Source organism: Podarcis raffonei, chromosome 8, assembly GCF_027172205.1.
Source record: "Podarcis raffonei isolate rPodRaf1 chromosome 8, rPodRaf1.pri, whole genome shotgun sequence".
In the NCBI taxonomy this organism is placed as follows: domain Eukaryota; kingdom Metazoa; phylum Chordata; class Lepidosauria; order Squamata; family Lacertidae; genus Podarcis; species Podarcis raffonei.
Genome location: NC_070609.1, coordinates 19,907,432 through 20,050,017, shown reverse-complemented (window position 1 = coordinate 20,050,017; position 142,586 = coordinate 19,907,432). Strand labels below are relative to the sequence as shown.

Here is a 142,586-nt window from a genome sequence, read left to right as displayed (position 1 = left end):
ATGAGGTGGCCAAAGTATTGGAGCCTTAGCTACCTGATCTGTCCTTCCAGTGAGCACTCAGGGCTGATTCCACACAGCACTGCATTTACACAAAGAAATTAAACGAACCTCTATTGCCAAGGAATGTTGTGCCGGGGACCGACTGGACATTGAGGAGGATGAGTGGTGTGTGGCTGGATGAGTGGGCACCCGGAGAACAATAGATGGAAACTCTGATTGAAGAAGGGATCCTGCCATTTCAAGTAACCCAAAAGGCAATGCCCTGTTTCAGAAACAGGGTCCTTAACTTTGCCAATTAGATGCAGCAGTCTCTAGGCCTGGTTTTTAACATTGCGGTATATGACCAGCTAAACATCACGAAATATTGATATATTGATATCTCGCCCAGCCCTAGCAATGTCATAATCCAAAATTAACTATAACCAGAGACCTTTAATCTGCCCATCAGCAGCACCATGGCAAAAGTCCCCCAAAGTCTGTAACTTCTAAAACGACAGAGTCTTGTGGTGCCTTTGAAAAAACTGGTGCATAATGGCAGAAACACTTGTGGGCGGCTATCCTATGCTTGTCTATTCAGATGTGAGTCCCATTGAGTGCAATTGTGCTTACTCCTGGGTAGATGTGCATAGGATTGCAGTCTCAATCGGTTTGTCCTGAACGTGCCACAAGACTCTTCGTTGTTTTTGTTTTGATGCACCACAATGGAAATTGTGACTTCTGTTTAATATGTTTTTATTTATTTGTATAATAAGCTGCAAATGGAGGAGAGATTAATACTGGTTCTCAGTCTTCTGGTAGGGATGAGGGTATTTATTGCCCTAAAATGGACGGGGGGGGGGAGAAGCTCAAATCGCCGTCAGTTTTCAGTTGGTGGCAAAATATAAAATAAAAATGGCATGATGACCATGCAAAGGAGGAACCGTCGCTCAATGGCAGGGCAAATGCTTGGCATGCAGAAGTTCTCACCAAGGGCTGTCTTAAGCATATGTGGTGCCAGGGTGCAAAGATCTGCCTGGCGCGCCCCTCCCCAGGTTGCCCAGTCCCAGGCACGCAGGAGGGAGGAGCTGGCCGGCCGCCTCAGCGTCTCACTGGCTCGGTCGCCCCCGAATTCACGGCACAAAGCCACCTGCAGCAGAAGAGCCTGCCATGGCAGTCCGACCGACCTGCGGGCTCTTCCCCGGACTCAATTCTCGGGCCCCGGACTCTCGGCCTGGCGCCCCTGAGACCCTGGCGCCTGGGTGCCCCGCACCCCTAGCACCTATGGGTAAGACGGCCCTGTTCTCACCTTCTGCCCCAACTTTTCAAGCTTAAAAGGAATCAGCTGGTAGGCAATGAGAATGACCTCTTCCTGGCTGATATCCTGGAAAATGGCAGAGATTGCAAGGAGGGAATTCCCTGCTAAGGATCTTTAGGTAAGGAATGAAAAATACAGCTCCCAATAACCATAATGTCGCTTTGTAAATCTACAGTGGTGCTGCACTTGGGATACTGAGCATAGTTCCGGATACTGCACCTCAAAAATGATATCACAGAGCTGCAAGTGGTTCAGATAAGGGCATCCTAAATTATCAAGTGGGTGGAACAACTCCCTATGAGGAAAGGCTGCAGTATTTGAGGATTTTCAGTTTAGGGCGGAAGGTGAATAATATGGTGGTCATGATCATACCAGGTGTGTAAGATTGTGAAGATGGTTGATAAAGGTAGATTTTTCTTCCACTCTTTTAAAATTCGAACTCAGGGCTACTCAACGACGCTGAATGTTGGAAGTTTCAGGTGAAATCAGCGCTTTCTTCTGCCAATGCCATCTGTCATTCGAAAAGTACAAGCAGGTCACAAGGACACGTTTAGGGTGCATTGGGTTGTAGTGTTTCGGAACCATACCTACCCTAAAGAAAACATTTGCACAACTAGGTTATCAGTGCCATCAGTTCAACTCTTCTGAAAGTTAATGATTTGTACGTGCTTCTAGGAGCATAAAGAGTTGCTTTTCACCAAGTCAGACGGTTCTCCTTCCAGCCCATAATTGTCCAGAGCTTCAAGCAGGAGTCTCATGCCCTCTGCTCTTTGATGCTTTCCCGTGGTACAGGGGTAAATTTTGAAGTGCAGGACACAAAAACATTTGGAGGGGGGGCAGAGAGAGACCAGACTGACCAAGGCTGCACAGGGGGATTTTGTGGAGGACTCGGCCCCTCTTGAATATTTGAGTTTCTTTCCCATAATTTTCAGTTTTCATCTTTTAAAAACCTCTCTTCCTTTTACTTGTGAAGCTTTGACCCAAAGCATGCAGACAAAATTGTGCAGATGGGTTACATTTTTTTTAGATATCTCCAAGTTTCTAGTCCTTTCTGAGAACTTCTTGTTTGATGCATACTTTAATGAGGAGTAAGCTCCTTCCCTGTGCACCACACCATAATTAAAGAAAAACTGGAAGCAATTTTCAGAAACTGGGTTGTTAACTCTGTCAATTTGACGCAGAAGTGTCATAATCCAAAATTAGCTGTACTCAGAGACATTTTAATCTCTTCATGCTGCAAAGTCACAACAGGGAAGTGTCAGAATAAATACTCTGTTGGATGTAGGGTGGTGGCTGTTCTCAGGATTTTTCACAGTAAATAACCCACAAGGAACCAACAACAAATGCATTGAGTACAGCATGTTGTTGCAAAATTAAGTTGTCTGGTTATGTGAGGTTCAGCCATATATTCCCTTTGGGATGTTGAGCTTTTGAAACCCTTTTATTATTGTCTGGCTAACCCTTATGATGGGACACAGGTGGCGCTGTGGGTTAAACCACAGAGCCTATGGCTTGCCAATCAGCAGGTCGGTGGTTCGAATCCCCACGCCGGGGTGAGCTCCCGTTGCTCGGTCCCAGCTCCTGCCAACCTAGCAGTTCGAAAGCACGTCAAAGTGCAAGTAGATAAATAGGTACCACTCCGGCGGGAAGGTAAACGGTGTTTCCGTGCGCTGCTCTGGTTCACCAGAAGCGGCTTAGTCATGCTGGGCACATGACCGAGAGGCTGTATGCCGGCTCCCTTGGCCAATAAAGCGAGATGAGGCCGCAACCCCAGAGTTGGTCACGACTGGACCTAATGGTCAGGGGTCCCTTTACCTTTAACCCTTATGATAAAGATGAGGAACTTCTGGCCTTCCAGATGTTGCTGGACTGCAACTCCCATCATTCCTGATTCCGGCCATGCTGACTGGGGCTGATGGGAGTTGAAGTCCAACAACATCTAAAGCAGGGGTGAGGAGGACATTGGAAGCTGCCTTATGCCTGATTATACCATTGGTCCATGTAGTTCAGTATTGCCTGCAGCAGCTGTCCACAGTTTCAGGTGGGATTCTCTCCCAGCTTTTCCTGGAGATGCCAGAGGTTGAACCTGGGATCCCTTGCATGCAAGGCAGATGCTCTCCTGCCGATTCATGCAAGGTAGATCAGGGATCTCTACAATAGCTGAGATTCCTGCATTGCAAGGGGTTGGGCTAGATGTCCCTGGGGTCCCTCCCAACTCTATGATTCTATGAAATATCTGGCTGATGTGCTGTGGATCAGGAAGAGTTTCTGACACCCAGTTACAGAACAGAACAATTTATTGCACCTGAGCTCAGTTCAGTTCTGAAAACAAACTCCTGGGCTCAGATGGGGAATGAGGGAGAGAGATGGCTCAGCTCCCACTGAAAGGTGAATCGGTCTAATTACCACTTCCAAAAATGAGAGGCAAATGGAAATATAGCCATCCCTCAAAATTTGTGCTTCTCTGAATTTTGCAATGCAGTTCTCCAGCCAAGTAATGTGTACAGCAATATCTATGCCAAAGTGAAGTGCGCATGAAAATGCTACCGATGAAAGAAGAATGGCAGACAAAATTAATGGACTACACAGAATTAGATAAGATAATAGGAAGGATTCGAAACCTGCGGGACCAGAGATTCACAGAAGATTGGAATAAATATGCGAACTATTTGAAGAGCAACTGTAATCAACAAATTATGCTAGTAGGACTACAAGAAGTTTTGTAAGGAGGAATATATGAAATATTGCCAAGAAGATAAAGAAGAGAGACATTAGTTATGATAATTAAAAGTAATAGTGAAAGTAAGAAATGTAAATTAAGTGGAAAAGATTTGAAAACTTTCAGATGTGATTGACGGAAGTCAAAAAAATTGTATAAGATATAAAAGTATGTTTTATTACTGTTGAAAATGATACGTTAAAAAACTAATAAAAATATATATATATTAAAAAGGATAAGGTTACCAGATTAAAAAAAGAAGAAGTGCGCATGAAAATGCATACTGTACTCTTCAGGCCCAACCCACCTGCAGAAGTGCCTCTTTGCCACGGACACTCCCTGTTTCCCATGCAAACACTCCGCTCTTCAAAAGAAAGGTGCAGTGATGGTATCGCTTGTTGGAACTATATCTTTGCTTGCACCTAGCCATGCATCTAAACCTTCTTTGTACCTGCTATACTTTGCCCATCTGATTGACTCTTGAAAGACTTTGGCAAAAGCAGAACTGAGAATGCAAGGTCTTCATCCAGCACTGGGGGGCAGGACATTCTCTTTGCTTCTGCTGCTTCTGCCTCATGCTAATGTTGCGGGGAGAACTTACGAGAGCACCTCTGCTGAGAGGGGATCTCACACTTGGAGCTGGCCCTGGAGTCCATCCCTGTAAGGCATGAATTGTCCCCATTGATCAGATTGACCTTAGGGTCCCATCTGCACAAAGGCCTTACTTGCAAAACCCCCCGAAAAAGATGCAACGGCTGTGCAGCGTCATCTGTACCTTGCATATTTGCAGAGCACAGAGATTGCCTAGGCCTCTAAACAGATGAGATCTCAAACTCACAAGGGCTGGGTGTGACGAGGGGCAGCAAGGGCAGGGCATGCAATCCCAACCAGTGCCTTTGCATGCTGGTCCATGCCCAGGACCTTTGCATCCCATGCTGCTGAAATGGGATGCCATTGCCCCCGCTAAGTGTTACAAAGGTCCTTCCATGCATCGTGCAGCGCCATACTTCCGGAAGCTGGATGTGAACACACTGCCCATTCCTGGAATACAAGGGCAATTTAGCTTTTGTTGCAGAAGCGACCTGCTGTTTCCTTTTCTGCAGGCGGCAGTGGATTGCAATAGCAGGGTGAAATTTGCAGGTGTTGCCTATGACCCAGAGTGAGTGGCTTCCGAGATGATGTCAACACACACATTCTTTGGGGATTTCACACAGCTGTCTACCTGTTTGAAGAATCACACATGAAGTTATTTTGCCACTCCTGCACATTCCTTGGTGGGAGAATGGCATTGCAAAATTCGGAGAAGCACAAATTTCAAAGGATGTTTCGGTTCGCGTGCATTTCAGAAAGCGCAAATTGCATAGATTCACATTTAAATGTGAACCGAATCACATTTCTCTTCTATCCCTCATTTTTATATTGATGGGTAGCAGCTCTCGAGGGCTTCAGACAGAGATCCTTCTCAGCCCTACCCGGGGATTGAACCTGAGACCTTATGCTTGCAAAACAAATGCTCTGCCCCTGAGCTACAGATGCTCCCCTTCCAGTTTCCTAAAATATTAGCCATAGGACAGTCTTCATCACACTGGTGATCTCCAGATGTTTTGGACTACAACCCCCATCAGCCCATGGGCCTTCTGGAATGAATGGACCATCATCTGAGAGTCAGCTGTTCCTCTGCCCATGGACCGCAATTGCAATCTGCACTCTTCCATCTCCTCTCAACAGTTGGGGGAAATTGTAGGAAATAATTCAAAGCAAATCTCTGTCTGACCTCTTGACCTGGAGGAGAGGAGACTGTGCAAAACCAGTGACCTGCTCACCTCCCTCATTCTGACGTGTCATCCCTTATTCTGACATATCATCCCACTTGCCATTTCCTGAACACCAAAATGATGATGTGGTTGCAATCAGGAAATATGGTATTAATTGAAAGACAAGTAGAAAATGTGCCTCCAGCAACAGAGTCATTCTGGGAACTGAAAGCTAGTTTCACCCATAGTGACAAAGGTGTCAATTTACCAGTCTGTGCCTCCCATTGCCCATCAGCTCTGAGTGCAAATTCTGCCCTCTGTGACATCTTCTGTTGACCCAGTGGCTGTGGCCCTGGAACTATCACCTCCTTCTGTCATGGGACAGATTACTATTTCTTTAAAGCAACTGGCATATGGCCTCTGGAAGGTTTATTATTATTTTATCATTATTTTATCTATTTCATGGGTAGGCAAACTAAGGCCCGCGGGCTGGATCCGGCCCAATCGCCTTCTCAAACCGGCCCGCGGGCGGACCGGGAATCAGTGTTTTTACATGAGTAGAATGTGTCCTTTTATTTAAAATGCATCTCTGGGTTATTTATGGGGCCTGCCTGGTGTTTTTACATGACTAGAATGTATGCTTTTATTTAAAATGTATCTCTGGATTATTTCTGGGGCATAGGAATTCGTTCATATTTTTTTTCAAAATATAGTCCGGCCCACCACAAGGTCTGAGGGACAGTGGACCAGCCCCATGCTGAAAAAGTTTGCTGACCCCTGAATTCTATTTATTTCAACAATTGGTTGTATATTGCCTAGCTGAGAGCCAGTGTGGTATAGTGGTTAAGAGTGGTGGACTCGTAATCTGGTGAACCCGGTTTGCTTCCCCGCTCCTCCACATGCAACTGCTGGGTGACATTGGGCTAGTCACACTTCTCTGAAGTCTCTCAGCCCCACTCACCTCACAGAGTGTTTGTTGTGGGGGAGGAAGGGAAAGGAGAATGTTAGCCGCTTTGAGACTCCTTAGGGTAGTGATAAAGCAGGATATCAAATCCAAACTCTTCTAGTCACAGTTGTTCCTAAGCCATGGATAGGAGACCTAACAAACAAAGCTAGGGATGAGTTAAAACTGTAATACTAGACTTTAATTATATAGCTTGCTAGGGGAAAATAAAACAAATAGCCTTTAGGAAGCACCAAAAGTTTTAAGCAGTGGGGCCTGTCTGATTCCACCTGGAAGGGACATCTGATTTTCCCCCATAAGAGCACGGCAGCCATTTTGACTGCCTTGCTCTCTCATGATTTCAGGCCAAGATTTCACCCCAGGAAGGCTTTTTTCGGGTCTGCAATCTCATGCAGTGCCCCAAACGTGACTCATGTGGGATTTTGGACCCAGAAAATGTGTCCCAGATTTGGGCCATATCGTGTTGTGGGGTATGGTATTGTGGGGGAGAGGAAGCAACCTTGCTGTGAAAGAGCATGAAACCATCTGTGCAACCTGAATTTGCTGGTATGGGGTTGAATCCGACCCAGAATTAAAGACACTCTGAAAGTGCCCCTAATCATTTTGTTTCACCCTGTAGCAGAACGATTCTTTTTAAGACAGCAATACAGTAAAGGGAGATAATTATCCTGTTGAGAACATACATTAGATTAAAAAAAAATCCAAAAAACCCCTCATAGCCAGGCACCACCAGAGAGCCAGTTTCACAGTCAGTTGTCTGGAATATACATTAGTTATCATCCTTTTTACCAAGCAGCCTTTTACCAGTTGAAGCTCCTTGTTCACGTGTCCCAGAATTGTCTACAGTGGTACCTCGGGTTAAGTACTTAATTCGTTCCGAAGGTCCGTTCTTAACCTGAAACTGTTCTTAACCTGAAGCATCACTTTAGCTAATGGTGCCTCCCGCTGCTGGCGCACCACCGGAGCATGATTTCCGTTCTCATCCTGAAGCAAAGTTCTTAACCTGAAGCACTATTTCTGGGTTAGCGGAGTGTGTAACCTGAAGCGTATGTAACCCGGGGTACCACTCCACTTTGATTGACAGAGCTCTCCATGATCTTAGGTGTAGGTTTTACTCATCACCCTGATCCCATCACCCTATATAGGGTTGCCCTGTTTCAAAAAGTTAAAATCCAGACACAAAAGTTGAGCTTTTTTGCAAAAATCTCAAAATAATATATATAAGGAAATTCGTCAAAATCGAGACTTCCAACATGGGTTTCCATATGTCGGGATTTCCCCAGACATTTCAGCAATTTTCGCCCTGTTTTTGACTGCCATATTCTGGCTACGTCCAGGAAATTCTGGATGTATGGTAACCGTAATTAATGAGCTTTTAAAAAGTCAACAAGACTTGGTGGGGGCAGAGTCTTGGTGCATTTTGCTTATATTTTGAGATCTGGACACACACACACCCCAAAGTGCAAAAGTGTAAGGCAGTCTGCCTCCAGACGACTGATCCTTCAGATCAATGACTGGCACTTGGACCAATTCAAAGGAGGAGAAATCACTGCGGGAAGTTATGGAGGTGTTTGTAGCATCAAGTTCCGCATGCAGTTAGCTCCCCCTAATGGATCAGGGAAGAATGACAGAAATTCATGATCTTATATAAGGGATGAACGAGGTACAAACATTTGGCCCTTCACCTAGTTTATCCCTAATTTCCCTTTCATGAAGTATGATTTGCCTACAGGGACATTTCTTCAAAGAACTCCATTCCCATGTTTTCCATTCCCTTGTGGCTTAAGTTCAGGAATTGGTGGGAAAGGGTCATGACATACAGCTGCTCTGATAATTGCTGGGCCCTTCCAGGCTGTTGTGTTGTTGTTGTTTGGGTGCAATTCTGCAGCATGTCACTGATGCAATAATAGTGCATTTGGGGTGAATTTATACTGGACCAGCCACACACCATTCTGCTTTATTAGTTGCTCTGCAATGCTTCCCCAATGTTCATCGATTATTGCCACCTAGAAGGACATTCTTCTGCTATAGCAAAATGAGAGTGGGACACACAAAAAACAGAGAGGAGCGTTTGTGGCTTAAACAGTTACAGGATTTCAGCAGCAAGTTATGGGCCCTACGGCGGTAAGAAATGAAGCAGGATGTGTCCCCTGAAACTTGAGGCTGGGGTCGTGTATAACTGACCATGTACCATAATGGGAAGGAATCCTCACCAACTCGCAATTAAAAGGACATCTGAAGGGGGCAACTGCTTTCCTGATTTTTCATAGGAACATTGGAAGCTGCTTGATACTGAATTACCCATGCTGTCCCTCCTACATGCCAACATCTTCTGCCTGAAGTGATTGCCTCCCTCTGTCCAACGGTAGGGCTGGGCCTGGAGCGAGACACCAGGACTGAACCCCTGAGCTTTTTACTTTTCCTTCTGCCTAAATTGGCTCTCTTAAGAATATCAGAAGAGTCCTGCTGGATCAGGACAATGGACCATATAGTCTAGCATCCTCTACTCTCAGGGACACGGGTGGCGCTGTGGTCTAAACCACTGAGCCTCTTGGGCTTGCCGATCAGAAGGCCGGCAGTTTGAATCCCTGTGACGGGGTGAGCTCCCGTTGCTCTGTCCCAGCTCCTGCCAACCTAGCAGTTCGAAAGCACACCAGTGCAAGTAGATAAATAGGTACCACTGCTGCGGGAAGCGAAACGGCATTTCCGTGTGCTCTGGTTTCCGTCACAGTGTCCCATTGCGCCAGAAGCTGTTTAGTCCTGCTGGCCACATGACCCAGAAAGCTGTCTGTAGACAAACGCTGGCTCCCTCAGTCTGAAAGCAAGATGAGCGCCACAACCCCATAGTCGCCTTTGACTGGACTTAACTGTCCAGGGGTCCTTTACCTTTACTTTTACCTTTACCTTTACTTTCAGTAGCCAAATTGGACTTGAGTGCAACCAAATACAGTACTTCCCTCTGCAGCTGGGATTCAGAAACATTACTGCCTCTGAGAGTGGAGGTAGAATGTCAGGGTTACTAGCTAGTCATCAGTAGCCTTATCCTAGAGACCCTTTGGACACAATCCTGGACTCCTGTTTTCTATGCTATGGCAGCTATGGGGCTGTAGGAAGTGGTGTAACTGCTACTGTGCCAGCGGTGATGGAGCTGTGCTGGTAGCGACAGGTATGTTGATGAAACTCACTTGGAACACCTGAGGCACGTCTGCAGCCACCCACCCCGCCATAGCTGTGGGTGATTATTATGAGATCAGCAAGCCTCATGCATGCAAGCTTTATTTGTGTTTTTTGCCATTTAATCCACATTTACCCTTCCTGGGGGGAAATACAATAAGTTAAATAAGAAACCTGTTGCCACCAGTGGCACATTTGCAATGTCTCAGAAACCCCTTGACAGCATTAAGCTGTCTAAGAGCATAGGATTGCATTGTTAAAGGTAAAGGTAAAGGTACCCCTGCCCGTACGGGCCAGTCGTGTCCGACTCTAGGGTTGCGTGCTCATCTCGCTCTAGAGGCCGTGAGCAGGCGCCGTCCGAAGACACTTCCGGGTCACGTGGCCAGCATGACGAAGCTGCAGCTGGCGAGCCAGCACCAGCGCAGCACACGGAAACGCCGTTTACCTTCCCGCTATAAAGCAGTCCCTATTTATCTACTTGCACTTAAGAGTGCTTTCGAACTGCTAGGTGGGCAGGAGCTGGGACCGAACGACGGGAGCTCACCCCGTCACAGGGATTCAAACTGCCGACCTTCGAACCACCGACCATACGATCGGCAAGTCCTAGGCGCTGAGGTTTTACCCACAGCGCCACCCGCGTCCCTAAGGGGTCTCAGAAACCCCTTGACAGCATTAAGCTGTCTAAGAGCACAGGATTGCTCTGTTAGTTTAGTGCAATTAGAATTGAAATCAGCGGGACTTACTTCTGAATAAGGATGGGTAAGGTCTAAGATCAAGCTACAAACCATTATGGGGTGTGCACTGCTCTTCCAGGGATACTGCCATTAGAGGTACATCCTGTATCTGCACAAACCTAAGATGACTAATAGCTCTCAGGATCTGTGGTTTGGTTTCTGTCATTCTGTTTTTACATGTTTTTATTTTGCTTTTAATTGCAATTTTAAAAAGAAACAAACACTTGGTGTTTGAAGCCCTGGGAAGGAAGGGCAGGATATAAATTCAACAAATAACTCAATATCCTCCTAGGCCTTCCTGTTTTTGTTAAGCTGCAAAAAACACTCTAAGGATTGGTGTGTGTTTATGTACTGGTGACGGTACGGGTGCTAGCCAATACGTGCCCACCACAGCTGGCTTTCCTCCAGTTCCAACCGAAGCCGACCAAAAATCTGGCAGAACTGGTTTCCCCAAAGATTGCTGCACAGCAGGGGAAATGTATGTCAGTTTGGAGTGCAGCAACAACCCTATAAAAGCCACCTCCACTCCCTTAAATGTTACATCTGTGTTTGTGGGTCAGACTGTTCCCATCCCTTTCTCTCACTTGTTGACGTTCAGTTTGAGACATTCCTGTCTCTTCCTCTCCCTTTGCTCCTTTTGTCCTCTGTGTAGGGATCAACGGAGCCCCTCCCTAACGTTCAAGAAATTCAGTGCTGTTCCTTTGACAATAGAACAGTGGAAGACAAAGGAGGGGTTCAGTCAAACCCTGCCATGTGCTCTTTCAACACACAAGGAGGCTGAGAGGTTGCCCAATCTTGCCATCTTGCTTGCCCCCATCATGTACTTCCCTCCCCCACCAGTCATGTCTTTGGTAGCCGTGTGAAGGGGCTACATGTAGGGAGAGGGGAGAAATTTGACTTTGAAAGTGGCCCTCCCTAATTTGTACTTTCTGGAACAAGAAAGCAAAATTCAAATTTCTTTGAATTTTGTAAAGCAGCCAAGTAATGGCTAGGAAACTGCATATACAGTAAGTCTGCAACTTATGTGCATTTCAGTTGTGCACATTCAGCTTTATGAGCTTAGCAAAATAATAATAATAATAATAATAATAATAATAATAATAATAATCAATAAGGGGGCAGAAAGGGGTCCAAGCATCCAGGAAAATAAACTTTGGCAATCCCATCTGCCATTGCACCCAAAGAACTTTGATTTGGGCTTTATGCGTGGTCCCTGGAACATAAACCTCACATAGGTTTTGGGCCTACAGTACTTCTGTGAAGTGTGCATAGCAATTCATAGATCAGTGAAAGTAACGTACACAAATGCATTATATTAGAGGAAATATAAATATTATATGCTTTGGCTATTGTGCATGTTAGGCAAAAAGGCATACAAAAATTAGGAGAAATTCACTCTAAAATGCTAATGAATTTTCACAAGGATTTTTTTTTAGAAAGATATTCAATTGCTAATTAATGAGGAAAACTGACTTTAAGATTGGAAAAACAAGAAACAGAGAAACCAAAACTGATTTATTCACCTGTCACTAGATACACTTTGATGAATGTTTACCACACACATAAGCTCTCCCTTGACATATTTCCCCTCAAATGGAGACCCCAGTATGTGAATACAATCCTTCCATGTGGCTTGCGGCACATCATGTATCATGTATCACTTAACATGTTAAAGGATGGTTCTACATTTGAATGAGTCCCCTAATTGCAGAGCTGCCCAGCCAAAGCCTGATCAAAGTCTCTTTGTTTTTGCTCCTGATCTGTGTGTCACAGTTTTGCTCATTTGTGGGGGCGGATCCTGATCCATGGATCATATTCTTGCTCTCTCTTTTTTTGGAGTCCTGAGGTCCCCGAAATGAGAGAAAATGTGGCCCGCATGTCAGAGCAAAAAAGTGAGAGAAATCACAAGAGGGAAATCATTCTTTCTAGTCCAGATCTGCTGTATCAGGCCCATGGCATCCTTTACCCCCTGCACAGTGACCAAGCAGAATCTGAGCACAAGAACACTCTCCCATTCTGTAGGTTCCAACAACTGGTGTCAGTCTGCATTTCTTAGTACAGAAAGTATTGATCTGGGGTGTAGAGATCTTTCCTGTTCAGCTTAGTTAAAGAGGGTTCTGGAAAGTTTTCTTTCTATGTGAAAGAAACAGGCAGAAGGTTCTTGTTTGGGTTATTTCTTCCGGGAAGCTGAGTACAGCTGGTTTAAACAGGTTCTGTTATCTTTCTGTCAAGGTCGTGCTGACTATAATAGTAAGACCAGGAGGAGCCTGGGTCTCACACACTTTTCTCTTTCTGTTTCTCTATTCTAGTGTGGTGTTCTGTATGCTATACTGCTAAGGATAAGTCTTATAAGTCATTGAAAGTTTTATTGTAAGCGCTGCAACTGGATTTTTATGGACTGTGCTAATCCTGAATGTATCAGATTTGTGACCATGATGCTCATTTGCCTTCAGTACCAGCAAAGCTCAGCTGAACAACAGATAGCTCTATCGGCCATAAATTTGTCCAATCACCTTATAAGCCACCTGGTTTAGTGACCCGCACTGCCCCCTGGGGGAGCAAATGCCAGAGTTTAAGTTTGTGCTGCATGGATTTTTATTATTAGTATTAAAATAAAATTTAATATTTAATTTAAAATTAAAATTTTAAAATTAAAATTATTATTAAAATTCATCCATTCATTCATACAATGTAAAAACACAAAAATACACAACACAGCACACACAATAACAATACCCTCTCCCCTACACACATACAGCTTAAAAGGCCATAGATTGTTTAATTAGCCAAAGTACATTCTTTCCTCTGTCTTGAATCTTCCAACATTCAGCCTCCTTGGCTGTCTAAGGAAGTTCTAAGTGTTATGAGAGAGGGAGAAAAACTTCTTCTATCTACTTTCTCAATTTTATAAAATTTATCGTGTCCCCACTTACGCACCTTTCCCCTAAATTAAAAGCTCGCAAACGCTGCAAATGGAATGCCCTTATATTTTGGGTGTTCTCCTGATCAGAAGTAAGTCCTCCTGAGTTCAGTGGGATTTAGTCCCAGGTAAATGTGCAGCAGCCACGAAATTAAAAGACACCTGCTTCTTGGGAGAAAAGCGATGACAAACCTAGACAGCATCTTAAAAAGCAGAGACATCACCTTGCCGACAAAGGCCAGTATAGTTAAAGCTATGGTTTTCCCAGTAGTTATGTATGGAAGTGAGAGCTGGACCATAAAGAAGGCTGATCGCTGAAGAATTGATGCTTTTGAATTATGGTGCTGGAGGAGACTCTTGAGAGTCCCATGGACTGCAAGAAGATCAAACCCATCCATTCTTAAGGAAATCAGCCCTGAGTGCTCACTGGAAGGACAGATCCTGAAGCTGAGACTCCAATACTTTGGCCACTTCATGAGAAGAGAAGACTCCCTGGAAAAGCCCCTGATGTTGGGAAAGATTGAGGGCACAAGGAGAAGGGGACGACAGAGGAAGAGATGGTTGGACAGTGTTTTCGAAGCTACCAGCATGAGTTTGACTAAACTGCGGGAGGCAGTGGAAGACAGGAGTGCCTGGTGTGCTCTGGTCCATGGGGTCACGAAGAGTCGGACACGACTAAACGACTAAACACAACAACAAATGTGCAAGATTGCAGCTTTATTACCTCTGATTTTGACCCATTGCTTCTGCTGACTTTAAAATTATTTAATGACTTTAAAATTATTTATAGACTGCTCCAATTGCTCGCATCCTTATTAAAGAGCCAAATCGCACGTTTAACGTGGCGTCTGCTGAGTCATGATGAGTCGACTGATGTCTCGAGAATGCTGCTGTTCCATAGGTTCCCTGTAGGCTTAATGGCTGGACCATTCCAATCCTAAATTAGAGCACGCAAAGGCCAATTTTGCACAGCGATGATGCACAGGAAAATAAGTGTCAATTATACGGTAGTGTGCTTAGTGATGCTAGAGGGCCGCGGTGTGCCAAGAATCCTGCACACCGGCCCATTCCTCTGCTATTGGGTGCATCTGCCCATGAGGCTATTTCCTTTCCAACTGGGATGAGAAGGTGCCAGCCTGAGAGATGGCACAAATGATAATGACAGATCAGGAGGCGTCCCCCCAGCCAGTAAATGCCACCTGCCACCTGAGGGCACCTGCTGCGGGGCCCAGGGCGGGTTAAAAGCATGTGGCATAGGGAAAGGCCAGTCGTGAGTCAGAGGCTATAGGAGCCTGGCCATCGGCAAGGAGACAAGCTGCTGGGAGGTCTTGCCAACAGAGGGTTGCATCCCAGGGATTCTGCTTTTAAGCTGGTAAGCACAAGGGGAGGTGTTACTAGGGATAGGGGAGAAATTCAGCTTTGTTTGCATTTCGGTGAGAAGCAACCTAATTTGAACTTCCAGAAGCAATAGGCCAACCAAAACCTTTGAAATTTGCACTTCTCCAAATTCTGCGAAGTGGCTCTGCAACCAAAGAACGTGTGTACAATTGCATGTGCTAATGAAAATAACTTACCAAAATGCATTATATTGGGGGGGGGTGCTCGCAAAAATGTGCTTTATGTGGAGTAATTCCCACTAAAATGCTGACAATTTTCTTGGCGGATAATAATAGTGGTACCTCGGGTTACAGACACTTCAGGTTACAGACACTTCAGGTTACAGACACTTCAGGTTACAGACTCCACTATCCCAGAAATAGTACCTTGGGTTAAGAACTTTGCTTCAGGATAAGAACAGAAATCGGGCTCCGGCGGCACAGCGGCAGCAGGAGGCCCCATTAGCTAAAGTGGTGCTTCAGGTTAAGAACAGTTTCAGGTTAAGAACGGACCTCCAGAACGAATTAAGTTCTTAACCCGAGGTACCACTGTAACAACAACAACAACAATTTGCTGTGGAAATGCAGAAAACTGAATTTAAAATTTGAAGAATGAGAAATTGAGAGAAGTGAAAATTTCCAGATCCATTCACCTCTTATGTTCCAGAAGCCTTCATTTGTTATTAAATGAATGGCACCAGCACCGGGGCAGTCCCCTATTTTTAGACAATCCTCAATTTGAAAGTCTGTTTGGTCCAGAGACTTCCGGAGGCGGCGCAAAACCGTGATGGCGGACCTCTTCGAGCTCTGAAGAGGGGCACCGCAGAAAAGGGTTGCTCGCGACGGCGCAGCGGCAACCCATCAAGATAAACCACGGGCAGAGTGAGTCCGTGGCCGTGGGACCCGGCGGGCACCTGGAGCGACCCCGAAATCACAAAAGGAACCCCGTAAGGGGCTCCGGAGTGAAGGAGGGGGAGCGGTGCTGTGGGTTCATCGCTCTTTCTGCGGAGGCGAAGCCGCGCGGCTGTCACGGATGAGCGCTGACCTTTCTTCCAAGAAACATCGGGCTGAAACATCAAACCCGTGAGTAAGGACCTAAGACTTTACAAATTAAATCGGAAAATTTGGCTAAAAACGGGAGACGAGAAAGAGGAAGTCCGTCTTCCGACACTGCTTTCAAGATCAAAGCAGACGGTCCAAAGAGCGGAAAGCGCTGTGAACAGGGAAGCTTTGAAGCTTTAAATCGGGACTTTCGTGCACATTTGAATTTCACTTTTAAAGAATAAATACAGCATAAAATTGACCTGGAGCGGACACCCCAAGGGCAAGGGAAGACTCTAACCCCAAATTCCCGGGTGGCCGGGTAAAGTTGTTTAAACTGCGGAACTGTTGCAAGCTTCCAGATACTTTTGTAACTTTTGAGCTCATCTAGCTGAAGTGGATACAATTGCAGGCACCTTGCTGGAACTTTGTTATATGTTGAAAAGGGCTCTGCAGGACTTTTTTTTTTTTTTAGCGTGCTGGAACTAATTTGCTTTTAAAATTGTTTTTAAAGTTGGAACAAAGAGACTTTAATTGTGGAAAGTTACCTTCTTCTTACTAAAACTTTGGTGGCACTCCCCCTAGAGGACATTGGGAATACAGAGGCCTGGGAAAGTTTTTTTTTGTTTATCTTCTCTCAATAGACTGTTTTTAATTCTGGACTTGCCTTTCCCATGGGATTACAACACTTGACCTTGAACGTTGACTGATGAGTGGCACAGGAAAGACAAGAGCAGCCAAAGCTAAGGAAGCTAAGGAGAAAGAGAAAGCAAAAAAGCAAGCACAGCTTTTGCAAACAACTTTAACTCAGGGACGTAGATTATCAGTTCCAGCTGTGCTTGCGACACAAAAAGTAGAAACCGAAAAGCCTGAAAAATCTGAAGAGGAAGATATGGCAGCAGGAGGAGCTGAGGCAGTACTGAAACAAGTTTTGGAACAACTGTCAGCAATAAATCAAAAAATTGATAACCAATCAACAAAAATTGACCAAGCAACATCCTCGATTCAGAAATTGACAGATCAGGTTTCCCAACATACTCAAGCAATTGAAAAATTGCAAGGAGCAACAGAAGAGAATCGTAAACTGGCAGGGGAAGCCGTTCAAATTGCAACATCAGCTAAAAAAGAAGTCGAGGAAGTTAAAGCGGAAGTCAAGCCTCTTCATAAACAGATAGGGGACCAACAAACCTATCTCTCGTTGGTGGAATTGAAAAATCGTGAGACCAACCTTAGACTAAGGGCAGTCCCAGAAATTGAACAAGAAGATTTGAAAGGACTTTTGACAACAGAGTTTACAAAGTTCTGGGACTTAAAAGAAGAAATTGATTTTAAAATTGTATCGGCTTTTCGGTTGGGAAGATTAGTAAGAAAAGATAGATCCAGAGACTGCTTAATAGCTTTGAGATCAAGGGAGGTGAGAGACAAAATACTAGGCCTACACTTCAAAAACTCAATTGTGATACAAGAGAAAAGGGTGGAAATTTATCGAGATATTCCTAAACAGTTATTGGACTTGAGAGCCACCTACTCAGATTTGGCTAAGTTACTGAGACTCAACACAATTCCTTATAGGTGGGAGTTCCCACAAGGGCTATCATTCACTTACAAACAGAAGAAGGTTAAAATAAGATCACCAGAGGACTTACAAAAGTTCCAGCACGACCACGGAGAAGACCTCCAAAAAGAAGTAGCAGCTAATTGGCCTATACCCAACCCAGGTGGAGCAATACCTGCACCTTCGGAACCAGAGGAGAAAGAAGATACACCGCTCTAGGTGTAGCAGAATAGTTCAGGATGTCTCTGCGGCTACTCAGTTGGAATATAAATGGCGGAAATTCCCCGGAGAAAAGAAGGAGGTTATTTTACATATTGAAGAAAGAACAATTGGACATTATTTGCCTACAAGAAACCCATGTGACCAGGCTCCACAGGAAGGTTTTGGTAAATAAAAGATTAGGCCAAGAATTTATTTCGTCTGACAAAGTAAAGAAAAGAGGAGTGGTGATCTATGCTAAGGAGAGCCTGATACCTAAATTTCTATTTAAGGATGAACAAGGAAGAATTTTGGCAATTGAAATTCAAACCCAAGGAGAAAAAATATTGATATTAGGAATTTATGCCCCAAATGACGGGAAATCAGAATTTTTCAAGAAGCTGCATGAGACGTTGCTGGACTATCTGGACTATGCTAACATCATAATGATGGGAGATATGAATGGAGTGGTGTCTACACATATGGATAAGTCTTACAACCAAAACTTAACATCTGATGGCAGACTGCCCAAAACTTTTTTCGAACTGACTGACAATCTGGATTTGATCGACATATGGAGGACAAAGAACCCCCTAGGTAAAGAAGGAACTTTTTTCTCTGAGGCCCACCTGTCTTGGTCAAGGATTGACCAAATCTGGACCTCCAGGGGGCTGGCACCCAAGACTAAAAAGGTGGAAATCTGCCCAAAAACATGCTCCGACCACAACGCCTTGAAAATAGAACTTAGATTAACTCAACCCGGTTCCTTCAGATGGAGAATGAATGACACACTACTAAGAGATCAAGAGATTGTGAAAAAGGCCCAAAAAACATTAAAGGACTATTTTGAGATAAATCTGAATACTACAGTTGAAAAAAGAACGATCTGGGACGCAAGTAAAGCTGTTATGAGAGGGTTTCTGATACAACAGAATTCAATCAAGAAAAAACTCTGGAACGGAAAGAAGGACAAAATATTGGAGAAAATACACCAAGGAGAAAAAAAACTGAGAACCAAACCAAAGTCCAAGGAGGTGCTGAGAGAAATTAAATTCCACCAAGCAGAATACTCAAAATTGATCAATCAGGAGATTGAATGGAAAATAAAACAGATGAAGCAAAGATCTTTTGAATCAGCAAATAAATGTGGAAAGCTGCTAGCTTGGCAGCTGAAAAAAAGACAAAAGCTAAACACGATAACAAATCTAGAGATTGATGGAAGGACCGTACAGAAACCAGAAGAAATTAGGAGGTGCTTCCACAGATACTTCAAAGAACTGTATGCACAGGGGCCCCAGAAAGAATCAGAGATAGATCAATTTTTAAAGATAAATGGACTATCAAAAATAACTCAAGATAAAAGATCAATCTTGAACTCTATAATAACCACACAGGAAATTGAAGGTGCCATTCAGAATATGCAACTAGGCAAATCTCCAGGCCCGGATGGACTTACCTCCAAATATTACAAGGTTCTGAAGGACTATTTGATACAACCTTTGTTGGAGGTATGTAACCAGATTATGGATGGGAAGAGGGCACCAGAAACGTGGAAAGAAGCCTTCATCACATTGATACCTAAGTCAGAATCTGAAAAGACTCAGCTTAAAAACTACCGTCCCATCTCACTCCTAAATGTGGATTACAAAATATTTGCAGACATTTTGGCAAATAGACTTAAAAAAGTCTTAAATGAAGTAATTCATAAAGACCAAGCTGGCTTTCTCCCTGGTAGACATTTATATGAGAACACTAGAAACATCATTGACATTTTAGAACTTTTGCAGACTAACAGGAACACAAGGGCGGTGTTAATCTTTATTGATGCGGAGAAAGCATTTGACAATATATCTTGGATGTTTATGAAGAAGAACTTGGAGGGGATGGGAGTGGGACGGGGGTTTGAGAATGGATTACATGCAATCTATTCAGAACAAAAAGCTAAATTAATAGTGAACAATGTGGTGACGGAGGAATTTAAAATTGAAAAAGGGACACGACAAGGGTGCCCTCTATCCCCTCTGTTATTTATTTCAGTCCTGGAGGTGCTATTGAATATGATCAGAGAGGACCGGTTGGTACAAGGGATAGAGGTCGGAGTGAAACAATATAAACTGAAAGCTTTTGCAGATGACCTAGTTTTGACACTGCAGGAGCCAGAATCCAGTACAAAAAGAGTTCTCGAACTTATATCTGAATTTGGTCGGGTGGCGGGATTTAGGTTGAATAAACAAAAAACTAAGGTTCTGACCAAAAATTTAACAATTACAGAAACAGAGGGGTTTCAGAGAGAAACAGAACTGAATGTGGTTAAAAAAGTGAAATACCTTGGGATCTATTTGTCCTCCAAGAATTTGAATTTATTTAAGGATAATTATGAGAAATGTTGGTTGGAAGTTAAAAAGGATTTAGAAATTTGGTCAAGATTGAAACTTTCCTTGTTGGGAAGAATTGCAGCTATAAAAATGAATGTGTTGCCGAAAATGTTATTTTTGTTTCAAACCTTACAGATCGTGGACAGAGTGGATTGCTTTGGAAAATGGCAGAAGGATATATCTAGATTTATCTGGCAGGGCAAAAAGCCCCGAATAAAGTTTAAAATATTAACAGATTCGAAAGAAAGAGGGGGGTTTGCCCTGCCGGACTTGAGGTTGTATTATGAAGCTGCAGCCTTCTGCTGGCTGAAAGATTGGTTTTTGTTGGAAAACACCGATGTCCTAGATCTGGAAGGTTTTAATAATGCTTTTGGATGGCACGCATACCTATGGTACGACAAGGTTAAAGCACATAAATTGTTTAAAAGCCACATTGTCAGAAAAGCAATTTTTGCAGTCTGGATGAAATATAAAGACTTACTAGAGAGTAAAACTCCGAGGTGGCTATCACCAGTGGAGGCCAAGGCCCGAAAAAGACCCAATATGGAGGCCTATTGGCCGAAATATTGGGAATTGACTGAAAAAATTGGAGACAATTGGAAGTTGCAGAGCCAGGACAAACTAAAAAATAAGGTGCGAGACTGGCTACATTATGCTCAAATTCAAGAGGTTTTCAAAATGGACAAAAAAGTTGGTTTCCAGGTGGAAAAGTCGAAACTAGAGACAGAATTGTTAGAACCAAAGACAAAGCTGTTATCTAGAATGTATAACTTGCTGCTTATGTGGAATTTACAGGATGAGACAGTTAAATCTGCTATGATTAAATGGGCACAGGATGTTGGACACAACATTATGTTTGAAGACTGGGAAAGGTTATGGAACACCGGAATGAAATTTACGGCCAGTACGGCCTTGAAGGAAAACATTATGAAAATGATATACCGGTGGTACATGACCCCAGTCAAGTTAGCTAAGATACATCACCTGTCTGACAATAAATGTTGGAAGTGTAAGGAAGCAGAGGGGACTTTCTTTCACCTCTGGTGGACATGCCCAAAGGTTAAGGCTTTCTGGGAAATGATTTACAATGAGTTGAAAAAGGTATTTAGGTATACCTTTCCTAAGAAACCAGAGGCCTTCCTGTTGGGCATGGTAGACCAGAAAGTGTTAAAGAAGGACAGAACTTTGTTTATGTATGCTAGTACAGCAGCAAGAATACTCATCGCAAAGAACTGGAAGACACAAGATTTACCCACGCTGGAGGAATGGCAGACGCAGTTGATGGACTACATGGAGATAGCTGAACTGACCGGCAGAATCCGAGATTTGGATGTAGAAACAATTGAGGTGGACTGGAAAAAGTTTAAAGACTACTTGCAAAAGTATTACAAACTGTATGAATCTTAAGACGGTGCATGATTTGAAAATGATACGCTTTAGCAATTATGATTAAGTAAATAGTAAACTAAGTGATAAAAGAGAAAAGGAGATAATATGAAATTGAACATGTTATGTTTATTTTAAAGGTATAAAAATTCTGACATAATATATTGAATATAGATACATAACATGTAAAAGTTACAATAAGGTATGACATAAGGTAACAAATTGCTGACATTGTTAATATAAAGAACGCAGAATCGGAAGGGGTGGGGAAGTTCAATTTGGGATTTTTGTTAAAAAAAAAAAAAAATGGTTTCTTGCAAACTCCTTGTTTGTAATGTATAAAATTTGGAAAGAAACGTAATAAAAAATATTATAAAAAAAAAAAAAGAAAGTCTGTTTGGTCCAAATCCAATTTAAAGATAGTGACCCATAAGAAGGAAGAACCTTGAAGTTTGCCACCAACAGTTAAAAGCACCTGGGCAACAGACTGAGCAGGCAGGCAGGCAGGCAGCTCCCCCTGGTCAGTCTTTATAACAACAGGTTATCTCCAATGTTAATCCTATTCAAAAGTAGTTTCCTTAAAAATAATGGACATGAATACCTTAGATCAGTGTTTCCCAAACTTAGGTCTCCAGTTGTTGGACTACAACTCCCATTAGCCCTAGCTAGGAGGACAAATAGTCAGGGATTATGGGAATTATAGTCCCAATACAGCTGGAGACCCAAGTCTGGGAAACGCTGCCCTTGATCCTTTATAGTAAACCTTGCTAAATTGGCACAAGGACATTTTATGCAAATTGGTGTCTTATTTCAATCCCTAGTGCATGTCGTCCTTTTTTTTGGCAATGCAGAAAAATCTTAATCTTTGGGCAGTTGCCGGGGGGCACGGTATCCCCAAACCAGCATTTTGTGCAGTGCCTGGTAGCTGGATGTAGTCCCCCTTTTAGTTTCTCACAGCACCGCTAAGCCTAGTGTCACTCTGGGTCATGGCGCCGGAAGTGCTGCCACTACTGCCAGATAAGCCCACCAAGACTCATTGCCTGAAATCCTGGACAACTGCTAGCCAGTGAGCTAGATGGACTCATTGTAAGGCAGTTTCCTAAGTACCCATGTTTCCTCGAAGACAGGGCCAACCATGCCTTGGTTCACCTCTTGCAGCAGGGACCGCTTTGACTGATAGCAGTAGCTTTTCAAGACTCTTGAAGCGTCTTACCTGGTCCTGTTATCTGAGATTGTTTGCTGACCTTGGAAACTGTTTTATTCTGAGTCATATCCTTGATCCGTTTAGCTCGCAGTTAACAGAAGCAGCTCCAGAACTGGCCCTACTAAATATCTTCCAAGACACACGCTACACACATAAGAGCTTATAAGTCACTTACTCTCAGCAGCTAGGAGTGTCATAACCAGATGCTGGAGGGAGCTGTTCGGAGCGAATATGGACCACTGGTACCAAACTGCTCTACTAGAAAAACTAACCAACAAATTGAAACTATCAAGGGGACAAACAAAGACGGACCCCTTGACCCTTGGGTAGCTCCCCTTTATCACATACACAGGCCAACAAGACAATGACCAATCCCTCACAACCGACAACATACGAATCAATATGGCGGACTTAACCCAGCAATGCCACCCACCCACCCCAAACACGAACCAGCCATGCCTTGGGCCCTCTGGTCTCTTGCTCCGCCAGCAAAAATAAGACACCTATCCACACAAAGCTGATTTTTTTAAAAAGTTCCACTTGTATACTAGGTCAACAATGAAACTTGAATGTCTCCTTCACCCCACTTTTTCTGTTCCTGTTTTTCCATTTCTCCATTTTCTCCTGTGTCTCTCTCTCCTTCTCTCCCCACCTCTCTTTCACCCTCAACCCCATACAGTGGTACCTCAGGTTAAGAACTTAGTTCGTTCTGGGCATCCGTTCTTAACCTGAAATTGTTCTTAACCTGAGGTACCACTTTAGCTAATGGGGCCTCCCGCTGCTACCACACAATTTCTGTTCTCATCCTGAAGCAAAATTCTTAACCCGAGGTGCTATTTCTGGGTTAGCGGAGTCTGTAACCTGAAGCATCTGTAACCTGAAGCATCTGTAACCCAAGGTACCACTGTATTAAGGTAAAGGTAAAGGGACCCCTGACCATTAGGTCCAGTTGTGACAGACTCTGGTGTTGCAGTGCTCATCTCGCTTTATTGGCTGAGGGAGCTGGTGTACAGCTTCCGGGTCATGTGGCCAGCATGACTAAGCCGCTTCTGGAGAACCAGAGCAGCGCACAGAAATGCCATTTACCTTCCCGCCAGAGTGGTACCTATTTATCTACTTGCACTTTGATGTGCTTTCGAACTGCTAGGTTGGCAGGAGCAGGGACCGAGCAACGGGAGCTCACCCTGTTGCGGGGATTCGAACTGCAATTGGCTTGTATGAAGGACTCTACGGTTTGAAACAGAGACAATGAATGTACTGTACCTTTGTTACTTATGGAAAACCTTTCATTAAAAACATATGAGAGAGGAAGAGAGAAAGAGAGAGAGATGACACGGATTGGCAGTGTTATTCCAGGGATTCATGCAAGAAATTCCTAACTAGAGATGCTGGGAACTGAACCTGGGACTTTCTGAACGCAAAGTTGGTTCTCTAGCACTGAGCTACAGCTCTCTCCCTGCATATCATTGTGCCAGGGAATTTTTTTTCTCTTGCTCAGCATCTGCACATCAGGATGCTGTTTCAAGGTGTGCAGGAGCAGGATGGAGAGCAAATTTGGCAACACATCTGCTCTGCCTCTGAGCTTCAGCCCTTCCTGCATGCTTTTCCACTGAGTCACAGTGCCTCCCGATCTTAGGAACTGCCGCCTTAGGAACTCCCACAAAGCTGCCACAAGCGGCGCTCTCTACAGCCAGTTTTCAAAGCCCTCCCTTGACTTAGTGCCCAAGCTATGCCAAATTTTTTATCAGTGGTTTTTTTTGGGGGGGGCGGAAAGACTCCTAGGAGTGTTTGATTTATAACACAGAGCATAGCTACTTTATAACATGATCACAGGACATCTAGAAACAATTATTCTGATATGATTCTATGCCACACTGAAATGTTCAAATGCTTATTTGATTGCCCTTGAATCTTCCTGCCACACTTGCCGTTCCTCCCCTGCCACAACCTTTTGAGAACCGCTGCCTTAGACCATGAAAAGGATGCAGCTGTGGCTCAAGAAGGCAAAATGTCTGTTGTTAGGGACTGCAGGACAAGACCTGCCAAGGAAAATAAGGAACCTATTTATGCATGCTACAACAGCAGCAAGAGTCTTGATAGCACAAGGATGGAAGAATGAGGAAACCCCGACAAAAGAACAGTGGCAAGAGAAATTGATGAACTATGCAGAACTGGCTAAATTGACATACAAATTGCGAGTCAAGGATAACTGTGACTTCAAGGAGGAATGAGAACTTTCCACAAATTATTTAAAAACACAACAAAACGAACTGGACTCCTTGGCAGATTTTGAATAAACATACACAAATTTATTGTTGATAACATGATGGACAGATATGTAAGGATATATACATTTTTATAATATGCAGAGAAAATATGTGCAGCGAAATCAGGAAGAGGAGATGAGGGAATTCCTGGGTGGGGGGTCCTTGGTTAAGGGAGAAAAATTATGTAGGCGATTATATGGTTTGATAATTTGTTATGTGGAAATTGAGCAATAAAAAATATTTTTTTTAAAAAAAGAAAGAAGGCAAAATGTCTGGAGCTGCCTGAGTTATCCAGTCCAATGCAAGTCAAGCGAGTCCTCCTGATGATTCTGGATAACAAATGTTTGGCTCTCCTCCTTTTGCAGGACGGATCCTCGAAAGGTCTCCAGCCACTCTCCACTCTGCTTGTGACAATGGCAGGCGTGAGGCAGCTGGCGGTTGCATTGCTCCTTGTCTCTGCTGGTAAGTGCAAAGTGCAGGCACAGCGAGGGGTGGGGTGCCTCGGGATGGTGCTGGACTCCAGCTCCCATCAGCCCCAGACAGCCTGGCCAGTGATCAGGAATGATGGAGGTTTCTAAGCAGAGGTTAGATGGCCATCTGTCATGGATGCTTTAGCTGAGATTCCTGCATTTCAGGGGGTTGGACTAGATGACCCTTGGGGTCCCTCCCAACTCTACGATTCTATGATGGGGTTGTGGCCCAGCAACATCGGAGAGTTACAGGTTCTGCACCCTGTTCCCCACCCAAAGCTACAATTTCCAGAGTGGTTAATAAAATAATAATAATAATAATAATAATAATAATAATAATAATAATAATATTTGTACCCCACCCATCTGTCTGGGTTTAACATTCAATCCCTCTTCCCAGGGGACTCTGAGAACTATAGCTCTGTGAGGGTGGTAGGGGCATCCTAGCAACTCTCAGCACCATTAACAAACTACAGTTCCCATAATTATTATTTTAAATGAGTAGTGCATGTGGGGCCAATCTTGTCAGTTTAAAAGGAGCACCATGCTCACTTTTCCGGCTTTTAAAAATACCCAGACAAGAAATTCCAGCAGGAAGTGATGGATTGGAGCAGGAGTCCCCCCTCTCTCCGCAAGGTGTAAGGACTGAGGAGCAAAACCCTGGCTAGATATATATCTATATAAGTTCTGAAAATGCTCTGCAAAAAGCAGTTGTAGAGCTCACAATTGAAAATATCATTGAGTTGCGATTTCAGCTCTGCAGCGCCGTCTGGTGTCAAAGTGTTATAACACATTTTGACTAATGTACATCTGAGTCCCCTCTTTTCTCCAGCTCTTTCTCTCTCGATCCCCTATAGCAGGGGTGACCAACTCCCAAGAGACTGCGATCTACTCACAGAGTTGAAAACTGGCAGTGATCGACCCCATTTTGTGGGGTTCAGGTCAAAGTTCTTGAGCTTGTTTTAGGAGGGAAAGCCCTGTTTTTTGGGGTTCAGGTTAAAGTTCTTGAGCGCTTTTTAGGGGAGCCAAAGTTGTTGAGTTTGTGGGGGAGCCACTGATCTACCAGTGATCCACCACAAACATCCACTGATCTACTGGTAGATCACAATCTACCTGTTGGACGTGCCTGCCCTATAGCTAAAAGCATCTTAGAACCACCTGATCCAGTAAAGATTCCATAAAAATGGCTAAAAAGCAGGAAGGGCCTGAAGCCTGATTGTTCCCTTCCTCTTCCTCAGAATCTCCAACCCTACTTTAAATAATTTACTGGCTGGAATAGAGGGACAGTGTGACATAGTGGTTAGGGCGCTGGGCCTAGGACATGAGAGATCAGGCTTCAAATCCCCACTCAGCCCAGAAGCTCCCTAGGTGAGCTTGGGCAAGACAACTCTCAACCTAATCTACCTCGCAGGGTTGTTGTTGTGCAGAGAATAAGGAGATGCAGAGAACCATGTATGCTCCTTGGAGCTCCGTGGAGGGAAAGTAGGATATAATGCAATAATAATGTTGATGTGCTTTTGCAGTGTGCACCCAAGATGACGAGGGAAGGATCATTGGAGGCTATCCCTGCCTCCCCCATTCTCAGCCCTGGCAAGCATACCTGACTGGCACATACACTTGCGGGGGGACTTTGATCGCTGACTCCTGGGTAGTCACTGCTGCGCACTGCTATGGTGGGTGAGTCTGACCATGCACTGGAAATAGTCTTCTACTGAGTCCAACTGGCCCATCTAGACCTGCCCAGATGACTGGGTGCAGACAGGGGCGAACGAAGGCATCGTGACACCTGGGGCAGGGCATCGATACGTAGGGCGCATTTGCGATGTCGCTACGTACGATGCATGCGCCAAACGTAGCGATGCTGCACATGCGCTGTACATAGCGGTTTGCCAGCAGCGCTACTCCAGCGCCGTACGGACGGTGCTGGGATCCCTCCATTGCCGCTACAGCCACAAACAGAGGGGTCCCGCCACCATCCGTACGGCGCTTGAGCAGCGCCGGCGGCAAACCGTTATGTACTGCGCATGTGTGCCGTTGTTACATACAGTGCATGCGTGCGATGCTACACATATGCTGTATATAGCGGTTTGCCGCCGGCACCGGGATCCTCTGCTCGCGGCTGCAGCTGCGAGCGGAGGATCCTCCACATGCAGCGGCGGCGGCGCAATGGCAGCTTGCGCCGCCGTGAGCCCCCGCTGGGTGCCTTCTTGTCACCCTCCCAGACATGGCACCCGGGGCGCACCGCCCCCCCACCCCGCCCCCATTGCGATGCCACTGGGTGCAGATCTCCAGGGACTCAGGGCAGATGTCTTACCCTGCCTTGCCACAACCCTGAAATCTCTTTAATGGAAGATGCTGGGGGATTGAACCTAGGTCTCCTGTATGACAAGTAGTATGTGCTCTGTCACTGAGCTTTAATCCCACTCAAAGTGAGAAGAGGACAGCCATGTGCTCAGCTTGATAAGAGGACAGCCCTCAATTTCAAGGGCTGTCAGATAGGGATGGGTGGCTCTGTCCGTTTCGGTTCTTTCTGTTTCTCTCCCCACCCCCCACCCCCATCTTAAATTCAGTCCTCCACCTTTATGCAGGAATTTGCAAAAGGAAGGAAGGAAGGAAGGAAGGAAGGAAGGAAGGAAGGAGGGAAGGAAATAATGCTGCTGCCCTGGTCAATGGTCAGGGATGATGGGAGTTGTGGTCCAGCAACATCTGGAAGGCCACAGGTTCCCCATCCCTGCCGCAAGGCTTCTTACCATTACAATCCTGCTGAATCAACCATGTGATGAAAAAGACACCGCTGAGAGCAAATGCAAAGCTTTTGCAAATAGGTCAGGCAGAGGGTTGTATTCTACACAGACGAGCAGTGCCATCTGGTGGAGTGATTTTTACATAGCAAATCGTTACATTATTATCAAAAGGCTTGCAATCCGCTGGGTTCGGAATACAGTATTTCATAGAAACATTCTGTACTGCAGTTTGCTACGTATTTGAGTGATTTTTCAGAAAGAAACCATTTCCCCACAGAGATGTTCAAAAGCAGCAATTTTTAAAAGTTCCTATACTTTATGATTTGGCTTCAGGGTTTAGGGTGGCGACTTTTCCTTCCCTCTTTCTGCAATTTTCACTGGGACAGGAAGCAGTTGATGGTGGAAAAGAAGTCTCTCAAAGCCAGTTTTGAACAGGAAATAAAGCCACAGTTGCTTTGCAGGCGCAGATCTAATTTTTGTGGGTGAAGCTGTCGAATTTGCATTGGCTGCAATGCACATTTGAAATTCCACCTGCGTTCTTACACTGTAGCGAACTATCTCCTGTATCAGTCTGCCTTGGCTTTACGAACAGCCTCAGAGGTTAGGACCAGCCCTACTGTTAGGCAGAGCGAGATGGCTGCCTTAGGCAGCAGATGTTTGGAGCACTGAGCAGTTGTAAGATGTGGGAAAGGCTGCATTTCCTAAGCAAACATGGTGCCCTCAGGTGCACTCAGTTGCGCCGTTATGCAGTGGCAGCTCCCGTCTTACATACTGCAACTAGGTGCAATGGAAGACACTGTCCTGGCACTAGATTTGAATGGCAATCCTTCCACTTCTGTAGGTGGACTGGAGTCTGTGGGTGCCCCTTTGTCCTTTGTGTCAGGCAGAAAAGAGTCTTGGGCCCTGCCATCATCCTGAGCCACCTGGAGAGTGAGCATGAAACACGGGGCCTCTTCAGTGGTGACACCATAATTCTGAAATACCCTGCCAACAGAGATCCATTCTTGCCATCATTTAAAATCTTCTTACCAACAGGCTTTTCATGCTCAATTGTAGTGCAACCTGGCTTGCAGTGTTTCAGACTTCTGCTTTTCATTTAATCTTTGCAATTTTATTTTATTTTTAATTGTTACATGCAACCTCCATCTCTGAACAGTAATAAATCTCTGGGTTTGGTTTCCTTGGAAGGAAGGTCACTGGAGGTGGGTGGCATTAATAAGGGTTATTTACACATATATGAAGGATGGGTGCAAGATGGAAGGTTCCCAGCATTAGCACCCCATCAGATCCTGCTCCCATTTTAGGTATTGGGGGAGAGCACTGGATTCTCGCAGAAAGCAAATCTGGCTTCTTAGGTCTCCTTCTAGCCCAGTTCCAGGACAAGACTGCCAGGTTATTGTTGCTTCACATCCACACACCTTGATGACCATACATGGAAACAAAATCCATATCCGGAATGGCTTTCATCCATCTCCTCAGCAGGCCACTCTGCTACAGCCATTGAGGTACACATGCCATATATTTAAAGCACATTTAAAGAACTCCCCCTTCCCAAAAATCCTGGGAACTGCAGTTTTTTAAGAGTGTTGGCAGTTGTAGCTCTGCAAGGGGTAAACTACAGTTCCCAGAATTCTTTGGGGGGAATTAATGTGCTTTAACAAGGGACGCGGGTGGCGCTGTGGGTTAAACCACAGAGCCTAAGACTTGCCGATCAGAAGGTCGGCGGTTCAAATCCCCGTGACGGGGTGAGCTCCCGTTGCTCGGTCCCTGCTCCTGCCAACCTAGCAGTTCGAAAGCACGTCAAAGTGCAGATAGATAAATAGGTATCGCTCCGGCAGGAAGGTAAACGGCGTTTCTGTGCACTGCTCTGGTTCGCCAGAAGCGGCTTAGTTATGCTGGCCACATGTCCCGGAATCTGTACACTGGCTCCCTCAGCCAATAAAGCGAGATGAGCGCCACAACCCCAGAGTCGGCCACGACTGGGCCTAACGGTCAAGGGTCCCTTTACCTTTACCTAATGTGCTTTAAATGTACGGTTCGTGCACAGCCATAATCTATAGCAGCCCTGCTGGCTCCGTTAAGACTATTCAATCTTAAAATCAAGAATCACAGAGCTGTAAGGGATGCCTCAGACATTGCACGGACTGCACCCTATCCCATTCCCCCCCCCCAACGCACTTTAACACTTATTGATCCTATTGTGTACCTACTCTGGGAGCTTTATGCTGCGAGCAGAAAAGCAGGGAGAGCAATGCGTTGAATGATTTACTGATGGCATACTCTGCTTGTGAGCCAGGGACAGCATGTGCAGTGGTGCTCTCTGTACAAACCAGCTTCTCTTCTCTCCTTGTTGCCTAGCAAAATAATCGTGCGGCTGGGGAAACACAACCTGGCGATCCGGGAAGAAGGGGAGCAGACCCGGAGGGTGGTCAGGTACTTCCGCCACCCGCGTTTTGACCCCCGTACCCTCAACAATGATGTCATGATGCTGAAGCTGGAGAGGCCAGTCCCCTTTACACAGAATCTACATCCTCTGGAGTTACCCAGAGGCTGCTCTGCCCCTGGGACGGAGTGCCTTGTTTCTGGCTGGGGCACCCTCACTACGCCACAAGGTACATGCACGGGCGCAAAAGAACCAACTCTTTTTGCTCACCTTCATTGCAAAGCTGGGGAACCACTGGGCCACCAGATGTAGCTGGACTACAGCTCCCCATCATCCCTAACCATTGGCTGTGCTGGGCTAATGTAAGGTTGCCATGTGTCCTCTTTTTCTAGGACACGTCCTCTTTTTCAGGGGTAAAATTTCTGTCCAGGTAGATTCTTTAAATTTTCCAAAATATGTCTGACTATACTTTCTGGATGAGACATAAGACACATAACTGGTGCTTTCCTCTTCTCTTCTCCTGCTCCCCTCGGCAATATATCACAGCTTCTATAGCCCACATATAGTAGGGGTATTTAAAATGAGAGTCGTCATAGTCCTCTTTTTTGCTCTTCAAAATATGGGCAACCCCAGCTGATGGGAACTGGGATCCAGCAACATCTGGAGGGACAAAGGTTCCTCAGCCCTGCCTCAATGCGCAGCTGGCCAATGCGCTGCTCACAGGCACACCTGCAACTGCAGAGGCCTTCCCTGGTGGACAAAGTGGGGGGGAATTAAATGTTGCACTATGCTGATCATTCAATCATTGTAAGCATCTCATGGAACAATCTCCCCTCCCTCTACATCCTGTTCTGTGGGTTCTCCCCCCCCAAAAAAAAAAACCTAGAGCCAATTTCCAGTGGCACATAGGAGTGGGGTGGGGGAACCCATTGAGCAAGTGGTCTTCCTTGTGTGGGCTTCGACTGGTGGGACTCATTAGCTGAATCTTGCCCAGGGTCCCGTCTCCCTGCTGAAATTAATTTTGAAAGAGGCCCCAAACCTAATTGTTGTGTCTGTGTGTTGGAGGTCCTGGAAAATGCAGCTGGGGAGAGATGATTCATTCTGCAGGAAGATGGCCCTTCATTAGGTTTGGGGGAAAGCAAAAACAAAACTGCACACGCTATTCTCCAGCCTAATTATTGGCAGAAAGAAGAGAGGGAGTGTTATGTGCATGAGTGTAGTATATGGGGTGCCCCATGGCAGATTCTCCCATTTGCAAGAATTCCCATGGGCCTGTAAAGGTTGGTGATGCCTTAGAGCTCCTCCAGACCATCTGCTTATCCCGATTTGCTTGCATAGTGTTTCCCGAGTGGTAATAGCTCCTCATTCTTGAGAATTTGTTCTGGTTTGCTTACAGGGCGGGTTATGCATCAACAAGCATTCAGCCCAATTTGCTGGCCAGGTGTTTACACGTCTTCCCATTAACCATCCACCCATCCCACACTTTTCAGTACATTGCCTGTCACTTTCCTGACTGCAAAAAGCACTTTTTAAAGATAAGTGGATTTGCGTGTGCTAAAGCGACAGAACGCTTCGATCCACTTTAACCACACGGACCTAAATTTCGGGCATGTGCTTGAACCAGTACTGCAAAATAATGACAGTCCACAGGCACCCTTCCTGCACAATCAGAAAATCACTCCGTCGTTAAGCATTGCGGATAATTTGGACATTGAGCAGCTATTAAATGGGGAGCGGGTGGTGTTGTCTTTTCTACAGCCACTTTCCCAAACATCCTGCAGTGTGGCAACGTCAGGATTATCAGCTCAGAGAGATGTTCAGCTTCTTATCCTAACAGCATCACGAATGGGATGGTTTGTGCTGGTGTACCAGAAGGTGGAGTGGACTCCTGTCAGGTAGGATGGAGACATGGCTTTGCTACCAAAGGCTGTCTAAAGAGAATTTTCTCCCACCTTCCATTCTTGCATGTTCTCATCCTCAGTGCCCATTCTTCTGTGCCATGCCTTGTCCTTGCCTCTTGGCAATGGTTGCCTCTTGGGCTTGCTGATCGGAAGGTTGGCAGTTCAAATCCCTGCGACGGGGTGAGCTCCCGTTGCTCTGTCCCAGCTCCTGCCAACCTAGCAGTTCGAAAGCACAACAGTACAAGTAGATAAATAGGTACCACTGCGGCAGGAAGGTAAACGGCATTTCTATGTGCTCTGGTTTCCGTCACAGTGTTCCGTTGTGCCAGAAGCAGTTTAGTCCTGCTGGCCACACAACCTGGAAAGCTTTCTGTGGACAAATGCTGGCTCCCTCGGTCTGAAAGCAAGATGAGCGCCGCAACCCCATAGTCGCCTTTGACTGGACTTAACCGTCCAGGGGTCCTTTACCTTTTACCTTTTTACATTGTCCCCCCACCCTGGCCCTCCTACTGACGCCATCCTTTTCTCTCTCTCTCTCTCCCTCCCATCCATGGTTGTGCAATTATCTATCCGGCTTGCTGTCCCCTGCATTTTATTCGCTGTGTATGCTTTCATGTCTTGTCAATGACAGGACTTTGGGGCAGACACCTGGGCTCATATCTGAAGGGCAGCATGTTGGCCACTTATAGACTATGCTTATATTTAGTACCAGTGGTTTGCTGGCGCCCAGTGGGACTTGTAGGGCAGACTAGTAGTAGGTGGAGCCAGAGTCAATAACTGGCAGAACCACCACACACACATACCCCAATTGGCTGCAAAGTAAGAGGGTACCCTGGTACCCTAGTGTTGGTGGGCGATGCTTCATTTGCCCTGGCGGGCCAGCCTGCCATAGCAATACCACTGTTGTAGCCAAGTGCCTTGCTCTGCCACAACGCTCCCCCCTGTAGGCCGGGTGGACACAATGCAATGTCAGGAACTGTGCTTCCTTTCACAGGGCGACTCCGGAGGGCCTCTCGTCTGCAATAATCAGCTGGAGGGGATCGTCTCCTGGGGCTTGGAGAAATGTGCCCAGCCCAACCGGCCAGGGGTTTACAGCAGAGTATGCAAGTATGTCAACTGGATCCAACAAATCATGTGGAACAACTGATCCCGAGGAAAGAGCTCGTCTTATCCACACTGGTGTTCCGGCAATAATAAACAATTTTTGAGTGCAGGGGTTTAAAGTCTCTCTTTCCATGAATTCTGCAAATATATATATTCTGCAAGTATTACAGCCAGTGGTGGGTAGAACAGGATAGCTTCCCCTCTTTGAAATAAATGTATATATTGGCTCTGCTTGTTTCTCTCTTCTCCAGTGCAATGCTTTTAAAGCATTCCTCCCCCCACCAGCAACTTCTGGAACTAATTGCAGAATACCCAAGAGACCTCCATGGCTTTGCTGGCTGGAAGTGCATTACAAGTGCATGAGAATGTAGGGTGTTCTTTCAGAAGCTATCACCAGGAGGAGCTATCATTTTATTGTGCTGCGAAGAACATACTGGTTAAAGAAAGTGTCTCCAACGTTTCCAAACCCAGGACCCACTTTTAGTCCAAGGATGCATTAGGGAACCCATTTCTCAACCTTTCCCGATACATTTGCAGGTGGTAGGGCTCCTGTGGGGACCCACCTCGGATCAGGCTGTGACCCACAAGTGCAGAGCTTTCCAAACTTTGCATGTTGGTGATGCACCTTTTTAGACATGACACAGTAATTCAGTTTCACTAGCAAACCAAAGGTTAAACTTAACTTTTTTTCCAAACCATAGGAGTGCAGGAAGCGTTTGCGCAACACACCTACACACTGCAGCCGACACACTATTGTGTCACGACACACAGTTTGGAAAGCTCTGCACAAGTGGCTCCCACCCATCAGCTGAACCAGTGGGTTAAGGGACCAACAGAGAAAAGGTGACTCTTACGTATGGGTGTCAGAGGATTTTGACCTAGGCTAGATTTGCTGTGACTCCCCCAACTCACCATTCATATATTTAAAAATTATTAAATTTGTATACCGCGATTCATCCAAAGAGCTCTGGGTGGTTCACAGCATAAAAATACAAACAAAAGCACAAAATACATAATAAGAACAAAAACAAAACAAAACAATGCCACTCCCAACTGCCATCCTCAGAATGAACCAAAAATCTGCCATTTAGTCCATCAAACTTAACAAGGTTAATTGTCCCCCACCCCCACCCCCACCCGGTGTTTTAAACAGTGCAAAGCTGCTTGGAGCAGCTTCAAAGTGCAGTACCTGCAGGGTAAAAATACTTTTTAAGATGCTGTGGGAAGAAACTGCATTTCCTGTGTAATTCTATACACAAAGGTCTATTGTACATACAACAAAATGGCTGCCCTCATTAGAACAGTAGCCTTGGTTCACTTTCTTAATACTCCTTATTTGCATGTGTGTGTTTATGACTGCTTAGACGTGTGAATTTTTTAAAAAGGATTTTCCTGGAATTCTCCTTTATAAATCCACAGATATAGGACAAGGAGGAATCATTCATCCCTCAACTTATGAGGGTGACGTAGACATGTTGGTCCTGTATATTTGCCTAAACACTCTCTTGTGTTTAAACCCTCACTTCATACAATACCAGCAGTTTATTTCCTTTTAAAATCTCAATTAATAGCCCTTCCTACACTAGGGCTTAGGTTCACCAAGATTTTTTTTTTGTTTTGTTTTTTAGGCCTGTGGGCATATTTGTATTTTTGGGCAAGCGTTGTGGGTACCACCTTCCCAACAGGGACCAAAAAAAAAAAAAAAACTTCACCAACTTCATTTTCCCAAGAAAGCTGGGTAAAAGCTGTAATTAATCTGAGCCTCAAAAAGCACATAGAGCTGGAAGAGGAAGTGAGAAAGAGTGCCACTCTTCCAACTTCCTGCTTCCAGCTCTATGTACTTTTCAAGGGAGGAAAAGGTCGGCACCATCTCATGGACAAGGAGGCAGTGAGTGGTGGTAACTCAAGAGGCTTCATAGAGGTGCCAGAAGACCTCAAGGGCACCACTGACGACCCTGGCTTAGAACACATTTCAAGAGTATTTTGGAATATTAGACAACTCTTTTAGACAGCTGTCTCCCAGAAATATCTCGTAACAGAAATATCGTGTGGTTGCATTGGGTGGCTGCCACTAGGAAGAAAAAGCAACCATTATTTAATTCTAACTCCCAAGGGGTCTTTTTTTCCTTGGCGTTCTATCAACTGTCTACAGTAATAGGAAGATTGTGGTGCACAAAGAAGCTTGTTCAACCTCAGAATTCCTCCCAGTATGCTACTCCATTTGCTAGGTTCTTACGCGGGTGGCGCTGTGGTCTAAACCACAGAGACTAGGGCTTGGCCGATCAGAAGGTTCGAATCCCCGCGACGGGGTGAGCTCCCATTCCTCGGTCCCTGCTCCTGCCAACCTAGCAATACGAAAGCATGTCAAAGTGCAAGTAAATAGGTACCGCTCCGGCGGGAAGGTAAACGGCGTTTCCGTGCGCTGCTCTGGTTCGCCAGAAGCGGCTTAGTCATGCTGGCCACATAACCCGGAAGCTGTATGCCGGCTCCCTTGGCCAATAAAGCGAGATGAGCGCCGCAACCCCAGAGTTGGTCACGACTGGACCTAATGGTCAGGGGTCCCTTTACCTTTACAACTTACCACACAAAACACACACTGCCAGCCCCATATGATGACAAGGCTTTGGGGCCCACTTTGCAACTGGGAAGACCAGTCAGCCAACTGGTGTTCTCCCTTTCTCCACAACTGTCCTTGAACAGAGACAGCTGAGGCAAACAAATTGCACACTCCTGAGGGGCAGCAACTGCGATTAGTTTTGTTGCGGTGGGTGGGTAGGTGAGAGAAAGAGTGCCTGCACGGCTAAGAAGTGTGTATAATATGTAAGTTTGTGTGTGTGCCAAGTACAGCCTACTTTGTCAGATGCATCTAACATTGTGCATTCTAGTCTATAAAGCTTAATAAATCTGTTAAGTCTTTAGATCACCCCCCAAAAAGTCAGACAAAAAGTCACACCCCCCCAAGTCACCTCAAATATAAAGGATGTTGTGTTGGCCCACAAGTAAGGTAAAGGTAAAGGTGACCCCTGACCATTAGGTCCAGTCATGGCCGACTCTGGGGTTGCGGAGCTCATCTCGCTTTATTGGCCGAGGGAGCTGGCGTACAGCTTCCGGGTCATGTGGCCAGCATGACTAAGCCGCTTCTGGCGAACCAGAGCAGCGCACGGAAACGCCGTTTACCTTCCCACCGGAGCGGTACCTATTTATCTACTTGCACTTTGATGTGCTTTTGAACTGCTAGGTTGGCAGGAGCAGGGACCGAGCAACGGGAGCTCACCCCGTCGCGGGGATTCGAACCGCCGACCTTCTGATCAGCAAGTCCTAGGCTCTGTGGTTTAACCCACAGCACCACCCGCATCCCTGTTGGCCCACAAGAAACATTCCTAAATCCATTAGGGCAAAACCCTTATTAATCACCAAAAACATCACAAAATAGACCCAGGCCAATTCCCCATTACCCACCCCTCAACACAGAAGATGCACTGATGCAGCCAGTCAGTGAAATTTACTTCTTTTTAATCAGTGTAAATTCATTTGACTGACTTATGATACTACCAGTTTACTGGCAATCAGCAGAGCAATCTGCTTTCAAGTTCAACCTGCTCTATATTCCTAAAGATTATGACAGCTGCCTCATTTCCACCTTCAGCTAACTACTGCCCTGATTTCTAAGGTTTTGTTTACCAGAATGAGAGCTAGAAACATGCTCCCCCCCCCTTCAAATAAAACCTGAGATTTATCAGGACATCACAAAAGCTCAGAACAATACACAAACTCAAGCCCAGCCGGACACTTGACACACTCTGGAAGAAAGAGAGCATTTGCAACTTTAATACAGTCACTGAGCAATTTGTTTTATTACATTTGTTGTGTGTGCAGAACACATACAGGGATCTCAAAACAATTCTTGTGAGAGACAAGCAAAAAAAAATCTATATAAAGTAAAAAGGTGTGTGTTTAAATAATAAATGCATTTAGCCTCCAAATTCTGCCATCGCAGGGGAGAAAAACATGCATACAAAAAGCAAATGATGGAATCAACTGCAATTCCACATGAGCTCAATTGATCAGGAATAGTCACACTGCACTTCCATAGTCATGTAACAAACACACACAGCTCACTGCTAGTGGATATTTTTTTAAAGGCACAGCCAGATTTCTTTACAAGAGAAAATAATATGAATTTATTTGTGCTATCTACATCTGGGGTGATTTAGGAAAGATCTAGTATCAAGGGGTAAAAAATTGTGGGGTGTTATGCTATGTAATGTGTCCCCAAGTTAAAGTGGGGGGATGTTGTTAGCTATATTTCCTTCCAGCATTCTTCCCTCCCCAAATGTGCTTGTTTACAGCATTACTAGAAAGCAGCAAGCATTATTTGCATACATTTGCATAGTGAAGTACATCCAGTGTTTTAACAGTTTTATAAGCATTCGAGACAGTGTGAGGGGCTATCTAACACAATCACTTTATGAATTTCTCTCCCTTCATACAGCTGTTGTGGGGGTGCCACCACAGGTTGAGTAGACTAGCGGCAAACTGATCAGAGGAATAATTTTACTGTATCAACCCCACTGTTTTCATCACCAAATTTGATGGTAGCAAAAGTGTGTGGTGTGTGTGCGTTTTGGTTATTGGGAAAGGTTCAAGGGGTGCCCAACTCACTGGCGCTCCTTCTGCTTCCTGTGCTGCCGGCTGCCATTTTGAATTTCCCACAATGGCCCTGAAAGATGCCATGTCAGCACAATGCCACTGGGGGGGGGGAGCTCACGTTGGCATCCCACAGCACGGGAGCCAGAGAAGCACCGGTGACTTTTGTATAAAGGGCTTCCCAATTTGCTCCTCCCCACCACCATGAAAGGGGATGCGGTTTTGTGCACCCTCTTTTGTCATGCCCTCAACCTCCTGCTCCCAGTTCAGGCCCAAAGTTCTCTTTTGAGATCTTGTAGGCCAACCTAGAAAAGGCTTCCACTGATACACCTGTATGGTTCTTAGGCCAGGTGTTGGATGGGAAAATCCACCTGGCTGGTTGGAGGCGAGCGATTGTGCGGCTGGGGTCAGTTTCAACCAACAGTATTGCCCCACACGGCAGGCCCTGAACCCAGAACCTGGCCATAGAAAGTAACAGCAAGGTGCTAGGCCACAAACAGGTCGTGTGATGTGGCCCAATTCCTATCAAAGTTCGCAGGTCAGGGTTATCTGCTTGTCTGAGCTTGGGGGTGGGAGGAATTTTTGGAAAAACAGCTTATTCTAAGACCCTTTGGTTCATCTATCTCTATACTGTCTACACTGACCGGCAGCATCTCTCCGGGAGTCTTTTCCCAGCCCTACCCAGGGGATTGAACCTGGCATCAACCTGCTTGCATAGCTCTGTCACTGAGCTATGGAAGCCCCTGCTCCCGTTCTAGCAGAAAGTAAGGTCTGATACCTGCACATTCATGCCAAGCAACGGCAGAGGGAGAGGGCCATAATGAGTAATAATAATAATAAAGGCCCCCAAAGGGACACGACTTCAGCCCTCAGAAGTGCAGAGAACCACCATTCAAAACAAGCAGCAGAATATACACACAGCGGCTTCATAAACGTATGAGGCATCTCCCTGTGGTAACTCGGCAAGGCATTTTATTTCTTCATGCATTTTGCTCACACGCCTGGCGCAAGCAGGAAACAATTGTTAGGTGAGGGACAAGCAGCATAAACAAAGAGACATAGAAAAATATATATCTATATATATAGGCACTGAAACTTAGGATTCTGCCTTTGAAGTGACAATTCTCCCCTCTTCAGCACTGAGCACCGTGCAGATTTCCAAACACCCTGAGTGCAGATTAAGGCTTCAGCATATGTACGTGATGAAGAACATTATTGCTTCACGTGATGAAGAACATTGCTGCATAAGAAGCTAGGTGTTACTGGGTTTTGGTTAGATCGGCTTGTTTCAGCCATGTGAAACATGTATCCATTGCTATGTGAGAAGCATTCCACTCGCGCAATGCAATTGCCCCTTCGTCTACCCTCAGGAAGAGGGTCACCAGACCCTCTGAAGCAGATTTTGAGGGTAAGGTCTGCAGGAGAGAGGAGGAGTTCTGCTTCACAAATGGAAATCTGCAGCACGAGTCAGCGGGACAGATACATAATACCGTATTTTTTGCTCTATAAGACTCACTTTTTCCCTCCTAAAAAGTAAGGGGAAATGTGTGTGCGTCTTATGGAGCGAATGCAGGCTGTGCAGCTATCCCAGAAGCCAGAACAGCAAGAGGGATTGCTGCTTTCATTGCGCAGCGATCCCTCTTGCTGTTCTGGCTTCTGAGATTCAGAATATTTTTTTTCTTGTTTTCCTCCTCCAAAAACTAGGTGCATCTTGTGGTCTGGTGCGTCTTATAGAGCGAAAAATACGGTCGTTTGAGTTCGCTTGTTCTCAGGATGGTCAGTTCATTTCAAGATCTGCCAAGCAGGACTATGAATCTAACTCACAGTTTTATGGGAGCATCTGATGTAACAGTGCGCACAAATCCAGATTCCTGGGAATCTCAGCTTTTCAGTTTTAAACCATGTTCACAAGTTTCTAGCCCTTATGGGTGTGATGATAACACTTGGAACGCCGCAAGTCACGCCTCTTGGCATGCTGAGCATTTTAGTGAGAGGGGAAGCAATCCAGACTCATGTGCCACGGCTGCTTCTCCAGATTTCTCCCCACAAGTTGGGATACAAGAATTGTATAGCCAGAGGCACCCATAAGCAGTTTTATTTTGTGTCATCAGTTTGGATAATGATTTCACTGACAAAAAAGAGGGAAGCAATCACCAGTGTAATTCATCAAAAAAAGAAATGCATATAGAATGGTTGGGAGCAAAAATAGCAAGTTACTAGCTATTTCATTTTAATTTTCAGTTATCTATTCAGGACTGCTGTAGTTTCCCAGAAAACATAAAAGCAGATCACGCTGCTTTGGGGAACATATTTTCTGTTAGCAAAATGAGACAGTTGTTCTTTGCACAGCCTGCCTCTCCTATCAAAAAACCACAATCTGCTAACACTTTTTCATTGTTTCAAATCACTGGTTTTCAAACAGCCGTCTGGGAGAAGCCAGGTTTTTTTTTTTTGGAAGCTTGTCACTCAGTGAAAAGTGAACCGGAAAAAACTCTCCGAATTTCTTAACGCAGTTCTCCAGCCAAGCAATGTGTACAAAAATGCATATATATACTGGGGTAAAGTGTACATAAAGATGCACTATATTAGGGGAAATTGCTCTGCAAAACTGTTTTAGGGGAAATTGCATGCAATTTTGTGCATATTAAGAGAAATTCACGCTAAAATGCTGATGATTTAAAAAGAAAAAATCACACACTGAAGTGGAAATGTGGAAAACTGAACCTAAGACTGGAAAAAAGTGAGAGGAACCAGAACTGTCAGATTTCCCCATCCTTACTCTTTGCATCTTGCTGGGACTCAAGTCTCCTACCAGCTCCAGCAGCCACTATGATCACTGATCAAAAATCCTGGGAGCTGTAATGTAATCTAACAATTTCTGGGGGTCCCAGTTTCCCCATCCCTACTCCCAAGACATCTTACGATGAAAATCCTACTGAATCAACAATGTGATGGGGGGAAAACACTGCTGGGAGTTCATGCAAAGCTTTTGTAAATACATCCATCAGAACCGGGGGGGGGGGGGGAATCATATGCCATGAATAGAGATCATAGCAGAAATCTCCCAAAGTAATTAGATGAATTATGACGTCGAATTCTGAGCACCATTAAAATATATGCAGCTATTTTCCATAAATGTGCCCCATATGCATGCTTCCTTCTGCATTCCTGTTGAATTCTGCAACTTTTCCTGAATATTTTGGCAAACTAGCAGCTTAGAAATGGGAGATGAAGCGAGCAATGGAGGAACATTTGGCAATGGGGAGGTTTATCAGAAATCATGAAAGACATCCATCCATTCTCCAAACTCTGCAGCCTTATTTTTGGCATCTGTAACCATGACAGCTAGAACCTTGCATTTTTAAAGTAATTTGAAGTAATAAAAACTAAGATCCTTAGGAATCCAAACTGTGCAAAATTCTACAGGCACAGAAAGACAAACTACTTGCAGCTTTTTAGCTGAGTTTGGCCAGGAGTTCCAGAATGCTACGCTAAATGCATGATAGCTTCTGAACTCTGTAATCGCAAAACCTAAACTGAGGGTGTAGGGGAATTAACCAGATAATGAGAATTTGCAAGCTCTACTAGTAGTTGCTATACTTTTACATGCCACTGTGTAATAATTTGCAGCAAGCGTGGTTTCTTTGGTTGTTTTAAAAAGAAATTCAAAATTCAGAGTTCAGTTGGTTTGCGAAGCACTAGACGAAGCCTGGATTAAGGCAAAAGAGGTGTGGAGTCAGGGAGAGAGGCTGATTATTATCCTAAATGAAGCCTCACATTTTCTTACCACCTGCAAGGGCTAGAAATTCAACATTGGTTTAAAGGTTTGGGTTCCGTTCAAGTTTCTGGAGCCGGCTTCAGATGCCATTATTTTGTGCAGAGCTCCTATCAACAACTCTTGCATATTATGGTTTATATAGACCATGTGCAGAGAAATGCTTTTTGTCTCTCTACGTGTGTGGGAAGCCTGTGGCTTTCCAGATTCTGTTGAATGCCAACTTCCAGCAGTCCTAGCCAGCATGGTCAATGGTTAAGGTTGAAAGGTGGTTGTGATCAAGCTATAGATCAAGGTCCACAGGTTCCCCAGCCCTGCTCTCTTCCATTCCTAGAGTTACAGATCTAAAGTTTGGTGACAGGAGTTTCACATACAGACACTGTCCCAGGCAGTCGCCTAGACTCTTCCTGCTACGGAAGGACAGCAGTGTAACCTAAGAACAATGTACATCTCTTGAGTGTTATGTACAATTCCTATCTGCAAGGCAGCCAAAGGCATATATACATATATATTGTGAGCCTTGGTCTCACCCAAGCACATATATATGTGTATGTGTGTGTGTGTGTGTGTGTGTGCGCGCGCGCGCGCTTGGGTGAGGCCAAGGCTGCAATCCTAAGCATACTTGCCTAGAAGTAAGCCCAACTGATCTCAACAGGACTGCCTTCTGAGTAAACATATACAGGATCAGGCTGCAGCGTACACTGAGCAGCACAACTCAGTGCACACAGCGTGTGTTGACCTGCGCAGCCCTTGGAAAACTGTACAGCTAAACTCTCCTAGGCTTTAAATCAAGAAACTTGTGTCCTTATTTTCAATGCACAGAATAAGCTTCAGTACAGTAGCATGATCTGTTTGGATGCACACGGGGCTGAGCAGAGATCTCCATTCTTTCCTCTTAGACAGAAATTTTAGAACAGCAACAACAACAAAAGAAACCCATCCATTTTTCACACATCAATTGCATTATCAGGAGGGCGGTTTACAAAACAACAACAACCTGCTGCCACGACCATCCTGCCAGCAAGAGGTTGCGCCCCATAGCGGATGGCTCTCCATGCTCCTTACATCCCCGAATGAGGTGGGGGGTTGCCTGGGCTCGGAGGAGCGGCAGCCGGAGGGTTATGCAAGTTGGTTTCCTTGTAGACAAACCAAGCGTTCCCTGCCCAGAGGATCAGGTTGAGGAAACCAATGACCTAGGAGCAAGAAAAGGAGAAAAGAGATGGAGGTTTTGGCCTAAGAAGGAACTTTCAGGCAACTAGTGCACCTGCCTGATCCTACCAGCTGCATCCCACAATTTGCATTTCCGACATGAATTCCGGGGAGAAAATCATGCAGTATTAGAATCCCAGAACAGACCTGCTCCAGTCCCTTCCTCCCCGTCACTCCCATGAGGACTACAACTCCCATGATCCCTGACTACTGGGCCATGCTGGCTGGGGCTGATGGGAGCTGTAGTCCAACAACCTATGGAGGGCTCTACATTAGCTGTTCCTGTTTTAGTTGTTAACCAGTCAAGGTCAGAAGAAAACATTTCCCCCAAGGAATGTTGTTTTAACCCCAAAGAGCTGCAGGAAGTTGCTCTCCGGACTGGGTGTTTGCCTCGGGACAGGACGCAATTATCTCTTTCCTTTTGGGCCAGTTTTCTTATTTTAAAAAATTAAGTCTCCCTTGAGCTTTTTGTCCTGCAGCGGAAGAGGTAAAGGTACTCTTGATAAGAAAAACTGTACGATTCACAGAAACGGGGGAGGGGGCACCTAATCTACCCAGATACTTCCAATTGAAACTGCAGCTTCCTGCAGCTGTTTTCTTTTTCTTTTTTTACCTTCAGGGGAAAATATTTCTGTGACAAAGCAGACTATGCCGTTTAACCCAGAGTGTCCAGGAAAAGCATTTTACTGTATCGTATTAAACGAGAACCTCCTCCAATTTCAAAGCTATTGTCACCTAGACCTCAAAACCCTAAAAAAACAGAGTCACGAAAGTTCAGAATATGAAAATTGACCGGTCCCAACACATCTTGCTCTGAAGAGCTGTGTGTGAATCCAAACTGATGCACTGGGATTAATATTTTTTTATTTGAGGATGTTTGATTCCAAATCAATCTACAAGAAGTACGGCAGCATGTATCACCCCTGAGGGATTTGGGTGTGCACAGAAGTGTTTTCAGCAGGGGGCAACGGGAAGAAACATATAATAAGGCATGCAAATCCTTCCAGGATGGACGAGTGGTAGGTCAAGGTCAAAACCCAGTTAGGGAATGTTGAATTCAGAGAATAGCCAGCCTACACTCTAGTAAAGGTAAAGGGACCCCTGACCATTAGGTCCAGTCGTGACCAACTCTGGGGTTGCGGCGCTCATCTCGCTTTATTGGCCGAGGAAGCTGGCGTACAGCTTCCGGGTCATGTGGCCAGCATGACTAAGCCGCTTCTAGCGAACCAGAGCAGCGCACGGAAACACCGTTTACCTTCCCGCTGGAGCGGTACCTATTTGTCTACTTGCACTTTGACGTGCTTTCAAACTGCTAGGTAGGCAGGAGCAGGGACCGAGCAACGGGAGCTCACCCCGTCACAGGGATTTGAACCGCCGACCTTCTGATCGGCAAGCCCTAGGCTCTGTGGTTTAGACCACAGCGCCACCCATGTCTAGCCTACACTCTAGTCTTAGCCAAAAGGTCGAGATGCCAAGGATTGAACCTGCGACCTTCCGCACCTAAAGTAGATGCTCTATCACTGAGATATGGTCCTTCTACATGCTCTGAGGAAACTATGTGAAGCACAATTGCCTTGCTGGTTCCTCAAGACCAGGGACAGCTTATGTGGTGCCCTAAAGTTGCTCGTGGGACCACAACGTTCAGTGGTCCCAGCCAGCATGGCCAACAGTCAAGGGTGATGGAAGCCGTAGCCCAGTAACATCAGGAGGCCGCCATGTTAGCTATCCCCAAACTAGACCAGTATTCTGTCTCCTGGGACAACTCTCAAAGAAAGAAAACATGAGGATGTTTTTGGTTGCTTGTAGCCCCAGCATCTAGTAATGCATACATACCACAGAGACATTCAAGGAACCCAAGCTTCTGATGTCATTGAATTGACATCGATTGGTGGGGCTCAGGCAAGGTTGAAGTTCAGTTATGCTGTGTCCGGTGGATGTTTTGATGTCTGTGAGGGCCTTAGCCCAGGCTGATGTGCTCACCAACCACAGGAAAGAGACGACTACTGTGATAACAAAGTCCTGCATCAGGAGAAAAGACAGGCACCCTTAGCCGTCTGTTCTTTTCTTGAAAAGTTTTTATTTATACTTTTCAAGTTTATACATTTCATTAGTTTTACAGTCAATTTAACATTTCAAAGTTTGACTTCCTTCTCCCTCTTTCTGCGGTTCCTTACATTTATTTTTTAAAAATATCTTCTGCATATCCAAATTCATTTAATTTGGATTCATTTAATCATCTACTTTAAATATATACCCTTATGAAACTGCAGGTTATTACAATAATCCTGCTAATGTTTTTATCTGTTTGCAATTTATCTGTAAATATTCAATAAACCATTTCCATTCTTTTATATACAAAGTTTGTTATCTTGATTTCTTAATTCTTCCGGTAAGTTTTGCCATTTCTGCATATTCCATAAGTTTTTGTATCCATTCTTCCTTTACTGGGACACCTACTTCTTTCCACTTTGGGGCAAGTAGCATTCTTGCTGCTATAGCAGCATACATAAATTTCAATACAATTTAGGTAGTTCTGTCTCTATAATTCCCAAAAGAAAAGCTTCTGGGTTTTGGTTTTTTTACAAAAGTTGTTAGCTGTCTGTTCTGGAGGGGAGGGTGGAAGATGCAGACAACTGATCACCAAACCAGGTCGCTGCTAAGGGCTACCCAGGGCTGATCCACACATACACCTTTATTATTGCTCAGTGACACAGCAGCTGAACATGTGGATTGCTTGCAACCCTATGTGGAGATGCCAAGGATGGAATTTGGGGCCTTCTTCATGCAAAGCTGATGCTCTACCAATGCACTAAGGCCCTTCCCCATTGCTCCCTTTAACTGGAGAGGTCTAAAGACTGCACCTTGGACCTTGTACATGTTGAGCACCTGCCCTGCCACTGAGGAACAGGCCTTAATGTTTCTGTGCTTAAGAAACCCCGTAAAGAAGAAGGTTGGTAAGCTGGAGTGGGCCCCGTCTTGGTGTTCAGAATGCAACTCAACATGCGAAAGGAATGCCACACTCACCAGAGCTCCTGCAATCCCAGCGGCAAGGAGAATAGGAAGAAAGAATCATTGTATCATAGTTAGAACATCTGGAGTGCACCACACCTGCCCAGCTTCAAGGGTAACCTCTCGAATACATCCAGAGGTCAGGTATGGGCCCTAGATGCTTCACACCCAGGAAAGGCATATTAAAAAGTACAAAATGCCCATATGTTGTGTATTAAAATAGCTTTAATTTAATCAAAAGTTAACTTTTGAGAGATCTCTAGGGTTTTAAAGAGAATTCCTATCTTCCAAAACAATCCACTTCCTAACACTTTTTAAAATAAGGATTTAAAAGTGTTTCGTTTGGTAAAATATCCAGTTAGTAACCAAGAAGAACACAGAACAATCTCCAAAGCTGTGCAGAACAAGCTATGTTGACTGGGGCTGATGGGAGATGGAGTCCAACAACCCTTTGAGGGTCGCCGGTTCCACCACCATCTACTACTAACAGAAATGGTCCACAAACAAGTGACAATCTGAATGTAATGATATTAAGAATAGGAATCACCAATTTAAATATTTTTTTGTGTGGTTGGATTGTTCCAGACAGTGCTTTTTTCTGGAGGGACGCAGGGGTACACATACCCCTAAACATTTTGTGAATCCTTGTACTTTTGTCCATTTACTGTATTTATTTTCCCCAATTTGAAGAATAAAATTGTGATTTTCTTGAGTGAAAATGAGAGTACCCCTAAACATTTTTTTAAAAAGCACTGGTTCTAGATATAGCAGCCCATTTACAGCTCTCTCTTGGAGCATGGAACACACCAATCAAGTACACTCAATGTATCAAGTAGACTCAATGCCCAGCTGACAGGCAGCACACATATCCTTATTGAGTCCTATAAATTGTGGGGAAGCAAGGCGTTGCCAACTTACAATCATGGGGAGTTTACCAGTGCCCCGATACAAGTGCAAGTAGCCCACGTAGAGCACCAAGGCAGCCATGCAGTACAGGAACACGAAGACGGCAAAAGTGACAAAAAATTGAGCGGGAGAGGCGAAGTCTCCCACTAGGTAGTAAGTACTGTTCCAGATGCTGAGACACTGCTTGCTTGAAGGAATGTCAAACGAAGACTGGTGCAACCTTGAGTTCCGGACAGAGAGAGAAAGAGAGAGAGAGTTGCTGAAGCTCAATTTTCCATTCGCAAGATTTCCAACCAAACAGGGGGAAATGCAAAACCAACCCCCATGCAGCATTTCAGCCTGCGCTTCGTAGCTGACAATTGTTCTTTCCATCAACTTTGAAAACCATAGTAACTTTAAAAATTCTTTAAGTTTAAAACCATCTTGCCCAGAAGCTCTCACTCTGAAGAATATCCCCCTTGGCATTTCTCAGAGGAAGGCAGGAAGGAGGACATTGCATAAGTAGCAAAGAGCCTTGCTTCACTTGGTGGGTAGGTGGCCAAACTAATACAGTGGTGCCCCGCAAGACGAACGCCTCGCAAGACGGAAAACCCGCTAGACGAAAGGGTTTTCCGTTTTGGAGGCGCTTCGCAAAACGAATTTCCCTATGGGCTTCCTTCGCAAGACGAAAGCCCATAGGGAAATCTCCGGGACAGCGGGGAAGCGCAGCGCGTCTTCCCCACTGTCCTCGGACCTCCTCCGAAGGCTGACGGTGGGGCGGAGAGACCTCCTCCCGCCGCAAGGCTTCGGAAGGCTCCTCCGAAGGCTGGCGGTGGGGCGGAGAGACCTCCTCCCGCCGCCAGGCTTCGGAAGGCTCCTCCGAAGGCTGGCGGTGGGGCGGAGAGACCTTCTCCCCGCGCCAGCCTTCGGATGGCTGTCCTGAAGACTTGCGGTGCGAGGAGGGTTTTCCTTCCCACCGCCAACATTCAGAATGCTGTTCTGAATGTTGGCGGTGGGGAGGAAAAACCCTCCTCCCACTGCAAGCCCCGGGAACAGAAGAGAAGTGCTGCGCGCCTTCCCCTCTGTTCCCGTACCTGTCCTGAAGGCTTGCGGTGGGGAGAAAAGCCCTTCTCCGCACCGCCAGCCTGGCAAGCGGTCTCCATAGGAACGCATTAATTGATTTTCAATGCACTCCTATGGGAAACCGTGCTTCGCAAGACGAAAAACTCGCAAGAAGAAAAAACTTGCGGAACGAATTAATTTCGTCTTGCGAGGCACCACTGTATTAAGGTAAACAGAGGTGGCAGGGAGGCACCAATTCATCATAGGGCTCTGCCACAGGATTGCAGCCTTAGTTGCAAAAAAAATAAAGTATAAGAGCATCTGTAGTAGCTAATGTTGGGTTTGTAAAATTAATTTAATAATGTTAAAACCCGTAAAGAGGAAAAGGATTACAGCTGTCAAAACAATAGCATACACTTCAAAGAAACAAACCTAAGGTTGCGGGCCAATAAAGTACAAAACACCTTTTAACACCACATATTAACCAGAGATGCGGGTGCTCAGGAATGATGGTATGTGGTGTAAAATGTTGTATGGTGCTTACTCGACCTCCCTCGTCCTCAGGGCCCACCTTGCTGCTGGATTGGGGCCTCTCCTTTCTGACTCAGGGCTCCAAGCAACATTAGACACCAGAATAATCACTGCCATTTTACTTTCCCAAGATGGCCCTCCATGATGCAACCCCGGGGGATTGTGGGAAACTGAAATGGCAGCCAGACCCAGCTGTTGTTGCTGCACTGCTGTAAGAACCGCTGTGGTCTCCCATCAAGGTCAGCGAAAGGCATTTTGCTGCCCGAGGCAGAGCAGCAAATGGTGCCACCTTCCCTGCCCCATTGCCCAAAGCTAGTCAAGTTATTTTGGCACCTGAGGCAGAAAACCCCACAAGCCCGCTCATTCTGCTCAGCAACAAGGCTGGCATTGCCTCTCACGGTGAAGTAAGCTCTGAAGGTCTCAACGACAGGTCCTAGCTTCGAAAGGCACCTTGCCCACAGCTTCCTCAAACCTGGAACCAGCCATTCCTGTCAACATTCCCCAAGTCTAGGGCAGCTCTTTGGATAGAGACATGTTTGTTGCGTGGACAATTAGAAGGGCATCTCTCTTTGTGCCACAAGTGGCAGCGTTCCTCAAAGGGATAGATGCTCTTACCTGAAAGGATACGCAAAGTTGGCTTGAAGAGAAGCGTTTGTGCCATTGTAGCAGTTGAGGATAAGGGAGGTTTTTCCACTGTAACCTCCACAGGTGGCAAATGCAAAGATGGCAAAAATCTGTGAAGAACCAAGACAAAAGCAAATGTACGCGTTAGTGCAGTTTTCGGGCACATAGGCACGTACATCATGGAGGAGGGAATGCACGCTTTCTGGGAGCCCTTTTACATCATAAAAAGTTCCTGTGCTCTGACAGGGTGATCACTAATGGGTGATCTTAAATTGTGGACCTTCTGGGAGCCTGTTTGTTCCCCTCCGTTTGGATCCACTGCCTCTCTGTGATGCCATTGGGCTCAAGAAGCTTTGCCAGCCTTCTGCCTGATTATCAACGTAATTATAATTGTTGTGACTGTTAATTTATAAGGCACCTAAAGTTGCAGATCATTCTAAATCAGCTGGGGCTGATGGGAGTTGAAGTCCAGCAACATCTGCAGGGCTGCAGATTACCCAACTAAGGTAGATAGACTCTTGGGGCACTACTGTGTACTCCAAGCAGGGGGAGACAATTCTTAATACTCTTCAGATTTATTTTATCTTAAAAACTACAATAGATTCTTCTGGCTGATCAGAAAGAAAGGGACCAGCCCATTCCAGACTCTAATATTCACCCTATCAACCTGAAGAGAGGAATTAAAAAAAAAAAGTTTATATTTTTAAGAATTCAGAAAGATGATTCCCCACTTGCAGTCTGAAATGGTACAGTGGTACCTCGGGTTAAGTACTTAATTCGTTCCAGAGGTCCGTACTTAACCTGAAACTGTTGTTAACCTGAAGCACCACTTTAGCTAAAGGGGCCTCCTGCTGCTGCCGTGCTGCCAGAGCACGATTTCTGTTCTCATCCTGAAGCAAAGTTCTTAACCTGAAGCACTATTTCTGGGTTAGCGGAGTCTGCAACCTGAAGCATATGTAACCTGAAGCGTATGTAACCCGAGGTACCACTGTACAACGCATTCTACCGTTTCAAGAATCTTAACACTTTTATTTGACAAATTTATAGCAAATAAAGCATTCTCAATTGCTGGTTGAAAGATAAAGTCCAGAAAGGACCAATAAAACAACAGCAATGAAACAATGAAACATTGTTAATGGGGCCAATGGAAAAGCAGCTGGCGTTAAGACAATATCTTACTCACAAAAGGGCTTCTGAGATGAGAAAGGTCTTGACAGCTTGTTTAAAAGAAAAAGAAAAGAGCCTAATCTTCTGGGTCTGCAACACCAGATTCACTGATTCGAGAATCTGATGGCTAACAGTGAAAGAGTTTGGGGTCATATCTGTACCCTACATTCAAAGCACATGGATACCACTTTAACAGTCATGGCTTCTCCTAAAGAATCTTGGGAACTGTATTTTACACCTCACCACAAACAACAGCTCTCAGGCTTTGGGGAGTGGAAGCGATGTACTTGTATGGTATGAGTGTGGCCTGGTGAACTGCTGGGGCTAGCCTGAAAAAGGATGGGACCGCCAAGGAATCTCTCTTTGCCTCTACAACCCACCCGTTTGAAAGAAAGGTCTTCCTTGAAATCAAGCTTCCTTTCTCATTCAAGAGGCCCTGAGCCTGGCATGATCCTGCTTGCAGAAAGACATATATATATATTTGTGCCGCACAAGTTTCACATGAACTGTGCCAACTGGGTTGACCCACAGTCTGTGGCCTGCTAGGTGAAGCAAGCAGAGAATATCCTGGAAAGCAACCGTGGGCAGCTGTACCACGGAAGTGTGGTAATTAGCCTCCTAGAAATGCCAGCTCTTGTTGCATAAACCGCAAATTTTATAGTCCTAGGTTGTTACACAGGATTAGCCTTTCTGTGCTTCAGCATAATCTCAGCATACACACAGACTTGCTTTGCTGAAGGTAAACTGTCCTCCAACTGATTATTTAACACACAATTTACAGTAGCCTAAGACGAGCTTTTCCGAACCTTGGGTCTTCTCCACCTGTTGTTGAACTACAACTCCCATCATCCCTACCTAGCAGGACCAGTGGTCAGAGATAATGGGAGTTGTAGTCCGACAACATCTGGGGAACCAAGGTTAAGAAAGGCTGGTCCAGACTACCTTATAGCAACACAATCTGCATGGGACTAACTATGAAGTTCCTTTGGGAACTTCCATTGATCCCAGAATGCAGCAAGTAAGTAAGTGGGCACCAACTCATATTACACTAATCCTGCAGTAGCTCCTCTGGCTATCAGCTTCTGGGCACAATTTAAAAACATTAGGAAATACCTTTTACGCCCTAAGTGGCTTGGGTCCATACCTAATGAAAAATCTTCTCCTGCATCAGTCTACCAACTCTCTAAGCGCTAGTGAAGGGACCGTCTCTGTATCCCACATACACTGAAAGCATGGTCATCAGGGCCTTCTCAGTGGTGGCACCCAAATTGTGGAACATGAGGTTCAAGCGACCCCTCCTGAGTTGTCATTCAGGAAAGATCACTTCATTCCATCTGGCTTTTATCTGAAGATGTTTTATCTAAAGATCGTGGCTTGTATTCAACCGAGTTCTAGTCACAGAACAGACCTAATGAAAATAATGTCCCTGTGTTCATCATGCCCATTAATTTCAATAGGTCTGCTCTGAGTTATGACTAATACTGGATATAAAGTTGTGCCTTATCTGCAATGCCCATCTCTACTTGACCTGTCCAATGCCACTTTTATTGGACAGTCCCTGGCATGTCGAGGGAAAGACTCCTTCCTGAAACCCTTGAGATTAAGGCTGGGCTATATCTGGTTTCCAACATCCTGATATATCAGCAGCTGTTAACTCTGTCGGCTCAGCTCTCCCCTGCCACCTGCATGGGGCAACAAATCACAATAGCAAGCAACGGCAAAAAACACGTTTTCCCATGCATCGTGATTTGTATAAATATTCAGTGTCATTTGGGATAGGAAGCGATGGCCCCAGATTGCTATCAGCCACATGCTAGTTTGAAAATAAGCTATTTTCAGTTTAAAAAATGGGGGGGGGGGGGTTGAAAAAGGCTCAATTCATTGTATAAATGTTTAGCAAAAAAGGAGGGTTTCTGTTTTGAAATCTTAACTGCCAGTCATCAGAATGCACTTAATGCCCTGGGGAAACTGTGGATTCAATAGACCAGGTTCAATGGAACTGCCTTGCAACCATTTCCGGCCTTGGGGTGATATATTGCCCCATATCTCACTTTTTATGCAGGCAGCAGTGAAAGAGTCAATTCATTTCCCCATGTACTTCCTCCTCAACGCAATAGATTTATTACCCAATGTCAGTAGTATTACTAGAAGCATGGAAATGGCATTTATGAAGAACACCACCAGCCTAGCCTATATCAAAAACAGCAGAGACACAAAAATGATAGCCTACGTTTGCAGAGCCCAGATCCAGCAACGCAGGCAGCAAATTAAATTGGCCAGATCTGTGCTGCCCTGCTTATTTCATATTTGGTGCCCCAAATGTTGCTGCTTACATGTTGCCTTTATGTTCAGCATTACAATAAGCAGGATATTTTTGGTACTCCCATCACATATACCAGGGGCTGTTCAACCTGTGGCCCTCCAGGATGTTATTAGACTCCAACACCCATTAGCCCCAGTCAGCATGACCTATATGGACAAGGATAATGGGACTTGGGTGTCAAGCAACATCTACAGAGTCACAGATTCCCCAGCCCTGATGTACCCATAGTGAATTCAACTCTCCCACTGCTCATCCTTGCAGCCAAAATGGTACAGTCAAACCTCGGTTCCCAAACGCCTCCGTTATCGTACATTTTGGCTCCTGAACGCTGAAAACCCAGAAGCAAATGCTCTGTTTTTCGAACGTTTTTCGGAACCCGAAAGTCTGACGCGGCTTCTACTTGAGTGCAAGGAGCTCTTGCAACCAACTGGAAGCCACACCTCGGTTGTCCAACATTTTGGAAGTCAAATGGTCTTCTGGAACGGATTACGTTTGACAACCGAGGTTTGACTGTGCCATTCATACATACACAAGAGAGAAACATCCAACAGGCCTGGGAGAAACCCAAGGTTTGTAGACGTAAAAATATTTCCAGGCAGGTGAGAAACCTAACAGGGGAAAGGAAACCCCGCAAACAACATAGTGAAGACTGAGCATTTTCAGTGGGCACAGAACACAGGCTAATGTTGGACAAGGATGATGACAGAAAACAAGGGGGGGGGTGAGAATGCAATACAGTATCCTGGACAGGAACACTTCGCAATTTACTGTAGGCCTCACCTGGTAAATTTAATTCTGATCTTGTAAATTTTACCCTATCCCCCATCTGTACATTTATTCCTATAAATGCTTTTATCTTGGGACTAAGTGGGTTTTTTGCGTACCTCCACACCATCCGATCAGCTTAAGAATTTGTTTAAATCCTCAAGAATTTTAACGACTGAGCATTGTCATGAGGAGGCCTAGCAAGGCTTCAAAGGCGGACAACTCCTCCTCTCTCACACTCAGGAGGAGCCAGTCATTCAAGCCGTGCCAGATTTGGCTCTGCCCTCAGCCTCCTTGCCCTCACAATACTGAGGCATGGGCATAGCCAGGAGGGGGGCAAGAAGGGGCAGCTGCCCCCCCCCAATATTCTTTAAAGGGAGCGCTGAGGAGAGCCTGTATGCATCCCAGGCTCTGCTCAGCGCTCCCTTTCAGGAGCGGCGTGGAGCGTGTGTGCGGTGCTTGCAGGCTTTTCCCCGAGGAGGGAGAAGGGCAGCCCATCAGTGACGGGCTGCCCTTCTCCCTCCTTGGGGAAAAGCCCCCAAGAGCCGCACACACGCTCTGCGCGGCTCTTTAAAGGGAGCGTGGATCTTGGGGGCTTTTCTGGGAGGTGCGCCACATCTCGCAAAAGCCGCGCGCTAAGCCATAAGCCAGGACAGCAAGCGGGATCGCTGCGCAGCGATCCCTCTTGCTGTCCTGGCTTAAGGGATAGCCATGCGCAGCCTCTCCCAGGCAGCGGGATGAAGGCTCCCCCAAGAGCCGCACTCCCTTTAAAGAGTGCGCGGAGCGTGTGTGCGGCTCTTGGGGGCTTTTCCCTGAGGAGAGAGAAGGGCAGCCTTTCTCCCTCCTCGGGGAAAAGCCCCCAAGAGCCGCACACATGCTCCACGTGGCTCTTTAAAGGGAGCGCTGAGCAGAGCCTCCCACTTGCATTCGCTCCATAAGATGCACACACATTTCCCCTTACTTTTTAGGAGGGGAAAAGTGTGTCTTATAGAGCAAAAAATACGGTAGCGGAGGTTCTGCCCCCCCCCAGCAAAAGGCCTGCTCCCCACTAACAAAAATCCTGGCTAAATCCATGCGCTGAAGGGGTCCAGGCCCCCCAAGAGATATTGGGGGAGACAAGACCCCTCAGTCCCAAAAAGCCCACGTCCCTGCTACCAAATGGTACCCCCACCAATGGTGTGGCTCTTACTCTGGTGCCTGAAACCCTTCATTCAGAACTCAAAGCTGATTCAGTCCCTACACCTGATATAATTGGGACTGTTTCCATTCCTCTTTTTGGTATGCTCGAAATTCTACGTGGAATCCCAAGAATGTCAGCTTTCATTTGAGAGAGAGAAGCCTTGAGAAATCTGTCTGCTCTATCTGTTAACCGTTCTCCAATGACACCTGGAAGGAACTCTTGCAACCGTCTTATTCACCGCGTCTCCGAAGCTGTGTACTCACGATATATTTAAAGCATACGCCCCACAAAAATTATGCAAAGTGTATTTTACCTCTCGTGGAACTACAATTCCCAGCACTCTTAACAAGCTAGAGTTCCCAGCATTCTTTGGCAATGTGTTTTGAACGCATGGTGTGTACACATCCTTGCAAATTTTACGGTATGGTCAAAAACCCCGTAAAACAAATTAAAACACCAAGATTATACAGTTTCCAACACAAAGCATTAAACGGTACATTTCCTATCCTGCAGGAAATTGTTCTTAATGGAGAATATCCAGTTTCCGGTTCCTCTCTCGTGGCCACCTCCTGTTCTAACAAAATAGTTACCTCATCATGAAGCTTAAGCCTCAAAATGGCTACTTGTGGAGAAACAGGAGTCTCAGTCAGAATGGGGGGCAGGGGCAGGAAGCGAGATAAATAATTACCTGACATTCAGAAGACATCTTAAGGCAGCCCTGTTCAGGGAAGTTTTTAATATGTAACGCTGTACTGTTTTTAACACTGATTGGGAGCCGCCCAGAGTGGCTGGGGAAACTCAGCCAGATGGGCGGGGTATAAATAATAAATTATTATTATTATTATTATTATTATTATTATTATTATTATTATTATTATTATATTCAAGAATCCCCTTTTTAAAACACCAGCATAAATATTTTCGCCTACACCTTCATAGCTATGGGAAACATGCTGAATTTCTCAAAGGTCTACATTATTTTTGATCAGCATTCATCAACCTGGTGCCCTCCAAATGTTTAGGACTATGGGCACCTCCAGACTGTCAGTTTTTTGCAGGAAATATTCTAGCGTTTACCAGAACTTTAGGCTTTAGGCGGACTATATTTTTTGGAGGGAAAACGAATTCCTTTTCATGTAAAAAACACCAGGCAGGCCCCACAAATAACCCAGAGATGCATTTTAAATAAAAGGACACATTCTACTCATGTAAAAACACGCTGATTCCCGGATCGTCCGCGGGCCGGATTTAGAAGGCAATTGGGCCAGATCCGGCCCCCGGGCCTTAGTTTGCCTACCCATGCTCTATGTAAACACCCTGCAAACAAAATACGAGGAATTCTCACTGCCATACAACTGCCTGGCAAACAAATCGGAGCAAATACTCAGTCAACACCAGACGTTTTGTAACCGCCATGTAAGCTCTGTGCAAGCAAGATTCGGAAGAACGCTCAATAAGTAAGTTGCCTGGAAGAGCCCTACCTCTCTCCATCAGCCACAGGCAACACGGCTGTGCTAGCTGAGGCTGATGGAATTGCATGTCAAATTATCCAGAGGGTACCAAGTTGGCGAAGGCTGTTTTAGATGCTTTTGGCAATAGGGAGCTCCTTTGGCTCCAGCTCTTCCAGAAAAGTTGAGCACGAAATGCTAATATGCTGCAGAAATGAGACTTTTAATTCCCCAGCAGTGTAATTCCTTGGGGGGGAAGAACATGCAGGTATCCATGCTACATTCTGTCCTTAAGTTCAGACCACACAAACAGCAAATGAAAGTTGGGAGATGAGATGCCCTGATTCTCTTTACTTTCCTGGGTGTGGCATCTTCAGAACGATCAAGAGGAGAGTCTCAGGAGACGTGTTAAAAGTCCATTTTCCAGCTGTTAAAATTGCTTGCGAAGTTACACCACCAAACGTACAAAGTACACGTCAGGCTTTTTTAAAAAAGACAAGCTGCTTAGACGCAACCATTACGTTTCTTTCAACACACACAAAAGCTAAAACAAAACAGCAAAACAATAACACACACACCCTTCCCAGACACATTTAAAAGGCTATAGAATAATATTCAGAATATTAATCAGCCAAAGGCCTGGTTGAAGAGGAATGTTATATACAATTAATTCTATGGAATTCAAATTGTAATACCACATGAGAAATAAGAGAAACAATAAAAAATACAATTAAAAAGTCATTCAGCATCTAGGCACAGCCCTTTACAATTGTTATAACAGGCAAAAACATTATTAAGCGGTTCAACCAAGGCCCACAACAATATTCAAATGGTCACTGTGGGGCCAGAGGAGCTTGGGAACTTGTAATTTAAACTGAGGGAGTGTTGGTCTTTCCATGCATGCCAATGATTCAACCAGAAACACCCCAATAGTCCTTTAACCTAGTAACAGTCTTATTCCTTTCTATTTATGCTGTCCTCTTCTTAATTAAGGTCTTGCCAGTTTTACCAGATGTTGACCTTGAACGCCCCCATCTGCACATCTGGAAGAATTAATTTGTTTGTATGTTACATTTCCAGGCACTTAAAACATCTTGCACGCTCTAATGTTCTGGGGTACCCCATAAGTCTTTGAAAAGGAAAGACGAGGATTTTGGAATAAACCTGCCGCCAGCATTGCTCCAGCAACCAGAGAGGGAAAACAGGCTATAGGGTGGGTGACTTTCATCAGAAAGGAAGGAGGGAAAACCCATTCATATCAACATTTCGTTCTGCCTACCTAAGCATGTATCAAAGAATTCGTACTATTAAAACAAACATGTAGCAGCTTGAAAAATGTCGTTGCCTCCCCCTTTCTGATCGCTACTAGCTCTCTTGATCTCTCAGGGTACTTGGGATATTGTTGCACCAGAGCTGGCGCAAGACAATTTGCTGTCTGTGGCAAAGGCTAAGATGGCACGCTCCCTTCATTTCATGAACAGAAGCTGACTGGGCTGGCAGCTGAATCTTAGTTCAGCACTTGCAAGGAGACAGGCTAGATTAGGAGGTATAGGGCAGGCCATGTGGAACGCACAAATGCACGCCCTCCAACATTCCTCAGATGAAAATAGGGTCATTTCTTACTCCCCTCCCAACCCTCCTTGACCTCCTCCTGGCCCGCTCTCCAGCAACTGCTACGAACTGCCCAAGGAAGGAGGGCAGCGGCAGCAGCAGCCATGGAGAGGCCACAGGACACAGCCACCGTCACTCAGGACAAACGCCGCCTCATCCTCCTCCCTCAGCTCAGCAGTGGCAGCACTGTCAGGGGAAACAGGGACATTCCGGAATAAATCAGAACCTGGGATGGCTTTCGTAATTCGGGGACTGTTCCTGGAAAATCAGGACGTTTGGAGGGTATGCAGCCATCTTCAAAAACTTGCCAATGCTCTCCACATCTGTTGACTGAGGCAACTGCAACACTCTACCTAACGGTAGGGTTGGCCCTGCCTTCTGGACTAGGAGGGCACCCTTGGCTACTCCAGACAGGCTGTCACAGCTGATAGGCCATTGGGCCACATCTGTGCCAGAAATAAATGCCCAGACTTTATCAATAGGCTGCGCAATGCATACCCGTAAAGAGTTTCAAATACCCTCTGGCTTCTCCCCCGTCCCCTGCCTCACAACCCTCTGTTAAGGGCTCACAAGAGGAGTAAGATGTCCGCGGTCAAACCAAATTAAAAGCAACTGGATTGCAGCATATAATACACTTCTGACTTCAGCTCCAATTAGCCACAATTCACGGGAGCTACGTTGTTTTTGTGCTAGATCCCCCAGGTCTGCCAGCTGGAGTCAGGTGCAAAATACTATCAAGGGTGGGTGGAGGCAGATGCAAAAGGGTGGCCCGAGGCAAAGCCAACTGCCAGCTGAACCAGAATAGCTTGCATATGCAGGGACAAATCTATATCCAATTTGCAACTAGGGATGGATGAATCTGTCAATTTCAGGTTCTCCCAGTTTCTTTTTTCCCCCAGTCTTCAATTCTTCGCATTTCCAGCTTGTGCTTTTTTTAAAAAAAAAAGTCATGAAAATGCAGCAGCATTTTTAGTGTAAATTTCTCCTAATATACACGCATTTGTATGAAATTTTGCTTAACACGCGCATTTTTGCAAAGCAATTTCTGCTAACGTGATGGGTTTTTGCATGTTAAATTTGCTAATATATGCATTTCCATGTACACTTTATCCCAGTCTATACATTTTTGTACACATTACTTGGCTAGAGAACTGCACTGCAACGCTTGGAGAATTTCAGTTCTCGTACTGTTTCATAAAGGTGTGATTTAGGTATGCTTGCATTTAAATGCAAACTGAATCAAATTTATCCGCCATCCCTACCTATAAAAAGATCAGGGTTTCTAACAGGCCGCTAACTGGTAAGAGGGAAAATCTTCCAGGTTGCTGTCCTTAAAGAACTGGGAGTCAGCAATCTAGACTAAACTATTGCAAAATCACTCAGATCTATGAGTAGATCTAGATCTGCCTCCCCCACCACCTCACTATGCAAACACTGTTGTGCGTTTCCAAAGGACATGAAAAATTCAACCTCATTCAGGAGACTGAAACTGAAAGTACTTTCTAGCAAAGGTATACTTCATACTCTCATTACAGCCCTATTTGAAACTCAAACTTTCTTCCCTTTTTAATATTATTTCCCCCACCCCCGGGTCATTTTTATGCAAAGTATTTTTTAAAATTAATTTTAATGAATTGGTACATAAACATACATTTGAGAGTTAAGCTTACATTTCTTTTAGCAAAGTATTGGAAGACACAAGAGCTACCCACGCTGGAAGAATGGCAGACAAAGGTGATAGACTACATGGGACTGGCTGAGATGACTGGCAGAATCTGCGACCAAGGGAAAGAGACGGTGGAAGAAGATTGGAAGAAATTTAAAGTTTATCTTAAGAACTGTTGTAAAATTAATGAGTGTTAAAATGTCATGGGTAATGCAAAATAGAATTGCAGTGACAAACAATTGGATAAGAGAAAAAGGATTAAAGAAAGTGAATTATAAGTAATTGAAATTAGGGGTTGCTGGAAAAGTTTAAAACAGGGATGCAGAAAAGGGAGGTATGGGGAAGTCGTTGAAAGAAGGTTTAAGAAAAAGAGGTTAAGAAATTATATGTGTTTATATGTTTGTTTGTTTGTTTGTTTGTTTATGTATTGTTTTGTATTGTCTCTTAATATGTGTTGAAAAATTAATAAAAATTTATATATAAAAAAAAGAGAGTTAAGCTTACATTGTTGCAGAGCACATCAATAATGTACACTCATATTAGGAACCATGATTTACTATATTAGAAATGAATGGGGTATAGATTGGATGCTGCATCCAAGTAAAATTTAATGGGATAATGTGATTCATTTATTTTTTTAAAGTGGATTTACTAGATCAAATAATAAGTGAAGGTAGGAGAATATTTATGAATTTTGCAAACTTAACTACATGTCTTACAATCCTATACAATATGTATACAATCCTATACATATTTACTTAGAAGAATATCCCCATTGAGTTCAATAGATGTAACTCCCAGGCGGAGCATAGCATTGCAGCCCTAATGCCTTAAGGTTTGTATTTTTGTGCCTTTGCCCCAGTTTGCAGGCAACACTCAACCCAAACCATGGCTGAGCATGAATGAGCGAGCCAAGAGAAAAATCACTGCCACTTTTCTCCTCCTCCAATCCTGTTGGCTGCTGCAGCTGTGCTTACACAAGAGCTAAGCCATGGTTTGTGACTTGTCTGTCCCAGACAAACCATGAGCAGTAACCCAAGAACAAACCTTGGCTACAGCTCATACAGTCATACCTCATGTTGCATCCACTTCAGGTTGCGTGTTTTCACCTTGCGTCCCGCGGCAACCCGGAAGTACCAGAACGGGTTACTTCTGGGTTTCACCACTTGCGCATGCGCAGAAGCGCTAAATTGTGATTTTTCCTCTTGATCTGTCCACTCACTCATTCATGTTTAAGCCATGGTTTGGCTTAAGACCACATGTAAACAAGGCATGCATGTTTAAGCACCTACTAATTTAAACCTCAGATATAAAAATGCCTGCTGTTGCCAGACTTAAGCAACTGCCCACAGTAGCTAGAGACTCATAACCTTTCTCTCCTCCTTTGTACTGCAACTCCAAAGCGATCACAATCTATCGAACAACTTTGGGAATCCCTGGAAATGCCTATACAGTGGTACATCAGGTTAAGAACTTAATTCGTTCTGGAGGTCTGGCCTTACCTGAAACTGTTCTTAACCTGAAGCACCACTTTAGCTAATGGGGCCTCCTGCTGCTGCTGCGCCGCCACTGCACGATTTCTGTTCTCATCCTGAAGCAAAGTTCTTAACCCAAGGTAATATTTCTGGGTTAGCGAAGTCTGTAACCTGAAGCGTATGTAACCCGAGGTACCACTGTAATCAATGTCATGAAAAATCAGTACTATTTTTCTAGAAAAAGAGGTGCCAGAACTCACCATGAACGCCTCCCTTGTTGTCTTTTAATGGCAATGGCGCCCACCTGAGAGGTGCCATAACTTAGTTCCTGTGAGTTCCTGCTGAAAAAACTCCTATGAAAAACTATTTAACCCCCTCCTCCCCATTAGTGTCCAAAGTTATTCCAACTTCCGCATCTCCAAATAAAAAGCAAAGAATAGAGCCATTGTGCAAATTCCAGGTGTTGGATTTGCCAAGATGGCTAAGAGGTTTGGGGGCTGCTTTGTCATTTGGGGGTTTTTCTCTCTCTCTCTCTCTCTCTCTCTCTCTTTACTTTAATGGATATTTATGCACACTTTCATGGGCCTGACCAGGAGTGCTTTTCATATGTTTGAAAATAAATGCTCAAAATAGCCAGTGGCACCATTTATGCAAGCCTGCACCACTCAAAATGCAAGGAGGAGAAACTGAACGATTGCATACTGCCTTGGGTCTAAAAACAAAACAAAACCTCAACCATGAAAAACCATGGTGTGTCAGGAAGACGAGTTGCAGACCAGCCTTGTTACTGACACGATTGTTTCCTATGCACAAATGAGAATTGATTTTCACATGGAGAAGCATTCAAGCATGCCCTCCACACCTACATTCTGCAAGTCTGTACCTGTCAGAATACAGGTGAAATAACTGTGGTGGAGTGCTTCTCGTGATCCAAGAACCCTATATATATACAGCATTGTATGCACTTTCCTTAATGTGTAGATGATTTCTCTCCCAGTCTTGGTGAGAGGGAGGTACAGTGGTACCTTGGTTCTTGAACGGCTTGGCTCCCGAACAAGTCAGCTCCCAAACGCCGCAAACCCGGGAGTGGGTGTTCCAGTTTGCGAACATTTTTTGGAAGCCTCCTGCAGGAAACTCCTGCAGCCAATCGGAAGCCACGCCTTGGTTTTCAAACCATTTTGGGAGTCGAACAGAATCCCGGAATGGATTAAATTCAACAATTAAGGTAACACTGTATTCCAGAAACCCTTGTGGAGTTTGCCCCCCATTCCCGCTCGTAAGGGGAAAACAGTGCTTGACGCTCCTGTTGTTCTTTTTTTTTTTAATAATAATTTTTATTAATTTTAACATATAAATTATAATACATACCACAAAGCTTCACCACTTATACAATCTTTTTTTTTGGACTTCCATCAGCACCTCCGATGATCCACCGTTTTAACCACTTCTTATGCATTTCTTAAATTCATATTGCCTTTAATTATCTTAACTAACCATCCTCCCCTTTATCCATTTTTGCTATAGTTCCAATAATTCACCTCACAAAACTTCTTGCAAACCTACAAACGTAGTCTGATCATCACAATTACTTTTCAAATAGTCTGTAAATTTACACCAGTCTTCTGTGAATTTCTGGTCCCGCAGATTTCAAATCCTTCCTGTTAATTTATCTAGTTCTGCATAGCTCCCACTGTTCTAGGTGCATTTCGCAACATGGAATTTCATTAGTGTGAGCCGTTTCTGAGCTCTGGGCGCAGTACTGCGCCTAAATTTTCAGATTAAAACTGCAGAGTGGAAGGAAAGGAGGACCCCTTTCTGCCTCCCCACTTCGAGCTACTCACTGAAAACTGGAGAAGAGACTCTCTTAAGAATATTATGGGTGGGCAGGGGAAGGACTAGGCCATGTGAAAAATGAACATAATTATTTTAGGTGCAGTTCATTCATTTTCAGCTTTGTATTCTTCGTTATTTAAAAAGCGCACCTAGACATTCCGTTGTCGCGCTCATAACCGAGGTTTAAGGTGCCATTTAGCTCCTAGCTTTCTTATCTTAGTTTCTAACACTGCTGCACCTCCCCAGTGTGGGGAGCCTCAAGCGCCAAAACATCTCAGGCCACAACCTGTTCCTTCCTGCTTATAGGAACATAGAAAACTGCCTTTTAACCAATAGTTCAGGGTGGTCTCCTCTGATTGACAGCAGCTCTCCAGGATTCCCAACAAGGATAATGCTAAGGTCCTGCATGGCACTCCCTTGAAGTGACTTGACAGAGTCCGGCCTCAAGTACAGACATTGGGTTCCCTTTTGCCTCCAGAGTAAAAACTCCTTTGAGCAAAAATAATCCTCAGTCTGCATTATGAGAGTGGGCCAGTTCCTACTCCATGGTCCACTGACCTAAAGAGACTGGATCTCCTCCACACCACCTCCACACCACGATCTCCTCCACACCCGCTGCAATCCTGCTAAAAGTTTATTACGTTGCAGAGCATAAAACTACAAGTCACTTTTGGCACACGTGCTGCTCCTTCCAAAGTGACGCACGGAAGGAAAGAGTCCAGGTTTTGCACCAGCGGCTGAGAGCCGGAAGGCGGCAGATCCATGAACCTGCCTGCGTGAGTTTATGCGTGATCTCTCGTTCCCAACCCCCTCCAGCCTTCCCATGACCAGATCCCCACGCCGAAGCACATGGTTTGTTTGGAAATAGAACACAACAGACGTCCCCGCCCTGCACCAACTATGCAAGGGTGGGTGGGTGGGTGGGTGTGTGTGTGTGTGTGTGTGTGTGTTTAGAAGCGGCCCAGAATAGATCCCTGGAGCGGGGTGGGCTGGAAATACACGAGTCCCCTGCAAATCTAAGCGAGCTTCGAAAAGTACAGGCCGGAGGCCACGCCTGTGTTTATGAAGGGAGGAAGGCAGAAAGAAATTCCAGCGGGAGAGCCAAACAGGGCTCGCAGCCAATACCTGCCCAGGGGGGGTTGGGGTGGGTAGGGTAGATCCTGCCAGGAAATGCTGTGATCAACCTCCCCCACCCCCAAAAAAAAACCCGTTACCCCTCTGTGGCCACTGGCCCAGCCCCGCTCTCCGATCCCCCTGCCGTCGAGGACTCACCCACTCCAGGACTTTGATGAAGCCCAGCGGCTCCTTCACGGGTCCCAAGTTGATCTGCAGCCCGGACATTTTCTGTGCGGGTAAAAAGAGGCGGCGGAGAGGTGGCTCACTCTCTCTCTCTCTCTCTTCCACCGAGAGGGGAGGAGCGGAGCAAGAAGGGGCGTTCACAGCCCGCTAGCCTCCTACCTGACTCACTCGCTCAAGGCTGGATTCGGCCCAACGCTGCGCGCGCCCCGCGGCCAGAGCGCAGTCCCGGCCGCCCCAGGGGAGGGGCGCGGCTGCCCCGGCCCGCCTCCTCGGGGCGAGCCCCGCGCGCCCGCCCGCCCCAGGTTGCCATCTTAATCTCTGCTGGAGAGCTGCTTTTGCCCTCGACGTGGAGCGCAGTCGCCGGACGGGAAAAGCTGTTCTAGGGCCGGCTTGACTTCCCTGGTGCTGCAAGCGGCGGCAGTGGTTCACTATGGCTGGCTCGACTTCCGCGCTTCTTTCCTCGTTTTGGTTTTTTTTGCAACCGCGCGGTAGAAATCCAACAGGTGCTGCTGCTTGCCCAAAGTTGGAAAGACGACAAGGTCCCTGCCAGAGTGGACTGGATTGTGCAGAGATGGCAAGAATGACGGGGGAAATCAGAAACTAGGAGGATCAAAACTTCAGCAAAGAATGGGAGAAATTTATGCAGTATTATATTTGACAGAGCACTGTAAACACTTGAACCCTTTGGCAGGTCTTAAATAACTCTTGTAATGTTACATAGACTTTGGATATAATGCAGGACTGAAAAATTAGGACGACTTATAGTATACAGTTGAAAAAGTTAACTAAAGAACCCAGGAAGGGCAGGAGGGAAGTCTAAAGATTCAAAAGAATCTTGTGTAATTTTTATTACAGTGGTAACTCGGGTTACATACACTTCAGGTTACATACACTTCAGGTTACAGACTCTGCTAACCCAGAAATAGTACCTCAGGTTAAGAACTTTGCTTCAGGATGAGAACACAAATAGTGCTCTGGCGGAGCGGCAGCAGCAGGCCCCATTAGCTAAAGTGGTGCTTCAGGTTAAGAACAGTTTCAGGTTAAGTACGGACCTCTGGAATGAATTAAGTACTTAATCCGAGGTACCACTGTATTTGTAATTTTGAGTGTGAATGAATTTGTAAAATCAAATAAAAATCATTTTCCAAAAAAAGGAAAGTAATCCAACAGGTGCAGCAGGCTTTGCTGCCTGTGGGATTTCTGCCTTTCTGAAGGCGCAGCCCTGCCCAAAGATGAAAGAGGCATCTCCTCGATGGTCTACAATTCAGGGCCAGGGGTAGGGGATAGCTGCATGTTGCTGGACTCCAACTCTCATCAGCCCCACCCATTGTGGCCAATGGTCAGGCATGATGGAGGCTGTATTCCAATGGTGTCCATCCCTGCTACAGGAACATAGGAGGGTGCCTTGAATCTTTGTTGTTGTTTAGTCGTGTCCGACTCTTCGTGACCCCATGGACAAGAGCACGCCAGGCACTTCTGTCTTCCACTGCCTCCCGCAGTTTGGTCAGACTCATGTTTGTAGCTTCGAGAACACCGTCCAATCATCTCGTCCTCTGTCGTCCCCTTTTCCTTGTGCCCTCCATCTTTCCCAACATCAGGGTCTTTTCCAGGGAGTCTTCTCTTCTCATGAGGTGGCCAAAGTATTGGAGCCTCAGCTTCAGGATCTGTCCTTCCAGTGAGCACTCAGGGCCGATTACCTTCAGAATGTATAGGTTTGATCTTCTTGCAGTCCATGGGACTCTCAAGCTATTTATCCGTCAAACCCAGCATCCTGACTTCAAGATCTCCTCTGAAGTCTTTCCTGTGAATTCCTTCCTTCTGGAGATACCTGCAATCGAGCTTGGCATCTTCTGTATGGAAATCACGTGCCCTTGTCACTGAGCAATTGATATAGGATCTCCTTTCTAAGCTGAGGCAAGGGTGTAAACTTGAATAAATTATTGGGGGGGGGAGAGAGAAAGCACTACCCCACATAATCCCTCACATGACACTGTGCATGAACAGCATTTGAATGGCAATGCCCGTCAACTTTGTGGTGGGAGTGGCCCTCTCAAATATTTTAGGGGGGGCGGGCAAAAGGACTTTGGCCCCTTGGAGTTGGCTCCTATGCACTGAGGCCTACTTTGTTAACCCAAAGGTGGACTGTTCCGGAAGCTCTGCTTCTGCCATGTTGATAGCCAAAATGACCCCATCATTAATTGGTAGTGGCTGTAGCACTTAGCTCATACACAACTTGCTTTGATATCCACTAATTGGCCTGTTGGGATGGTACCCTTATCTGTGGGCCTGGGAGGTTGGGCGTAGAGCCCAGAAAACATTACATCGGTAATGTTTGAGGTATCGGCCACCTGTTTTCCCATGTGAAGTATATGCTGTTCTATTGGACAAAGAACGGGAGTATCTTCGTATGGATGCTAACAGTCCATCATCAAAAGAGTCATCTTCTTGGTGTGGAGTCCATCCCACAGGTGCTGTTTATAAGCGGAGCGGAGCTGGCAGATTGCTGTTGCTGTAACTCTATTTCTTTCTCTTTAATGAAGCACTAGAAGGGATCACTCTAGTGTTTCAAACTTATTCCTGGGTTCTTCTGCGAAATCCAAACTCCTGTGAGCTCTCCAGCTCTGCAGGGCACAATACCTAACAAGTCCTGAACATGGTTCTTCTCCCACACTCGGCCCAATATTTGGCCTCGTCGACACCACACATTTAAAACAGTATCATACAACTGTAAACAGTCGTGGCTCCCTCCACAAAGAATCCTGAGAACTGTAGTTTGTTAAGGGTGCTGAGAGTTGTTAGTAGACGCCTGTTGTTGTTGATGATGAATATCAACTCCCCACAGAGCTACAATGATCAGAGTCGTTTAACAGTCAATTCCTCTTCCAAGGGAATTATGCCAAGTGTAGCTCTGTGGGGACAGGGGTCTCCTAGCAACTCTTAGCACCCTTTACATTTCCCAGGAATATTTGGGGGAAGCCACAACCACTTAAAAGTGCTCTGATACCACTTTCACTGTACAGTGCAGATGGAGGCCTATATCTGAGCTCAGCCCTGAACTTTCTTCTTAATCCAGGGGTCTTCCTCAAAACATGTGAAGTGATTTCAAAGTGTCCACGGGCATGTGCAGAGTGGTCTTCCCTCGCAGAAGAGTGACCACAGCTAGTCTGCCCCCTCCCACATATACACACGCTCACATTGGTTTGATGGTGGTTTGCAGACACATAATAAGCCCCGACACCTCTCCTTCAGAGATCCATACTTATTTTTCTTCATTTACTACATTTATGTTCTACAATAAAGCTCTTTGAACAGTTTACAATAAGACGTCTTTTAACAACAAGAAAGGGGAAGGAGAACAAATATGAAGAATGCACACTCAGTGGCATTGACTTCCAAGGAAATACATTTTGCAAATATTTAGATTAGATTGTATAAGGTGACTTATACCACAATCTCTGTCCTCTGACTCACACAGTGCTGGGATTCCCCCCCCCCAGCCCAAAGGCCACATTGCCTCATGGGTAACCTTCTGGGGGCCACATGCCAGTGGAGGATGTGGCCAGATGAAAGAATAGGCGGGGCAATGGATGTCACTCTTACTGTCACCCAGTAGGCTATATCCAGGTGAATGTCACAGTTCAAGAACACCATTAATCTCTGACACCCGCCTCCTTGATGCTATGTTAGTATACCCAAACCATCCTTTGGTAGGCAATTAAATACATTTATTTCATTGCACCATTTCCAGACACACTTAGGGCTTTGTTTTCTTTTTACTTGCTTTGCTTGCTGGTTTCATGCCTATCAAAGCTTTATATTGTTTCAGTAGTTACTATATTTCATTTTCCTTCTTGCAAACTACTTTGAGAACCATAATGATCGAGAAGCAGTATACAGTGTTACAAATTGCCTTCTCCTGTGTGAACTTCTCCAGTTAATGAGAGAGCCTCCTCAACAATTTATAGTGTTTTTACTGTCTGTTGTTTTTAGTGTGTACAACTCCCACAAAGTCTCATGCTAAAGGGTAGTCTAGATGTTTACTAAGCTGGGGCAACTAATGTAGTTTCCTTCAGATGTTTTGGACTGCAACTCCCATCAAGGAGTTGCCTCGAGATGAAAAAGCAGAATATCAGTATTTTAAAGGAATGCCTTTCTTCCCCCTGGTGGGAAAAGATTTGTGGGATTTTATCTCTAGGGCTGCAATCTTATGCACTCTTACTTCCAAATTGTTGCACCTGTTTATTATTTGTAGTGTTTTGCTTTTGTGATGTATGGAAGTGAGAGCTGGACCATAAAGAAGGCTGATGGCCGAAGAATTGATGCTTTTGAATTATGGTGCTGGAGGAGACTCTTGGCAGTCGCGTGGACTGCAAGAAGATCAAACCTATCCATTCTGAAGGAAATCAGCCATGAGTGCTCACTGGAAGGACAGATCGTGAAGTTGAGGCTCCAATACTTTGGCCACCTCATGAGAAGAGAAGACTCCCTGGAAAAGACCCTGATGTTGGGAAAGATGGAGGGCACAAGGAGAAGGGGACGACAGAAGACGAGATGGCTGGATAGTGTTTGCGAAGCTACAAACATGAGTGTTTTGCTTAGCGGCATTGTAATGGACCGATAGCTGCTCTGATCCCATTTAGAAAAGAACTGAAGACTGATTAGTATTTTAAATAAAAAATAAAATAAGGTGTTTCGGAGGGCAAGTTCAAAGAGTAATTCTATGTGTCTATTAAGACTTAGCAGTAACAATGTGATTTCCAAGAGAAGGATTAAAATGTAACTGGCACATTGTGTAGCAACCTTGGGTCTATCGGAAAAAGCCAGGTTAAAAAAAAAAGATGACACAAAGGAAGCCCAAGAAATTCTGGCAAACGTGTCCTTAAACATTGTGGGAGACTTTCTGCTCAGGTAGAAAAATTAACAAAACGCTTAAACGCTCCCTGCCCTCCTTCAGTTTGACAGTGTGTTGGACTGGTAACTGCAGTCTGATTCTGTATGATTCTGCTGAAACTGTAAACTAGCTAGTCTGCATCTGCATCATATATTTAAAGCACATGCCTTCCAAAGTATCCTAGGAACTGTAGTTTATTAAGGGTGCTGGGAATGGTAGTTCTGTGAGGGGAAATCTACAGTTCTCAGGATTAATATTTTTTTGGGGGGGGGAGTCATGTGCTTTAAATGTATGTTAGGTACGCAACCCTAGTTGGGGCTGCAATCCCATATACAAGCTTGCCTGGGAGTAATCCTCTAGGATTGTGCCACTGGATCTGGTTTACGCTGGTGGAGATGGGGAATATGATGTCTCTGTTAGCATCCTAGGGTGTCAGAAAGAAATTTATGACTTCTGACGGCAGGTGGTAGTTGGTTTTTGTTTTGTAATGCTTCCTTGGGTTTTGTGTTTTTAAGCACCCTATACCTGGTATCGTAGCATATCAGGGAGCGAGGTGTGCTAGAAGCTTTCGCCCTGGTCCCCCCCCCCTTAAAGTAACACTTGTACATCATGCTTTGTTTTTAAACAAAATAGCAATTTTTAAAGAGCAGCCTGACTTGCAGCCCAAGTGGTGCAGTGCATTCTGGCATCTTATTTGGCTGAGAGAGAGAGAGAGAGAGAGAGAGAGAGAGATACGTTTCAACATGAGGGAAGACCGGTTTGGGAGTTGGCTGATCCTTTGAAACTTAAATGCACTTGTAAATGTTTCATTCAGCCTGAACACGAAAGTGGCCAAAAACTTGCGTTTCCCCGAGGGAATTGGGAGGGATGCATAGACTGAAAGTGTCTCTCCCTCAGCCTCCACTCCGCACCTTCGTAAACATTCCTGTTCCTGGTTCGTGAAATCTTTTGTATATCCAACAACCTGATAAAGATCCTGCTTTTTCAGGTTTATCTGCTTTGTCGGGGCGGGAGAACTGTTGTACCATTTCCTCCCCAAATTCTCACTCTGTTCCGCAGGACCTACTCGCGCGCGTTCCGTGTCTCACTCGCACAGCCCCAAATCTCGCATGCAGAGGCATTCAGAGTTTGGGTTTGTCTGTCCCGTCGCTGCAGCTTCTTTACTTCGTCGCGTTCAGGGCGCGCGCGCGCGATCTTCATTCATTCATTCTCCCCAAACTTCGGCAACTTTTAAGTTCAGAGCGGGATGGGACTTGTCGGCTTAACGTGGCTTCCCCACTGTCAAATGGAGGGAAACTGTCTGTGTTTCTTCTCTCCCCTCCGCGTTAAATGGTCGCGGCGATGCTCTGTCCGCTGCAGGGCGCTATTCCTCAGGGCTGCTCGCTGGGGCAGTGGCGCCCTTCATTCATAGTCCCTTCGGGGATTTCTCTCTGTAACAGCATTCTATGGGCCGCGCCGTCGAGCCCCACCCCGACTACAACTCCCAGGGTGCATTCCAAACGAGACCGGGCCTCGCACTGCATGCTGGGAGCTGTAGTCTTGCCGCCGCCGCGCCTTCCCTCTCGCCCCGAACGCGAAATGGACTCGTTCCTCATTCGCTCTTTCAGGCCTCCCACCTTCACTGCCCGGGCTGAACCCGACTCTTTATCCCTCAGGCACACGAGCGGACCCGCGCCCCGCTCTTCACCCCTTGCGCGAGCAGCCATTTACAGCCGCTTCAGCCGCCCACCACGCCGGAGGGCAGCTTAGCTCGGGTGTCGGCCGCGGTGCCTGACGGGAGACGTAGTCCCTCCCCTCCGCCCTCTTCGCTTCACGCGGCGGGGCTCCCTCCCAGCGGCGGACTTCCCTTCCCATGGTGCAGGGCGGCGACAGAGGGCCACTTCCGGGGCGCGGCGGCCGACGGGAAGCGCGGTCCCTTCCCCTCGCGCCCTCCCTCCCGTCGCATTGCACAGCCCCCCTCGGCGGGACTCGGGCTCCCAGGCTGCCCCGCGCTCGGCGCTTGAAGGCTCCTGCGGAGGATTGTTATTGTGGCGGCCCGGCCCCCCTGGGTTCCTCTCAGTGTTTAAAGATGGCGGCGGCGGCGGCTTCGGCGGGAGGCGGCAGCGGCGGCTCGTCCGGGGCCTCGCAAGCGCGGGGCCGCTTCCCCGGCCGGCCCGGCGGGTGCCGCGCGCGGGGCGCAGGGGCCGGCAGCCGCGCGAGGGTCTCGCTGCTGGCGCCGCGCCTGCTGGTCTGGGCCGCTCCTGGGGACGGGGAGCGGGCCGCGACGGACACCACCCTGGGGATCCTCCTGGGCCTCAGCCGGAGCTGGCGCCGCCTGCAGGGCCTGCTGGGGGACAGCAGCAGCAGCAGCAGCGGAGGCGGCAGCAGCGGGGGCGAAGAGGAGCCGGTGAGATTCCCTGCAGCTGGTGGGGCTGGGAGGCTGCGGGCCCCGTCTTGACAGAGGGCGCGGGAGGCGCTGCGGAAGCCCACGCACCCCGTGGGGTGGGGTCGCGCCGAGTGCACCCGCGCGATGGTGCTCAGCTGTTCAAGGGGGGGGGGGCGCAGACGCACTGGAGGAGTCCTCTTCTCTGGCAAGACCTGGGCTGGAACCACATTGCTTTTTCACTCCCTTCACCGATGCATTTCTCCAACAGGAGCGCGTGTTCTTGGTTGGTTTAGTTTCTTAATTGTAGTGGGGGTGGGGGGGCTTGTTGTGGCTGATGCGAACCCTGCCACAGAGCTCACCTGCAAAGTAGGGCAGGATCCCTGCAGTTTGCGCCCCTCCTCCTCTCCTTTCTCCTGTTTCCTGGGCTGCAGGCTGGAAGCTGGCCTTAAATCCCACGCTTGTGCTTCCTGGGCTGAGCTTAGATGCTCTCCCCCCCTACAGGAAATTGGCTTTGGGGGTGTGCGCGTGAGGGAAGCGCTGGTGGTGGGAGTCTAGCTTGCTTGTGAGGATGAGCTGGGCCTCCTTGCAGGGGAGGTAAGTTCGTCTGCTGGCACATGGTGACCCCACTGGCAGTGTGGGATTTGAGGCTGCAGGCATGTCCAGGAGCAAGTCCTGTTGAGCACAGAAGGGGTGCTTCTGTGTCAACAGACCTGGACGATAAGGGGGTGCTTTGTTCAGCTGTCAGGATCAGCTTCTCCTTTATGCAGGCTGTGCCTCCCACTTTGGATTGCTGCATGCAACACTTTTATCAGGTAGCCATGGTGAACAGATGCTGCCCTCCTTGGGGGGAGAGACAGAGGAGGGATTGCCTTTGAGCTTCCCTGTTGTTGGCACACAGCTTCTTCAATAGGTGCTTTCAAACTTAAGGCAGTTTGGGCAGAATGGCCCTGTCTCTGGCTAGGCAGGGGTGTGGTGTGATCAGACATATGGGGCTTTTGTTCCTACCTTGGTCCTTGAAAGCAGAAAGCTGACAGCGCTTAGTCACCTGCTCTGCTGTTTCCTCCCTGCTCCTGTAGCATTAGACACATGGGAGAAACTAGCCTAACCAGGGATGGCCTTCACCATACAGAGATTCTTCCAGCAATTTGGGAAAATAACTTCACTCTTCGAAGGTTTCAAGCTGCATAGAGGTAAATTGTTGCTGTTCACCAGGGAACAAGGGGAATCAATATGAGGGTGATGGAAGGCTTGTGTTGGAAGAATGGAGTTTTCTTAGGGTTTTCTAAGGTGGGGAGGATGGGTGTTTGGGTGACTTTCGAGTCCCCGGAGAAATATGCTAGAAAGGATTGTCAAGAAATGTCAAGAAAGGAAGCAGTTATGACTGAGCTGGGCTGCTGCTTGTCTTTCACTATTGTACACCTATCCTCAGCTGATTGCAAATGAGAGTTAAAAGTTAATCTCCTGAAATCTTGCTGCAGTGCAACATGGGACACAAACATTTAGCAGAGTCTGAGAGTGAAACTGAGGTAAGGGACAAGTTATCGGCTGACTGACTAGCCGGTATCTGGGCTTTATTTAAGAAACTATTAAGTTTTGACAAAAAAAATTTTTTCCTTCCAGTAGCACCTTAAAGACCAACTAAGTTAGTTCTTGGTGTGAGCTTTCGTGTGCATGCACACTTCTTCAGATACACATGTATGTGTATCTGAAGAAGTGTGCATGCACACGAAAGCTCATATCAAGAACTAACTTAGTTGGTCTTTAAGGTGCTACTGGAAGGAAAAAAATTTTTTTGTTTTGACTATGGCAGACCAACACGGCTACCTATCTGTAACTGTATTAAGTTTTGTTCTCTTAGTAGTTAACTGAATTTCAGATGCTGGTTTTCTCTTGAAGGATTTCAGTTTCTGCTTTGGAAGATTTGCATCCTATAGGTCTGACAAAAAAATTGGAAGATTTGCATCCTATAGGTCTGACAAAAAAATTTTTTTCCTTCCAGTAGCACCTTAAAGACCAACTAAGTTAGTTCTTGGTGTGAGCTTTCGTGTGCATGCACACTTCTTCAGATACACATGTATGTGTATCTGAAGAAGTGTGCATGCACACGAAAGCTCATATCAAGAACTAACTTAGTTGGTCTTTAAGGTGCTACTGGAAGGAAAAAAATTTTTTTGTTTTGACTATGGCAGACCAACACGGCTACCTATCTGTAACTGTATTAAGTTTTGTTCTCTTAGTAGTTAACTGAATTTCAGATGCTGGTTTTCTCTTGAAGGATTTCAGTTTCTGCTTTGGAAGATTTGCATCCTATAGGTCTGACTACCTCTGCCACCAATGGTAAAAGCCTAGCTTCCAGAATTCAGTGTCTTTGGCCTGGATGAAGTTGCCAATGACTACCTGTTGTTTCGTAACTTTGAAAGTGATGCCATTTATGTATATTGCTAGCACAGGGGGTTGTGCCTTCAAGAAAAACACTGGCATTGCAATGGGGTGATTTTTTTCTGTGCTCCCAGGCCTGTGTCCATACTCGTTGTGTGTCTTGGGACAGCTGTTTAGGTGTGCCTCATTTCAGGTACAGTACAAACAAATTGCCAGTGCTTGGTCTCAGAGTCTGTGCAGTCTTTGATTTATGGAATAGCATAAGAAAGCAGGAAGACTCATTTGTGGTAGTTGCAAGTTGCTTCTTTGCCCTCAGCTGGTAAATCTGCTGGGTGGTGGTAGGGAGCTTGATCAAATCTCTATATTAAAACAAAATGTAAATATATTTCCACATAGAGAACTTGGGTATTTGGCAGCGGGGGTGGGGGCGGTTTCAAGCCTTGCCTATTCCCTGGCATGTGAGTCTTGTACATGGTCGGACTCTTTTTTTTGGTGTATGAAGAAGCATTCTGTCGTGTGAACCCGCATCTGCCCTATGAAGTGTCCATTGTAGATGGAAGTGTATTTACAGTGTGATCACATCTTACATCAGGATTTGGTTCCAAGGGTTCTGTGTATACATAAAAATTACACATACCCAAACCCTTGCGGCTACTGGGTGATGGGAAAAGAGAAATAACTCTCCCCGCCCCAGTACTCCCATAGCTCGCACACCAAACAGGCCTTGCCTCGCAAGCAAGGCAGAGGTCTTAAAAGCTATTTTTTCACACTGGTTTACCCCCAGAGGATCCAGTTCGAAAGAGCTTTTAACTTTCCACCTTGCTTGGATTTAACTTGCGCGATTTCAACTATCTATCTTCAACCATGTATGGTTGAAATTGTGCAAGTTAAATGCATGTAATATGTGATTGTACTGTGCTTTATCTACTCAGTTTATATTCTGTCCTTCCAAAGGAGCCCACCACCTTTGTTTTGTAAGCATCTCGTCTGACTAGACTTTTGCAGATTCTCTCCTTTCTGTTGTTGTTCAAGGGAAAGCCCAGGATGGGTATTTTTAGATGGCAGATTTTGGTCCCCCAGTAAATTTAAAAAGTATGCAGGTGCCTAGCAGTTAGTTTTCCAGAAGATGCAAAAGGGACCAGTTTTGAAAGCGCCCTAAGCTAAGAGGTTTGAGAACTATTTGGCACAAATTGGGCCTCTTAGGGTGAGATGGCCTATTTTCTAGGAAGACTTGGAATGTTTGTAGGAGAAAGGAAGAGGGCTACTCAAGGTAAGAAAGCTTCTGCTTGACCTGCCCTTAGCACTAGAAACTTGGCTGAAAGCATACATGGACAACTAGTGACCAGAGATGCATGTTTTGACACCTTGATAGATTTTGACTGGGTGGGCAGAATATACTGGAAGGCCATCACCTTGGCAGGGAGTGACTTCAGCCTTTGGAAGAGGGCTTGGTGAAATCACTTGGGTAATCAGCTTTCCTTGTGATTAAATCCATCTCTTGCTAGTGGCTGATGCTGTCTTCGGTCAACATGGGGAACCTGCAGCACTCCAGATGTTGCTGCATTTGCACTTCTGTCAACCACAGCCAGTATGCCCAATAGCTAGGTTATGATGGGAGTTGTAGGACAACAACCTGTGGAGGGCCACAGGTTGCCACCCCTGACATGGGCATTGGAAACTGATATGTGGTTCTCAGCACTTGTTGGGCTACACAGTTTGGGTTCATCCATAGAAAAAGCATTGATGGCATTTTAAGGTTTCCTTGGTAAGAGGTTTCTGACAAACACCGATTGTCTTGTAAAGCATGCAGCCACAAAGGGAGTGTTGGATGCATCCTAGAGCACAGTTCCAGTCAACATGTCTTGGTGTGTGCACTCAGTTCATTTAGAGCAGGGGTGGGGAACCTTAGGCCCAGGAGTCAAATGTGACCCTCCAAGCCTCTCTGGTTCTTGAGACTGTCCCCAGGGTGCACACCCCCACTGGCTCTGCCTGGCACCCTCCTTGAGTGTGGTGTTTCTTGTTTTTTTGCAAATTTGGAATGTGTCCCTGAACACAAGACCCTTGTTTGCCTGGGTGGAGAATAGAGAGGGAAGTGTGAGTGTAAAGAAACAAGCATACTGTACACAGGGGGAAATGTGTATTCATTGTTCTGCCCCCTAGGCAGGTTGTCTAGAAGAGAGTGTAGGTCTCTGGCTAAAAAAATGGTTCCCCAGCTCAGATTTAGAGCAACAGGCACCTTGCATAAATGCACTGTGCCATAGAATGCGCCCCAGAATCCTCTGCAATGTGCAGGGGATCCTGAGCAGACAAATTACTGTAAAAAGAAACTTTGGAAGCTTATGGCAATAAGAATTGGTCACAATATTTAGCGTACAGTGGAACCTCGGTTTTCAAACTTAATCCATTCCAGAAGACCGTTCGGTTTCCGAAAAGTTTGAAAACCAAGGATCAATGGGCTGGCTGCAAAGTCAATGGAAAGAAATGAAAAACGTACCTTGGAAGCCATTCGGCTTCCGAAAATCATTCAAAAACGGAAGCATTCACTTCCGGGTTGTCGGCGTTCGGGTTCCAAATTGTTTGGCTTCCGAAGCGTTTGACAACCGAGGTTCCACTGTACAGGGGGCTTGCATGCTTCCTGATGACAAAGGAGATGTGAACTGGGAATAACAGCTGAGGTCGCTTTTAAAACACCCTCTAATTTACAGGCAGTGCAGAGAAGAGCAGATCCCTCCATCGTGTCTACAGCTGGGCATAAAATCACCGGCTTCTCCTGCAAGTTTAGGTAATCCCTACCATATGAGTACTAAGAATTCCACCTTCACCCAAGGGGGAAGAAACCCAACCAAATACTAACCATAAAAGAACTGGTGGTGTGTGTACCCACATATTTCTCCCTTGTCGAATACGGAAGCACATTAGGTGCAGTTATTTTCTGTTTCTTTGGTTGGTTAAATAGCTAATATCTCAGCACTTTCAAGGAGAAAACACCACCACTGGCAGCTGAGCTCCTACATTTCTTTATGCAGGCTACCCCTTTGCCATGAGTGAAATGCAGTCATCTTTGTATTTCTGGTTCATGCAACAGTTATCGCACGAGCCCTGGCCAGATCCTGCGTTTCCACAAGATGGCTATACACGTGTGGAAAGTTCTTACTCGCCACAGACGATCTGGCTGCAGGTGTTTTTCAAACCTGTTCCATCGGGTTGTCCTTAGAACAGAGTTTGGGTCACAGCCGTGCATGTGTCTGCTGCAGGCCTTCCCCAACATGGTGTCTTTCCTTCCTAATATTTTGGACTGAAAAATTCCGTCTCCCCTGAGCGTGATCCAAACTGGCTGGAGTTGACAGGAACTGTAGGCCACAGTATCAGTAGGGCACCAGGCTGTGGAAAGCTGATGTGCAGATAACAGCTACTCTGGTGCTTTTCAGTAGTGGCTCCCCATTTGTGGAATGCTCTCCCCAGGGAGACCCGCCTGGCACATCACTAGATACCTTTAGGTAACAACATTCCATTTTAACTCGGCTTTCAGTTTTTAACTTATCTATGACCACCTGGAGTGGAAGGGAAGTTTTTAATGTATCTTTGTCCCTTTGGTTTTGATGTATGTATTGAGGGAAGGGGTTATTAGTCACTTTGAGCTGTTGTGGAATAATAATAATAATAATAATAATAATAATAATAATAATAATAGTGTTCCAGTAAGCTGTTAATGATGTTTGGCATACCAGTCCATAATGTGACCAGTGTCAGAAATGGCCATGTGAGGTTGAATTGCATTCTTCCTCGCAGCCAGGTAAGAGCTAGCTCCAGTTACTGCTGCTTTGATAACCATCGTAACAGACACATGGGAACTGTCAGGAAACACTTTCCCTGCTTGCTATTGTGTTGAAATAAAATATTCTTTAAAAAACACACATACCTCGGAAGCCCTTCAGTAACCTTTACCAAAAGTGTAATACTGGCACACCTAGACAGGGCCCTTGTTTGCCTCTGTTTCATCAGTTCCTGTTTCCTCCACTTTCTGTGTCTGCAATGGACAATTATCCACAACAGGTCAGGGAGGGCATGGCTGGATTAAGACATTCTAGAGCAGGGGTAGGCAACCTAAGGCCCATGGGCCACAAGCGGCCCACAGGGTCGTTTAACCGGCCTACAAGCTGCCCCCGAACTGAGCCGCCCACTCAGTGAGTCCGGCGCGGCGCAGGGACTCTCTTCCGCAGTGCTGGAAATCGCTTCTGTGCAGACGCCGGAAATCGCATCTGCACAGATGCAGACGCCGGAAATTGCGGGTGCGCATGCAGTCCAGCCCACAAAGGGCTCTCCACTGGAGTGAACCAGCCCAGGTGAGGTAAACCTTGCTGACCCCTGCTCTAGAGAGCAGTAGTTGGCTTGAGACATATTTGTTGAATTTTTTTTTTCAGAATCACAAATCAGTGATAGAGAGGGAAAAATACACTCTAGGATTGCTCCTCAAAATATAAGGATGGTTGGTTCATCGTCTTGCTGTTCTTGAGTCCGGGTTCAAGCGTTCAGCAGGAGGTGTTATGCAGTGTGTCTCAGCTTGAGCATGCATATGAGCGATAACCTATATGGAAGCATCTTTGCATAATCTCCCTATTGTTCCATCAGGGAAGGAGTTTTGACAGGCTGCCTGCCCTTGGAGTGCCAGTTGCATGCGTGCAAGAAGATTTCGACACTGCATTTAAGTGTGCAATATCCCTGTGCCTTCTGTGACAGCAGAGCCTTTGTGAACCCAGTCCTGCGTGTCCTCTGTGATCTGTGAACAATGTGACCTTCACATCATGAACTATGGAGTTAGCTGTTTCCCCCCAGTAAAGCTGTCCACCCATTCAAATAAATGTTGGCTGATTAATTGGATGAGTTTTGGTTGGTTAATGGATTAAGATCCACCCCAGGGTACATGTCTGATGGGGGTACATGACAACACAGCCACCTTACTGAAGCTAAACTGGACGATGGCCAGGGAACCCCACAAACATCGCTTTGAGTTCCATGAAGGAAGGAAAGCAAGATACAGGTGTGCTAAAATTAAAAAAAAAAAAAATCTCAGAAACTGGCGTGCAAGAGGTCAAGCGATCGTTTGTAACAATAAGCAGATGTCTTCTGTTTCTAGATGATGTGTGAGCATACATTGCATCAGGTGTTCCAAAATGCATTTTTCTTTCTCCCACTGGGAAGAATCTCATGGCACCTTGAAGGCTGGAACATTTATTATGGCATATGCTTTTGTCGACTAGCATCCTCTTCACCAGATGCCTGAAATATAATTGGGATTGTGTGTGCTTTAAGGTCCCAGCCACACCATACATTTAAAGCACATTTATGCCACTTTTAACAATTCTAGGAATCCTAGGAACTGTCGTTTGCCCCTCCAGCTTACTAGTGCCAGGAGCTTTGCATTATTGCCAACCTTGTCTTGTAATGGTCACTCACTTAGGTTTTTTCATAATTTCTCTGTCTGTTATTTATGCATTTTGTTTTCTTCCGGCTTCAGTGCTCCCTAGCACTGCTCTCAAAAAATGTACATACGTCTCTACCAATTATTTAAAAAAATGCTTCATACATCTGACAAAGTGGATTCTAGTCCATGAAGGCTTATGTCTACCTTAGGTACTACAGTGCTCTTTGCTGTGTTTGCTGCCCTTCTGGAACTGCCCTATTGTGATGGTCATCTGCAATTTTATGAACACTTGTGTTAAAGTAATATTAAAACAATTCACTTTCTTAATTAGGGGCACCTTTTTAAGGCGATTGTTCAGTTCCATTTCCAAAGTTTTAATCAAACGTTGCCTCCCTAGTGTTTTATATTGATAAATGACACATGTAGGGGGGGATTCGTATTAGGATGTGTGGGGTTTCTTGTCTGGAAGGAGGGCTTGCCAACCTGCCAGTGGGTGCTTGGCCATCCAGGTCTGGAGGTGCCCTTATTGTGAGGATAGGGAACCTTGGGGCCAATGTGCCCCCTACAGCCTTCTCTGTGTGACCTTCAAGAGTCTCACTAGGCCACACCTTTCATCAGTCCTCCCTCATTCCTTCCTAAAGTACCTAATGGCGGATCTTGCCTGCTTGGGTGGAGGTAGCTATAGGTGTATAGACACCACTAGCTTTCATGTGTCTGAAACATAGCCTACTGTCACATCCATTAACATGCCTATTTTGGTTGCTGCTCCCACCCACCCCTAGCATGCAGTCCCAGAACATTGTCCATTAGGAAATGACTTCCTTACCTACTACCTTCCTGTAGGATTTAATGGCAACCACTCACTTACATAGGAGAAAGCCAAGAGGTGCCCTTGGGGACACCTTTGTGGAGGGGCCTTGGTTTGATCCCTGCCCCTGCTCCCCTCCTCCCATTTCTTTCTTCTGTATCATACTAGAGGATTACCAGGACCCAAACCTTGGTATTTTCTAGCTATATAGTGAGAGGGAGAAAACGCAGTTCTCGAGAGAGGAAAGGCACCTCCCTATTTCTTTCTCCCCCACCCCCAAATTCTCCAGGATACTTGCTGTAAGCTGTCAGGCCTTTGGCAGGTCAGTTGTCTTCCCTCTCCATCCTCAGTTTGTTATCAACGGACGCATGAACATTCCGCATATCAAGCTTCTCTCAGCCCTGGACTTCCTGGATAGACTTGCACAAGCTCTAGTCTGTCTTAGTTATGTGTAGGGTATACTGGTGTTGATGCTGGAGTGGGGCAGGTCTAAAAGCAGAAGACGTCACCCGCAAGTGCCTATTTGCATGCAGAGACTCTGCATGATTGGGAAGCCTAGTTGCATGGAGCCCTTCTCTGTGAGTTGGTGTCTGCACACAGCATGTTGTTGCAGAAGGACAACTCAGCCCGGGGTGAGGGGAGACCTGCTGTGTGCATGAGTAACACCTGAAGAGGGTGTTTCTGGCTGAATTCTGGTTCCTTAGACCAGGGCTTGGAAGCTTACACCCAGGGGCCAAATGTGGCCCTCGAGCTTGCCCTCTGAACTCTCCCCAGACCACAATCCTCACTGGCCATGCTGTGCCCCCCAAGTGCTTTTGCCTGGCTAGAATGTTGTTGCAGTGCCCATTTTGCCTCTGTTTCCACCCACCATTTATATTTCTTCCTTAAATGGTGGCCCTTAGGCTGAAAAAGTCTCCCCATCTCTGCTTTAGGGGTGTGTGTGTGTGTGTGTGTGTGTGTGTAGAGCAGTGTTTCCCAAACTTAGGTCTCCAACTGTTTTTGAACTATAGTTCCCATGATCCCTGGCCACTGGTCCTGCTAGCTAGGGATGATGGGAGTTGTAGTCCAAAAACAGCTGGAGAACCAAGTTTGGGAAACACTGATGTAGAGGCTCAACTGCCATAATGATCCTCTTAAGCTCACAGGTTCGTGTTAGGTGGTTTGGGTTCTTTTCTTTCCCTTCACCTAAAATGTCATTTTGATCACAAACTTGCGTCTTCCTTTATCTATGGTTTTCCCCAAGTATGTGGACGCTGATGCCTTCTTTGTTGGTAGCCCTGTTTCTTTCCTAAACTGATAGACTCTCAGCCACCTGATTTTACTATGAGATTGAGAGAGCAATGACGCTACCTGAAAGCCCACCAGGTTTGGGGCGGAGGAGAGGGTTGCTAGTTCCAGTTCTTCTGCCAACCCTGTTTGCTACCTCCAGTTCCCAGAAGTTGAAACCACCACTTGCTCCTATTGCTGCAGTTTGCACAAAAAACAAGGCATGCACTTGCAGACTAAAGCAAAACAAAGTGTTTGGTCCCGTTCCCCCCCTGCCCCGCCCCAAGAGTGACTAGTGGGGTGCCACCGGGTTCTGTCTTGGGCCCGGTCTTATTCAACATCTTTATCAACGACTTGGATGATGGACTCAAGCGCATCCTGATCAAATTTGCAGATGACACCAAACTGGGAGGGATGGCTAACACCCCAGAGGACAGGATCACACTTCAAAATGACCTTGACAGAGAACTGGGCCAAAACAAACAAGATGAATTTTAACAGGGAGAAATGTAAAGTATTGCACTTGGGCAAAAAAAATGAGAGGCACAAATACAAGATGGGTGACACCTGGCTTGAGAGCAGTACATGTGAAAAGGATCTAGGAGTCTTGGTTGACCACAAACTTGACATGAGCCAACAGTGTGACGCGGCAGCTAAAAAAGCCAATGCAATTCTGGGCTGCATCAATAGGAGTATAGCATCTAGATCAAGGGAAGTAATAGTGCCACTGTATTCTGCTCTGGTCAGACCTCACCTGGAGTACTGTGTCCAGTTCTGGGCACCACAGTTCAAGAAGGACACTGACAAACTGGAACGTGTCCAGAGGAGGGCAACCAAAATGGTCAAAGGCCTGGAAACGATGGCTTATGAGGAACGGCTAAGGCAGCTGGGCATGTTTAGCCTGGAGAAGAGGAGGTTAAGGGGTGATATGATAGCCATGTTCAAATATATAAAAGGATGTCACATAGAGGAGGGAGAAAGGTTGTTTTCTGCTGCTCCAGAGAAGCGGACACGGAGCAATGGATCCAAACTACAAGAAAGAAGATTCCACCTAAGCATTAGGAAGAACTTCCTGACAGTAAGAGCTGTTCGACAGTGGAATTTGCTGCCAAGGAGTGTGGTGGAGTCTCCTTTGGAGGTCTTTAAGCAGAGGCTTGACAACCATATGTCAGGAGTGCTCTGATGGTGTTTCCTGCTTGGCAGGGGGTTGGACTCGATGGCCCTTGTGGTCTCTTCCAACTCTATGGTTCTATGATTGCTGCAGTAGCAGTGCCAACACTGTAGTATGTACGGATGTGGAACTGGGAGCACCTTTTCTACCTCATCGCAACCCTGTTTCTGGTGATGGGCATTAAAATATATTGTTTTCCCTCTTCCTGCAGCCCAGAAGTGAGACTAGTCTGAGCTGTATGGATGAAGGGAAAGTTTTGCCCTCACTGTAATTCATTTCCCACGTATAGCTGTTTCCCCACAGGAATGGAATGGACATGACATAAAGTATAGGGGTGAAGTGGTACTACACCTGCCCTGCTGATCTCTCAATTAAGAAGCAAGTTTGCATCTAACTGCATAGTCCTATCCTGGTTTCTGTTTCTTGGCCAGATCACACCAGGTGCTATCATTGACATTTGTAAGCTGCTCTGGGGCATTCTTTTTGACTAAAGAACGGGGTAAAATAACAGTTACCCCACCTGCCCTGCTGCATTAGCTGAACACAGGTTTGGTCTCACCTGTTGGCTCAAACATGCCGAGAATTTCGGAATGGAACCCAGAGTTCTGTCTCACACCATTCATTGCACTGAACAAAGAGCAACAGTTAGAAAATGAAGAACTCACAAGAATTATAAGGAACTTTCGTCTCCTGGCTGGTTGCTCTCTACTGCAGTAGTAGACCACATGTTCTGTGGTGCATTTTGAGATGATCCTGCTGAATTCTCTTGGTGCAAAAGTGCTGAAAACTCTTTCTGGAACAATGAGCAAATTCTGAATAGTAGGCTTTCCTTTGACAGTCTATTATAGCTATACTATATGCACACAGTGGAGAGAAAGGAGGAAGCATTGGCTAGGTTGGTGTTACTAGGTTTACACATATGCCATATCCAAATCAGCACTGAATAGCAGCATCTAGCCCAGGATTGAGGAACCTTTGACTGTCCAGAGATTGCTGGATCAACAGATCCCATCATCTCCGACCATCCACTAGCTGGGGTGGTGCTGATGGGAGTTGGAGTCCAGCGACTTCTAGAGGACCACAGGTTCCACAGCTCTGATATAGACTAAAGCATATCTTGGTGCATGTGCAGTGCATATCCACAGCTTACAGCAGCTGTCTACTACCAGTAATGCTTCCCCTTTGCAGCACAGCTGCAGGGGGATGCAGAAGGACTTGAATTCGAATTTAGAAGCTGTTGAAGCAACCACCCACTTTGTAGCTGCAAATGTAATAGAATGTGAGAGTCCACGAAAAATAGGTAAATAAAGAGGAATAATGGCTCTCACGCTTCCCTGTTGATCTTCTCCAGGAGTTGCTCCATCCATAATCTGATGTACGTTTTGCATACCATCTGTCACTAAGCGGCCATTACCTCCAGCCTTGCATGCAGTGCCTGAGAGTTCCCTAAATTTCTTTGGGACCTTTAGAATCAGTCCCCCAGCACGGATAAATTTTTGGCTATGTCTGGGGTTTTTGTCTTTGCTGAACCCCAGACTCTCACCTTTCAGAAGAGAGGGACAGCAGGCCCAGGAACTGTCTCTGCGCATCCAAAAATGAGTCCACTATGTGCTCAGATGTGGGTCTGAGGTTACTTTGTAGAGATGTGGGGAAACTGTTACATAGCACTTGGGTTTCCATGTAAAGTTACCCATGTGTTGGGCTGATACTCTTGTACACAGTGTGTCAGTTGTGAATGGATCAATCATCTGAGACCCTTCTTTGTGGAGTGCTCTCTCCAAGGAGGCTCACCTGGCACCTTTGTAAGATACTTTTAGGAGCTAGGCAAAAACATCCCTCTTCCCTAGGCTTTTGGCTAATTAAACCATCTTATGACCTTTTAAAAAGGGACGCGGGTGGCGCTGTGGGTAAAAGCCTCAGCGTCTAGGGCTTGCTGATCGAAAGGTCGGCGGTTCGAATCCCCGCGGCGGGGTGCGCTCCTGCTGCTCGGTCCCAGCGCCTGCCAACCTAGCAGTTCGAAAGCACCCCCGGGTGCAAGTAGATAAATAGAGACCGCTTACTGGCGGGAAGGTAAACGGCGTTTCCGTGTGCTGCGCTGGCTCGCCAGATGCAGCTTTGTCACGCTGGCCACATGACCCGGAAGTGTCTCCGGACAGCGCTGGCCCCTGGCCTCTTGAGTGAGATGGGCGCACAACCCCAGAGTCTGTCAAGACTGGCCCGTACGGGCAGGGGTACCTTTACCTTTACCTTTATGACCTTTTAAAGTGGGAGTATTTTTTTTGCTTGTTACTGTGGTGTGTATTTTTGTGTCTTCATATTGTAAACTGCTCAGGGATTCTTGGATGAAGGGCGGTATAGAATTTTCAATAATAGTAGTAGTAATAGTGGTAGTAGTAATAATAATAATAGTAGTAGTAGTAGTAATAATAATAATAATAATAATAATAATAATAAATGACTGACTTGCCCTGTAGTACTCACAGCAGCCACATACGGAAAAAGCTTTGATTGCTGCTCCTCTGAGAAGTGCAAACTGGCCATTTTGCACACAATTCCCAGTAGATGTACACATGTTTTGGTGTCTGTATGTCCATACATTTGAATAAGCTCTGTGACACTTCTCATCAAACAAATCTGAATGATGCCAAGTAACTCTGCAGGGCGTATTTTTGAACATGTGTCTTGCTGCTCTGCCATTAACACTTTGTACACAGCCCTGCCCAGGTGTTTTGTCTATTGTACGCTACCCTGGAATCTGATTGAATAAAGTGTGACTTAGAAATGTAATCCTCCCCCTTTATTTTCAAAGAATTGTATGGGCAGTGGTGGCGATGGGGAGGCACCCCAGAGTTGTGCAGCGGTGTTGGAAGAAAGGGGTTTAACCTTGGCTACATGGGTGATCTGCTGTAAGGAAAAGGCTGGGTGGTTTCTTCCTTGAACATGACCCTCACTTGTGACTCCAGTTCCTTCTCTCTTGCCTGGCAGAAGGAGTTCCTGGGCTTCCATTCAGAGGATGACGCCTCTCAGAGCTCGCTGCGTGCTGCTTTACGGTTTAAAAGAGGTAAGGGTGCCATTGCAGGTACCTCTTGGTGGTTTTCTGGCTGATCTGACAGTGGTCTGGAGCATCTGCACACACATTTAAGTCCCAGCAATAGCAACATGGAAAAACAACACATAAAAAAACCGATTAAGAAATTCTGTTGAACAGAAACAAGCATAGCCAGACTAAACTAATAATAATAATAGTAATAAAGCACGGCACTGGCACAGAGGGCCAGACTACATGTTACATGTTAATAGCATGTTTAGATTATGTGCGACTCTCTTACAAAAAAAAGCAGGCACAGGGAGTCTAGATGTGGTGTTTTTTGTTACAAGAAAGCTATCCGAAGCAAGCAATTCATTATATTAATTAGTTGCCCTGCTTGTGTGTCTTGATCTTCAGCTCATGGAACACTGAGATCAACTTTATGTAGTGAAAATAGACAGCTACATCTACCAATGCCATAGTACAAGTGAGAAAATGAAACAGTTACAATATAAAAACAGCATCCAAAATTTGAACTAAAACAGCAACAAAGGTAGCCTTTGGCTAATTAAGCCAACTATGGTCTTTTAAACTGGGTGGGTAATTTTTTTGTTGTTACTATGTTATGCATTTTTGTGTTTTGATAACGTACACAGCCACCATGTGATCCTTGGACGAAGGGTGGCATAGAAATTTAATATGCGGTGAGAAGCCCAGCTCTTTTCCCATCTTTTTGTCATGCTGTTTGACTTAGCTCAGTTGCATGCCTACCAGATATGGAGTTTCACATTTGTTCCTAGCAAATTGTGTTTTCTTGCTTTCCGTTGTTACAAGGGCTGCCAACTGATGGAAGAACGTTTAACTGGTTCATCATCTGACTTGCAAAGAGTTGATTGAGATTTTTAAAAAATGTGTTTTATCACAGCTTCCCTATAGGTGCATTCTGGGGAATACTGAAGAGAATCTGAGAGAACATTTATTTAACAAAATGTATAGACCACTTGATTTTAAAAGAAAGAAGTCTAAGCAATTTATATAAAATAGCATTTTCTTATTAATTTCTTTATATATTGATAAATTCAACAAACTTTAAAAGAAAGTCAAAATGTGGATAAAACCTGCAGCTTAAGGACAAGTAGACATAAAAAAACAAATAAAAAATATGTGTCTGGCTAGGCTTGCCTAAACAAAAGGGAGTTTTTAGTAAGCACCAGGAACAAGATAGTGACTGTCATATCAACAGACAGGGAGCTCTGGAGCATAGGTGCTGAAAAGTCTTGACTCCTCAAAAGTGGGGAATACATGTTACTAATCATTGGTTGAAGAAAATGCCTTCTTCAGTGTCCTATGTTTTCCTGCTAGTATGGAATTATTGGTGCTGCCTGTCTCGGTGCACATGCTGTCAGTGGTGCCACATGTGCTCACCTGGAAGCAGTTGTTTGCTTACTGTAAGTGACCACTCCAAGTGTTTAACTGTTTCGACAAAACTGTCTGCAAGTTGAAGTCTTGAGAATCCTTCTGTTCTCTGGAGGTGCGCTTCCCAGCATGTTATATCCAGGGCCTGGTGCTGTACACACTGCCCTTGTAGGTTGGAAACTCCAGAGGCATTTTGACAGCCAAGGTTTCCTTCTCTCCTTACAGGCGCAGTGCTGCCGGCACGTGGTCGGAAAAAAAGGGGGCTTGCTGAGGACACCCTTTCCAAGCGGCTGTCAAAGCAGAGAGCTGTGGAATCCCAGCGGGAGCGGATGGTGAAGGCTTTGGCTGAGCTGCTTCAGAGCAACAAGGGGTCTCCAGCAAGGACAGATCGGCTGTCGGCTTCCAGCCCCCAAGCTGGCGGCATGCTTCCTGAGCAGCCTGAAGCAGACCCAGAGCCTGGCGACCCCACGAAACCCTCCGTCTCCCCTGCCCACCCGTCACAAATGGAGAAGGACCTCAACTCCGTTGTGTCGCCCAGGCCGCGAGGCCGGCCACGGGGCTCTTTCACAAAGAGGCTCATTGCAAGACCCAAGCCTCCTTGTCAAAGCACCAAAGCTCCAGATTCCACCCTGGAACCCAGCAGCAGCAGCAGCCCTCGGTCACCCTCGCCGTGCCAAGCGGCCAGCCCCTCCCCTACGCCCCAGGAGCCCCCGAAGAAGCCGCCACTCATCCTGAAGTTCTTCTCAAAGGCCAAGCGGCACAAGTCCGGCCAGCTGGTGGTGACCCACGTCCGGCTAAAAACTCCCGGGCACAGGAGGGGCCGCAAGAGGAAGTGGAGCGTTGTACCGAGGAAGGGAATCTCCCCACTTCCTTCCCGGTCTGTATCGGAGTCAGAGGCACCTTTGTCAGAGTCAGACGGGTCTGCCCCAGAGCCGGAACAGAAAGAGGAGTCTTCTACTCCAGAATCTCAGGCAGAAGTCCTTTTCCCAGAGCCAGAGCCGGAGCCCCAGCCAGAACGTGCTGCCCCAGAGCCAGAGCCAGAGCCACAACTGGAGGTGATTGCCCAAGAATCTGAGCAACTGTCAGAGGCTCCTGTCCTGGAGCTGGAGGCTTCTGAGCCAGGACCAGAAGCTCCAGCACCAGGAGGTGGCGTTCCTGCTTCGCCCAGTGAGATAGCTGGCCAACAAGAGCACCAGCAGCCCTGCCCGCAGAGTGACGGGTCAGGAGTTGTTTCCGAGGAGGGGACTTCCAGCATTGCCCTTTCCACGCGGGCGCAGTGTTTGAAAAGGGGTCGCGGGCGTCCTCCCCTGACCGCTACGCAGCGGGCCCAGCGTTTGGCTTCTCAGCACCTGCCGGCCAAAGCCAGGGAGGAGGCTCTAGCAGCTGCACAGCAGCCTGGCGGGCCTGGCTTCGAAGAGGCGCCAGGTCACAAGGCCAACTTCCTGAAGAATATCCGCCAGTTCATCATGCCCGTGGTGAGCGCCCGCTCGTCGCGCCTCATCCGGACCCCCCGCCGCTTTATGGACGAGGTTCCGCAGAAGGCAGCCAAGCCCGTGGAAAGCGCTGCGGCGGATGGGCCTTGTGCAGACAAGCAGGAGACTCCCATGCTGCCGTTGCTGGAGACTCCCCTTCAGCTGACTCCCCCAGCCCCTAGCTCCCCTGATAAAGATACCTCTCGGGCCCTGTCGCCCCCGCCTTCCCCCAGCGTGCCCCTCCTAACTTCCTCCATTGCCGCCCTACCTGAGAAGCGCCGTTCCATCCTTCGGGAGCCCACATTCAGGTGGACCTCGCTGAGCCCCCCGTCGCCCCCCAAGGATACGGGCAAGGCGCTCTTCCATCTTCCTTGCGAAGATTCGTCTCCTTTGCTCAGCCCTCCAGCGCCAACCCCATCTCCCCCGGCCAAGCGGACCCCGCTGCTGCGAGCCCCCCAGTTCACACCCAGCGAGGCACACCTGAAGATCTATGAATCTCTGACGGTGTCTCCTGAGGAATCTGATCTAGTGCCTGCGTCCCCCGAGCTCAGGAGGGACCTCCCCGCACTGCAGCAAGAGGGTCTCCTGCTCCCTTACGAGCCAGTGGTGACCCGCAGTGGCAAGAAGCTGTTGGGAAGGACGAACCACCTTGCCCTGCCCCTCTTCCCAGAGGTTTCTAGGCCACTTGGGGCTCAGGGCAAAGAGCTGATCACCATGGAGGATGTCAATTCTCCAGGCGTAGTTCACAAGGTGGCCATCCGGAGGATTCTGCCTCCGTCGGCCCAAGTGGAAGAGGAGGAGGAGGAGGAGGTGGCGGCAGCTGAGAGTTCAGAGAGTGAGGGAGAGCCAGCTAGCCTGCGCTCGGAGGCACTGAAGCCCCCTCCAGAGGAGCCAAAGCCCCTTATTACCCAGCTGTCAAGCATGGATAAGGTATACAGCTTGCTCACTCGTGCCAAGGTGCAGCTGTACAAGATCGATCAGCAGAAGCACTTCAAAATGACGCCGGTAAGAGAAGCCTCGGGTGGGAGTGGCAAGGCTTTGGCATGATAGGCAAGGCTATGTATTTGTAGAAGAAAATGTTGGTGGTCTTTGGGGCCTCGGTTAATGATTTTGCTTCATCTGTTTTGTTTTTAAGCTCCATGCCCCACTGTGGTACTGTGTACTGTTCATCAAGAGACGTTGTGGGTAAACTTAACTTTAACCCTGTATAAGGGTCCACATAGGTCATTTTTTCCATTAAAACAGAGATGGGGTACTTAGAATCATAGAATTGGAGGGGACCCTGAGGATCCTCTAGTCCAACGGCCTGAAATGCAGGAATATGCTGCTGTCCCATACTGTAATTGAGCTTGCAACCTAGGCATCATCAGACCATGCTCTAACCAACTGCATTATTGAATCAGCTGCATGCAGCATGGCCAGCGGTCACGACATTGGAAGGACCACAGGTTCTCCATCCCTGCATTAAAAGAAGTTGTGATAATTGGGCCAGCCAAATAAGGCTATGACCTAAGAATCTTTCTGGATGAGACCAAAGGGTCATCCAGTCCAACAACCTGTTCTCACAATGGCCAAGCGGGACCTGAGAGCAACACCAGGTCCCACTTATGCCTTCCAGGAACAGGTAGGTTCAGAGAGGAATACAGCCTCTGATCCTGTTGTTGGTAGCCATTGGTAGACCTGTCTTCCACCAAGTTGTCATCCAAACTGGTGGGCCATGACCAGTGTTAGAAACTGAGATATGAAAGCTAGAAGCTAAGTGGCACCTTAAACCTAGGTTATGGATGCAACAACGGAATGTCTAGGTGTACTTTTTATAACAGGAATACAAAGCTGAAAATGAATGAACTGCAGCTAAAATGTTATGTTCATTTTTCACATGGCCTAGTTCTTCCCCTGCCCACCCCCCTAATATTCTTAAGAGGGTCTCTTCTCCAGTCTTCAGAGATTAGCTGAAAGTGGTGAGGCAGAAAAAGGTCCTCTTTTCTTCCACACTGCAGTTTTAATCTGAAATCTTAGGCGCAGTACTGCACCCAGAGCTCAGAAACCGCTCGCACTGATGAAATTCCCTGTCGCAAAATGTGCCTAGAACAATGGGAGTTTCGAGCACTGGCTATGACTAGATCTTGGGGCAGGAGATTCCATAGTTAAACTACGCTCTATGTGAAGAAGCATGTCCTTTTTTCCTATCTGGATTCTTCCAACATGCTGCTTCAATGAATGACGCTGGATTCCAGTATTATGAGGGAAGGAGAAAAACTTACCCTTTCTCAACTAAAAGTCCCAAATATTGTAACCTTTCCTCATAGGTATAGTTGATACATCGCCCAGGACTTATTTGAGGGCCAGAGTGGGGTGGTGCCTTCACCTGGCGGTATATCGTGGGTGAAACCGCCATCGCTCCTGAGTTACACTGCCACCAGCGCCCAGAAGGAGGAACAAGCTGCATTGGCCGGGGGCCCAGAAGACCCCGGGGTGAAACTGCTGACATTCCTGCTGAGGCGGCTTCACCCCAGTGCATCGTGGGGCCCCACCCAAAGCAGCTTGTTCCTCCCTTTGCTTTTCAACATCGCGGTGTATCACAATATCGCGGTGTTTGACTAGTGATACATCGCAAAATTGAAATCTTATTTCACCCAGCCCTTCTCATAGGTGAGTTGCTCCAGCCTCGGGATCATTTTGATTTAACTTTTCCATACCCTATGATATCCTTTCTGAGGTGTGGTAACTGGAACCATATGCAGTAATCCTGAGTGCAGGCACATTATATAGATTTGTATGACAGCATTATTATATTGGCAGTTTTATTTTCAATCCCTTTCCCTAACATGGAATTTGCCTTTTCCACACTACTGCATGTTGGGACTGCATTTGTATCGAGCTATTCACCATGGCTCCAGTAACCCTTTTCCTTTTATTCACTGCCGGTTCAGAACCCCCTTACCCATATATGATGGTACCTCGGGTTAAGTACTTAATTCATTCCGGAGGTCCATACTTAACCTGAAACTGTTCTTAACCTGAAGCACCACTTTAGCTAATGGGGCCTCCTGCTGCTGCCACACTGCCAGAGCACAATTTCTGTTCTCATCCTGAAGCAAAGTTCTTAACCCAAGGTACTATTTCTGGGTTAGCGGAGTCTAGAACCTGAAACGTATGTAACCCGAGGTACCACTGTATGTGATTTTTTTTACCCAAGCGTGTGCTACTTTGCCCTTGTTTCATTGAATCACATTTGCCATCTTAATGCCCATTCACCTAGCTTGGGTGCATCCTTTGGGAGCTCCTCGCAGTCCCTCACCACGTTGCACACTAGGGTGTCATCAGAGAACTTGGCCACCTCATTGCTCATCCCTAAATGCAGGTGATTTATAAACAAGCAAAAATACTGATCCTTGGGGGAATCCACTTCTTACATCCCTCCGTCGCGAGAACTTCCCTTTTATTTCTACTCTCTGCTCTGCCACCAAGCTTTGGCCCTTCCCCCAGACAAAAAAAGGCGTGCACAGCAGTTCTAAGAAAGACCAACACATGGCATGGCCACATCCAGGGCAATGTGCTAAAGTAATCAAAAGTCCTTTGCAAGGAAAATGGTGACCTGTTTAGATTATGCAGATTAAGCAGATCTACTTGTTTTGCATAACTTCACGTCTGCTTGTCAGGGCTGGAAGTCAGGCAGGGTACTGAAAGCCAGCCCCTGGCCACAGCAAAATCTACATCTCTTTCCCACCATCAATTGATCGTTTTATGTGTATGTCGCTTTCCCAAAGTTAAAACAGTGCTGGAGGCGGCTTGCAACATGAAAACATTTCATAACTACAAATATAACAGAAGTCATAAACAATTAATGGAACATCAAAAAGTACACATTGAACAATTTCCATGTAAATCATAAGATCTAAAATAAAGAAATGAAAAATTAATATTGATAACGGCAGCAAACCTCCCTTCCCCACAAAACCTGCTAAATAATACTCCAGCCAAAGAGTCTGTTCAACAGCCTCAGCTTTTCTAACGAGTCAGTCAAGGCCCCGCCTTCCCAGGCCTGTAAGGTAGGGAGCGTGTCTTCCAAAACTCGCAGCTGAAATGCTCTCCACAAAACACACACACACCTGAGATCTGATCAGGCACTGACCACACACCTTCAAGCCTCTGATTGTAATCTTAGGAATGTAACACTAGCTTTTAAAAGTCTGAAAGCAGAGAGTTTCTGGGTGCTGAATTCTGCATTATAGATTATGTTCTGTGCTTGACTCTTACTTGGGAATACCTTTTCTACTTAAATCTGTGTCTAAAGAGTCTGGAGTTGTGTTTAAATAAGCTAAACCTCATATTCTTTGAACAACCAGAATTTCTAGGTAAGTGAAATTCTCCATTTTGCATTCAGAAAGCACTCTTTGATTTTATTACATTAACATAAAGAGCAATTGTGCATAAATGCATGTACTTCCATTTTGAAAGCTTTGTTTCTGGTTGTATAATTAATGTTTGGGGTCCCCCCCCCATAGCTTTTGATTTTTGTGTATGTGTTGGGGAAGAAAAGCCAAGAACCCTGAAATAGACCAGTAATGCATTGCAGGGCGTTGGACTAGATGACCCTCAGGGGAAGAAGGAGGGAGAGAGAGAGGCTGAGGCTGAAGATGGTGATTGAGATACAATAGCTATACTGAGAGTAGAAGTCACACAGCTCCCACTGAAGCACCTCTTGTTTTCACGAGTTCCACGCAAATGGCCTTCACTTTTAGGGAGCCAAGACTGTGGGTTTCCAGTGTCATCTTTGTTTTGCTTTTTAAAGAGAGTCTGAATTTTTAGTACCAGCCATTGGACTGTTCAGAGGGTGTGTCCAGTGCTTTGCAATGCAGTTGTGTCTCCATAAGTTAGCCAACATGGTGCCCTCCAGAAGTTGTGGACCATGTCTCCCAGCATCCCTGACCATTGACCATGCTGGCTGGGGCTGATGGGAGTTGGAGTCTCAGCAATATCTGGACAGCACCATACATATGGGCATGTTCTGTGTTTGTGCAACTGGCATTACAGATCAGTTTCCACAAACACATTTGCAGACTGAGAGCTGCCATTATGATGGGGAGCGGCCAGTGTTGCTTGGGACATTTGGTATACGCAAAAAGAGTCTCAAATGCTAACTAACCAACTAACTAACTACCTTTCATCTGTGTGTCTCTTCTCTATAGGGGTGTCAAACAGTCAATACTGAGCTCTTTGAGACTCCAAAGGTTCCCGTTAAGCAGGAGGTGACTACTGAACTCAAAGTGGCAGAAGAGGACAGGAAAGAGGACAGGAAGCAGGTAACTATTTGCATGTATATATTGTGGTGTAGCTGAACTCTGGTTAGTGACGATGATTCTGGTTTCCAGAGCAATGGATCCTATGTAGACACAGGTATCCTCTGTGCAGATTGCCTTTCTTGGTCTGGCCTGCCAGTGGCTTTTAGCAGTGCAGTCCTTTTCTGTACTCCTGGCAAGCGCCAGGTGGTACAGGTTCACTGAGAACTGGGGGTGGTTTTTCAGGGCCGGCCCTGCTGTTTACCATTCATGCCCATGTCCGATCCTAATTCTCTTCCCTTGCAGGGCCAAGAGTCCCCCGTTCAGGGCCCTCGGATCAAGCACGTGTGTCGGCATGCCTCAGTGGCCCTGGGGCAGTCTCGTGCCATGGTGCCAGAGGATGTGCCGCGCCTCAGTGCCCTGCCTCTGCGGGAGAGGGAGGAGATCGCTGCATCGCCCACAGTAGAGGGTGAGTGGTTGTGTGGGGGTGCCAGCTTGAAGCATTCTTTTCTTTATGCTCTGTGGCCTCTTTTTTAAAGGGTGAGCATGATAACTTGAGCGTTGAGCTGCAAGATCACAGGGCTATTAATGGGCACACTAATATGTGGTACCTCCTTCTGTAGCTATGTGGCAAAGATGTTTATTGATCCTCGGTGGAATAATCAGGGGAGCTATAAGGAAGACTGGAAAACCAGTGTTAGCTCTGCACAGATCCTGGAGAGCACTGCCATCATGCCATATTCTGGGGACACTGGTTTTGGCTAGGACTGATGGTAGAGCTGGGCAATATAAAACTATATCGTCCAAAACCAGTTTGAATTCCGTATCGTTCTATCGCTTTCATAATTTTTCACCTGGCAATATATTGCAAATCATGATGTGTGTTAGGGCTGGGTGTTATAGCATCCAAAACCAGTTCAAAGTCCGTATTGTGATGCCAGTTTCATAATTTTTGACCTGGCAATATATCACGACTTATGATGTATATGTGTCTGTGCTATGCAAAAATCACAATGTGAAAAAAAAAGTGAAGCCAAGCCATTGCTTCTACATAGCCCCATCCTTATTTCAGACATTATGGTATATCAGTATATCACAATGTTTAGCTGGTGATGTACCACAATGTTAAAAACCAGATACAGTTGTAGCTTGGATCCCAAATGACTTCCGACTCAAACCTTTTGGCTCCCGGAAGTGAGTGTTCCAGTTTGCGAACATTATTTGGAAACCGAATGTCTGGCATGGCTCCCGCAGCTTCCGATTGGGTGCATGAAGCTCCTGCAGCCAATTGGAAGCCGTGCCTTGGTTGTTGAACGTTTTCGGTAGTTCAACGGACTTCCAGAACGAATTCGACAACCAAGGTACGACTGTATTGCTCAGGCCCAGTTGATGGAGGTGAGGGGCAGGGCCTCCTCCAACAGAAGCCCCATGGGAGGGGACTTCCGTGTGAACGGTTCCCCACTCCAAACTTCATTGCTCAAACTCCAGCTTTCTTCAGGCCTCAGAGGTTGGTGCAAAGGCTCCTGGGATTGCTGGGTGCTGTTTCCGTGCCTTTTTAGCCCCTTCTGGGCTCTTCTAGGCCTGTTTTGTCATTTTAAAATTCACTTCCGCGCAGTTGTGCAGTTAGGCATCAATCAGAGGCATGTAAACGAGGAGTTGCCTGTACTTCCTTTGGGAGGAGCAATTTCATACTTAAGCCTTTAGTTTCAAAGTGAAAATGCAGGAGCCTTTATACGGGCTGAGTTCCCTTCTTGCCAATACCACACAGTCTTACCTAATTAAAAGTCTGACTCTTTGGAAAGCTGTTCACCAGTGGAACGGTCTCCCTTGGGAGGTTGTGGACTCTCCTTCCTTGGAGGTTTCTAGCAGAGGTTGGATGGCCACCTGTCATGGATGCTTTAGCTGAGTTGGGGGTTGGACTAGATGACCCCAGAGGTCCCTGCCAACTTGATGATCCTATGATTCTCTGACCTAATAAGTGAATCAGATCCCTTTTGTGGCCTGGTCCTTTTTACATTGGCTGCACCGAGCTTTCCTTGCGCCCATAGAAATATTTGGGTGACGTACAGAGATGCTCTCAGGGGCCTCAAGATGGAGCTGCATTCCGGTCATCTTTTTGAACTTTCCCTTCCGCAGAGACCTCCTCAGCCTCAGAGAGCGAAAGCGGCCACCAGAAGCAAGTGAAGGCAGATACCGCCGTCAAGGCCGCGCCACCCCCTGTGCGTCGCCACGTCTCCCACCACCACCATCACCACCACCACGGCAAGAAGAACAGAATGACGCGCTGTGGGAAGTGCAAAGGCTGCCTGAAGCTGCAGGACTGTGGGGAGTGCATCAACTGCCTAGACAAGCCGAAGTTTGGCGGGCCAAACACCAAGAAGCAGTGCTGCGTGTGAGTATGTCCTGGGGGGGTTCCCAGTTCTTTGCTGAATTTTGCCCTCCGGCTTCTCTCTTCTGTGCTGCTTGGGAACTGGGAGCTATGACCAAAGAGTTCTCTGCCCAGCCAAGAAAATAGGTGACGTCCAGTGGTTTTGTGGCTGAGGTTAGGTAGATGCTGGAGTTGCGCAGCTCCCGTGCAGAGCTCGGTTTTGGCTGCAGAATCTTGCCTGCTCAATGCCTTGGCAGCCACTACTTGCAAAACAAGTTCCCGGGCCTTAAGGCAGGGAAGATAGGCCTGTAAGTGTGTAGACGTTTGCCCCATTGTGACAATGGAGATCTGCATACTACAGCAGCTTGTCTCTTGTTGGATTGGGGAGCACAGGTGCATATTTGCCCAACCACGTGCCAATTCCAGTGAAATCTGGAAGTGGTTGGGTGGTTTGTTTATTTAGCATACTTACGTCCCACTTTATAGGAGTTGTAAAAGCAGCTTACGCAGGATTCTTAAAATAAAATGGTGCCCAAATCGAGTGGAAGAACAGAAATAAAATGGTGGTGCCCATCCGGAATCAGGATTATTTGGGCAGTGTTTTCTGCCCTCATCCTTATTCTTCCCTTGCACTATATTTGGTAGCGGCTCCCATTCATTTCTCTTGAAATTCCATTAGGGAACGCAGCCCTCAGCCTGAAAAAGGTTCCTCACACCTCACCTGCTTTTCATGGTGAACTCAACAGCTTCACCTTCTTGCATGCAGGTAGTTCTGGCAAAGGTGAGCTGTTTGGTTTAATCTCAAGTTGAGGTATCCAAACAGCAGTGGTAGAAAGCAGGGACTAGCAACTTTTCTGGGGGGGTGGGGAACCTGGAGATGTGCCACATAGCCTTGGGAAGCTGCATCCCCCTCTCTTAGCTTGAGTCATCCTCAGAAGGGTGGACAGGTGTCAAGGAGGATGGGACTCCTGTGTTTTTAATAGCTATGCAGAAGAGGTTTCTGAGCCGAGGCAGTTCTGTCATGCAAGAAGGTGAGAGGATGGCTATCTGTTATACGGGCAGTAGGCTCCCCCAGGAACCTATTTATAGAGCACGCGTCCTGATTTGCTTGTGGGGAGGTTATATGACAATGAGCAACCATCCTGATCTGCTTGTGGAGTGGTTTGTGCATCTTATTCCATGATGCATTTTCCCATCACATTCCTAACTCCAAAAAGTCTGATTTTTTTAAAATAAAAAAGTGAATTAGTTGCCCCTAGGGCTGCAGAGCACTTTAATCCACTTGTAAATTGTGCACACCAATCCCTCCCACAAAATATTAGTAAATCTGGAGGCGCCTACTGTTTCCCATAGCTGCGGAGATTAGAAGCACATTGTTTTAAAACAAGGACCTGAGTTACTGTCAGGGACGCGGGTGGCGCTGTGGGTAAATCCTCAGCGCCTAGGACTTGCTGATCATATGGTTGGTGGTTCGAATCCCCGTGGCAGGGTGAGCTCCCGTCGTTCAGTCCCAGCTCCTGCCCACCTAGCAGTTCGAAAGCACCCCTAAGTGCAAGTAGATAAATAGGTACCGCCTTATAGTGGGAAGGTAAACGGCGTTTCCGTGTGCGGCACTGGTGCTGGCTCACCAGTGCAGCTTCATCACGCTGGCCACGTGACCCAGAAGTGTCTTCGGACGGCGCTGGCTCCCGGCCTCTTGAGTGAGATGAGCACACAACCCTAGAGTCGGTCACGACTGGCCCGTACGGGCAGGGGTACCTTTACCTTTACCTTTACACTGTGCATTTGTACATGTTATTGCTTTGTTGTTTTGTTTTACTTGTTTGTATCCTGCATTTTATTCTGGGAACTGCCCTGAGATCTTATGATGAAGGGCGGTATAATAATAATGATGATAATAATAATAATAATAATAATAATAATAATAACAACAACAACAACAACAACAAAAAAACAACAACAACAATAATAATAATAATAAAAAATACAACCCCAGTCCCATGGGAAGGTCTTCCAGCAGAGATTCAGCAGGCACCTTCTGTTTTAACCTTCAGGCATTAGCTTAAACTTCTCCTTGCTACTAGGCTTATGCAGACAATTAAGAATACATCTTCTGTAATTGATAGCTGTGTGCGTTGGGGGGGGGGGTTAATTTAAAAAACCACATGCATTTTATTATATATGCTGTAAACTGCTTTGATATTTTCAATGAAATTGCAGCATACAAATCTTACAAACAAATGAATGCCACTGGCAAGAAAAGAGCCTTTCCTTTCTCAGATGGGGCTTTCTTCCCCACTGAGGAGTATTTGGCCAGCTGTCCATCACTGCCGGTGTCTAGCTCCGCAGTCTTCTATCTGCTTTGAGCAAGACCACGTACTGTGGGCCCTGACCCTTTGCTGCCTTGGTGGGAGGGTGTGGGCCAGAGCGCCTTCTGTTCCTCCTGCGCTGGTGGACCAGATAAGAGTTTCTTTGCGGCTGATTTCTTTGCTCTGACCATGTCATGTCTGGCTAACTGGCAGGTATCGGAAGTGCGACAAGATCGAGGCGCGGCGGGTGGAGCGGCTCTCTAAGAAAGGTAACGATTGAGTGGCTGTACATGGGTGGACTGATCATGTGCTGCTGTGAGTTGGCTGTGTGATTATGTGTGGCCTCTTCCTTGGTGTCGTTACGATATGATATGATATCTTTATTGTCATTGTCCCATACAGAACAATGAAATTGAAAAATCTACATAAGACATTCAAAAACCCCTAAAAACTCTGAAACCCCATTTTAAAATACAATATACTATAGAGACTCCTTATGCTGCGTTTAGAACCATTTGCGTAGAAACTGTTTCTCAGACGGCTAGTCATGGTCTTTATAACCCTATACCTTCTTCCAGAAGGCAGAAGCTGAAAGAGATCATTTCCGGGGTGCGTACTATCCTGCGTACTGAAATCTTCTGGTCCAAGGGCTCTGTGAACATATTTCTACCTGCATGTAAACCTTTTGGGTCCAGTCCCACGTATACAGTGAAGTAGGGGTTGGGTGCAGGAGTTCTGTACTGAATACCCAACCGTGAAATGCAATAAGCACTGGTTTCTACATCGTGATAAAATGGATGATGACATTCAGCACTTACAAGACATATTCTTGTTCTAACAGGCTTTTGATGTTTAGTGGTCCGTCACTTGTAAAGTTTTGTGTTAGTCCGGGGCTGCTGTTTTCATTGTCGTTATCTGTGCATTTTGAAACTGTGTGTTTTGATATATCTTTAACTGTTTTTATCGATATGACCAGCTATGTTTGTTTTATCTTCCTGTAAGCCGCTTTGGGCAAAACCTTTCTGTGGAAAAGTGGGGGGTGTGTGCAAATGGACTTAATTCTTCTGCTACTACTTACTTATTGTCCTTCGCATTGTGTATTGGTGGGTTATATTTTGCAAATTCACGTATTAAATTGTTACACGTTGTTAAACAAGCTCTGTTTTGTGGAGAAGTTGAAATTCGGTGTCTAAGCCTCTTTCAGAGACTGGGAAGAAAGGTTGAACCTTGTGGATATTGGGGGGTGGGGAGAGAGAGAAAAAAGAATGGGGTGTGTAGTGCCAGTCTTGCGTTTAATGACTCTCCAGGTAGCCCCAGATTGCCAGAGAAGGGGCAGATCTCCCTGTCCCTCCACCATCAGGGCACTTGGCGGAAGGAAATATTTTTAGTAGCCTGCTAAGAGTCTAGTGGGCTGCATTTATTTCTGTGCTGGCTGCAGAGAGGAGGCTTTCCCCTCTTCTCCACAGCTAGCATACAACTAAAGGTTCGTAGTAAAAAGAAATCGTAGTCTAGTGACATCTGTAGTCTTCTTTACAAGTCCAATTCACAAGCTGTGGTAACTGCATTGAAGGGAGGAGTTCTTCTCCCACAAATGTAAGACACTCTGCCTGCTTCCAGGGGATTTGGGGCGTTCCCTTAAAAAAATGGTTTTCATGCATCATTTACCAGTATACTTTTAAAACTGTGAAGTCAGGAACACATCTTGTGTATACAGAAAATAAACAGAATATTAATCAGAATGAATCCACTGGAATTTAATGGGCATGTCTAACTTAGGTCTGTTAATTTCAGCAGGTGTGCTCTGAGTAGAACTGACTTGAACGTAACCATCTGTGTACAGGATTTGTGCTAGCAGGTCCATCCTATATCCCGTGGCTTCATTGCACTTGTGCAGAACTCGAGGTGCTCTGTTCAGGTGGCTCCAACCTCACTTGGTGCCAGTGGATACTTCTTCCATAGCGCTGTAGCTTTTGAATCTCTCTCACTGGGATGTGCCTCATTCGGTTTGGAACAGAGGTAGCGTCCTTGTTTCGGCCTTCAGCGTGTAGGAGGTTCCAAAGCATCCTTCAATAAGCCTCTAGCGCTGCTTGTTCAGGAGTATCAGAGTTGTGTGTATGTGCGTGTGAAAGAAAGAAAGAAAGAAAGAAAGAGAAAGAAAGAAAGAGCTCATGTGGCCACAGTGATATATTGGGGCTCCTTTTGCAGCTTAGCTGCCTTCTGTGCCCTGTGGAAACCTGTGCAGATGGCATCCAAGCATGGTAGCAACCGGGCTCTTGATGATTTGCTCCTTAGCCACTCTGTTCATTTTAGGGACTGGCTTTTCATTTGGCTGATTTAGATTTGTAGCCTGTCCAGTTCCAAGAGCTCAGGACATATAAGAGAGGGAGAGAGAGAGACCTGCAATGCTTTGCTCCATTTTTTAAATAGGATGCTAACATCCAAAAAGTGTGCTGGACTTTTATTAAATTACAGCATTTCCATAACAGTGGCTCTTTCCTTAAATTCATATTTGAGTTCCCATTTGGAATCTGCCTTTACCTTGCAATGGAGGAGAGGACCCCGGGATGGGTTGCCTCTTCCATTCACACCACCGGGAAGGAATATGTAAACTGAGACACTAGTGGGATGGGGAACGCACCTCCTTGGCTCCTCTCCACCGCAGGACTGGGGCATGTCCCATTGTGAGAGATCGAAAGCTCTGCAGGCTGGTAACCTTTTTTCTTTTTTCCTGATCATTCCTTTGGGTATTGTCAGATCTATTAAAAAAAACCACCCTCTCTGCTACTGAGATAGGGGTCTCCTTGCAAAGTAAGGCACTTCTAATCATATGGAACATAGGAAGCAGCATTATACAAAGGCAAAGGTACTTGTTTACTCTGGCTTTCTCCAACCTGGTGCTCTCCAGATATTGCTGGTCTATAGCATCCCTGACCATTGGTCATCCCTAGTGGGACTGGTAGGAGTTGTGGTCCAAAGGATCTGAAGGGCACCACGTAGACTACTCCAGGGTCTCAGGAATAGGTTTTTCTGATCCCTCTAACTGGTGACACCAAGGGTTGACCCAGTGACCTTCTGTAAAGTAGGTGATCTACTGCTGAGCTATCATCCTCCATTGAGTAGACAACAGCTTAACTTACTCATGACTTTGGCTGTATGCACACTATAACTGTAAAGCACATTCTTTCCCTCAAAGGATTCTGGGGACTGCAGTTTACCCCTCACAGAATTGCAATTCCCAGCAGCCCTTAATAAACTACAGTGCCCAGAATTCTTTGAGAGGAATGTGCTTTAAAGCTTAGTGTGTGTGCTGCCCCCAAGTCTCAATTGACTCCTGTGTGTACTGTCTGCAGGTGTCATTCTACTGAAAAGTGCTGTTTTTCCTAGATCGGGGTGGGGAATCTCAGTCCCACGAGCCAAAAGTGGCCATTCCTCCTGACCCACAAGATTCTCCCACTAACTGCTGGCTCCAGCCTTTACTGGCTCTGCTCCAAGCCCTGCTTGAGTGCTTTTGCCTGGCTGGAACTGATATTTTATTTATTGCATTTATATTCTGCCTTTCCTCCAAGGAGCCTCAAGGTGGCATACATGCATGGTTCTCCCCATTCTCATTAAATCCCCACAACAGCCCTGTGAGGTAGGCTGAGGCAGCCCAAGGTCACCCAGCGATCTTTATGACTGGGTAGGGAATTGAACCGTGGTTCTCCCAGGTACTAGTCCAACACTCTGACCACAACACCACAAAGTGGCCTACAACAAACATTCAGAATACAAGCATAAGGGGAAGTCACCAGTAAATCCAAACAGGACAAAAACCGACAATTTTAGCGAACAGAATAAATTCAATATGACAGAAGGAATGATCTAGACTTAAATGTTCAGAGCAGAAAGTTGTAGGGGCTGATCTTGGTTCACTCCACAGTCCTAATAATAATAATGATGATGATGATGATAATAGTAAAAAAAATTATTTATTTCCCGCCCTCCCTAGCCAAAGCTGGGCTCAGAGCGGCTAACAACAGTAAAAATAGCACAATTTACATAAAATCACAGTCAATTAATTGAAATACATTCTAAAATCAATTCAGAATCAAATTAATGGCAACCATTGGGCTAGAGTTCTATGAGGATTACAGAAGGAGGAGGTTAGACTGTGCCTTGGTCAAAGGCCTGGTGGAACGGCTCTGTTTTTCAGGCCCTGCGGAAAGATGTCAAGTCCTGCAGGCCCTAGTCTCTTGTGACAGAGTGTTCCACCAGATAGGGGCCACGGCCAAAAAAGCCCTGGCTCTGGTTGAGGCTTGAATGCATTTAGAGAGGGGGGGAGTGGTCTTCTTGCCAGGCTAGATGACTTGCAGCTGGATCCTTCATCTGACTTCCAGGGAGTGGCTTCCTGCGATGAAAAGGAAATGTTGGGGAGGGCAATGATGGTGGAAGCTCCACTGCTAGTCTTATTGCATTCCAAAAAGCCCCAGCAGCCCGTCTCAAATGAGGAGAGGGTCTTCTCACCAGGCTAGATTGTTTACAGCTATCTCCCTCATCTCTCCTCCAGAGGAGGCTGACAGCAGCAGATGGGAAATGCTGGGGTGGGCAGTGATGTTGAGTCCTCTTCCCCTGGAAGTTGCAGGTGCTGGTCTTGGAATGTGTCCTTGAACCGTGATTATTATTATTTCATTTCATCATCCGGTCGCCTTTTAGAGTAAAAAGTCTTAGAAGCGACTTGGCAGAAATAAAATGCAGCAGTCTCCCCGTCCACAGCATGAGGACGTGCAAGTTTATGTGCCTTTTCTCTTCACCCTGTCCTCATTCTGGATGCTTTTGAGTTCTTGGCTCTCATAAAATGTAGTAATTTCTAATGTGGCTATTGTAATAAAGTGATTTCCCCCCTCTGGGGGATGGGAACCAATACAGCTCCTTGCCAACAGCGCAAGAGACCCCGAGAGAAAGAGAAAGACAATACCACATCCCCTGACCTTTTGTTTTCTCAAATGAGGGATTTGAGAGGCAGGGCGGAGAGGGGGGACAACTTTGCAACCTTGGGGCTGCTATACTGCTCTGTGCTATCAATGTGGGGGCATTGGAACCTGATCTGCAGTGACTCTTAGCCTTCGCTTGTGAGGAAAACCACAGCTATCAAATCTCCAAAAGGGGTCGGACCTTCCTTCTTCCACCATGCCTAGCCACAAGCTCTTCCTGACCCTTCTTGTACTCTGTCTCAGGGCAGATTTCTGTGGGACCCTCTGCCAATGTGGAAATTTTTAACTCTCTGACAAATGACCATTAAAATGCTGTTCTCCTTTATCTAGCGTTTGTATACTGCTTTCCAAGTGCTTTGCATCCGTTACCTTGTGATCATTCTTTAACAACAACCTTGTGAGGTAGGGTAGCATGATCAGCACCATATTGCACATGGCAGGAGGGGCCTAAGTCCATGGAGTGAGGCAAGAGATAGTATGTGAACCAAGGGCTTAGTGATTTAGAGCCCAAAGTAGGCTATCTACATAGAACTGTACAGTTGAGAGGGATCCCCAAGGGTCAACTAGCCCAATGCAGTGGAGTCGTACCTTGGAAGTAGAACAGAATTCGTTCTGGAAGTCCGTTCGACTTCCGAAACGTTCGACTTCCAAAGCGTGGTTTCTGATTGGCTGCAGGAAGGTCCTGCAGCCAATCAGAAGCTGCGGAAGCACCATTGGACGTTCGGCTTCTAAAAGAACGTTCGCAAACCGGAACACTCACTTCTGGTTTTCAATTGTTCGGGAGCCGGAACGTTCAACTCCCAAGGCGTTTGGGAGCTGAGTTACAACTGTAATCTCAACTAAAGTGTTATACGAAATATGTAAAGCATCCATAACAGATAACCACCCAACCTCTGTTTAAAAACAGAGGGAGGGAGTTCTGAGGGAGTCCGTTCCATGATAAAGGCTTTGTTTGAATGGCCTTCTTTTTGTGTATATACAAAGGAAGGAAGCACACTAAGCTGTGATGTCAACTGCTCCTTTAGCAGCAATCCCCCTCCCTAACCCCAGTTCCTATTGCCTACTATAACTAAACCTTCTCTAAGATAATTTCTTAATTCAGATGATCACATTTTCTCCTTCCCCTCCACTTCCCCTTCCTTCTCTTGCCTCTGTTTCCCACCCTGTTTCTGAATAATAGAGTGTAAGCTTCTCAGGGCAGGGACCTGTCCTCTTAAAAGACTTCATGTACACCATATATTTAAAGCACGTTATGTCCCCCCCCAAAAAAAAGAGTCCTGGGAACTGTAGTTCACCCCTTTCAATGCCCAGCACCCTTAACAAACTGCAGTCCCTAAGATTCCTTTTCTTTTGAGGGGTTGTGCTTTAAATGTATGGAGTAAACACAGCCATAAAATGAGATGGCTGTAAGGAGAGCAATCCCATCATTCAAACAGGTTGAGAACCATTGTGCTATAATGTAGAGGGTAATCTGCCCCCTTCCTCCTTCTCTCCCTTCTACTTTTTGCTGGGGGCAATGGAGGCTGCTAGGTTTTGAAAGTGCGTAGAGGAAGCACAGACAGACTGGGTGGAATTTGCTGGTCAAGGACAAAGATAGGTGGAGCCTTGCAAACCACAACAGATAGTTCCGGGACAATGGATTTGAGGATTGGGGGAATGTGATCTCTTCCCAGCTTGGGGATGGGGAGGGGGAAGTGGGCTTGCCTCAGGAAGAGGTGGGGCCTGGTTCTCCCAGGGAAGCCATTCCAGGTTGAACCAAGCAGGAGCCCTGCCTGGTGTATGTGTGGGAAATGGCATTTCTTGCCTGCAGACTGAAGAAGCACTGATTATGTGAGCAGATGATCTTGGGAAGAAGGCTGCGATTTGGGGGTGGGGGTGGGTGGGTGGCAGGGAGGGAGGGAGGGAGGGAAAAGCAAGGAGGTGGGCCGGGTTTCATTGGATCAGCTCTGGGCAGAAAGATGGCTGTAGCAGTGGAAGCCAAGACTCCTGACCTCTCTGTACTCAGCGTGGGGGGGGGGGAGGCAGCTATAAATTTCAGCCTCAACATGGAAGGCCTGCAAGGGGGACTCCCCCTTTCCCTGACCTGTGTCTGTTCCTTCCATGCCCCATCACTGCATCTAATATGGAAACTGAGGCAGGGGTCTTTACTAACCCCACCCCCACCCCGAGAAAAAGGGTTGATCTCTGGAGTTTGTAATGAATTTCACATGCAATGTGAGGGAAGGGGTGCAATGCAAAAAGGGGGGGATTTGGGGGTAATGGCTTAATATAGCAAAGACACCCAGAAAGAGTTTTGTAAGACTAAGAAGACAGATTTCCTGCAGCTAAAGTTTCATGACTGTTTGCTTTGAGTACTGTGGTCTTTCAGACTGTTAGATTTTAAGATGCAATTTTAATTTTTTTAAAAAAATGGTTGCTGCAACCAACCTGGGCTGCAATCCCCTTGTGCATTTAAATGGGTGTAAGCTCAGAACTTACTTCTGAGTAGGCCTACAGAGTCTTGTGCTGCATCACAGCTCCTATTCTGGAGTTTGTAGGGAGGTTTTGCTGGGAAAACTCAACCTGCCTTGAAAGCCTTGTGATGGGAACAATGGCCCAGACCCAGTCCTGGCCAGGTGAATTCTTAACTAGCCTTTGTATTGGAAATGAGGTAGTTGAGGAGACTGCCAGATTCTCCCTGGGGGAAAAGAATCAGTTTTGCCTGCCTATTGAGAAAGGTAGGGTGGAGCCACAGCAAAATCATTATATCAGGAGGGACAGAGAGATACTCTCAGAACCAGATTGTTGGGAGGGAGGGGAGAAATAAATGAGCAGTTGAAGAAGAGGGAAAGATAAAACTTCTGTAAGGTAAGTGAGCTTATTAAAAAGGTTTTGCCACAAGTGAAATCCTGGATGGTATTGCTGTTTTGCACCCCAAGGAGTGTTCGAAACTCCCATTGTTGTAGGCACATTTTGCGACAGGGAATTTCTTCAGCATGAGCAGTTTCTGAGCTCTGGGCGCAGTAGTGTGCCTAAGATTTCAGATTAAAGCTGCAGAGTGGAAGGAAAGGAGGACCCTTTTCTGCCTCCCCACTTCCAGCTACTCCCTGAAGACTGGAGAAGAGACACTCTTAAGACTATTAGGGGGAATGGGCAGGGGAAGGACTAAACCATGTGAAAAATGAACATAATATTTTAGCTGCAGTTCATTCATTTTCAGCACTGTATTCTTGTTATAAAAAAGCGCACCTAGACATTCTGTTGTTGCGCCCATAACCTACATTTAAGGTACCACTTAGCCCCTAGCTTTCATATCTCAGTTTCTAACACCGACCCCCAGGGAGCTCAGCAAATTAAGAGCTGTTGCGGGAGGTGTTATTTCTTTTGTTAAATTTGTATCCTGCCTTTCCTCCAGGGAGCTCAAAGTTATTATTATTATTGCTATTAATATTAATAATTATCCACCATTCACCCTAAGGTCCTAGGACGAGTAGCAACCATTTAAAATACAGCTTGAAACAAATTGCAGTCACAATAATAGAGTGGATCTTGAAAATATTTATCTCAAGTGCCAAAGGCTAGGGTGAAGGGTATACGTGGTTGTTCCTCACAACAACCTGGCGAGGTTGAGAGATGGTGACTAGCCCAAGGTCATGTAAGGAGCCTCATGACTGAGTGCCGACTTGAACTTCCTAATCCAGCATTCAAAACTCCTACACACACGACACCAGCCTTGCCCTGCTCTGATGTGCACAATCCCTCCCACATCCCTTGAAATGATGGCAGCCCTTCTGTAGAGTGTGTGGCAGGGTGGAGGTGAATGGGAGAATCTGGTCCTCATGGACAGCACCCGCCTCTGAGACTGCTCACTCCATGCCTTTGTCTCCAGGCCGTACGGTAGTGAAGCCCATCGTCCCCTGGGATTCGGAGGATTCTCAAGAGGAGTTCCCAGCCCCCTGGGAAGTCATGCTGGGGGCCACGGAGACAGCGGAGCAAGACTCCCTGCTGCAGCGCAAGTCGGCCCGGCGCTGCGTCAAGCAGAGGCCTTCCTATGACATCTTTGAATCCTCCGACTCGGAAAAAGAGACGGTGTCCGGCTCGGCCACACATCGCCGGAAATCCTCCCGGGACTCAGGTGAGAGAGAGGGGGAGAATTCAAGGCTGCTTTGCATTAATCCTGCGTGTAGATAGCCCCGTGCACCAATCCTGCAAAGGAACAATGTTGCTGCATGCTCATTGCAACTTCCCATGACATTCGTGTGGCGGGCTCAGTGTGCCTTGCTGGACTTGCACCACATCAAGTTAACTTTTCTGGATGATTTTGGCTGTGTGTGAAGCAGCCTTTGTTGTTCTGTAACTCTGTGGTTGTGTGAGCCACCCTACCCCATATAATGATGGCCTTAACTGAACCCTGCACACCTCTTCTGTCTCGGTGGGGAACAAATGCTCTGGGGATGTGCCATTGTCTGAGGCCTGCAAATGGAGTCAGGCAGGAGTTCTTGCCTGCCACTACTTATGCTAATTCCCAAGCATTCTGTAAAGCAGGATGGGGGAAACCTTTGACCCTCTATATCAGTGTTTCTCAAACTTGGGTCCCCTCCCGTTGTGGCACTACAACTCCCATCATTCCTAGCTATCAGCACCAGTGGTCAAGAGATGGTGGGAGTTGTAGCCCAACAATAACTGGGGACCCAGGATTGAGAAACACTGTTCTAGATTATGTTGGACTACACCTTTCCTCATCCCTGGCCATTGGTCACGCTTACTGGGGCCATTGGTCATGCTGACTGGGGCATGCTGACTGGGGCGGAAGGTTCCTCAGCCTTGTGGTAAAGGCTAGCTGAGTTCCTGTGCTTTCGAGGACAAGAATAGGACCTTATCCAGTTTGGGACTGATCAAAGCTGACAGGGAAGAAAAGAGCTGGTTGACCGTCAGTTCCTGCTTTCATTTCCAGATCTGCTTCCCATGGATTCGGAGGAGCAGAGTCGGCCCCGCAGGACCCCCCTCCAGCCTGTGGTGCAGCTGAAGGCCAGAAAAAGGCCAGAGAAGGTGAGGCTTGGGCAAGGATTAAGTCAGAGCGGACAGGGACTAGCCCACATTTGTTTTTTAAAAATGGAGCAGTTTTATTATGATCCACATTTTATTCCACCATTATAGCCATTTGTGGGCAGCGGAGGACAATTCATCCCAAAGATTTAGTGTAAAAAAGGGCTCAGTATGACCCTTGTGCCTTTTGACTGAGTGTGTGTATGTGTTCGTTCCCAGTATCCAAGTTGTTGTCTTTGGGAAGAAGCCGTGACTTCCAAGGGCCAAAACCGAATCTCCAAAGCAGGTCTTTAAAAACATGCATCTTTCAGAAGTCTCTAGGCTGCTGAGGTAACCCATAGACAGCCCAGACTTTATTTGATGGCTGCTGAGGTTTGATAAGAGGCTTTTCAGTTTTGCCGTTTCCTTGCTGGTTTTTTTATTTAAAAAATTATTCTTCTTCTTTTGGTATATCACTAGCTTTGAGCATGAGGAAAGCAGCCTATAAGTGCAAATTGGACCTGCAGAAAAACACCCAGAATTGTGGAGTGTTTCTATTCAGCCAGCTAGCCAACCAGAATAACCTCTTCCAGGGCTAGAAGCCCTCCAGCTGTCTCACCATCCCTACCATTGGCTGTGCTGGAGTTAGAGTCCAGCAACAACTGGAGGCGCATAGAAATCCTGGTTTGTGTCCAGCTAAGATTTGCTTGCAATGGACCCATTGAAATTGATGGACCTCAATTGGTTGTGCCCATTAATCTCAGCAGATCTACTCTTCTGTAGAGCTAGCCTGGGACACAACCTCCTGTTTCCTTTTGCTCTTGGTCTGAGCTTTCACCCTGTTTTGGGAAATGGCCACACATTTCATTTCCCGCTGGACTCTATCCACTTGCCTCTCTGTCCCTTCCTTCCATAGGATGTCCCATCGTCTGGCACACTCCCATCTGTCTCCAACGGCTGGAACGGGAAGCAGAAATCCACGGATGGCATCCACAGGCTCAGAGTTGATTTCAAGGTGCGGGGTGGGGAGTATCTTGTTTGAGAGATGCATCTTTGAAATGATGATATTGAAACACGAGACAAATAATGGGCCACAAAATGCTCTTTTGGGCACCCCTGCACATCTTCCTGCAAAAATAATAATCATCAAAGCCTTAATCTGATGCAACGCCTTTTTTAATATCTGCTTTCTGCTGGTGTGATTCAAGCTCAGCCAACTGCAAATGAGCCAGAACGCCCTGAAATCTGCCCCCAACCTACCCCTCATTCACAAATCACACATACCCATTGTACTTTGAAGAGCACAGCTATGCCTAACTTGATGATACTGCCATAAATGCTCTGGCTTTCCTAGCTGCTTGGGAGCACTGCTTTTGTGGGAAGAGAGAGGAGAGGAGGCTGCAGTGAGCTTAAAGCGATGCAGTGGCCACAGGTCTTGGCAACCCCAACCATTTGTGGCCAAAGGCTAAGAATGATGGGAGTTTCAATCCAGTAACACTTAAAAGAGCCACAGGTTCCCCACCTCTGGGCTTGATGATCTCCAATCCCTTTCAGTTGAGAGATTTGCTCCATGGAGCTCTTTTCACAGCTATCCCTCTGCCCGCCCCCCGTGTATCTTGTAGGAGGACTGTGACCTGGAGAACGTCTGGCTGATGGGAGGCCTCAGCATCCTTACCTCGGTGCCGGTCACCACGCAGGTGGTGTGCCTGCTCTGTGCTAGCAAGGGGTTCCATCAGGTAGGTCTTGAGGAATGGGGCGAGGATACCTGGATTCTGGGATTTCCAGCATCTCAGTTGTGTGGGGTGGAGGGAACAGATTGCGAGCCCCATTCAGAAGGTTGGGAAGGGGGGCACTTGAGGCCTTGTATCCAAACATAGATAAAAACCTGCTCCTTGATCTCAGGAACCATCATGCCTAAGTGGGATACAAATGCATAGCAAATAGACCAGGCCTTGTTTTGTACCTGGAACAGGGGGGGGGGGACATTGGGGTTGCTTCTAACTTGCAGAGAGTTTCCGGCTTCCGTGTATCGAAGTGCATCTAATGCATCTGCCCACCATGTGCTTTGCAGCTTGTGTTCTGCCAGGTGTGCTGCGACCCTTTCCACACCTTCTGCCTGGAGGAGGATGAACAGCCGTTGCCCGAGCAAGAGGAAAGCTGGTGTTGTCGCCGCTGCAAATTCTGCCACGTCTGCGGTCGCAAAAACAAGGCATCCAAGGTAAGGTGGAGTGTTTTTTCCAGTGTGGGATCTGTGCAAGGGGAGGGTCTGTGGAAGTAAACATGGCTGCACACCCCTCCCGTGCTCTGGTGATCCCTGCACAAAACACAGCTGGAGACGGAAGGGGTGGCCTAAACCACTTCAGGAATGCAGGTCCCAAGAGATTACTCACAAAGCAATGTAACCCTAGGCATTTAAAAAAAGAAGCAAAAGACACCCCTGTCACCCCTAAACTAGAGTGTGAGCAAAGGTTTTTAGCAGCATGCAAGGAAAAGGCATATCTAAGTGTTTTAAAGAGGAACAAGGAGGGTTTGACAGCGTCTTGGTTGTCTAAAGAACAGGAATGAGAGGAATGCATGACCCCAAGATTTTAAACATTAAAGGCAGGCGAAGTTATATCACAACATCATGGGGAGAAGTTTGGACAGGGATGGTAAGGAGAAGCATCTTTGTCATGATATCTGATGCCAGGTTTGAAAGGATCCCAAGAACCTGATTTCCCGGGTAGGTTCCTACATGTGAAACCAAGAGCCATGGCCTGCTCTCTGCATTTTGATCACCTCTGTAAAAGCAGAGACATATACACCTGCTTTGCTTTGTTCTCTCCTGCCTGTCTTCTTTGCATTTCTCACTGGGATTTCTGTTGTACCTGTGATTAGTTGCAATGAATTCCTGCCCCAAAAACGTGTGTAATGGCCTACTTTCCCTCCCCTTGTTCCTCAACCTGCCGCAGCAACTGCTGGAGTGTGAGCGCTGCAGAAACTGCTATCACCTGGCTTGCCTTGGGCCCAACTACCCCACTAAACCTTTCCGTAAGAGGAAGGGCTGGGTAAGTGTCTTGCAGATTCCCGGCACCCCTCTAGTTCAGCAGACCCTTCCCTCGCTTGTGTTGCAGCTGCTAACCTGTCTCCTTCATCCTCTCCCTATTCAGATCTGTTCGGCCTGCATCCGCTGTAAGAGTTGCGGGACAGCTCCAGGGAAGAACTGGGACACGGAGTGGTCTAGTGACTACAGCTTGTGCTCTGCTTGCTCTGTGCTCTATGATAAAGGTGAGCATAGCGGAATTGCCTGGAAAATGCCATGGGTTTCAGTTTGAGCTGTGCCAGGTAAGGCATTGCGAGGGGCTGACATTCCACAAACAAGTTCACATATTTTGCTCACACAGTGCGTGTCTTCCTTAGCCCTAGACAGCAAAGCCTTACACAGCACTGCGACCCAAATAGTTGTTGTACTCTTTCTTTCCTACTAGTTCACCCATTCATTTACATTGTCATCTGAAACTTCTCTTCCAGGGGCCTCTCCTCTTTTGGGATTTAATGGGCAACTACTGGGGGGGGGAGAGAGAAAGCCTTTTTGGGGGGTTGGCCCCTCACCTTTGCCATGGCTTCCCCAAGGAGGCTTGCCAGGTGTCTATTCTGGTGATGTTCAGATGGCAGGCAAATAGGTTTTTGTTTTCCCTGGACTTTTAGAAATTCTACATTTTTATTTTGTTTTTTAAAAAATATGCAGTTGATGTAGATGCTGTCCTGTTTTGAGTTTTTTATGTTGTACCTGGATTCTAAGAAACCAGAACGTCAGTGGAGTTTTGAAATTGGTGTTTAAGATCTGTGCCGTTTTGAAAGCTTCAGTCTTAACTCAAAATTGTATCCAATCATAGACAGAAACCTGCTCCTTGATCTCAGGAGCCATCATGTCAAATTTGGATGCAGTATATGAAGAGGTGTCCTGATGCATAGCGAACAGGCAAACAACTTTCCAAAGCGTAGATTGATGCTGCTGTTTATACTGCAATTCATTGTTTTATACTTATTAGCTTACCTGATTTTGGACTCAGAAGGTGTCAGATATATACGGAGCAAGTAAATAAAGGGGGAACGAATACACAGCTCATTTTGGGAGGGCTCAGAGAGGGCTTTGAATCTCACCTGACTTGCAGAAGAAGATTCCATTAGCTTGTTCTCTGCCTCCCTCTTTTCCCATCCAGGTAACTACTGCCCAATCTGCTTGCACTGCTATGAAGACAATGACTATGAGAGCAAGATGATGCAGTGTGCCAAGTGTGACCACTGGGTTCATGCCAAGTGTGAGGGACTCTCAGGTTTGTTCTGAACCCAGAGTAACATGACCTTAACTGCTGATGCATCACAGATCCCTCTCCCTCCTTCACATCTGCCTACCTGCTTACATCTCAAATGGCGGGGAGGAGAAATAATGTGGGGGAGAGTTGTGGCAGAGTCAGGAGAAGACAACACAGGCAATTGAGAGGCGAATGCAAGTTGCAGCCTCTGTTAAATTGCCTATGATATGCTCCCCTTTTTGACCTTCTGGCTAGGTCTTGCCCTTGATGGCATACGCCTGCCCATCTTGCTAGCATTGGTGTGCGCAGCAGGGTGGCCTGAGAACAGTATGACAGTCTTTGGGCTAAGATTGGACATCTCTGATGTGTTCCCACCCCCCTCTCTTATAGATGAAGGCTATGAGATCTTGTCCAACTTACCCGAGAGTGTCATATACGCTTGCCGGCCCTGCTGCGGCAGTGACAAGGCCAAGTGGCGGGAAGTCCTCACCTTGGAGTTGCGCAAGGGTCTCCGGCAGGTGCTTCAGGGGCTGATGAGTTCCAAGTGTGCCACCCCGCTGCTTCAGTGCACACAGGTATGTTCTCTCCAGGGCATGCGTAACAGCAGGGAGTTGTGCTTTTAAAATCACCGTTCCTGATCTGGCTGCCCTGCTGAAGGAGATTTATCTTGGCCCCGTTCGCAGGCACACTTTGGGTCTGGCTGGGTTGGACGCATCCGTGTCCAGCACTCTTCAAACACAGTCTCACTCCTTCTTTTATCTTTTGATCTGGTTGCCCATTCCTTGGCTAGGTGGGAAGATGCTGGAATAGCTCAGTCGGTAGAGCATAAGACTCTTAATCTCAGATGCTCAGAGTCGTGAGTTTGAGCCTCGCGTTGGGCGAAAAGATTCCTGCGTTGCAGGAGGTTAGATTAGATTACCCTCGTGGTCCCTTCCAACTCTATGATTCTATGACTTCAGCTTTCCATGATATTTGAGTCTGTAGGTTGCTTACCATGATAAAGGGGGGGGGTTTGTAATATCGAGTGACATCCCTAAGGATAAAAGGAATGTATTCCTTTACACAACCGCAGCAGCCAGAATCGTAGTGGCAAAAAATGGGAAAACTGAAAAAATACCAGAATTATTAGAATGGAGAACCAAATTTCTTGAATTCGCGGAGATGGCAAAATTAACAGCATCAATTAGAGGCTACTCTAATCAAAAAATTAATAAAGAGTGGGAATCCATTAAGGAATACATGAAAAAAGTCGGTGCTGGAGTTTAAAAATTAATTTGCAAAAGTTTAAAAGGTGCAAGGAGATAGGATAATAATATATTACGGGTGGAATAACAAATAAAGTGAATAACGCTACAATAACAAAAATAATACTAGGAAAAGAAGATGGCACACAGGTGAAGGGAAGTACTGGGCTGTGGGGGAGGGAAGTGAAGGGATTAATTGAAATTGTTAAAGATTGGTATAAGATTTAAGAGATTTAAGTTTTTATAAAGATTCTATAAGGAAAGCAGAAAGCAGCAAGAAATATCAAGTAAAGGTGTTGGAGAGGATATCAGTGTAAATGAAAACATGAGATTTACGGTTTTGTTACATATTATTTTACTTTGGAGTTGTCTGCTTATTTTGGAGTTGTTTGTTGTAGAGAATGTATATTATGTGAAGAAAATAATAAAGGATATGAAATTTGGGGGGGAGAAGATAAAGGGGGGGTAGAATCTTAGAGCTTATGGGAAATGTTTTGATTTATTGCAACACAGGACCTTTATGTCACAGAGTTCTTTGCATGCTGTAGGCAGGGGTGGGGTGGAGGGTGCAGAACAGGTGGCAGTGCCCCATTTTTCTCTGTCCTTTGCCAGTGCTGCCCGGACGACGGCGTGAAGGTTCACCTGCGGCCCTGTGACCTGCGCACTGTCAACAAGCTGTTTGAACAGGGTCACTACTCGTCCGTGGTGAGTGTTGGGAGCAGGGATTCCAGGCTGGAACGGGAGCAAGGCCTCTGACCTCGGCTGAGCTGCTTTCTCTCTTTGCAGCATAGCTTCAATGAGGACATGGTGGGGGTCCTGCTGGGGCACACGGAGGAAGACCAGACTGGCCTTATGGCAAAGGCACTCTACATCGAGGTAACTCTGTACGATGTGGGTTTGGTGGGGAGGAGGGATGTGTGGTCTGGATTGACCTAACGTAAAACTAACTTGAGTGGGAATTTGGGGGTGGGGGTGCGTGGCTTGGGAGCACTTCCTCCCCTGCAATTCAGCACAGCCTCTCTCCCTGAGCAGCCTTGTGATTGCCTGCTTTTTATCTTTCCAGCTGATGGAAAAGTTCTTCAGCTGGTTTGATGCTCAGGATGTAAAGCACTGGACCCGCAGCAGCACCCTTCCCAAGTGAGTGCTCAGTAGCTGAAAGCGCCAAAGTCATGCCTCCCCCTCGCCAAAGGTGTCCATACAGGGCCTCTCTGGTGCTTTTCTTTTGGGTGGGGGGGAATTGGAGGATTCAGACGCACTATGGACCGTTGTGTGCAATTCAGTATGGAAGTTCCAACGGCATTTTGGGAGTCTGTAGAGGGGCTCAAAATAGGAGTTGTGTACAAACTACAAAAACCATCCAGGCCCAACATAATCTGTTTTCCTTGAAATTTGCTGCTACTCCGAGTGAACAGAGTGGGAATTTGAATTGGTTAAGGGCGTGGAATATACACAGCCTGGTCTCCTCTTCCTTTTTGTCACACTTTTTGCTTGGTAAAGTGACACTGGAAATCTGTATTCTCACCACAGTCTAATCCTGAGTCTAATCCATCATAGGTGCAGATGAGAGATAAGAGGGTGAGGTCACAGTAAATTCATGGGGATGTGGCAGACTTGGCCCTGTGTCTCCCAGTGGCAAGACTTTTTATCTGTTCACAGCTCCCACAATTGGCTTTAGATCCTGTTCTTTTCTTACCACCTCCCCTTTTTATTTTTATTTTTGCATTTCAGCCGCTGGCTTCAAGCCTGTTCTATATCTATTCCTGCGGCCTGTTTCAAACTCTGAACTGGGGTTTCCTTAGAACCAGAGCTTCTGCAGCCCCTGACAACTTCTTCTTTTCTCCCCAACAGTGGCATGCTTCCTAACGCTGTTCTGCCTCCCTCCTCTGACCACATCTATGCTCAGTGGAGGCAGCCTGAGGAGGTCATCCCGGCTGCCAACAGCCACCTGGCTTCTGCTGGGTCTGAAAAGACAGGTGAGATTTTGGGTTTCATCAGGCATAGGCAAACTCAGCCCTCAGGATGTTTTGGGACTACAACTCCCATCATTCCTGACCACTGGTCCTGTTAGCTAGGGATGATGGAAGTTGTAGTCCCAAAACATCTGGAGGGCCGAGTTTGCCTATGCCTGGTTTTCATGGAGTCGAAGCTGCCTCTCTACATGCAGACTCCCTTGGTTTTTACAATTGCCCAGGATAACTTTGGCTGCTGCAGTTCTCCTGCTAGAAGGGAACATAAGAAGCTGCCTTATACCAAGTCAGGGCATTGGTCCAACTAGTTCTATATTGTCTACACTGACTGATAGTGAACCTCCAGGTAGAAAATGGGTCTCTCCTAGCTGTACCTGGAGATGCTGGAGATTGAACCTGGGATGTTATGCATGCAAAGCCATGTGCACTATGCTTGAGGCTTATCACGCTGTATTTCCTTCTTTCTCTCCTGGCTCCCTCTACATCAGGGTTTCCCAAACTTGGGCCTCCAGCTGCTTTTGGACTACAATTCCCACCATCCCTAGCTAGCAGGACCAGCCATCAGGGATGATGGGAATTGTAGTCCCGCTGTTTTTGGAGACCCAAGTTTGGCCAACTGCTCTACGTCAAAGGTTGGAAACCTGTGACCCTCCAGTTGTTGGACTCCTAATCTCCAGCATGGCCGCTGGGGATGTGTGATGGGAATTGGAGTCCAGCGATATCCAGAGGGCCAGAGATTCCCCACTCATGCTCTGCAAAGAAGATCTCTGTGTGCTTTCTGGAAGATGCTCTCTGGAAGGGTGCTGTGGGGGCGAGGGCTTCTTGCCGTCCAGCGGCTGGAACTCAGTGCCTAACCGCTTTCCTTCTCTCCCTGTAGCTGGGAAAGACTCAGACCATGCCGTGTTGCAGCAGCCGTTGGATGACCCTGAGGACAAGAGACAGTGTGCCTTGTGCCTCCAGTATGGAGATGCTCCTTCCAAGGTAAGACTACACCCTTCTGCTTTGAGAAAAACATAGGAAGGACCATTCTGGATCAGACCCAATGCCTTGTGCATCCTGGCATCCCTGTTCCCCACAGTGGCCAGTTGGGAAGCCCAAAAGCAGAATGTGTGCACGATAGAGCCCTCCTGCTGCTGTTGTTCCTCTAGTGCAGGAGTTGTCAACCTGGTCCCTACCGCCCACTAGTGGGCATTTCAGGATTCTAGGTGGGTGGTAGGGGGTTCTATGGCACAAGCTGAATACTCCTTCCATCGAGCACTGGTGGGCGGTGAGGAAATTTTACCATCAAGAAAGATGCATTAGTGGGCGGTAGGTATAAAAAGGTCCATGGGGTCACAAAGAGTCGGACATGACTAAACAACAACAGCAGCAAACCCCTGCTCTAGTGACTGCCATTCTCAGGCGCACCGTCTGGAACTATGTAGCCTGGAACTATGTAGCCATCGGGGCTAGTACCTTACCGATGGAAAGTGTCCTAGCCACACCTTTTTGAGGCTAGATTGAGAGAATAAGGGAAGAAGTGTGGGAGAACCAAATCCACTGGCTTTGTAGGGTGGTTTTGTTTGTTTGTTGTCTTTGGTGTGGAGAAGGTAGCTTAAGTGGAGGATTGGACAGGGCCAGGAAATCTATAACCCCTGGATCCTGTCTTGTGTCCGGGAGGTGACCATGTGAACCCCTTGCAAATCCCTCCCTCGTGGCTAGACCTTGAGGTGTTGCCTTCCCCCTCCCTCTTCAACATGAGCTCTCTTCCTGCCCTCCAGGACGCAGGGAGGCTGCTGTACATCGGCCAGAACGAGTGGACGCACGTCAACTGTGCCATCTGGTCAGCCGAGGTCTTTGAGGAGAACGATGGCTCCCTGAAGAACGTGCATGCTGCCGTAGCCCGGGGTCGGCAAATGGTGAGTTGGGCTTCTCTCCATTCAGCTCTGTAGAAGAGGGGATAGGACCAGACCCTCCTTGTGGCCAGTGCCGGATTTACGTATAAGCTAAACAAGCTATTGCTTAGGGCCCCACTCTCTTGGGGGCCCCAAAAAAATTTAAAGGGAAAAAAACCTGGATGTACATTTCCAAAATATAAGATAACAAACAAATAAAATAAAACCTACATACAGCAAGCGTGTTTTGTGTGGTGTGTGGACCTATTAGGTCCATAAATTACCATATAACATGTATTTAACGCACAAAAATAGCGACAATTTGTTGTTGACAAAGGACAGCTGGACATATAAAGGGCCCCATTAATTTCAGTAGCTTAGGGCCTCATCAAACCTAAATCCAGCCCCTCTTGTGGCCTCAGTAGAATTCCCACTGTGAGCGAGGGTCCTGAAAACACTGCACTTTACAAAGAAAGGCACTGCTGGATAGGGGCGGGGAAACTTTTATCAGTCCACATTGCCACAATTCAAAGACACATTCCAGCCAGGCAAAAGTATTCAAGGAAGAGGGCATGGGGAGGGAGCCTTGGGAGAGTTGGAATCAGGGGAGATGGGGGCAGAGCCAAGGGGGGCATTTGTTCTTGAACCCAAGGCCTCCCACCCCTGCTGTAGATCACCAAACTAGCCTGCTCCTGAAGTGACCCACTGAGATCCACTCTGGCTTCACCAGGTGCTGCCCATATTTCAACCTTAATTTGCAGTCACTGCTGCTCAAAACCTTTCTTTAAAAGGCGATCTCTGAGATTCTTGGTATGCTGAATTTTGCTCCAGTAATTGAATCTCCACAATTGCACACAGCATATGAATAGCGATGTGGACGTGATGGTTTAACAGCTGTCCAGTCTTTTTCGTCAGCCGGATCGTATGTTCCCTGTACCCGCTTCATACATAGAGCCTCCACTCAAATTAAGAATCAAAACTCCTCTCCCCACCCTGGCCAGGGTGGAGCTGAAAGCTCCTTCCAAGTGTTCACTGCTGTGAGAACAGTGCTTGGGTATTACTACAGATCTTATCAATCAACTAGAAAGTCCCAGCAAGACTGCATCGTCAACATGGCTGCTCTCTGCATCTGATTGCATTGATGTGTAGGGTGATCTTGATGATGAGGAAAAGAGAGGAAGGAATGGGGTGTTCAGAGTGCATGTTTGTCTCTATAATGTGTGTATAAATGCCCTCCCCAAATTACATCTTGGTCAGAAATGAATGCAGACTGATGATTTTGCTCCTTGGGGACATTTTGGCCCTCTGCGTCTTTGCTTAGTGCCACACACTTTATCCCTTGCCCTGCTGCAGTGGCGTTCCTTCCACACCTTTGACGAACCTGTCTCTCCCCCCCCCCCTTAGCGCTGCGAACACTGTCAACGTACGGGGGCCACGGTTGGCTGCTGCCTCTCCGCATGCATCAGCAACTACCACTTCATGTGTGCTCGCCTCTGCCAGTGCACCTTCCAGGATGACAAGAAAGTCTTCTGCCAGAAGCACGTTGACCTCCTGGATGGGACGGTAAGTGGGGAGGGCACCATCAGGCTTCCTGTCGCCTCTGGGATGAGTGGGTCGTGGGTGGGACAGTTCTGTTAGGCCTGGCATCTTGAAAACCAGAGTTATGCCGTTGTCCCCCAGCAGCCCAAACATACGTACATGTAATTTTGCAGAGTTTTGTCTTCTGATGCTTGGTCACTGCAAATTGAATTTAAGAGGGTCCCTTGGCCATGTTGTCTGCCTTTTTAGGAGATAGTTGCTGAAGATGGGTTTGATGTCTTGCGCCGTGTCTACGTTGACTTCGAGGGCATCAGCTTTAAGAGGAAGTTCATGGTGGGCCTGGAGCCAGACACCATCAACATGATGATAGGTAATTATATGGGGACAGGGCAGGAGAGCAGCACTTTGCTATGCAAACACTGTGGTCCAGAGTAGATGGGATTTTCTCCTCTAGCAAGTGGGTGGTTCTGCAGTTGAACATGCAGGGAATAGGAGGGAGCAGCTTGCTTCAGAATGGAGCGGAAGGATCTGCAACTGGAAATGGATTCATCACCACTCTTTGCTCCTTGTATCTGTCACGTCTCTGTTCTGGCAGTGTCTGCGCTGGTTATCTCAAACAAATAAGCTTGTTGTTAATACTTAATAGGAGCAGGGAGAGAGAGGGAGGGAGGGCCTCATCTACAAGGGAAAAAGTAAACTCTGAAACCATTGGGGTGGAGAAACATTTGTCCCCTCTGAACTATATCTTAGATTGCATCCTGTCCCATAGTGCCAATGCCAACTAAGCCAACCCCTGTCTTCGTGCGTACACCTTGAGTTCCTGCATCTTGGCTAGGCCCATTTTGGGAACCCAGAAACTAACTTTCTTGGTTCCCTTGTAGACAGAGTGTAGGATGCCCTCATTTAGCCTCTCCAGAGGTGCCTAAAAGGCAGAAAATCTAAGCAACTATTCTTTATCCTTTCCCTTTGCTCATGCACTAATTACCATGGGATGCCGTCCATTGGGACACCCTCAGGTACAAACTCCGTTGAAACAGAGGCTTCTGCAGCAGAACTCTCCCCAGTGGATTGTATCCATTAGGTCTGATAGGTTTTTCTCTCTCTCATGCTCTGCCATCCGTAATAGCCTTTCTTTTTTTTTTTTATAAGATATTTATTAAAGTTTTAAGAATTTATATAAAATAGAAAAAAACAAAAGAACAAACAGAAACAACAAAAATACATACAAAACACATACAACAACAAATATAATTTCAATCCCCTATATTCATAAAACTTACTTTCCCGACCTCCTCATACCTCCCCTCTCTGTATTCCAATCTCTAATTAGTTCAATTCAGCAAATCCTTCCCCTAATTTCTATATAGTTTTTGACCTTTCTTTTCTTAATTACATAATCATTACAGCTAAAAACCCCTTAATTTCAAAATCAACATCGTTCTAACATTCAATAATTTTACAATGTTTCTTAAGATAGTCCTTAAACTTCTTCCAATCTTCTTCCGCCATCTCTTTTCCCTGGTCTCGGATTCTGCCGGTCATTTCTGCCCGTAATAGCCTCTCTAACCCACATCCTGAGGCAACTGCCTTTCCATTACCCTCAATTTTCCTCTGTTTCTGGCTCTCTGCTCAGTGTGTTTCTGCTTCCAGGCTCCATGAAGATCGACAGCTTGGGGATGCTGACAGATCTGTCTGAGTGTGAGGGACGCCTCTTTCCCGTAGGCTACCAGTGAGTATCCGCATTAAAGTTGGTAGCAGCCTCACACCCACCTTAAGTGACAAAGGAAGAACAATCCCATGCCAGCTTTCCTGAGGATCGTCACCAGGGGAGCCATTATTGGGGGGGGGGTGTATGGATACGAGATGGCTTTTGGCAGGGGGTACCCAGAAGAAAAGGACTGGGCAACTGCTTCTGTGCCACACTGCGTCAAAATTCTCTGCCAGCTTTAGGAGTCCTCACAGCATTTGGGGCCGTTCCTTCAGCTCTGATCTGGTCAATCAGGAAGAGCAAAGACCCAGTTTCCAAAATCGCATTGAGACCATGTTTTCCTCTGATCATACTAAAATCACATTTACTGAGCAAACAATGCTTGCCTGTTGCATTTGATTATGAGGTCGAAAGACCCTGAGCTCCTTTTTAGGCAGTCAAAATCCAAGAGCACTCAACACATGGAAGTAGATCCGGCTGCATTCACTGTGTGCCCAGGAATCCTGGATTTCACCCATGTGAAAAAGGGCTTAGGTGTCCTGGGTGGCCTTTAGACAGGCTGCTGCATTGACTGTCCACACCGTTGAAGCTAATTGCACTCTTTCCAGGGAGCTGCACTCATACAGTCATACAGTTTCCCATTTATAATAATTACGGGATAGTGAAATAATAGAAATACATGTTTTAAAAAATCATTTCGATCCTTATTTTAGTCTAAACCCGTTCATTTTATCTGGCATGAAGGATTCTACTGAATAGATGCTGAAGCAGATACTATCTTAGCATGGATTAGCTTACCGTTTACGCCATCCTCTTGGCAGGGTGGCTCAAGAGAAGGGAGGGACTTTATCCTCCTCATCTCCTTGGGAGCTTTCAGCACGTTTCTTATGGTTAAAGCATCACCTGCTACGGTGATGGTGAGTGTGAAACCAGAGTGTGGTCGTTATTCCAGGTGGACTAATGCACAGTGTGGTGTGTTTAGGTATCTGCACACATGGCATGGGGGATTATTTGCAACCACTCTTTTCCTTCCCTCCCATTTTTTTAATTTTACCAATTGGAAAATGCTTGTAAATGATCTGTCCCCCCCCCCTTTAATGTGAATGAGGGCTGTGTAGGATGCAGTTCAGGATGCTCTGCATCTCACAGCAGCCAATCAGATATTGCGTAGTCACCTGTAACGACATACGAGATTTGTAGCATAATGCAGCTACATGGGTCACAGCAGCCTTTGCCAACTTGGTGCCCTCCAGATGTTTTTAACTACAACTCCCAGCCAGATGCTGGGAGTTGGTGAAGGCTGGCTTTCAGGTCCCTACCCAGTAAGCTTCTAAATAGCTAACATCTTTCAAATTTGCTGTTACAACATTTATTCCCCAACTTTTCTCCAGAGAGCTCAACTTGGAGGACATGGTTCTCCTTGTTATCCTCACGACAACTCTCTGAAGTAGATTAGAGTGGGAGTTGGAGACACCCAGTGAGCTTCATGGCCTAGTGGAGATTTGCACTCTGGTCTGCAAGGTCCTAGATTCAAAACTCTATAGTCATCACACCACATTGGCACTCAACATATTCCCCAGCTGTCAGAATCCACTCTTGTAACTGTGCAGAAGGATGGGCCTTGGTTTGATCAGCTGCCATGTAGATTCTTTAAAAGCTCCATAGCAACCAGAACCAGAAAGCCACCTTTCTCCTTTGCCCTCTCCACAGTCTTCTCTCATTTGCTTCTTGCTGTGTTCTGTCTAGCAAGAGCCATGGAAGTGTCTCCCATTTAATTCTGCAGGATTTTGCCAGACTTGGGAAGAGTTTCCCTGCCTTTGAAAAAGGACAAAAGATCCTAGTGATCCTCTGCAGTAGCACACACAACCTGGGAAACTTGTTTTTCAGCAGGTAGCCTCATGTCTCTACCTGAGGCCTGGGTGCCAACATGTCTGTTTCCACTTCTGAGGTGTTCATAGGAAGGTTGACAGCCATTCTCGTTATGCCAGTGCCCCGCAATTATGGACTGTGATGCACAAAGATAGCTACTCTTTACACAGCCTCTGAAAATGTTTTCCTGGTTGTGTGCCTTTTCTTCCCTCTGGCTCTTTAAACGTTTGCTTTCTGGAACTGCCCACTTGGCGTCCATCTGTCAAAAGCAAATCAAATGTCACATGAAAATCTCTGGTGCTTGCTTCCTCTGCTGGTCAGGGATGCAGAGACGAGAGAAGTTCTTTTTCTTCTTCTCTGAAGTTGTGTAAATTGCGCTCTCTCTTCCCCAACCTGGTGGTTGCCGGATGTTTTGGACCAACTCCCATCAGTCCCCGACCAGCACAGCTGAAGGGATATGCCATCTGAAACACCTGGAGCCCACCAGGTTGGGGAAGGCTGAAGTATCTCCTGGAATGTGCCAACAAACATTCACAAATTGGTTTTGCAAAACCTTGGAGCAGGGCTTGTTATCTGTTTATGGATAATCTGCTCCACCCATGGTGAACCATCTAAAACCTGCGGCCTCAGGCTCCAACTCCCAATATCCCCAGCCAGCATGACCAGTGGTCAAGGATGATGGGTGTTGTAGTTCAATAACTTCTGGAGGGCCACAGCTTCCCCATCCTTAATTCAAATGCCCTAACCGCTAGGCATTTGCCACCAAGGATAGGAGGCCACTTGGTTGCAATGGGGGCTGGTCCATTGGGGCAAATGGGGCACTGCCTCACCAACCTTCACCTTGAGGTCTCCTAGCCCACCTGTGGCCTTACTTGCAACCAGTCCAAAGGGTGGCTCTGGCTGTCCTGCTTCTTGCACCTTTGCCTCGGCGTTACCCATGTACAACTAAGGGGCAGGTGCAAAACTTAGTTGGCTCTGCCAATCATTGGTTCCACTTACTGTTAGACTCCTTGCTTTCCTCCCAGCAATCCTGCGCCACTGCTTTGAGCAAGCAGCCCCATGGCAGCCAGAAGGCGATTCTGATGGGACTGCCTTTGTGTTCCTTCCACCCCCCAGGTGTTCCCGTATTTATTGGAGCACGGTGGACGCCCGCAAGCAGTGCTGGTACAAGTGTCGCGTCCTGGAGTACCGGCCGAAGCTGAGTCAAGAGGAGCCTGATGCCTCGGGAGTGCAGGAGGAGAACCACACGATAGTGCACAGCCCAGCTGCCCCTGCCGGTAAGGGGATCTGGGATGTGCAGCTGGGCTGGCTTTTGGATACCGTCATCCTCTCCATCTGCAGTAGGAAGTCAGGGTGGCGATAAGTTTTCCTGCCCACTTGCATGTTGTGGGGGGACACTCTGCATCCAGCTTGGCCTGACAAAGAGGTTTAAAGTCAAACCCTTTAAGTCAGTTTAGTGGTTAAGCTACTTCTCTGGGGCAAATAACCACCCTTTATTGGAGCTTACTAGTCCATCCTTTCCGCTCAAAACCAGAATACAGTCATACCTTGGTTGCCAAATGCCTTGGAACTTGTACGTTTTGGCTCCCGAACGATCAAGAACTGGAAGTGATTGTTCCAGTTTTTGAATGATTTTCAGAAGCCGAACATCCGGCACAGCTTCCGATTGAGTGCAGGAAGCTCCTTTTGTTTGAGAACCAAGGTTTGGGTTGGGGCCTGTCGCCTTTCAAAGTTTATGGGCTCCAACTCCCATAAGTGGGGGGGGGGGTGCTGGGAGAGAAAAATAAGAGCAAATGTATATAAGAGTACAGGTCTTCAGCCCGTGTAGACCAAATGGGCAAATAATCTGTTCTGGAATAAGGCAGTTTTCTTGGTTTTGTGCTGTCTTTTCTCAGCACAAAGCCCTTTGCCATGCTTGGTCTCTTGTCATGTGCCTTTTTATGTTTTCAGATCCTAAACTTGGGAATGAGCACCTTCAGGATGTGCCCCCTCCCCTGCTGCCGCTGGAGCGCCACTCACCCGCGCAGAACCCAGGGCCTCTGCCACCCCCGGAGTCTGCAGCCTCCAAACACAGGTCTCTCACTGGAGCTCGCATCAAAGTGCCCAACTACTCCCCTACTCGACGACCCATAAGTGGGGTGTCATCCCGCCCGCTGCCTTCTCCTGGTGAGTAGCTTCAAGGCAAGAGGGTCTGAAACGGAGGCCAGCAGCTGGATGCTCCAAGGCCAATTCTTGCTTTGAAACAAGGCTAATGGAACAGGAGAAGCAGGAGAGGAGCATTAGCGAGTGCAGGGAGAATGGGGCATGAGCCCATTGGTGCTTCAGAGATGGGGAGAGGTTCTGACACGCCTGTGCTCCGCTGCAGTCCTTTGCATGTGGGTTGTGATATTGTTGTGTCTGAGTGGTTGGCTGATAGAGAGGGTGTTTGAGGTAGACCCTGGGAAGCCCTGGCCAGTCAGCGTAGACCAGGGGTGAGGAACTGCAATGGCTACATTCCTTTCTGGGCAACTTTCCGAAGACCACACAACTGGGGTTGGGGGGCAGAGGCAAATATGGGCAGAGCAATTTTGCCTTTGTTCAGTAGGCCGGTTTCTACATACACAAACACCTCTTTCTATCCAGAGGCCTTACCAGAGTCTAAGGGCACATTCCAGCTGGGCAAAAGCACTCTGGGTGTGGAATGGGGCCAGTGATAGAATTGTAGAGTTGAAAGGGGACCCCGAGGGTCATCAAGTCCAACCCCCTGCATCCATAACAAATGGCCATCCATGTGTTGCCTGAGGAGTGTTCCCAGAGCCAGAGAGAGAGGCCTGGAAGGTGGCATTCAGACCCCCGGCCTTCCCCATCCCAATACTGAGCTAGACAGACAGAGTGCTCTGACTCCAAACATAGGAAGACGCTGTCTACTAGGTTCCTAAAAAGCTGCAAGTTATCTCATGGGGGAGGGAGGCGAGTTGTCCCCTGTGTGGCTAGTGCATTTGTGCATCTGCCTGTTTTGCTTCCCACCCCCTATTGACGTGCTCTTCCTGTTCCCTCCACCACAGGGAGCGCATCATCCATGTCCCACCACATCTTGACGGTGGGCGACCCCGACTTCCCCCCTCCACGCCGCACGCAGCGCCTCAGCCCCCTGTCTCCCAGCAGCGTCCCCCACGCCCGCCGCTCCCCCCTCCCGCCGCAAGCCGCTGCTAGCAACAGGACTAGTCCCCCCAGCACCTCTCTCAGGGCCATGCCGCCTCTCCCGGACAACCCCCTGGCGGGGAGTGGCTTCAGGCATACTTCTACCTCTGACGGGCAGCGCCCCCTACCTACCTCACCCCCTCCCTCGCCCCCGCCCGTCCCGCCAGAGCTGGCTTTCGAGCTCAACGTCTCCGACCTGGAGTTTGACGACAGCCTCCTGGACGAGCCTTTCCAGGAGGAGGAGCTGGGCGTACCGCGGGCCTGCCCCTCGCCCAGCCTGGAGCTGCCCCAGCTGGACGGCCTGGGCGACGGCGAGAGCGAGGAGGAAGGGGAGGCCAGCCGCTACTTCCGCTTCCCCCGCACGGTGGTCACCCGGGAGCCGCCCCTGCCTCCGTACCCACTGGACCTCCCTCTGCCCCACATCCACCAGCTCGACGGCATCGACGACGGGACCGACAGCGAGGCGGACGGGGCAGGGGGCCACCCTCCGGCCAAGGGCAAGCAAGCGGAGCCCAGAGTTGAACGGGAGCTGGCTGGCCCTGCTCCTGCACCGGAGGACCTGCCCTCGGACATTGTGGACTTCGTCCTGAAGAATATGGACACGCCGGAGAGCAAGGCCCCGCTCTCCTCCTGCCTCAACCAGGCGGCCTCGCTGCCACCAGCACCCCCTACCTCTGCCAGCCTCAACGGCACCGAGGCAGCCCGCCCCAGCCCCGCTCCAGACCTGGCCCCAACCCTGGCTTGTGCCCAGGTGCCAGGCACCGCTGAGGTCAAACTGCTGGGACCCGAGGGGCAGCTGCCCGGCTCCAGAATCATCCTCGTGAACAAGCTGGGACAAGTGTGCATGAAAGTGCAGGGGGAGGAAGGCGCCTTGAGCACCCCGGACGGGGAGCAGGCCTCCGGCTGCAAGGCTGTGCCAAGCCCAGCGGCGCCAGCCCCTGCGCCCGTGCCCAACCTTGGCACGGTCATATTGCGAGCGCCCCTGGGCCTCACTTCTAGCCCTTTGCCCACGTGGACCATCCGGGGCCCGGTGCTCAGCATGGTACCCATGATGAACGTCGTGGGCGCTGCCCCTCAAGCCGTTGGCGGGGGCCAGCTGGCACTGGGCACCCCGGCTCTGGTGACGCCCTCGCTGGGGATCCCACAGACATGTCTGCTTCAGCCAGTGGCTGTGAATTCCGGCGTGCTCAGCATCCCTGGCTTGGTGTCCTTGCCGGGCCCCCGGCCGGCCATCCGGGTCAAGAGGGTCTCCACCTTCGTTGGCAGCATGCCTCTCAAGAAGGCCAAGGTGGACGGCGCCAACGAAGAGGAGCCGCTGCCCGTGTCGCCCACCGTCACGCCGGATCACTTGGTGAATAACTGCATTTCTGGCAGCACGGCAGGCTCAGGGTAAGTGCAAGCATGTGATCTCCACACTCTTAAGCATGGGCGGGCTAAGGAGAAGGGGTGGTCCTTTGTGGGTTTGTACTTCAGGCCAAGCATGGCTTCTCTGGATCCTTCTGGGTAGCCCCCAAGCTGTGTGTTTTGTTTGTGCCCGTGTTCACAAGGCCTTCTTCCCCTGCAGCATGGGAAGGGTGCGGATGAAGACCCCCACAGCCAAGGGTGTCCTTGACCTGGATGCGCTCAAAGAGGAGGCAGGCGCTGTCGGCGAGAGTGAGCTGTGAGTGTGCGGTTGGAGGCTGCAGAATCCTGTTCCTTGCCTGCCGCAGGGTTTTTAAAACAGACCTTCTTTCTTTCATGCCCCCGCAGGTCTCCGATGGACCATTCTCCCTCCTTCGCAGCGTTACATTCCCATCCTGGAACGCCGGAACCAAACCAAGAGGCTCTGCTGGAGCCAGTCTGGCATAGATATGCAGGTACTGGGATCTCTTGCCTGCCCCGCTCTGCCTTCGAAATAGGGGTGGTTGGTACTTAGCTGGGAGGCTGTGGGCTGGCTCCAGGCGTACAGAACCAGGGATTAAATGTCCACATTTGCTTTATGGGGCGAATCACTGTGCACGTGGTACTAAGAGCCAGGGTGGTGTGGTGGCTGAGTGTGTAGGATTAAGACCAGGGAGACTCCTCACTCATCCCTGTAACTTGCTGCAAGTCATTTTCTCTCCCCCTAACCTTCCTCACAGGGTAGTTGTGGAGATTGGGGGTGGGGCAAACTTGAAGGAAGAGACAGGATAGAAATATAATAAAGGATTAAACAGCTATGTATCTCTTGTTCATTTGTTTTTAATGGCATGGGCAGCTACCCCTTTCAAGTTCATTTTAGAGATGTGTATCTCTAATCCCTACATTGCACATCAGATTTTATTCACACCAGGTTTCTCTGGTGTGAAGTCCCTCCCTGGCTGTCTGCACCATTGATCAGCATAATATAATTTTATTCTCAATTTTATATTTGTTATGTCGTACAAGGTTTTGGTGCGTTTTATGTTAAGCAATATATAAATTTGTGCAATAAATAAAAATAAAATAAATGGTGTTGTATATACAATTGCTTTTTGTAAGCTGCTCTGGGAGACTGTAACAAAGGCGTGGAATATGAATGCTGTAAATCAGTTTCTATACAGAAAGTGGGTTGTACCTAAGCGCTGCTCAATATAGACCCTTCACAATGAACGGATCTGTCTAGTCATGTACATTAATTTCAATGGGGCTACTCTTAAATGTGACTAAGGATACGGACTGCAGTGTTCCAGCCTGCATACCAGAGTTCAGAAAGTGAATCCTGGACCTGACAGGTCTCTGCTTTGTGAGCTTGGGTTTTTATTTTAACCCTGCTGTAAGTCTATTCCTTCCCGTGAATTAAGCCCTTTCTCACAGATGACGACTCCACGACAGCAGAGCTAATACGCCTGGGCCTCCTGCTCTTTCCCCCCCTTTTTCTCCCCTCCCAGGGGATCTCTCCAGCTCAGACGAGGACAATCTGAAGCAGGAGGACAAAGAGAATGAGATGCCCCGCAAAACGCAGCCCCACCTGTGCTTTGAGATCACCAGTGAGGACGGCTTCAATGTGCAGGCTGACAGCATAGATGGTGAGAAGGAGAGAATCGCATCGGTGGTAACGTTCCTTTGGACCTCTAGCCTCTCAGCTGGCTGGCTATAGTTGTGCTGCTGATGCTGCTGGAAAGAGGGACACACTCCACAGACAACTGGGGGATTATTTTTCTCCTGGGTACAAGCAGGAGTTGTATTATGCCTTGCTCAGGGAAGCCATAAGAGACTCTGGGGAACAGCAGCACCTTGGACCTCCTTTACCCAGTGATACCATTCTGATAATTATTTTGCTTTGGGTCAGATGCCTGCCTCTTACAGAGTAAATCACGGTTGCCTTCTCCATGTTTAGGTGCCTGGAAAGCAGTGATTGAGAAGATTCAGGAGGCCCGCACCAATGCCCGGCTCAAGCACCTCTCCTTTGCAGGTAATAAGGTCCTGTTTGAAGGCTTCCGATGGGCATCTGGTTGGCTGCTGTGGATGTTGGACTAGAAGGGCCTTAGGCCAGATCCGGCAGGACTCTTACTTGGTTTATAGGTTGTTCTGTTCTGGTTGGAAGTTACTTTGCAGCTGCCAGGCTAGCCTACCAGTCTTTTGGCTTTTTCAGTTCAAGGCCTAAAGACAATAGAAAGGGGAACAATCTCTGGGAGCAGAAAACTGCCCAGAATAGCTGCTCCAAAAGAGGGAAGACTATAAGCATAAGAGCAGTACAGAGGTTGTATGTTCCAAATAAATAAGAGAGCAGATGATGTAGAAAAGCAGAAGTGGGAAAAGCACATCAAGAAAGCAAAATGTCGTGCTTTTCGTTGGGGAGGAGGTTTCTGGGGCTCTGTTCGGAGGCTTTGGGATAGGACTGGTTCTCTTGTACTGAAAGGGTGACTGGGTGCTGAATCTTAGGTATTATTGACTTTCCTGACAGGGATGAACGGGGTGCGGCTGTTGGGGATGCACCACGATGCCGTCATCTTTCTGGTGGAACAGCTGTATGGTGCCAAGGCCTGCCACAAATACAAGTTCCGGTACCACCAGCATGAAGGCGAGGAGGAGGAGCTTCCGCTCAACCCTCATGGCTGCGCCCGAGCAGAAGTCTACGTCAGGTGAGGAATGGCCTTGCTTTCTCTCTGGGGAGGAGGAGTGGACTGCAAATTTCTCTACCACCCTTTATCCATGGATCACAGGGCAGTTTACAATATACCAGTTGGATCACACACCTCTCTGGATTTTGCAGGGCAATTGCAGTGTGCAAAAGGTGTGCGCAATCATACATATTTTACGTAAAAGGAAGAGTTCAAAATGCATTTTTTACAGATGAATGCATTGAAAAGATTGATACAGATGCATTAATTTGTATAATTTGTTGTGAACTGCCCTGAGATCTATGGGTATAGGGCGGTATACAAATTGAATAAAAAATAAAAAAGTAATCAAAATATTTATTTTGTGTTCTTTTAGATAAAATGTGAATTTCTGTGCATTTTTACACACAAACTACTGCAAAAGTGCATACAAAATGCGTACAATTTAAATGCAGATAAATAATAATAATAATAATAATAATAATAATAATAATATCTGCACAAAACAGGAATGACCTATAATTGAGACCAGTTGGGGCAGAATTTGGCTGCCCAGTCCATCCCTTACAGTTCCCATCATCCCATGTCATTTGCAGCTGATGGGAAACATATGATGGGTCAGAGATTCACCCCTTATTCCTAAATTGCATCCTTGCCTGGGTTGTATTGCAGCAAAAGGAGTTCTTTCTTGAGTAAGTGGAAATACAGATAGTGTTACAGACAGTGTTTAAAAGAGAGAAGAGCAGGGAATCCAGAGGCCTTCTGAGATGGGCAGCCTTCCACTTCTTTTGCAGGAAATGCACTTTTGATATGTTCAACTTCCTGGCATCGCAACATCGTGTGCTTCCTGAGGGAGGCCCTTATGACGAAGAGGAGGATGAAGTGCAGCTCAAGTCCACCAGGTAAGAAGATGCCTGGCTTCTGCTGTCCTGAAGCTGGTCAATCTTGACTTTGTCCCTTCATATGGTAGGCTGTGAAAACTCCGCATTTGGTAATATGAATCTGATTAGATAATGCCCATGCTGTGTGTACTGCCAGGGAAGCTTTTAAAAACAGACGCTTCTCCTCTTCAGCCTGTGAAGCTCATGAGTTATAAAATTTCCAAGGGGATCCTTTTTCTCCAAAGCGCTTAGAAATAGGGGCCCACGTTTCCTTGCCCAGATCTCATTTCTACTTGATTAAAATGCATTTCTTGCTTGTAGTCAGTTGTCTTTCGGCTCTCTAGCCAGGTTTATGTAATAAAGGTGATTACCTGCTTTCCAGCACCAGCTTTTTTGCTGCCAAGGAAGCCCAGTGAGCCCAGTCCTCTTCTGTGCACCAGAGAGCACACTCAGGAAGGCAGCAAATAGCCCAAATTAGCATTGACCCAAAAAACAGGAGAGCTCACATACCACTTCTGCTCCCCGCAGAGAATATCCTGGGGAGGGCCATAGCTCAGTGATAGAGCATCGGTTTTGCATGCAGGTTCCCAGATCAATCTCAAGACATCTCCAGCTAGGGCGGGAAGAGACCCTTTTCTGAAATCCTGGAGAGCTGCTGCCAATCAGTGTGAGCAATATTGAGCTAAATAGACTGATGCATAAGACAGTTTCCTACGTTTCAGGCATTCCTCCCTCCAGAAGGGAAACTTTACTGTCCATTCCCACAGTTTGTTCCATGATGTGGTGCTGCTGCTACTCAAGTTTCCTTCTCCCATCACTTTTAAAACTGTCGTGCTGCACCCTAAACATCTGATTTTCGTCCTTGTGATTCTTGCTGGGAATCTGTCCATCTTGAATCCATTTTTACTGTCAAGGCAGCCACTCTCTCTTTTGGCATAAGCTTCTAAGTCTAGTCTGGCCTCCGCTTCTTCCTTAGGCGAGCCACCAGCCTGGAGCTACCCATGGCCATGCGGTTTCGGCACCTGAAGAAAACCTCCAAGGAAGCTGTGGGCGTGTACAGGTAACAAGGGCAGCTGCTGCTGCTTGCTTGAATCCTTGGCCATGGCCTTCCTAAAGAGGCCACATTGTGCAGAGAAGCTCCCTGCTCCACGCTCGCCTCCAGGATGAACCTGAAAAAGAAACAGAGAGTACCCAGTGGCTGGCCCATCTTTGGCCTGCCTTGTTAACTCTCTTAATGCTGATCTGTACCTTTCTCCCCACTCCAGGTCAGCCATCCACGGCCGGGGCCTGTTCTGCAAGCGGAATATTGATGCAGGCGAGATGGTGATCGAATACTCTGGCATCGTGATCCGCTCGGTGCTGACAGACAAGCGCGAAAAGTACTATGACAGCAAGGTACTGAATCAAGAGAATTGTAGAGTTGGAAGGGACCTCGAGGGTCTTCTGGTCCAATCCACTGCAATGCAGGAATCTTTTGCCCAACGTGGGGCTCAAACCCACGACCCTGAAATTGAGTCTCATTCTCTACTGAGCTGATGGTCAAGGGAGCAGGGAGTCCATGATTGAGTTGAGGACAGGGTATAAATCAGGCATAGGCAAACTCGGCCCTCCAGATGTTTTGGGACTACAACTCCCATCAACCCTAGCTAACAGGACAAGTGGCCAGGGATGATGGGAGTTGTAGTCCCAAAACATCTGGAGGGCCGAGTTTGCCTATGCCTGGTATAAATAATAAAACAACAACAACAATTATTATTATTATTAACAGGACCAGCGGAGGAGGGAGGAGCTGGACTCCCCAAATCGTCTCACTAATCTGAGCTCTATTTTTCCCATCCCAACAGGGCATAGGCTGCTACATGTTCCGCATTGACGACTTTGACGTGGTGGATGCCACGATGCACGGCAACGCCGCCCGCTTCATCAACCACTCCTGCGAGCCCAACTGCTACTCACGGGTCATCCACGTGGAGGGCCAGAAGCACATCGTCATCTTTGCCCTGCGACGCATCTTCCGGGGCGAAGAGCTCACCTACGACTACAAATTCCCCATTGAGGACGCTGGCAGCAAGCTCCCTTGCAACTGTGGGGCCAAGCGCTGCCGCCGTTTTCTCAACTGAGAGGCATTTTTTTGACCCGTGACCTGATTCCTCAGCTCTGTACCTTTCTCCCAGCCTGGCGTCAGTGAGGGGGGACACCAAGAGGCATGTCGCGAGCTTACCCACCTCACCGTAGCTTTCCAAGTGGGTTGCTGCAGGACTGACACGTCCCCTTAGTTCCCTGAGGCTTGGAAATGGCTCATCTCCCAGGAGCATCAGCGATGCCCGTTTTGTCTGGGAAGAGGGGATGCTCTTGGCAGTGGACCTGTCTGTGGCTTGAAATTATGGCAAGCAGAGATATGGGGCAAGAGTGGGAAGGGTAGTCCCCCCTGGTCCCTTATCTGTGCCCGTCTGCTTCGTAGACCTGATTTTCTTTCCCTCTCCCTTGTGGGGTGAGAACAACTTTTTCTTTAATTTTGTACTTCTAACTTTTGTGATTCTCTTTCTTTTCCCGCTAAGGCTTTCTGTTTTAAAGTTAAAAAACAAAACAAAAAAAAAACATCAAACCCAGGAGGATGTAAATATTTGTACAAATTTCTAAACCTGTTTATTTTCTATGCACTTTTTTATTTAAGATGCTCAGTCAACTCAGACGGTAAAGGGTTGGATTCTTGTTGGTATAATTTTAAATAAAACGCAATTTTGACACAAGACTGTCACATGGCTTCCGTTGCAGCCTGAAGGAGGGGGCGGGGAGTGTGTTTGCGTGTAAACAACAAAGCCCATCCATCTGGAAACTGAGACCTCAACCATCTAGTGATTTCATATCAAAACTCTTTGATTCCAAAATGCAAAGGCACAGGCTGTCTTACATGTTCCAGAGCTTTACATATGAGCTCCTCAAAAATATAGTGGTCCACCACCCATGTTGGTTATGCGTTTGTACTGCACACATTAATGGTGGAGCCCACATAGATCCATATCTAATGGCCTACTCCTATCCAGAAGAGTGGCCAAGAAAATAAAAATAGAACCATTTATAGAGCCCCTTATGTTATTTGTTTGCTGAGTTCCCGTAGAAAGCACTTAGAACAGTCAGGTGGCGTACCTCCAGCTCATTGGCGACCTCCCCATTTGGCCTGAGAAGCTCTTTTGTGCAGGCCACACACGCACACCCAACACCTGACATATCTGACTTCAGGTGTGAGGGCAGGTAAGAGCAGGATTTCAAATGAAGAACTAGGAGCTTAGAGAAGTCCTTGCAACGTGGACTTCAAAGTGCAGCATCACTTGCCTGGACTGCCAGGGTTGAAGAGGGAAAGATCTGGCCCAGCAGCCAAAAAAGTGCCCTACAGAGATTGGGCGGGGGGCGCATACAAAGGCTGCTTTTCTAGATATTGGGTGTGGGAGAGAGTTAAGTAGTTAAGGAACAGGCCCTGCCAATGTCTGATGCCTGGCGTGGCTGTGGGGTGGGGAATGCGGGTTACGCCCTAAAGAGGTCCCTCATAAGGAACTTAACTGTGAGACTTTAGAAAATGATGTGTTACCTTAACCATACTTTGCTTGTAGTATCATTCATTCTCAAAATTATGATGTACCTTGCATCTAACGTGCATCAATAAGGAGCAGGTGGCAAGTCTATGGGGAAGTGCACTTTACACATGCTCAGGAACATACTTCCTATCTGAAATCTGATTGTGAGGCAGAAGCTGGAGAAAAGGCAATGGGTGTTCAGGTTTCGCCTCCTCTTTGTCAGCAAAAACATGGCATAGCAAGAAGCAGCTTTCGCCCTGCACAGCGTTTTACCTTTAAAATCACAAAATACAGCAAGGAAGAGCTGCTCGTGTTACTACTTCGCCATCTGGAGGGGTTGAGGCAGTAGGGCTTTGTTGTTGTTTAGTTGTCCGTTTCTTCGTGACCCCATGGACCAGAGCACGCCAGGCGCTCCTGTCTTCCACTGCCTCCCACAGCTTGGTTAAACTCATGTTAGTAGCTTCGAGAACACTGTCCAACCATCTCGTCCTCCGTTGGCCTCTTCTCCGTGTACCCTCCATCTTTCCCAACATCAGGGTCTTTTCCAGGGAGTCGAGTCTTCTCATGAGGTGGCCAAAGTACTGGAGCCTCAGCTTCAGGATCTGTCCTTCCAGTGAGCACTCAGGGCTGATTTCCTTCAGAATGGATAGGTTTGATCTTCTTGCAGTCCATGGGACTCTCAAGAGTCTCCTCCAGCACCATAATTCAAAAGCATCCATTCTTCGGCGATCAGCCTTCTTTATGGTCCAGCTCTCACTTCCATACATCACTACTGGGAAAACCATAGCTTTAACTATACTGACCTTTGTTGGCAAGGTTGGTAGGGCTTTAAGGAACTACAACTCCCAGCAAGCTCTTGGTCCCTGCTCCCCATTATCCGCAGCAAATAAGTATATCCCAGCATGCGCTGCGACAGGGCGTTGTTTTGAACATAGACTTAAAATTATAGACAAGCGCGTCGCATCTGAACGCTGTGATCTCGTCTTCGGAGGTCGGAATGCCGCAGCTTGCAAACTAGGGAAATTTAGGAATTGAGCAGGCTGCTGTCCCTCAAGCAAAAATGAGCAGCAGACATGAGAGTTCGCGCTCTAATTAACTCGGCTCTTATTGTGTAGGTTTTATATATATATATATATATAAAAATAAAGTGAGCCTTAGGAAAAGCGCAATGCATCTGCATGCAGGTCCCTGGAGTTAAAAGTCCTGCTTGCAACGGAGTGCTGGATTCAATAGATGTCAGCGTGGAGGGCCCCTCAAGGAGATCCTTGATACTGGATTCAGGGGGCTCTGCCTGCTCCTCGAGGTCCTTGTCTTTTTATTCATCCCCGGAGGTTTCAGCGTTTGGCACCACCTCGGGGCTAGGAATGGTGCCCCCACTTCCAATCACAATTATTTTGGAGAAGGGTTAAAAACCGTGTTTGATTTACACATGGGTTTGTGCCTTTCCCTATGCAAGTCAATGGAGAGTTCTCCATTGTATTTCCCCCTTTAAAAATCTATGGGAGAAGCATACTCCCGCCCACCACCAAAGACCTTGGGGAAAACAGGAACATTGCAATAGGTGCAACCCGCGGAGCGCTTCTCGTTGACGAAGACTTCGCGCTGGGGGGCCGTTCCTGGCAAAGCGGTCACGAGGGCAAGACTTCTCGCAAGCGCGCCCCTGCCTACCTACCTACCTACCTACTTACCTACTTGCAAGCTGGGATAATGCAGTCCAACGGCATTCTGGATTATTATTTTTTCGGGGGAGGGAGAAAAAAAATCAAAAGGACCCTTGCACACTCGAGTGCGGCGGGGACCAAACGGAAGAGCAAGCGAGGGATACCCGCTACCGACTACTCGTCGCGCTGCTCCAGTCGTTTCCTATCTCCGCGCTTGGTGAGACGTTTTCCCAGCAGCCCGCGGGGCGAGCTGGTGACCGGGAACCGCGCAAGTTCCGCATTGGGGAAGCAGAAGCGGCTCTGCAGGAGGAGGAGGAGGAAGAGGAAGGGGTGAGTCGTTGGGGGAGGGGCGGCTCACCCACTCCACAATTTGGGGGTGGGGGTGGGCCCTGCCCTCCAAGCCAGAGGAGGGTTTTGGGGGGGGGCTTAGCCCTGAGCTCCGCCCTGACTGCGAGGGTCCCTCTCTTCCTCCTAGACCCCAGTCGCACCATGAACCTGGAGCGCGTTTCCAACGAGGAGAAGCTCAACCTCTGCAGGAAGTACTACTTGGGTGAGTGGCTGGTTCCAGCCAGAGGCATCGGTGGTGGTTAGGTATTTATTGACACCCGCCTTTTCCTCTTGACGATCATCGGGGCGGGGACGACGACGACACACAATTAAACGTTAATAGAATAGAAGGCACTCGGCTTATTTCTCTCTGCGTCCAGAATAGTATACGCCAGATGTTGGAAAAGAAAGTGAAATCCCCGCTATCAACTGACAGAATTTCCATTACTTCCCAGTAAGATAGCCGAAATAAGAAATTTGGGTGGAAAAAACTGGATAAAGGGGCGAGTGGGAAAGCTTTGGGGGGTACCTCAAGAAGAAGAAGATACTAAATTTAATGTACCAGTAGGGGTGATCACATGAGCAGCCAGTCAACTATAGTTAAGAAGTAAAAGGGATGAAAAGAAAGATGGATGATTAAATGGAGATGCAGCACACCTTGGGTTTATTATGAATGCCATGGAGTGCTAGGTTGGGAAGTCTGTACGTAAATATTTAGTGTGGAGGGAATGCAATGTACAAAGGGAAAAATGGAAGATGCATATATATATACACACACACACACACACACACAATGATTGCTTAAAGTTGTTTTTTATTTTAAAAAGCACTATTTCGCCCAGGTGCATAGAACTTGTGAATTTCTACTGCGGTAAGAACTGGTGTGTGTACATTTTGGTGGCTTATTAGAAATGCTATGTTTTTGCCAACTTGCTTAGACGGTAGGCAGCTGTTTTTTCAGTAGGCAAAGTGAACCTTTTGGAAAAATACAGACCTTTTTTTTCATTTTTGCAGCCCCTTTTAAAATAGGAAAGGTGGAGGGGTTTAAAAACACACACATATAAATGAGTCCTTTCTTTCCTTTGTTTCTCCAGGTGGCTTTGCTCTGCTGCCTTTCCTGTGGCTGGTGAACGTTTTCTGGTTTTTCCGAGAGGCCTTTCTGGTGCCGGCGTACACTGAGCAACTACAGATAAAGCGCTGTGAGTTGTGGTGCAAATCCTAGGAAGTGGGAGGGCAGGGCAGGTGTGGGGTCCCTCCACATGTTGCTGAACTACAACTTCCATCAGTTCCAGCAAGTATGACCAGTGACCAAGAATGATGGGAGTTATAGTTCAACAACTTACGGAAGGCCAAAGATTTCCCACTGCTGCCCCAGGAGGAGAACCCAGGCCACCTATCTGGGCAGTGCCAGATAGCATAAGGATCTATGCTTAAATGGAGGTGACTGTGGTCATGGTTTTCCATCTGTTTCCATCCCAGATGTCCAGCGTTCAGCCATGGGGCTTCTTTTCTGGGTCATCGTGCTCACCACGTGGATCAGCATCTTCCAGGCGCGCCGGGCAGAGTGGGGCGAGCTTGGCGACTACCTCTCCTTCACCATCCCCCTGGGCACTCCATGACCAATCCCTCCTCCCTTGATGTCACCAGCGTGGAGCTTTTAGGGTTGTATTTTTTTCAATGGACTCCCTGGGTGGCATGCTACTCTCCCCTTTTATGGAACCAGAGTGGGATTGTGCCATAGTGAGGCTGCCTCTCCTTGCAGAATCCTCTGTTCAGTATGCCCTGATCACAACCTGGGGCAGAGGTGATTAATAAACCTGGGGTTGCCTACATCTGCTTGCCCACAGTGTGGTGGTATTGGGAAGAAGTGAGAATGGGGATAAGACCATTGGAAGAGCCTGCCAGATCAAGCCAGCGACCCATCTAGTCTCTTAGGCATTGCATTAGCACCAATGGGAGTCCTTGCCCACAATTTTAAACATCTGTCCTCGGCTGCATAAAGCAGAGAGGCAGGGGTACAGTAGAAGGGCAAAATGAATAATTTCTCTGTGGACATTTGGGCTTTTAAAAAAACTATACATATCTAAACATATAGCAAAATAAAAAAATTCCTTCCAGTAGCACCTTAGAGACCAACTAAGTTTGTTATTGGTATTAGCTTTCGTGTGCATGCACATTTCTTCAGATACCTCTTTAGTTACCTGCCTGTAACTAAACATATAACAGGATATTCTTAGACTCAAGTGGTTGGCCATCCGGGATTTATTCTTCCCAGAAAAAACTTCACTTTTCTGCCTCTTGTGCAATACTAACAATTTCCCACTAGAAGACACCCTTTTGTGTGTGTGTGTGTGTGTGTGTGTGTGTGTGTGTGTGTGTTTGGTTTCTAAGTAAAATTACTGTGTTTAATTCAAAAGAAGTGATTTCTGACTTAGCAAGTCTATCTAGTTAGATGATAATATACTATGGGTCTTTCCCCCTACCTCAGACAAACCTCTCCAGCACACCCTTGTATAGCTAGGGACATACCTTCGGTTGTAGTGGGGGCTGGTAGGTGTGACCCAAGTGAAATCACAATGTATCTCCCCCTGCCCCACTTCCATTTAGCAGTGGTGGCCTCCCCCTCCCCCATTTTTTTTATATGAATGCTGCTTTAGCAGTAGTAGTGCCAGGATGGTTCTCTACCTCCTCCCTCCCTGCCTTGTCCCAGGAAAAAATCGGGCAGAGAACTTGGCCAGGTTGACAAGAAGCAGTGGGGCTGGGGCTGCCAGTGCCAGGCAGGGGCCCTCCAAGCATGGAGCACAAGGCAGTTGTCATTATTCGCCCTCCCCAGGGACCGCCCTGTTTCCAGACTCTTCAGTTCCCAACATTCCTGTTGTTTGCCATGCTGGCTAGGCCAATGGAAACTGAAACCTTATCAATGTCTGGAGGGTCACAGGTTCTTCATCCCTGTTGTAAAGCATCACGCACCTAGGCAATCCAACCGTTTATTCAAACCCAAAAACGATGGAGGCTTTACGAGGTAGGTGTCACGCTTTCTAAAGCCTGCTGCTTCCACGTTACATCTTCCTGTGTATTCAGAAACCTAAGAAAAGCAGCCAGAAAATTGCCAGAGAATCATCTTTGAAAAGATGGTGGTGACCAGGGTCGCACACAGTATTTGCATGAAGGGGATCGCTGATAGATCTATATCAGGTTTTTTTAAAAAACTGTGTTCCTGTGTGCTCTCCATTATGTGTGACTTACTGTGCTACTTCTTGCATTAGGAGCGCAGGAGGCACTGTGGTCTAAACAACAGCCTCTTGGGCTTGCGGATCGGAAGGTTGGCAGTTCAAATCGGCGTGACAAGCTCCCATTGCTCTGTTCCAGCTTCTGCCAATCTAGCAGTTTGAAAGCATACCAACACAAGTAGATAAATAGGTACTGCTGTGGCGGGAAGGTAAATGGCGTTTCCATGCGCCCTGGCTTCCGTCATGGTGTTCCATTGCACCCGAAGCAGTTTAGTCATGCTGGCCACATGACCTGGAAAGCTGTCTGTGGACAAACGCCACCTCCCTCGGCCTGAAAGTGAGATGAGCGCCACAACTCCACAGTTGCCTTTGACTGGACTTAACCATCCAGGGGTCCTTTATCTTACCCTTCTTGCATTGTTGTAGTCCAGCAACATTGGGAGGGCCATAGCTCCCCCGTTCCTGTTAAGCTCTGTTGATTTCCATGAAAAGGTGTGTATGTGTGTGTTTACTACAATGATAGTATTTTTACATATATATTTTTAGATTTCTTGCTGGGCCTAGTTCTGCTCTCCTTTGCAATGGTTGCTGAACAGCAACATGTTTACTTGGAAGTAAATCCTATTGCGTTCAATGGGGCTTACTCCCCGGGTAAAAATGTGTATAACAGGATGGGCAACTGGATGCATTCCACCTTCCATCAGTCCTAGCCAGCATGCCGCAAAGGGAGATGTAGCCCAACAACGCATAACGTGCCACAGTTTCTCCCTCCCTGTTCTTTTAGGATGGCAACTTCAAGGGCCTCGTTCTTCCTTTAATGAGCAGTCCCAACTGCTGCAGTTTAAGCCTGTGCTGTGTTCCCCCAGTGCAATGTGCAGTAGACACTGGAATAGATCAGGGTCTCCTGGCATAGAGAGAAAAGTTGCATAGAGAGAAAAAGCTTCACTTGGAATCTGCATGCTGAATTTCTGTTTTCAAGGGACAGGCGTGGGGCGATGAAAAGAGGAAAGTTGGCTGCTGTCCTAGGAGAGCCTTTCTCCTACACCTCCGTCAGCTGATTGGGATGTAGGATGGTGTGATAAACAATGGAGGAAACAATGAGCCCAATGTTTCCCTGAGCCGCCCTAGCTTGCTCTGCAATTTAAATTGTGTCATTCCAGCAGGCTGGTTACAGTCTAGTGTCTCAGAAAGGGATGGGGGGTCCTCCCTGCTGGTTAGGCAGCCGTGCCCTGCTGTACCTTCTCCCTCCTGCACAGGCTGGGTGGGGAAGGGGGCGAGAGCTGAAGGGTGGTGATGTCAGCGGAGCAATGAAGTAGCCTACAGCAGGTGTTGGCCTGCCTTGCATGAGGTCACTATCTGGCCTTTTCCATTGTGCTAAGCGGAGGGGGGAGGCGCAGGCTTCCTTCCAGCCATGAACTCATTGCAGGTGTCCCCAACCTTTTTGGGGGGCAGGACATTTAAAAATCTGAGCAGAAACTTGTGGGCATCACAAAAGAGCCATTTCACAAAAGGGAAATAGGTGGAATTTTGTACCCGCTGCCTCACATCAAGGACAACACAGACATGAAAAGCAGGCGACTTTCCCCAGCAAAACAAAATGAAAAAGCCCCTCCAACCTCAATTTTACAAACCAAGGAGAGAATAGAAGGTTATGGGATGCCAACGGAGATTTCAGAAGGCCCGTATGTACAACGTTGGGGACCTAAAGCTCACTAAATGTTAATTACAACTAGTCTCCCAGAATGGTTTCTGCCTTGTTATTTTTTTAAGTACTTGTTTTTCTAGGTAGAGGTAAACCTCTGGAAGCAATTCTGTAGAAGCTCTGGAGGACATATGGTTGTGCCTAGGACAGGCATGGGGAACCTCTCCCTCCAGAGGTTGCTGAACTGCAGCTCCCATCGTCCATGGCTGCTGTCCGTGCTGCCTGGGGTTGATGGGAGTCGTAGGTCAGCAACACCTGGAAGGCCAAAAGTTTGATTTTGTTGGTTTCCGATATTTCTATACCACCTGACGACAAAAGTCCTATGGGCAGACAAGTTAAAACCTTAAAACGTAAAACGTAATAGGAAATGAAAAACTAACAGAATAAAATCAGCAATAGAGAATGGCATCCAGTACAACAAAAATAAAAAGCAGTAAAAAATATATTTACGACTGAAAATGCTTTCACCTAGGCAGACCTCTCTGGGGGTGCCAACACTTGTAGCCAATCTCATTTGTTTCCTCTTGTCCTGCATTCGTACGTGACACATCTCGCAGCAGAGAAGTTCACAAAAGTTCCTCAGACCTGATCTAGGAGCAAGAAAGTCTGTGAAGAGCAGCAGTTGAGCCAAGTGATTTGTGAGGTAGGAGGCCCAGCTGTTGGAAAAAGTGTTTCATCCTCACCCTACAATGCTAGGGTTGGGCTCTGAGGTGCTACAGATGTTGCCACTTTTCATTTCTCTTTCCATGACTGGTGAACATCGGCAGGCGAAGCGCTTCCAGGTATTAGAGATAAAGTGATTGTGTTAAAAAATAAGAAGCTTTCTAGATATTACCTGTCGAATGTCATTTGGCTGATAAGGCCATTGGGGTGGAATCAGGCTAAGTTATCTGAACAAGTCCCATTGAAAATCCAACCCATTGACTACAAAATATAAACTAGCAGCAAGCTGCAGTATGTCCATCTTGTTTGCTTCTTTCTCTTCTTTCCATTTTTTTGTTTTGTTTTTATCATTGCTACTCTTTATTTTTCTTGGTTCCACCTGCTTTGTTATCTCTGGAGCTGCTGACACAAATATACCAACTATCAGGTGTGGCTAATGCACACCCACTGAGGCTGCACATCGCCCTCTTCCAGAGAAGTTTGTTGTTAAAAGTGGAGCAGAGATGCCACCCAAGGTGGGTGCAAATGAATGGAGGTATCTCGTCTGACCTGAACTGGCAGCCTCTCTAGCTTTTCACCTCCTTTGCCTT

General features: G+C 46.8%; 3 protein-coding genes across 5 annotated transcripts; 2 read left to right on the top strand and 1 right to left on the bottom strand.

Annotated features, from left to right (window-relative positions):
* Positions 1–40,289: 40,289 nt before the first annotated feature.
* Positions 40,290–64,253, bottom strand: LOC128418587 (synaptophysin-like protein 1). Its single transcript, XM_053398399.1, has 5 exons — positions 64,046–64,253; positions 49,297–49,415; positions 47,122–47,329; positions 45,028–45,213; positions 40,290–43,178 (listed from the first exon to the last, which is right to left on the bottom strand). Exons 1-5 carry the CDS (start codon positions 64,112–64,114, stop codon positions 43,047–43,049), a joined length of 714 nt encoding a protein of 237 aa, XP_053254374.1. The 5' UTR covers positions 64,115–64,253; the 3' UTR covers positions 40,290–43,046.
* Positions 64,254–71,138: 6,885 nt separating this feature from the next.
* KMT2B (lysine methyltransferase 2B) lies at positions 71,139–133,591 on the top strand. Of its 2 annotated transcripts, none has more exons than XM_053398396.1 (37): positions 71,139–71,349; positions 85,363–85,435; positions 87,044–89,295; positions 93,483–93,596; positions 93,879–94,041; positions 95,709–95,964; positions 98,463–98,518; positions 107,088–107,333; positions 108,153–108,247; positions 109,140–109,238; positions 109,846–109,959; positions 110,295–110,441; positions 111,175–111,270; positions 111,373–111,490; positions 112,426–112,539; positions 112,909–113,093; positions 114,375–114,467; positions 114,549–114,638; positions 114,826–114,899; positions 115,611–115,735; positions 116,607–116,710; positions 117,490–117,627; positions 119,008–119,166; positions 119,392–119,512; positions 120,793–120,871; positions 123,836–123,996; positions 124,670–124,885; positions 125,764–127,288; positions 127,464–127,559; positions 127,649–127,755; positions 128,788–128,925; positions 129,237–129,311; positions 129,804–129,981; positions 130,755–130,862; positions 131,818–131,901; positions 132,107–132,236; positions 132,686–133,591. In XM_053398396.1, exons 3-37 carry the CDS (start codon positions 87,148–87,150, stop codon positions 132,959–132,961), a joined length of 8,028 nt encoding a protein of 2,675 aa, XP_053254371.1. In that variant the 5' UTR covers positions 71,139–71,349; positions 85,363–85,435; positions 87,044–87,147; the 3' UTR covers positions 132,962–133,591. The 2 variants fall into 2 exon arrangements, with proteins under 2 accessions (XP_053254371.1, XP_053254370.1); XM_053398395.1 differs by having other exon boundaries at positions 85,360–85,435.
* On the top strand, positions 126,225–138,233 carry PSENEN (presenilin enhancer, gamma-secretase subunit). Of its 2 annotated transcripts, none has more exons than XM_053398398.1 (4): positions 126,225–126,230; positions 136,550–136,624; positions 137,496–137,600; positions 137,881–138,233. In XM_053398398.1, the coding sequence occupies exons 2-4, from the start codon at positions 136,564–136,566 to the stop codon at positions 138,018–138,020; spliced, it is 306 nt and encodes a 101-aa protein (XP_053254373.1). In that variant the 5' UTR covers positions 126,225–126,230; positions 136,550–136,563; the 3' UTR covers positions 138,021–138,233. The 2 variants fall into 2 exon arrangements, with proteins under 2 accessions (XP_053254373.1, XP_053254372.1); XM_053398397.1 differs by lacking the exon at positions 126,225–126,230 and adding an exon at positions 136,310–136,404.
* Positions 138,234–142,586: the final 4,353 nt, after the last annotated feature.

Coding starts and splice junctions, on each gene's coding strand:
- LOC128418587 (XM_053398399.1), bottom strand. CDS start 64,114: ATGTCCGGGCTGCAGATCAACTTGGGACCCGTGAAGGAGCCGCTGGGC. Junction 47,330..49,296: donor AACTTTGCGTATCCTTTCAG/GTAAGAGCATCT, acceptor CCGGAACTCAAG/GTTGCACCAGTCTTCGTTTG. Junction 43,179..45,027: donor GTTCCTTGAATGTCTCTGTG/GTATGTATGCAT, acceptor TCTTGCTCCTAG/GTCATTGGTTTCCTCAACCT.
- KMT2B (XM_053398396.1), top strand. CDS start 87,148: ATGGTGAAGGCTTTGGCTGAGCTGCTTCAGAGCAACAAGGGGTCTCCA. Junction 116,711..117,489: donor ATGGAGATGCTCCTTCCAAG/GTAAGACTACAC, acceptor CCTGCCCTCCAG/GACGCAGGGAGGCTGCTGTA. Junction 120,872..123,835: donor CTCTTTCCCGTAGGCTACCA/GTGAGTATCCGC, acceptor TCCACCCCCCAG/GTGTTCCCGTATTTATTGGA.
- PSENEN (XM_053398398.1), top strand. CDS start 136,564: ATGAACCTGGAGCGCGTTTCCAACGAGGAGAAGCTCAACCTCTGCAGG. Junction 136,625..137,495: donor CTGCAGGAAGTACTACTTGG/GTGAGTGGCTGG, acceptor TTGTTTCTCCAG/GTGGCTTTGCTCTGCTGCCT. Junction 137,601..137,880: donor GCAACTACAGATAAAGCGCT/GTGAGTTGTGGT, acceptor TTTCCATCCCAG/ATGTCCAGCGTTCAGCCATG.